This window comes from Anser cygnoides, chromosome 1, assembly GCF_040182565.1.
Source record: "Anser cygnoides isolate HZ-2024a breed goose chromosome 1, Taihu_goose_T2T_genome, whole genome shotgun sequence".
Lineage (NCBI taxonomy): Eukaryota > Metazoa > Chordata > Aves > Anseriformes > Anatidae > Anser > Anser cygnoides.
The window spans coordinates 74,770,606-74,914,784 of record NC_089873.1 but is presented as its reverse complement, the minus strand read 5'-3'; the positions used below and the strand labels follow the sequence as shown (position 1 = coordinate 74,914,784).

Below are 144,179 nucleotides of genomic sequence, written 5' to 3'. Positions count from 1 at the left end.
GTATCAGTTAAATCAGGCTGAAAGAGGTTTAACATGCCTGATACAGAGTTCTGCTTCTGCTTCCTGGTTTTTGAAGGAACTTGGTATTAGCAAGAGAAGTGTGGTAGCACTGCCAGCATTTAGAGGTGATGGCAGGCCTTAGGAATGAACCAATTGAAATTAGTGTTTGCTGTGGTTTGAAATAACTCATGGGACAGCTGAAACGTGCTGTTGAGCTTTGATATTTTAAATAGCAAGGAGAAAACAAGTATATTCTAATAGCTCAGAATAAAACGCAAGCCCTCAAATAGGTTTCCTGCAGGGCAGAGCTGGCAAAAATCTTATGAAATTTCCCCAAAAGAAACTATAACTATCCAAGTGTAGTTCAAAAATCGGAAATGACAAAGCAACATGACTTAGCCCCTAGCCAACTCTGAGGACTGAGCAGCTATTCCTTCAATACAGGGTTATACCCATTCTAGAGATTGAGAACTATCAAATACAAAGGTTTGCTGTGTTCACTCATCCACTGATATTTGCCTTGCCTCTGTGTAATGTTCTTTTTTTAAAGCATTTAATCTGGGCAAGCTCATTCAGCAAGTATATACTCTGATGTCTCATCTGACTTTTTCTCCTTCTAGCTATTCTTTCAAAAGAAAACATGTTTTGCCACAATATTTTGAACAGGGATTTATTATTCCTGTCTGTATCACTAGATGACTTTCTAGTTTTACCCTTTGGTTATTTTGGGGGCTCATACTCATACTGAGCTTTTCTCAGATGCTACAGAACTTGAAGATTTCCAATTTGTTCCTCAAAAGATAGTTTGAAAACAAAGCACTGGGACCCTTCTCTGCCTCAGACACCCCTTTCTAGCTTTATGCCAGAGCAAGCACTGCCAGCACTTCAAGGAGAGAACAGCAGCAGTGGTACAGGAGGCACCTGGATGTGGATCAGGCTGTTCCTTGGGCTGTTACACCTTTTGTGGAGGCTGTTTTTAAATACTGTCAGTTGCTTACTATCAGAACTAGAATCCACTCATTTTCAGTGCGCAGACCAACTTTTAAAGTCATCTCCCACCAAAAGCAAAGTACTTTTAAAAAATAAATAGAGGTTTGGAAAGAACATCCACTATACTTTGACTTCCAAAAAGTCAGCAACAATTCTTACACATTCTAAGGTATTTTCTAAAGTGTATTTATAAGTCAGTGGAACATCTATGTCATACTTCCCTTTACATCTCTGATATCATGTTTTTTCTCCCAATTCATACAGAGCCAAGATCCTGTCAAGTCTGTTGACTACCCTGGTCTAAAAAGCTGTGAATCATCCCAGACGAACAAAGTCCTATATCCTCCTTCATATAGGAAATTCTTCAGGCTCACTGAACTTTCATGGGCTTCACTTGCTGTACAGTAGATGGCATATCTATCTTAGAACATCATAATTTAATCATCATGAAGATAACTTCTCACAAATAAGATATAGGCTTAAACATTCTTCAGATCAAAAAAGATAAGGAAAAGGCCAATTAAGTTTCCAAAGTGATGAACTACCCATGCTGCAATTATATATCCAGCCATAGCTCTGGTCTTGACTAAGCACTTTATTTCATATCATTTCTTATAAACACCAATGTTTCATCTCCTATTAGAAGGAAGAAAGCTATATTAATTCCTTCAGTTAAAGATCTACCAGGATGGCAGCACCCACGATGAACATTACCCACCTATCAAGTTTCAAGTCTCCTGGGAAGTGTCTGACCCCAAGCAGAGGTACATGATATTGTCTCTTGGTATGTCAGGAGATGCTTATTTCAATAATTAAAGGAGCCAAAATCCTTCTCAGGCATAGTTTTCTAGCTACTAGCTTAGGCCAGCCTCACATTACCCTATAACAAAAATATAAACATGAAATCTCATGTCTTCCAGCAGGGCATCAATGTCAAAAGCTTAACCCTACACTTAATTTGTGCTTCTGCTACTGCATATCCAGGTTTCTGGCACGAGGGTACCTTGAGAGAGGAAACATTTAGGGAAACAAACTCACCTAATAAATCAAAGCTCAAGTTTCTAAACAGAAGCTCCTGACAAATGATTTGTCAAATTAAAAGCTCCAAACACTAGGTGTTGTGCTATCTCACTACTCCCCTTATCTTTCTGCTTCACTAAGCATTTTCTTTGTCTGGTTATACATACCACATTTAACCAGTATTTCCTTTGTCAGACCCCTGTGGCAATAGATGTTATGCATTTACTATCAGACCAAGTATAAAATATTGATATCCTAAAGATTTAGTGAAGTAGGACATGTTTTCTGCTTCCTTTTATTATAGGGATCGATGAAGGGTGTTTTGTTTTTTCAATACCAGTATCCCCAGGGCATAAAGCAGTACAGATCCTTTGGCTTTCCACTGCTGACAATGTGGGAATAAAAATGTTGTTTTTGCAGAGTTACATTGTTTAAAGGTAAGGAATGGGGTATTGAGATATGCTTGCAGTGGTAAGAAAACTTAGCAGGCAACCTTGTAAAATGCAGACAAGGAGACTCCTTAGGACAATTAGGTGAAAATCACGGTGTTAAGTCAAGTCAGATAAGTGAAGAAACATTACCACTTCAAACAGTAAAAAAGTCAAAAGAAATTTGAAATTTAACAGGCCGGCAACTGAAGGCCAGGCATTGTCTGTGAAGCATCAGATAGATTGTGAACCTGGATTACCCACTCAGTGGGGAAACAGGGGAGGGGCCTGTCATCAAAAAGTATATAAACTGTGTTTTGGAACCAGTAGGTGCGCTCCTGCTTGTGGGGCGCCCGCCATTGCAATCGTGAATAAATTACTACTTCACTGAGATCCTCGCCTGAGCCTAAGTTATTGGCTACGGAGTGTTTCTCACAACACTGCAGCACAGTGAGAGCAGCAGAGAGAAAACAGAGTGCAAACATGGCCCAGTTTTGGCCTGTGCACAGCTGCAGTATTTAAGTGTTCCATACTGTGCTACAAGTGAGATCACTAAAACATGGTGTGCTTTGTGGCTGTTACTTTCGGAAGAGTGACAACTGCCAATAGTAAAGCCTCCAACCATTGCTCCTCACATCACTTGAGCCCACCTGTCATGTCCTTTGTGTTACCAGTGTGGTTGAGCTTGATACAAACTGTGAAGCTTCCTGTGAAGCTTCCCCTAGTGATCATGAACATCCATCCCCATTCCCCTCAGACCACATTACCCTGACTGTAGCTGCACAGACAAATTCAGACATCTCATTACAATCCATCAGTGAATGCAAGAATGATAACCTACGATTTCCTACATGTGAAGTGGCCATGATCTTTGTATCAGAGGGCTCTTAGATGGGGATTACTTTGCCATTGTCCTTCCTGTTTGACTATTAGAATTTTTCACTGCTTCAGAGCTGCCTCATCTTCTCACAAAAGAGCTGCCAAGCTGTCAGAAGTTACCATGCTACAAGAAAATGAAATCATTGCCCGTTTACCTGAGTACCAGCTGTACACTATGGCAGTTCAGCAGCTGTGCCTGCAGAAGGGGCAGGGATTTTTATTTTTTTTTTTGAAAGAATGAAAGAACAGCTGGGGACAAAAACTGCTAGAGCTAGCCCAAGGTAAGCCACCCTCGGTTATTAACTGAAGTCTTGAAAGGGTAAATCTTCTGTTATTAATAGACCAAGAGTCAGGAGAAATGAGATTAGACAGAAATTCCCTTTTGTCCCCTTGAAGTAAAGTCTGTGAGTATAATGATGCAAATATGAAGTATTATTATTCAAATACATGAGACCCATGTAAATTGGCTACCACAGGCATCCTCAAAGTTACACAGGAATTAAATGCTATTTATAAAGACTTGAGTTGAAGTGATTATGTCTCACATCTTAAAGCTGACAAAATGGAGAAAATCCAAGAGTTGGTGATAGCTGGTAATTATTCCACATGAGATGGAGATCCAAACTCCAGATGGTTCTCTAGATTCATGTGAAACTAAAAGCTTTTTTTTTTTTTTATTCAAGGAAAAGCTCCTGGTGACAATGCTTACTGAAGTCATTCCCCACTCCACACATCTCATTTGTACCCCTTGGCACAACAGAGCACCTGCCCCAGTTTGACCAGCTATCTTGTGAACAAGGTCAAGGAAGTGATCCAGAAATAGACAGATGTCAAAACATCATTGCTGATATTGACTTCGTCAAGTGTAGTCACTGAACACACTCCAGGTTTGAGGAAATCAGGCTCCTAACTCTGATAGTCAGGCCTATCAACACAACAGACAACTCAGCATTCCAACATATTACAGAAAGAATAGCCCTCAAATATCCTATTTCACTTGAAATAGGATCTGAAGCAAAAATCTAGCCTGATCTAGTGGGAAACATCCTCTGATTTCAAAGCCAACCATTCATCCTTACTTTTATGGGAATCTTGTGGTACATCAGAAGCAGACCTGCAGAAATTGCCTTCTCCCTTTTGACAGAAACCCAAAAGCATCCAGACACTGGAGTAGAAGAAACACAAGCTCTGGAAGTTTTGATTTCAACATTTTGAAACCATTCAACAATTTCTGAATCATAATTTTCCCTTCAAGTACATCAATATAATTTTGTTCATGTTTTCTCTCCCAAAAGAAAACTTGAAAAATTGGCACAATCAGTTGTGCCACAACAAGAAGATAGCCTGTCAGAAGACTTCTTAAAAATACTAATCAGAAAATTTCAGGAAAAATGAGTACTACCACACAAGCTGGCCCATGGAAGTTTGTCACCTCCAATAAAGCTTCCTTGGACAACATATTTTAAAGAACTTCATCTAGTTTTCAGCTACAGTAGCTTGGATGAAATGTTTCCAAATTACAGATTTCATGTAAAATTAGTATTGATTCTGACATTTGCCCAGTTTGAATAAGTATTTTAAAGCTGAACAGTATTTTGAAAGCTTATGCCATGTTGTGCACTACTGGCTGGAACAAATGGACCAGACGTTAAGATTGCTTTCCATCTAGCTGTGAGTCAAACTGCATTTCTGCTTTTAAGATTTCAGCTTAATTCATACTCTACAGTAGCAGGTGCTTTAATAAAATGAAGTCTGCCACTGAAATACAGGCTTACTTAAGCAGCAAAAAGTTAAAGTATTCTGACAAACAAAACTTTAAAGCAAAATGTAGAAGGTGCTAGTTACTGGTGATAAGTGTGGTCCTTCTTCACAGCTTCTAAGCCACCAGGGTGCCCATAGCTCTGTCCCTGGCTACAGGAATCTGCTTCAGAGCACCCAGATTAGACCCAGAGATCCTTCTGTGTACCCTGAGCCAACCAGTATGTTGTATGTTTATAAGAATAGAAGTGCCCCTCTACTTAACCAGCATTTAGAGCAGTTGATCCATCTCCAGAACGCAGCATTTAGAGCAGTTGATCCATCTCCAGAACGCAGCAACAGCCACCTACCTTTTGGCACATAGCCTGGGATATGACCACTGAGCTGAGGCGAATGGGATGAGGTTTAATAACACCAAGTGCTGGGTCCTGCACTTTGACCACATAAACCCCATGCAATGCTACAGACTTGGGGCAGAGTGGCTAGAAGACTGTGAAGAGGAAAGGGACCTGGGAGTGTTGATCAATGCTTGGCTGAACATGAGCTGGCTGTGTGCTCAGGTGGCCAAGATGGCCAATGGCATCCTGGCCTGTATTAGAAATAGTGTAGCCAGGAGGAGCAGGGAGGTGATCATCCCCCAGTACTCAGCTTTGGTGAGGCCACACCTCAAGTACTGTGTTCAGTTTTGGGCTCCTCACTACAAGAAGGACATCAAGGCCCTGGAGAGTGTCCAGAGAAGGGCAACAAAACTGGTGAGGGGTCTGGAACACAAGCCTTATGAAGAGCAGCTGAAGGAGCTGGGACTGGTTAGTCTGGAGAAGAGGAGACTCAGGGGAGACCTCATGGCACTCTACAACTTCCTGAAGGGAGGTTGTGATGAGGAGGGGGTTGGCCTCTTCTCTCACATAACTAATGATAGGACTCAAGGAAATGGCCACAAGTTGCACCTGGGGAGATTTAGATTAGATATCAGGAAAAACCAAGTACTTATCCTCAGAGGATACGATCATTTTTTATTTACTATTTTAGTTACATACTCAGGGTGCTTCTCACTTCCTTTAACTTTTTAAGACTTTGGTGCTATGAGTCCCTATTCACCGTGAACAATCCTGTGATAAGAACCTCAATTTCCAGGAGCCCAAAGCCACATAACAAGTACAGCTGAGACGATACTGTATAGGCAGTTACCAACTCATCACTTTGAAAGAGTACTCTTGAAAACCATACATAAGATGCTTAGTAAAACTGAAGCTAAATTGCAAACCATAACAGTAAATTACTATGTGGAGGGCAAAAAAATGAAATTTAAAGGCAACAGAACCAAATGATAGTTTGCCAGGCATTCCCCCTATGTTTTTATTGAAGCTGAATCACATGCAGTTGAAAATAACCTTAGAATGCTTGATCCACCATTGACATGTGCACAGCTGCAGCAAATAAAGGACCCTGAATATAATGGAGTAGGAGAACTGAGCAGGAGCTGGAAAAGCCATTGTTCTTAAGATTTCCAACCAAATGTTTATTTATATTATGTTAAGACAGTGACCAGACTTCTGCAACTGACATTTTGACTGTAAATGTTCTGCTTGTGCAAATGAAATATGGATTGTTTCAACCGTGAAATCTACTCTCACTGTTTCTCCAGATGAAAAAACATCTCACTATGTTGCTTAGTGTCTAATGATAAATGTAGAGCTGAAGATGTTACCAAGAAGCCATGTTTTCCTGGCTTGCCTGATAGCCAAAGTAACTCATTTTTTCCATTGTTCTTCTGAGTTCAAATAGAAAAAGTGAGGGGATATAGACTTTGTTTCTCCCAATCTACTTTTTATAACCCTGGAAAAGAGACAGATCCTACCAGCTTACAACCTGAAGATTGATGGCACAACTCAACAGCAACAGCCCTTTGCATCTCCACAGAAGATTCCAACCACCCAGAATTTCTTCCTCCCCTTCCCCATTAAATTAATAAGACAGGATTTTTTTATCACACAGAACTTGGAGGATTGAATGAGTCATTTGCTGATGAGCTCTTACAAGCACTCAGCAGATATTAACTTGTCTTCACAAAACCCTGTAGAAGTAATTTTATCCACAGGTTTTATCTGAGAAACAGATAATTAGAATATATAGAAGCACTGATATTGGAGGTCCAACCTCAGATTGACAGTACTTTTCTAGTACCAGCCATCCGGCAAAAAAAAAATAGAGCTTGCATTGCCTCCCACAAGGAGTAGCTGGTTCTACTTGACTTCAAATCTTGTTCAAATTTCCCCTTGCACCTTCTCTCCCTTTCCCTACAAGGGCACTTGATCTTCTCCTCCCATGTGTTCTTGAGACTTCTGTCTTTTGCAGTCCCAGTTTTGCCCTTCCATACTTTATTAAGCAAACCCCAGTCTCCCCAGTTGCCTTTCTTCAATGGGTCATGATTTCTCTTGCTTGCACAGCAGACCCCCACTGCAGCATTCATATTAATAAAACCCTGCTCCCTCTTTTTGATCTTGTATCTGCCTCTTCCCATCAAGGACTCAGTTCTTGGTGGCTCACCACCACATTCCCTAGCACAACTCACACCTGTCCCAGCTATGCGCCTCCAGAGTAAGCTCACAGCTTTCTCCCCTGCACTGGAAATGAAGGCTCAGTGTGAGAAACACTCTGTAGCCAATAACTTAGGCTCAGGCGAGGATCTCAGTGAAGTAGTAATTTATTCGTGATTGCAATGGCGGGCACCCCACAAGCAGGAGAGCGCACCTACTAGTTCCAAAAACACAATTTATATACTTTTTGATGACAGGACCCTCCCCTGTTTCCCCACTGAGTGGGTAATCCAGGTTCACAATCTATCTGATGCTTCACAGACAATGCCTGGCCTTCAGTTGCCGGCCTGTTTTTGAGATGGTAATGTTTTCTCCCCTTATCTGGCTTGACTTAACACAGTGATTTTCACCTGATTGCTCTAAGGAGTCTGGTTGTCTGCATTTTAGGAGGTCACCTGCTGAGCTTTCTTATCACTGTAAGCATATCTCAATACCACATTCCTTCCTTCTATACAATGTAACACTGCAGAAACAACATTTCTATTCCCACATCAGGAATGAAGAAAGTTGCTCTGGTTCACTGAACACACCATGCACTAGGCCAGCTATGAGCCCTCACCCACATTGACAGCCTGCACAGCTTCCTAGGGCTCATAGCATTAGAAAGGCCTGCCTCCCATCCTGCCACCTCCCTTATTTTTTAAGATGTTTATTTAAGTCTAGTCTACTCCTTATATCCTATTCTTTTGCACATCAGAAATAGGTATTACAAATCAACAAACATCACCATCTGCATCTGTCTTCAGATGATATTAAGTCCCACCAATTCACATCAGCCACTTCAAGTCAAACAGCATTAAAACCACAGACCATCTGTAGGGCCCTGCATTGCTAACATGTAGCTCAAGATTAGGAGTCCACTACTTAGACATACCTCTGCAGGAAAGTGAGCCACTTCCCAGAGGTAGGGGAGCCAGGAGCCATGCGCAACCCCAGCATAGGCCAGGCCCTCTCCAAGGAGCATGGTCCCACAAGGGCTGAACACAGCAGGCAGTGCTCATAACAGGGCCCACCAGCAACCCCCATCATCATTAGGGGATACACCAGGTCCAGGTAGCACAGCCAGGAAGAAAGGAGATGGCTCCAGAAACAGAATTAGTGACAGGACCACAGGGTGCATCTGAGGGGTCCATTCAGGAGAAAAGCAACTCCCAGCATAGGTCTAGCCAAGAGAACAGAGCCAGAGACACAAACACAAGCCCTACAACAAAGCTTAAGATGAGTAGAGGGCCGGGGCTGAGTTTACATAGGGCTTCTGGGCTCAAGGGCTTGGGTGGGGCTGAAGGCCCCAGGTGAAGCTGGTCAGGGCAATTAAAGCTATTGAGGCCTGTTAGTGCCCTTAAGGCTATTATTGCCATCGGGCCCTGACAGCAAAATGCACTGAAAAGAAATATCTTAGCTCCACTAGTAAGAATTTAGGGCTGACCTTCATGCACCCTGACCATACCTCAAGAACTCATAATAGGTGTGAGGGTTTCTGCTTTTGCGATTGGCTTCTTCATGGTTTGGAGTCACCTTTCTAGACATCTACCACTGCTCCTTCCCCAAGTCTTGACACTTGCAGGGGCCAGAACCTTTCAATTTTTAGAAGGAGAGCTCCTAAAATTGACAAACTCCCGTACCAAGCATGCATAAAGCATGTTTGTTTAAGGATTTATTATTCAGCCAACTGGGACAGTGCTTGCGCAGAGAAAAAAAGTCCTGTCTGAGTCATTACTAGTAACTATCTGTCATAGAAAAGCTTGACATACTTAATCCAAAACCTAGAAGGACTAAGAAGAAACTTCTTAATGCCTTGATGGAAACATTTCCTTAGAAAGAGATCAACAGGTTTGGTAGAAATATTCTGCACCCCTTCCTCTTTCCTCCTCATTCTCTCCACCCCCTTCACCCTCCAATTAGTCAAAATTTTCCAAGTTGTTAAACATATGAAAACAAAATGTTAATGCAAAGAGTCACCTTAATAGTTGACTGTTAGTCCCACCTATATCAAAACATGTTACACGTGTTCTGATATCAGAATCTGCTCACATGCACAGTGGTTTCTTCAGTTTTAGTTTATAAATATACAAAATACTACACTTTATCTATTTTCTTTTTAAACACACCACAGATAAACAATTTCAGAGTTTAAAGGGGAAGAGAAACTGAGTTACTACATTATTTTTTATTGACTTTTCATTTTATACCCTTCTGGTAGCATGGACAGCTATATTCTCATTGGAATTAGATGTGCACTGTGCTAATGAAAAGAGCACTCTGGTTCTGCTGCAACCAATTTCACTCCCACAATCTTACATGGAAGAGTGAAATATGGGAGGAACTTTGAGGGTTTTATGCCACTAATAAACAGTATTTCCCCAGAATACCATGGTTTTGTCTATATTACTGGGTTACTATCGATCAGTCACCATGTAATTGTCTCTCTTGATGCTAACAGCACACTTATGACCACATCTGAAAACCTTAGGCATTTTAAATGTAAACATAAATGTTTATCTTGTTTAATCTGTACCTTATGTTGGCATATAGTCAGAAGTAGCTACTCTTTCTGGCATGTTGTCTGCTGCTGCACGAATAGCTGAATTCTTCTTAATTTATCTGGTATGATTTTTTTTTACTTCACGTTTATCTGTGAGGCTATTCTTTAGGAGGTTTCGAATCCCTTAAAATATTACTGTTTGGTACACATAATGGCAGATGTTTCTGCCGTTTGATTTTAAAGGCTGAATCAAGGCATTCAGCCAAGAGATGAAAAATCTGTGTTTGTTCTTGAAAACAGCAAAGAAAAGTATTGAAAGAGTAACCTAGAGAGAATGGTGTTTCCATGCACCATAAAACCTGACATCTCATTTTTTGAAGATATGAGCACCAGAATTTGGAGACAGTGCCCTAATCCTTTATGTTTCCACAGAAGCTGATAAATTAAATGAAAGGAAACACTTCATTTCACAGCTGAAGTCGAACAGGAGACACCATGCCTACCATGCATTGTTACTTGCCTGCTAATGAATTATAGAGCAGTATTTGTGGCACCATGTCTATTACTAAGACTTAACTGTGAGCAAAGCTTCTGCTTTAGATTGTTTCTGTTTTGACTTTTGTAATTTGGAAAGCAGCTCAACCAAAGATGTTTCAGCTGACCCAAATAATTTTCCCAGTATGTGTGAGTGTCCTTAAAAATAATATTAACGTCAATAAAAGAAATTAAGCTGGTAAGACAATGTGACTTGAGTACAGACCTGCCTGGCTGATAGACTGTAAGTCACTAAAAAAAGGTAAAGCATCAACACTCCAGATTATTGATTTCTTTTTCTCTTAAATGTATTTAAATATAATCAGGAGATTGATACTTCATGTCTGTTGTTCTGTCACTTCATTCCCTCAATGTGCAGTACACCATCATCATCTAGAGTATGGCATTAATTTTAATGTACTATGAGAGCTTCTGCTACGGATTAATGATTTCAAGGCAGCCTCTGAGCTAGTGGCTGCACTGATTTGTGGGAGAAATTTCTCCTCCAGGTGTTAGGAAACATCAAAGGTCTGAGCACCAAGATTTGCTGTGTCTCCTTTTTCCAGTGAGTCTGTTTTCAGTCTATATACCTAGAGAAGCTAAGAAAGATGGAAGAACAGAAAAAAAGTAACTACCATATTCCCCCAAACAGTAGCATAACATATCAGCTGCCCCAAACCTTACTAGCGAAAGCTGAAGCTCTGACAAATGTAAACACCAGGGGTGAAGGGCTAAGCTGGTGGCACAGCTGTCTCCAACCTGCAGCCCACTCACAGGAGTCCACTGCCTGCCTCCTGCAGACTACCAGAAAACCTGTTGAGGCAAAACAGACACCATGCAAAACCATCGACAGCTGCATTAGCAAAGTACCTCGAGGTTCTCTGGATGGACACTGTGGTAGCATTAAATGCTGCTGACAGCCTCCTTCCCAGAGGCAGATGGAAGATATTTTCAGCATATGAGACAGTTTTATTGTGCCTTTCTCTTAAATAATTTTGAAATGCTTTAGTCATTTTTGTAAGTTATTCATGCCTTGGGAGCATAATCCTGTTAAAAAACGAAGGGTAGCTCTGGCACATGGTCTACAGATATTTTAAAAGAAAACTGAAGAACTGAGATGGCTCAGGAAAAAAAAAGATGAATAGAACATCCTGAGCTACAGGACAGCTCTTATTTCCTAACATTCCTTGAAAAAAAAACTTAGTATCATAAAACATGAATCCATTCCTCCATAAGAGCCATATCTGTGACCATTTATTACCAGAAGAGATTTTAGAGTCACCTGCTACATTTCCCAGAGTCCTGGGGAACCTGACTGACAGACCCTTAAGAAAATCAAATGGAGAAAAAAAAGCGCACACATCCTTCTCAGCAGGGCTGGGGGTACATGGCAGATCCCATGCATGCAGTCACATACCCATGAATCAGGCCCCGCAGGCTGACTGCAAAACAAATAATAAATAATGACTTACCACTTCTGACCTCTACTGCCAATTTCTTTTTCTGACAAGTGTACTGAGTGAGGAAAAGCAAAATCTCTATGGGTTAACTTTTTTGGTTTCTGCCTCCTGTACAAATAGTAAGATTAAAAAAAGACTGACTGTCCCTCCTTTCAACGCCCCCCCCCCCAAACGTGCAAAACAAAATACAACAGTTCTTTTTGAGAGGGAGAAACACTTTTGATTTTATTCAGGAGAGCCAGAAAATACCCTACAAGGCCTAAATTACAGTTAATGACCCACATGCTTCTCTAGCATTAGGCTAAAATCCAATATTTCTATTTTTATGAGTTTACAGAATTGATCTAGATGGAATCAGAGTAGCTCGAAATGATCAGGAATGTAAATAGCTGATGTTCTGGGAAATTACATAAACATTTGTGGACATTTTTTGAGAAATACTAATTAAACTGCCATACCTCTTGCTGGGAAGGGGATATATTTTTCCTAGTTTTCTCATACCATACTTCTGAAGTTTACAACTGTCCATTTTTCTCCTTTGTTAGGAAATCTGTTACCCGACAATAAACAACTGTAAATTGGTGGTTTGGCTGCACTGAAGTGCATCCTAGATTTGTTACTGAGTATACTGGACATTGCAGAAGGAATTTTGATAAATTATTTTTAGCAGATGCACAGGAAGAGAAACCTGCTGAACTTATTTCTAACTTTCCTTACTCTTAGTCTGATCTACTGAAGTGGAACTAGCTAGCAGTAGTAATACCCAGCTTTTATATAGTGTTTTTGTCCTTCAAATACAAAGCGTTTTTACATACATATATATATGAGATGAAACTATTTGACCAGGGTCACAGTACATATCACTGGCAGGCTAAGGAGAAAGATTTCCAAGTCCCAGAGCATCATGCACTTCAGAGCAGAGATGGAAATCATCAATTCTAAAGGAAATATCAACTACTCAGTGCTGAATTAAGTTAAAGGGGAACTTCCATCCCTTTCTCACATAGATCTGTTAAATCTCCTGGTCTTTGCAACAATACATATTTCGATTTACTTTGAACTTTGTCCATTCTATTAATATATGTGTAGTCACAAAGACAAGAGCAATGAGGAAAAGTGCATACCTGGTGTGGGAATAGAAATGTTGTTTTTGCAGTGTTACAGTGATAAGAAAGCTCAGCAGGTGACCTCCTAAAATGCAGACAACCAGACTCCTTAGAGCAATCAGGTGAAAATCACTATGTTAAGTCAAGCCAGATAAGGGGAGAAACATTACCACTTCAAACAGTAAAAAAGTCAAAAGAAATTTGAAATTTAACAGGCCGGCAACTGAAGGCCAGGCATTGTCTGTGAAGCATCAGATAGATTGTGAACCTGGATTACCCATTCAGTGGGGAAACAGGGGAGGGTCCTGTCATCAAAAAGTATATAAACTGTGTTTTGGAACCAGTAGGTGCGCTCCTGCTTGTGGGATGCCCGCCATTGCAATCGCGAATAAATTACTACTTCACTGAGATCCTCGCCTGAGCCTATGTTATTGGCTACAGAGTGTTTCTCACACTAGCTCATCTCTTTAGCTTGAGTACTACTCAGGGCAGAGACAGTCTCTTTCCTGTACAACACCCAGCCCAACAGGACCTTGGACTACTTTGGGATACTAGGCTTCACAAAAGAAAATGACAAGTTCGGTCATGTGTTTTTTGACATCTGGCCTTTGTTTGTTCTGTAAACACCCTTCCTGAACCCAGCTTTTAAAATGCATTCAGAAGAACTGTCAAAGTTAACCTCATATGTTCTGCCTGTTAACTCAAGTCATGGTCATTAGCATTCAGCTAAGAGCTTTTAAACACTACACTAGGCAAAGACAGTATTGCAACTGACAGTGGGAGGCTAGCCATGCAATTGGAAACTGTAACTGGTGTTAATTCCCAACAGAAAGACTTTCATGTTTCATTTTTTTCATCGATAGAATTTGAATGATTTATTATGTCAGAGTCCTGCAATGCTATTCACAATAACAATCCATTGCAATTTTGTCTTATAAAGGACTGCTTTTTCTCAAGTTTGCTTATTCTTGCAAAAATGTTGCTGGAGCCAATAAATGACAAGTTGCTATAAGTAAATACAACTGCTCTTATGGGTGCCCAATGCAGGTGCACCAATGTATATTGAATTTCACACCTCTGACATGACTAATCTTTGTGAGTGCTTTACAATGCCTGATGTATTTACAGAAGAGGCACTTGTAGACAATTAACTTAAGCTGTGCAATATTTCCAGATAACGTGACTGCTTTAAAAGTTTCCAGAATAATGTTGAGTATCTGAAGCATGGACAGGCAGTACTTGTAGTACTTCATTCCATCAGCAATTGCTTTTTCTGGTAAGTTTGTGTCTTGATGTCAGTATTCAAGGATGAACAAATATATCTGGGTAATACACTAAAAGACAAGATGACATTTCAACATGTGTATATTTCATAGACATATCTATATTTGTAAGACTGATTTTTCTCAGGTGCTGTCTTGGTAGGAGTTGAAACATCTGGTTTAGCAGAATGTATGTTTTGCCTTTATTTTAGTGCTGTGTTTCATATCAGACTCAGCTAATACTTCAGCAAAATGAGGTCATGTAATAGGAGAATTACCAGGGCTTATTCTCCTCTAGTATCAATGTATACATTAGCATGCACCAGCAAAATACGGTTTACATCAGGAGACTTAATTCTCATATGCAAGACTCAAGTTCCCTGTGCAGAAGTAGGAAGTTAGAACCCCAGACCCATGCCGATGTGGGAGGCAACTTAGCCAGAGTGCTAGCTTTTATGGCATGAAGTTCTCAGGCTGTGAGAGCAAGCTCTCTAGATTGAGCAGCTGCCTCTGAGTTACTCAAAGCTCATTCTTATTTGCATTTAAAACCAGTGCCAGTACCAAAGTGGTTTAAACCCAACCTTTTCATCCCCCTACCTGTCCAGTTCTACTCTCAACATCCTCTTTCAGCCCTTAAAAATTGCAGTGAGGGTGATTGAAGAAGGAGGTGCATAAGGCAAAGAAAAACTTAAAGCAATACATGTGTACACAGAAAAGACAGCTGTATGGCATCAGTCTGAAGAACTCCCAAGGACAATAGCAATAAGAGATTCTCAGCAGTGGAGGATGCAGATGTGAAGGAATAACAAAATACTTACTTTTAGTCACGTCTGCTAGTTGCTTATGTAAGTGATCTCGTTAGAAACAAGAAAGGCGCTTTGAAATAGAATTCCACATAAAAGGGATTGTTAAGATTGGCAGAATAATGGCATACCTAGTTATTGCTCTCCTTTTTGTCTTTGTTAATTGGTGTACTTTACAGGGCTGAGGCTAATTTGGGTTATAGTAGTATTAGCATTGACCTAATAGCATTATTTTTTTATTATTATTTTTTAAGTGGAGGGAATAAAAACTTTGCAAGACTTGTGTGTCTTTCTTTCTCTAATTTTGGAAAATGCTGGAAAAACAACATTGAAGCCACAGGGCATCTTGGACCAAGTTGAAGATTCAAGACATTCAGGATAATAAAGCACACCAGAAATTGGCGAGAATGGGGCATTTCTGAACACACATGATAATGGGCAGCCGTAGTTTTGAGATGAATTTATCCCTAATTTGTGCCAATGTTGCCGAGATTTTTCTTATCCTATAAATCTGAAGACCTGTAGTCAAAACATGAATGTCATGAAAACAGAGTTTCCATTCTTGATTGAAACTTGTCTGAGCTTCTTTTAGTGAAGCAGTCTCAGTTTTCTATGTTGATACTTAATCACCCGTTGACTTCAGTAGGTAACAGATCTAAATGGGACCAAAATGTCTGGACATTTTTTTGTCTTTGTCATGGAGAGACTGTCTACTTGTGAATGTGGTGTGCATTCAGCAATCCAGACATCACGGTATGAGAGTCCCATAAACACAGCTGTTTCATTTAGAAAATCATTAGGAGCAGTTGAGAGTACTAGAAACTGAAAAAGCCAGAGGAAAAAAGTGTGCTCTGGCAATCTACAAATTGATCTTCAACATTTTGTATATGCATATCTTCCCACTATGTTCATTGTAAAATATATGTACTTATACAGTCACACACACACACACACACTTCCTGTTATAAGTGAGACCATACAAATTTCTTGGTCTATCAGAAATATTTTATTAATTAAGTAAGCAGGCACAAGCAAAACAGCGCTGGGCGGCTGGGGAGTCTCCGCTCCACCACAGCACGCAACTTTCCCCTTTCAGTGTCGCCGTTTTATAGCATCCAAGTTTCGGCTTGTCAGGACTTGTTGGACCTTCTGAAGCTGCGCAGTTTGTTGTTGGGGGTCGTTGTTTTTCTTTCAATGATCATGCGTTGTGCTCGTGTTCAAGGGGGAGGGTAGTGAAGCGGGAAACAGTATTTCACAGAGTCTTTGTTTTACCAAGGATGTTTATCCAACACCCCCTCCCCACTATCTACTTGCTTAGTCTTCCCCCTTAACAAGGTCGTAAATTGCAAAACCTTATCTTCTCAGCAGATCCTCTGAATTCCTTTTAAAGACAATGAACAAACACCCGCTAATTTATCACAATCCCTCCTTTTTCTTTTTCTAACATATTTTGTTCATTGATGAATTTTTGAAGCACTTGTTTGCTCAATATTAAAGTTTCTGCGTCATCCTCCTCCTGTTCAAGAGATTCATATTTCGCACGCACAAGCATAAGGTGAGCTGCCTCTAATCGGTTTTTTTTACAATCGCGATTATTCGATTGAATATACATGGTACAAAAGTTAGTGTTAATATGAGCAGCAACAAAGGTCCTGCTATAGTTGATAGCAGTGTAGTGAGCCAAAGTGAGTAATTAAACCAGGATTCATACCAATTCTGGTGGGCTTCATTTTCTATTTTTCGTTTTTCTAGCCCTTCTCTCAATTTAGTCATTGTATCCCTTACTACTCCAGTATGATCTGCATATACGCAACACTCCTCTCGTAGGGCTGCACACAATCCTCCTTGTTGTAGAAAAATCAGATCTAATCCCCTACGATTTTGTCGTACAGATTTCTCTAAAGCTGATATAGATTGCTCGATACGGGCCAAATCCTCATCTACAGCAATGCGTAGAGAGGTAAATTCTTGGCTTTGTTTTACCAGAGAGGTAATTTCAGTTCCGGCTCCTGCAGCCCCCAGAATCATCAGAGTGGCTAAAGTGACAGCCGTAATAGGCTCTCTCTTCCTTAAGTGTTTTTTTGCCATAGCATGTTGGATGTACATATACTCCTCAGAATGGTAAAGAATCCTAGGTATAATTACTACCTGTACACAAAAATCATGAGACGAGTTGAACAATTTCAAAGATAAGCATGGAGTTACCCCCAGAGATGAACATACCCATCTGGTGTTATCTGCTGGTATTAACCATTTTTCTTTGTCTAATTGTGTAACATTTTCTGTAATATTGCATAGATGGAACTTCTCACCAGGGACCGTGCCTACGCACCTGCCATTCCCAGTTACTTCCGTTAATGTTATTCCTACATCCCTTCCCCAATTGCATTGTGGGGGATCGGTTTCGTTTGAACGGGTGGTTTCTCCCAGATCCCCAATGGCGTCGTAATATGAGGGCCTTATATCAAGACATAACCAGCAAGGTCTAGGCACGTCTGGATTTGGTTGATTCAACAACTGATAACTAGCATTCATGATTCTCCATATGTTATTCCCGGTCACCCCTTCATTTCTAATCCCATACTCCGGGTTTACTGATTTATTAGCAACCTCCAGTGGTTTAGGGCTATTAGGAGTTAGCATTCTAAAAGCTTGTGTAGGCTGAATCCTCAAAACACTCCCTGACAGTTTCTGATTTGGTCCCACCCGTTGGGGACTCTTAGTCTCTTCCTTCTTTATATAGATGATGCCTCCCCTATCAGTCCCCCAGCAGTAGTTATCTGCTGAACAACATGGTGATCTTCCCATCTAATCAGGCTCCATTTAAAAGGTTTGTGAGGGTGCGCAGACCCAGGAACAGTGTAAACAATCGTACCCATTACTATGTATCGCAAAAAAAAATGGCTAGGGCCCATTTTCCAGAGTTCTTTACCTGGCCACGTAATTCCCCACCGTTTCACTCTCTGCCTCGCTTGTCAGTTCGGTTGCAGCGAACTACAAGGTGCAAGTTCTTCTTGGCAGCAGCAGTGTTCTTCAGGGGAGTTTCTCAGGTAACCGCGACCTTTTTCTGACCAAACAGGGTCCCCTTTCCTCCTTTTTTTTTTTTTTTTACGATACATAGACAGTTAGACCATACTTATCGAGTTCGTTTCAACGTGAGCTTTAAGTCATCAGGGCCTGCGACCGCTTCCCATTTGCTTTTCTGGATCGGTCCTTTCACGCGACTGGCATGCGTTCACCCCTTCTCAGCCGTCCGGATAGCCGTCTCTGTGATAAGTAAAACAACATAGGGGCCTCCCCACCGTGGTGTTAAAGACGTTTCTTTCCATGTCTTAATTAGAACCCTATCTCCAGGTTGTATCCTATGGATTGCTATATCTAGCCACCAAGCCTTTCGCTTGCAACTCCCTCCGTTGGTTCATAAGCTGTATTAAATAAGGTTTTAATTGGATATCCTGTACCTGGGGGTGATCAGATGGCATCTCTAAATCATAAGGCATACCATACAGCCTTTCAAAAGGTGAGATTCCGACATCGGCTCGGGGCTATGTCCGGATATTCAATAGTGCAAGCAGTAAACATTTCACCCAGGAGGTTTTAGTCTCTATCATAAGCTTTGTTAGTTGCTTTTTAATTTCACCATTCATTCGTTCTACCTTTCCCGAACTCTGAGGATGCCAGGGAGTGTGATATTCCCATTTAATTCCCAGAGCCTTCATCGTGTCTCGGGATACCTTTGACACAAAGTGTGGGCCTCGATCAGAGTCAATTGCTTCTATTACCCCGTATCTGGGTATGATGCTTTCTAATAATATCTTTACCACGGTTTGAGCTGTGGCCCTTGCCGTAGGGAATGCTTCAACAAAGTTTGTGAGGTGGTCTACAATAACTAATAAGTATCTATATCGCCCCGTTTTTGGAAGTTCAGTAAAATCTAATTGAATCTTTGCAAAAGGTCGATGTGCCAATTCTCGTCCTCCTCCCGGGACCCTTTTTCTCATGTGTTGAGCATTTACCCTCCGACAAGTTATGCAATCATTTACGATCCTCTTTGCTATATTATAAATCCCTATACACATATAATATGTGGCAAATTGATCCACCAACGCCTGAGTACCCCAGTGCGTCTGTTCATGAAATCTCCGTAGCACCCTCATAGCTACTGATTTTGGTAACACTTCCGTCCATCAGGCAGTACCAATTTCCCTTTATCTGTTTTTTTTTTTTTTTTTTTTTTTTTTTTTGAACCCCCATTTGTGTCATCTTGTCTTCTTCTGTATTAGTGAAACAGAGTAAGGGGAGGGGAATGTGTCCATTCGACCAGAGGGAGTTAGTCGGCCCGCACTTGTAGCAGTTTTTATAAGGCGGGCTTTCTTCCTCAGAACAATTGCATTCAATCCCATCAACTCCCCATTCACTCCAGCAATCATAACATGGAAATTCCTTTAAGCCTTTCCCACAGTATTAAGTATTATATTAAGCATTATTATATATTATATTATTATTAATTATTATATTAATTATTATATATTAAGTATAAGTATTAAGTATTTCCCACAGTCTGGGCAATCTTCCCTCGTTCTTATAATTCTTATACTCATTAATGCCGCCCTTTTTGCCTCCTGATCTGCTAGATTATTACCCCTAACCTGAGGGGTGAGGCCTTTTTGATGCCCTTTTATATGTACTACAGCAATTTCTTTGGGCTCTCTGATAGCTTGTAAAACCTGGGTAATCAATTCCTGATGTATTAAACCCTTTCCTTGTGAATTGATGAGCCCCCTTTCTTTCCATATTTTACCAAATATATGTACTACCCCATAAGCATATTTTGAATCTGTATATATTGTACCGCTTTTATTTTTCAACAATTTTAGGGCCTGCAATATGGCATATAGCTCGCAAGCTTGGGCAGACCAGCTAGGACTCAAAGGTCCAGATTCCACTATCTCAAATGTTTTCTCGTTTACTAACGCCTATCCTGATTTTTGCTTTCCCTCGACTACTCTCGAGGAACCATCCACATATATCTGTTCACCGATGGGTAATTCCACCTCCTCTAGATCAGGTCTCAATTTCGTTTGCTCTTCTATGTTTCGGAGGCAATCATGTCCTAAGGACTCATTTGGTTCCCCATAAAGAAATTGAGCAGGGTTCTGTAGGGAGGTTGTTCCTAAGGTTAATTTTGGAGAGGAAATCAAAATTCCTTCATATTTTAATAATCTGGCGTCAGTGATCCATTTCTCTGCCTTCTGTTGCAGTACCCCGCATATATTGTGTAGAGATATTACTTTGATTTCCCCCCCAAAAGTGATCTTCTGTGCTTCTTCCACTAACAAGGCAGCAGCTACCACTACCTGCAAACAGTTTGGCCAGCCCCGGCTAACCGGATCCAATAATTTAGACAAATAGGCCACAGGTTTTTTTTTTTTGTTTTTTTTTTTTTTTTACTCCCTGCCCATTCTTGGGCCAGCACTCCGTATGCTGTGCCTTCTGCGCTGTTCACAAAAAAAACGAAACAGCCTCCTTAAATCTGGTAAGCTTAACACTGGGGGGGGCGTACTAGTTCCTCCTTTAACTTGTTCAGTCGTTCCTCATCTTCTTTTGTCCATTTGAGTAATCCATCCTTATTCAGCTTGTTATATAAAAATTTAACCTTTCCACTATAATCTTCTATCCATTGTCTACAGTATCCGGTCAACCCTAACAGTTGCCGTACCTGCCTTTTAGTTCGCGGGGATGCTAAAGCCAATATTCCACTGATTCTGCCTGGGTCTAACTTCTTAGTCCCCTTACTTAACTGGTGACCCAGGTACTTTGTCTCTTGCTCCACAATTTGTAATTTTGCCCCTCCTTTTTCTTTTAAAGGGTACAGAGGGTACAGATTAACTCGATTCTCTGAGCCAATCCAAAGGCTCGCATATTCGCTCTCCTCTAAACAAAAAGGTTCCTTTGCACTTACATAAATGTTTAAGGCTTGGCAAACCCAGTCTTCAAACGACCCGAATATGGGCCAATAATTTGCCTACCTCCCCAAACTTCAACACAATAATGAATCATTTTTACTTTATCCTTTCCCCGCCTAAAAGGGGAATCACTCCAATTCTTAATCATTAACCCCAGTGGACTATCTGGGGGAATAGGGGGCAACCTAGCACTAGGCATTACCCCACCCATGGGACCAGAAGGCTTACTCTTCTTCTGTCCCATCTTCCGGAGTGCCTTCACACACACACAGAGCCGCTTCCCCCTGGTCGTGGCCCAGTCCCTCGCGGGATGTGGGAACCGCACTACTGAGGGGTCCGCACTCACTTCGTCCGCAATTGGACGTCTCACACAGACGCACTCCGGGATCACCAACCCCAACCGAACGGATCACCGGCCTATACTTACCCACCCCGTGGGTCTTCGTTCGGTCTTCGTGCACAAAGATTGCTTGGGGTTACCGGTTTTATTTGCTTGTGCCTAATTTGGGGTTCGTCGGTGAAGGGCTCGAGCGGGATTTCCCGTTCCCGGGGCCGCCAGAATCGGCGGGGCGCCTCCCCTAGAGGGATTCCCAGTCAATCCGCCTTCATCCGAGTCACGGCACCAAATTTGTTATAAGTGAGACCATACAAATTTCTTGGTCTATCAGAAATATTTTATTAATTAAGTAAGCAGGCACAAGCAAAACAGCGCTGGGCGGCTGGGGAGTCTCCGCTCCACCACAGCACGCAACTTTCCCCTTTCAGTGTCGCCGTTTTATAGCATCCAAGTTTCGGCTTGTCAGGACTTGTTGGACCTTCTGAAGCTGCGCAGTTTGTTGTTGGGGGTCGTTGTTTTTCTTTCAATGATCATGCGTTGTGCTCGTGTTCAAGGGGGAGGGTAGTGAAGCGGGAAACAGTATTTCACAGAGTCTTTGTTTTACCAAGGATGTTTATCCAACACCCCCTCCCCACTATCTACTTGCTTAGTCTTCCCCCTTAACAAGGTCGTAAATTGCAAAACCTTATCTTCTCAGCAGATCCTCTGAATTCCTTTTAAAGACAATGAACAAACACCCGCTAATTTATCACACTTCCCATCTATATAAAGCCTTCATAGAAGCATTTTTGTGTAATTATGCCTGAACACGTCTTTCTTCAATGATTTTAATGTGTTCTGCAATGCAGTAGAGAAATACATAAATTGACTGAGATCGATCCAGTAGCAGTTATCAACAACAGTGGTTCAATTCAGAAAGTCCCCATGTTGGAAGTATCCCTTTGTACAAATATCCCATGTCCATTTTGAGATCAATTGCTGGCAAAGGTGTCTCAAGGAGCAACCACAGAGAGCAGCACCAGTTGATCATGGGTCCTAATTATAGCTTCAATACCAGCTATTTTCTTTGACTTTCAGTAAATTACTTTCCTGGCCCACAGTCCTCCTATCTTCGAGCAGGAATTAAACTCTTCTGTGAGGGAAGTTGTGAGGATTAGTTAAAGTTCGCAGAATACTTTGAAGATGAGCTTCCATGTGAAATAGTAGTGATAATTTTAAAAACCTTCAGGCTGGGAATTAGTCGTGTGGCCTGTTTGATTTAACAACATTTATAATGGGACAGCAGTCTTTTTATTTAATATATATATATCCTCCTGTCTCAAGATAAGAGTGAGAGAAATTCAAGAGTTTCTTAGTCTCTGCTTTTGGAATGCTAAAAACACTAGCCAGGAATGATTTCTAATACTAGAAAACCTAAAATAAAATACAGAGGCAAAGTCAAAAACCACCAGAGAATAAATGGAGGGAAGGTGGGAGACATCGCTAAAAATGTCTGTATGGAGATCACACAAACACCTCACCTACTCTATGATTTTCCTGCTTTTTCTGGATCTTACTGGGCAAGGAAGCAGCTTCATATTTTTTTCAGAGCTAACATCTTCCTGATTATCAAGTCTCTTACCTTGCTTTTATAGCTCTTTTCTCCTCCAAGGTAGAATTGTCATTATTGTTCTTTAAGTACTAACAATATACTTGGCATTAGATGAGACATGCTGTCCTACACAGCTAGGAATTTGAACGTAGACTACGTAAATCAAATACATAGTACAATGAAACACCTGCCCTGGGGGATGCCAGAATAATGAGGTAAAGTGACCTTAGCCAGAATCAACACTAGAATTAGATTTAGAGCACTGCAAGCACTGTATGTCAAATAGTATGTCAAATAATGCCTTTGGAAACAGACAAAAAAAATCCTTTGGAAACAGACCCCCAAACAAACTGAAGACAACCAATCAAAATTCATAAATAAAGCTGTTAAACTTATTGGACTAACGGAAGCAGACTTCTAGTGACAGGCCGATGCACACATTTAGAGACCCAGGTACAAACTGCCACCAGCCATTTCACCCACGTACAGTGCAGAACTATGGGATATTTCACAATTAAATTTTCCTCATACGAAACAGACCTGCCCACAATCCTGGGCTTTTCCACCCCCATGCCTCGCCTAGTCTTTCCTCTGCCTTTGCCTTACCTCTCTGTTAGGTCCTCATTGTTTTCATTTCATTTTGAGCATTGTTCATAGGTTTTACGGAATGTACAAAGTCTTATCACATGTCCTATCTCAAAGCAAGCACATTCATTTTGAATTAGACATAATTTATATAAAAATCACCCCACCAGCTTCTGATTACTCCAAAGTAATCAGAAGAAGGAAAAACAGCTGACAAAATGGAAACCACATTATGTTCCATGGAATGAGTAGATGGGGAACAGATGTCATTGCTGAAAGTGAGAGGTTAACCTGACATAAATAACTAAAGGACATCGGTAGGGAGTCCAATCAAGGCTGAATCAATGCTCTGATCTTGCAGAGCCTGACAAATCTTTTTTGCTATTTATGGCTTCATTCCTCCTCTGATCTCTGGGATTGCAGGTGGCAATTATGGAAGAAATTGTCAGGCATTTTTTCACTTTTTGTCACTGTCCAGCTTGTGAAACCTGTCAAAGATTGCCACTGAATGAGGAAATGGAGTTTGTCAGCTGGGATTTGAACATCATGTCCACAACTGCACAACTCAGGTTCTGCATTGTCTTTGGCGTGTATATTCCTTGCTAGCTTCTATAAAGCACAAAAAACACCTATATGCTTCTTAGACAAAAAGCCTAGCATCACCCAGGAATTTTATTTTTGCTACTTAATAACTCACTTCTTTGTGCCATAGGAACAAGGCTGTGGTTTCACTACCATGTAAAATAAGAAAACTGAATGCAGGCAATGCTTTTATCAATTTGTAGATAAGTATTTTTTTCCATAAAATACTAAATATGGTATTCAAAACAGAAACCAAACCAAGCTAAAAAAATATCTTAGGATATCATCTAGTTCATCTCCCCACTAATGGAGATTGCAGAAGACCTTATCTGACACTGTAAATCAGGAAAGCAGACCAAAGCACGAAAGACAAATTTTACTCAGAGTTAAAAAGCCTTTTGGCTTACACGATTTTTTTTTGTCTGTATCAGGCCAGAGAACAAACTGTTTCCTAGACCCTGTTTGGAGACACTGGACTCAAACTTCATCCTTGAGGCACATTTTTCCTCTCTTCTTGGAAGACATCTGCATGTCATTTCCCAGTTCAGCCTCACTGTCCCACAGGGAAAATTGCTGTGACCTTATTCATGACTTCAAAGCCTGCCAACACTTTTCCCAAACACAGAGCTATAATCTCTGGAGCCTTCAGGAAGGGGTATGCAGACAGGGGCATCACTGCATCATCTCCTGCTAGAAAAACAGCTGGGGGGGGGGGGGGGGGGGGGAACAACTGTTAATAAATTACTAACAACTCAACATCTTCCCAGAGATGTTGAACCCTTACCAGAAGTACAGCTTTTAACTGGTGAGCATTTGTACACACTTCAGTGAGCAGAAGTGAGAAGCATAAAGATAAAACCATAAGGCAGCATGCTGAACATTTTTGCAGGTGGCAGAATTGCTTTACTTTTACTTCTGTGTGATGGCTCTGTCCAGCATAAATAAGAGAGAGCCTGGAAGAGAGAGACAAAGTAAATATGTGCATGTGCACATGTGCATGTGTGAGGGAGAAGGAGGGTTGTGAAACCACTGAGACTTCTCTGGCAGCAACAGAAACCGAATTCCGCATGCAGGATCTGAGTAAGGCTCCAGGTGCTACATCACCATAGCTTTTACACTTGTAATGGCTCAGAGCAAAAAGCATTTTCTAAGTCCTTTTATCAACTGCTGAACTATAGCATCCTCCAAGAGTACATACCCTCCCCCATTTTTATTATTATTTTTGTCTAAAAATAGAAGCGTGATCATCTGGGATGTAGATGCAAAGCATAAATTAATGCATTTCCGTAGCATCAAAGAAGCCATAGCAAGACACACATGACAGAAGGACGATCTGTGTGGGCTCGCAGGAGGCAGCTGCTGCCCCAGCCTCTTCTGATGGCTGGGCTGGCACAGGCATCAGGGACCACTGTGAACACGTCTGCAAAGTGCAGTCTTTGCCAGGTGAAGGATGCACAGCTTAAAAGGGAGGTCAGACCAACGCAGAAAACAAGAGCAAACTTTCTTCTCGAAGCAAGAAGCCAAAGGAAGTCCCATCTATGGACTCTTCTCCCATGATAAATGCCACTTCTCTGGTTACAGAGCTTTAGCCTGCAGTACTCCTCTGCACAATGGTGCAATCATATTCTGCATTAATAGATGCTATTACAGATTCAGTATAGACTTTTCATATTGATTACCCAATTACACATTTCTCAATGTTTTTTTTCCCCTTCTACTTAGGTAATGTGATTACAAGGCTGCCACATTGTGAAGGTCAAGGCTATTTACACAGCTCCTTCATCTCCATAATATTCAAATTTCGGATCATAATTTCTGACCTCCATTCACCACCTTTATTGTCAGTGAATCTTGTATCATTACTTCCATGACTTTATTCAGTCTTACTCATGCCATCTGCCTTTCTGAGCCCTACCTCCTGACCCCAACACAACAGATATTCTCCAGTATTTTAAATAGATATTTCTGCATAGTCCACAAATACTGTCCTACTTCAATCAAATGCTCCTTCCTCTTCCCCATCAGGAATTTCTTAATGGCCACTAGTTCATTGATCTCCCAGTGTGCACACTGCAGTTGTGAAATTGTTTTTGTGTAGAACTGCAAGCATGTAGGAATAAAAGGTGCAATGTACACCTCCTCAGGTACATAGACCCCCACGTTTTTTCTCTTTTCTCCAGATTTCCTTTGAAGTAACCTCCCATTATATAATTTTGTTCTGCTGTTTTCAGGAATTCCCCATCCACTTTCTTTCTGATTTTCTGTATGCTAAACCACTTACGTAACACTCTCTTTTTTTCTGAAGGAAAAAAACAACCAGCACTAAAACTCTTGGAAGATGCTTCTTCAATAGTACTTATACCCCTTCTCTAAATACTTATTTAAAAACAAGCCTAAACCAAATTAGACTGAGGAAGAAAAAAAAAAGGCAGAAAAAAAAAAAAGCAGAAAAAAAACCAAACAACAAAGAAGCATCTTTAAACTCCTCTGATATTAATGATCACAGTAACTGTGGGATGTTGCTGGAGTGCAAAAAAAAAAAAAAAAGAAAAAAAAAAGAACAAATTGCAGTATAAGGTGAGTAAGGGCAAAAGGCAAATCAAGGAAAAATGAGGGGAAGAAATGACAGAACCAAAGAAAATAAAAATGACTGGATTGGGCTGGAAGGGAAGTGGGGATGGATGGAAAGTTAAGAAGACTGGCATCATACCGGGGAGAAAACCTCAAAGTTCAGAGACGTGTTTAAACATTTTTAAGCTTGCTGAAACCTAACCTAACTTTCAAACCCACTGACTTAAGTTTTCTAATACTAGACATATTCTCTACATAATTGCAAGTGACATGTGGAGAAAATGTGACTTTCAAAGTAATAGCTCTTGTAAACCATTTAATCTTTGCTTTATTAAAGACAAAAGGGGGGAAAAGTAAAATGACTGTCAGAGAAAGAGCACTGTTGTAGATGGCATTTAAACATCATGGATGAGTTATGCTCATGTTATGCTCATGAGTTAGCCTCATGGATGAGTAATGCTTATATTCAAGAACTGGTGCTGAATACAGTACAAAGGCTATTTCACACTTCTGTGACCTTTTTGCCAAGGGATTTGCTATTTCACTTCTCAATAATGAGATTTCTTCAGTGCTTAGAAATTCAGATTGAATAGGGAAAGCCATAGGAGCCCTGATGCAAGGTGTTTTTACTAAAAGAATTATCCTTGCATTTTATAAGTGAAAGATCAATATTAAATTATCCTTTGCATTGAAAGAATGCTGCTGTTTCCTTGCAGCAGGCTATCACTTCATGTCACACAAATCAATAGCTAACCATCACGGAAGACCCTAATTGCTGTAAAAGCAGCTTGAAAAAAAAATTCCCAAATGACCCTTGGTTGTTTTATCTTTCCAGCAAATAAGTGAAAGAAATGTACTTTATCCAAGAAATATACTACAGTCAGATGGGAACTCTGACTTGATTTCTGGCTCTGCAACTTCAGCCTTCAAATACAAACAAACAAACAAAAATATCCGGAACTATGAAATTATGTTGGTGGATCCCATTGAACATGCACTGATGTCAGGGAATGGCAGCATGTACCCACTGCTGTCACCTCCCCAGGAGGAGCAATCTCTTCTGTCTCTCTGCTGCCAGTTGAGGCACACAGGCAAAAGTACATGCAGAAATCTGTGTTGTGTCTGCAAATGAATTAATTTATTTCCCTAGTACCTCTGTTGCATGCTGGGCTTGAAAATAAGTTTTAATTAAAGGTATTAGTGAAAATAACACCTATTACTGCATGACTTTTGAAGCCATTTGCTGTAGGGAATTTACAATCAATCTACCATGTTTCCCACCTGTATAATAGGAATTATGTTTTCTTAATTCCTGTAGGTTTTGTTAAGATTTGGTTCAGGAGAAGGTGGGAAGCACTTGGGTATTTCTATGATAAGAACCATCTAAGTTCCCAAACAGGCTGCAATTGACTAATTTCTGATGCTTCCTGTTCAGAAAAAGGATGTTTGTTCTGCCTGTTTCTCTGAAGAACTTACTGCTTAAATATATTGTTAAGCATAAATTTCTTTGAAAATACCTTCTGTGAGTTTGTACTATAGGCTTCAGGAACTGATGCAGCTGCCAACTGCTGTACCATCCCTGGTGCCACTTGCCCACCCTTGCTCACCAAATGCTGCATGCATTTGTATGGACGAGTGTGTCACCATAACATGAGGAAACCGGACAGTTCAGCAGCTGCACTGGCAGAACGGAGGAATTGACATTAATGCAGACCTGCTGTCTCCATTCCACAAAGCATTATTTCTTACAAACTGATCTGTGAGAGTTTTGAAGAAGGGTTCCTGCATCCACCTGAATCACAGCGGAAAAACGCTCAGACCGAGGTGCAGCCAGTTGCCAGATCAGCCTCAGGGGTACCATCACACCCTTGACACAGTCAGCCAGGACATAGGTGGTCACTGCTAAATTTTTTTGAAAGTATGTGTTAATTTAAATCTCTGTTAGGCTCTCCTGAATATTTTATGAAGGGAGCTGAAGAGTTTTTGTTTGCTCTCAGAAGCAGAGTTCACTTTCTGACTTTCTCTCTAGCAGCCACTGTTACAAGGGACTCCTGAAACACATGCAAGCTCCTGACAGCTTCAATTTCCTGCCAGGTTTGTAAAATCATAAGCTTGAGCAGTCAACAAGTACTATAGAAAGTCCCTGGATGTGTATCTAAAGATTATGCTTAATATGGGATTTGGCTTGGTAGGCCTCATCAGGAGTAGATTTAAACCAGAGCTTAATTCTTATGAAATTCAAGCCTCTTGGGTAACCAGAGCTTAATTCTTATGAAATTCAAGCCTCTTGGGTGATGCTTTGCATGATGAGCTAATGGCCACGTGCAGGGCTGGAATCTGATCTCACAGCTAGAATGCAGGGCTGATTAGGGAATGAGAAATTAATGCCCTAAGTCAGAACATGAGCCTGTGTGGTTTGGGCCAAGATCCTTGTGAACGGTGTGTGTTCATTCCCCTGATGTAAGCAAGCAGCTTCTGAGGAACTGGTCTTAGGCACTCCAACGGCAACCTCTCTGTTGGAGACAAAGTTCAGGTAACCTCCTCCAGAGAAACCTTACGGACACACCAGAGGGGAGAAACTCCTGAATACACAGGAACTGGGCTAACTCCACCTGTACAGGACAAGGCAGCATGGTACTGTACTTGCTGAAGGAACTGCTGATGTATCAGGCCAGCACCTCCACATCATACAGCACAGGGCCACACATCTGTATGGTGAAGTACCATGATCTGCCATGAAGATCCGACTGGCTACATTTAGGCTGTACCATACCTCAGTTAAAAAAAAAGAAAAAAGGCAGGATCTGGCTGCCTCCATCCGGGGAACTATGGTGGTCACTGCTAGCTTTTGGTCACATTGCTAGCTAGATTTTCACGCTACCTATGTGCATGCTCTTTGAGGCAATGCTAATTAGTCTAAGGAGATCACCAGGTTAGCCCAGCTGTGCTGGGACCCGAACTGACACCTCCAACAAGCACAGATCCTAATTCAGGGCCTCACAAGGTGAATAAAGGAACTGATTTAAAACTATTTCATATCTATATATTCAGCATGGTAGATGTATCTATTTGAATTGAGAAAAACATGAACTTAAAAGGAAACACAGGGAGGTAACCCTTATTAGTAAGTTTAAGCTACAGATCATGTGCTTTGTGCTCGGCTTCCTGTTAAATGACCCTTATTGACTTCAAAATATCTCTGTCAAGGGAAACCTTCAAAGCTGACACCTTCACAAATTTCAGAGGAGAAGATTTGAAAACAGTGAGTCTTGTGCCACTTGCTCCCTGTTCAATGCTCTAGTACTGAGCTTGAATAATATCATGAATCTTCTTACATGACATCCTTACATTGGTGTAAGCCCTTGTTTTTAAGGTACTACTGATTAAAGCAATGTAAATGAGCATTCAGCAGGATCCAACAGCTTTTTCACAGATGGCGTACTACTAGAATAATATTCATTCAGTGTCGAAGAATTCCTTCCAAGAGGGGCTTGGTAGGAAGTGGACAGGAAAAGGAGGCTCAGTGGTGATCCCTTATACTGCTTCTTCATTACTGCTGGCATACACAAATAAACTACTCAGTGTGCTTACCAGATCTCCAGACACCTAGTGAAGAAATGTCACAACAAATCATATGCATATGCAGGACACTTAAAAATCACCTGCTCCTGCAAAGGAGATTCAGGGATAAAGCCACACACAGAGATCAGACAGATCGGCGCAGTGGATTCCAGCTTTCTAACTGGCCGCCTTGGTCATAGCGACCATGAAGTGGTTGAGTTCAAAATTTACGGTGACAGAAGGAAAAGTGCCACCAAAACCTCATCCCTAGATATGGGGAAAGCGGACTTCAGGCTGCTCAGGGAACTAGTCAGCAAGGTCCCCTGGGAAACTGCTCTTGAAGGCCTCGATGTCCACCAGTGCTGGTCATTCTTTAAGCGATGCCTCCTAGAAGCACAAGATCAGGCAATTCCTAAATATCGCAAGTCAGGCAGGCGGGGCAGGAGGCCGGCGTGGCTGACCAGGAACATTCTAATGGAGATTAGGTGGAAACAGAGTGTTTCGCTACTGGAAGGAGGGCCAGGTGTCATGGAAAGAATACAGGGATGCTGTTCGTGTTTGTAGGGAGAAAATTCGTGTGGCCAAAGCACACCTAGAGTTGAAGCTGGCTGTGTCTGTGAGAGAAAATAAAAAGGGCTTTTTCAGATATGTGAATGGAAAAAGGAGAACTAAAGAATACATAGGGCCGCTCCTTGATAAGGAAGGTCTCCTCACAGACAATGACATAGGCAAAGCAGAGACGTTTAACGCCTTATTCCCCTCTGTCTTCAGTGCCAATGATGGGCTTCGGGACCCGGGGTGCCCTGAGCTGGAGGACCGAGACAGTGGGGATGACAAACTCCCAACCGACCCTGAACGTGTGCGGGATTTGCTACTCCACCTGGATCCCTACAAGTCCATGGGTCCGGATGGGATTCATCCCCGGGTGCTGAAAGAGCTGGCGGATGTCATCGCGGAACCTCTCTCAATTATTTTTCAACGATCCTGGGAATTTGGAGAGGTCCCGGTAGACTGGAAGCTGACAAATGTTGTGCCGATTTACAAGAAGGGTCAGAAAGAAGACCCTAGCAATTACAGGCCTGTCAGTCTCACGTCAGTGCCTGGTAAAATCATGGAGAAGATGGTTCTCGAACTTATTGAGGCGCACCTGGGGGACAAAGCAGTCATTGGTCCCAGCCAGCATGGGTTTGTGAAGGGTAGGTCCTGCCTAACTAACCTGATTTCCTTTTATGATAAGATCACCCGTATGATGGACCAAGGGAAACCAGCTGATGTGATTTTTTTGGACTTCAGCAAGGCTTTTGACACGGTTTCCCATAGGATCCTACTGGACAAAATGTCCACCATACAGCTAAATAAAAACATCATACGATGGGTGAGCAATTGGCTAACGGGCAGGGCCCAAAGGGTTATGGTAAATGGGGCTGCGTCAGGCTGGCGGGCGGTCACCAGTGGGGTCCCTCAAGGCTCCATTTTAGGGCCGGTACTTTTCAATATTTTTATAAATGATCTGGATGTAGGAATAGAAGGTATTTTGAGCAAATTTGCTGATGACACCAAACTTGGAGGAGTTGTGGACTCGAATGAGGGTGGAAAGGCCTTGCAGAGAGATCTGGACACATTGGAGAGCTGGGCGATCACCAACCGCATGAAGTTCAATAAGAGCAAGTGCCGGGTCCTGCACCTGGGACGGGGAAACCCTGGCTGCACGTACAGACTGGGCGATGAGACGCTGGAGAGCAGCCTAGAAGAGAGGGATCTGGGGGTCGTGGTAGACAGCAAGTTGAATATGAGCCAGCAGTGTGCCCTGGCGGCCAGGAGGGCCAACCGTGTCCTGGGGTGCATCAAGCACGGCATCGCTAGTAGGTCAAGGGAGGTGATTGTCCCGCTCTACTCTGCGCTGGTGCGGCCTCACCTTGAGTACTGTGTGCAGTTCTGGGCACCACAGTATAAAAAGGACATGAAACTGTTGGAGAGTGTACAGAGGAGGGCTACGAAGATGGTGAAAGGCCTGGAGGGGAAGACGTACGAGGAACGGCTGAGGTCACTGGGCCTGTTCAGCCTGGAGAAGAGGAGGCTGAGGGGAGACCTCATCACAGTCTACAACTTCCTCGTAAGGGGGTGTCGAGAGGCAGGAGACCTTTTCTCCATTAACACCAGTGACAGGACCCGCGGGAACGGGGTTAAGCTGAGGCAGGGGAAATTTAGGCTTGACATCAGGAGGGGGTTCTTCACAGAGAGGGTGGTTGCACACTGGAACAGGCTCCCCAGGGAAGTGGTCACTGCACCGAGCCTGTCTGAATTTAAGAAGAGATTGGACTGTGCACTTAGTCACATGGTCTGAACTTTTGGGTAGGCCTGTGCGGTGTCAAGAGTTGGACTTGATGATCCTTAAGGGTCCCTTCCAACTCGGGATATTCTATGATTCTATGATTCTAACTGAACTGAAGTTTCTAACTAAAAAGAGCCCAAGAAAACACTGCAAGGATTCATTCAGAAGCCAGCGATGCCCAGCTTCTGCCTGGGAGAACCCAGCACTGCTGCTTCTACACCTCACGTCTAAACTTTGAAGCCTGTTTGTGTGTATCAAGGTGAAACACCACCAGCAACAAAGGGCTAACAGAATGAACTTTAATGCAATTTTGATTAACAGAAAGCACTGCCTGTCAACTTGAATAATTTTAAAAATTATTTCCCACTTACAAGCATTATGAAAGATGCAGAGGTAGACAAGCCACTGATAGCAGAAACTAGCCTCAACCTGGTTTACACACTAGAATGACAAAAATGTATCAGATGTGAGTGCAGAAAATGAAGTAGGAACCCCCAGAGCCAGCCATTCATCACCCAGGCATTGGCACAACTCCAGTGACTGGATTGGGAGGTGCTATTGTTTACTAATGTAAGTATGACAGGGATTTAATGCCTTTACTAGAGCTCATCGATCCTATTCCTAGCACATACTTATTCAAATATCAAGGGAAGATTCACCCCGTTGGTCATGCACTATGCCTTTCTCCTGTGCATTAGAGGCACTATGGCCCTTCTCCTGTGAGTTAAGAGGCAGAGAAGCACCCGTCCCTCTGGATTTGGATACACCAATTCCAGAGAAAGCCCAAGCCAACTATACACCCTAGGTGAGCACCCCAACTAGGTAAAGAACCTCAGGCCTACTTCCAAGCTCAGGTGAAGCTCATCCAAGCAGTGATGTGCACAACACAAATGGAAATGATGCATAGTGGCAGTGGACATGGCCAGCACCTCCAGGTTTATGGGATAGTAATTTAATTGAGTTTGTATATGCTGTGGAAGAGAAGAGTGCAGAGAGGATGCTGCGAACAGAGGCCCTGGCCAAAGCTACAGTTCTTATATCTTCAGAGGCTGCAGTGAAGCTGGGGAGAGCACTCTTTTACCAGCTGGGATTCTCTCTTGGCCATGGGAGTGTCCAGAGGGAGAACCCAGGAGGAGCTGATGCCACCCTAGAGTTAATATTTGGAGGAAAGCTGGCTGGAATGGCTCTGGGAAGGGCTATTCCCCTTCCATGAGAGCACACACTGTACCCCAGCAGTGCTAACAGCACTGTAGCATACTTATTTTCACCCTGAACACAAGCTTATTCCAGTCAGGCCAAATTTCAATAGTAAGATGGTGTTCTCATTTAGGGCATGATCCATTATTCCATGCTCCTGTAGATCTCACAGAAACTCCCTGGGACTCCTGACTTTCAAATCTGTTTTACCATATTTCGTCTGGATGTCTCCATGACTGCCTGTTAGTCAGCCTATGATTAACTTTACTACTAATAATAAATAAAACATACTGTTCTTTTTTCATCTATAAGAAAAAACAAACAAACAAACAACAACAAAGACCAACAACATTTGTATGCCTTAAGCACAAATCTGTAAACTCTCTCAGTTACAAATGCTTAATGATCTGGGAATCTGGCAACAGTAGAAAAGCATACCAGTAAACATTAGTGAGCTGGCAGCAATGCCATGCTGGAAACTATGTATAAAAAGCAAAACACCTAAAATATAGACTATGAATCATGTAACAGGGTTCATTTCAGAGACCTTCTGGATGCCATGTGAAGAGTTACTGATTTTTAATTCTGTCTGGTACAGTATTCCCTTTCTAAATTTCTGCTATAAAGTCCTAAAAAACAGCTGGGGACATAGATGTGATCAGAGCAGTTATCTAACTAACTATCTAACTCAGTAACTATTAATCATCAAATAAAACTCAACTGTTTCAGAAAACAGATAAAAAGGCAATTAAACAGAGAAGAAGGAAACCTAAGTTACATCAATCAGGTATAGGCTAAACGGAAAAGCTGATGCCATGAAATTTTGTTTCTTTCCAAAACCTTTATATGTGAGGAGCTGTGAATTATCATTCCATTCCATCTTTGCATTTTACAGCTTTTTAGAAACACTGCTGCTACAGCACTGTGACCAAAGTAAAGAAGGGCATGTGCTAAATGCCGTGTTCTGTCCCAAGTGAAATACTGAGTCTCAGCACCCCTTGCTCACACGACTCTTCTTAGCCCCATAAAATATTTACCAGTCATATAAAAATGTTGCTTTTCTTGACAAGTCCACATTCGTTCTACACTTCATTGTACTGATATAGTCCTTTTGAGAAATATGGGCAACACCCTTTACTCAAATCAAAGGAACATGATTTATGTTGCAGAGTCACTCATTTCTTTGGTGTTCATGTCCTACAATACTGTTTTTAATTCCATGACCAGAGAGTATGTTTTAAAGGATGTGTTTGCTTTATTTAGTAAAACAGTGAGCAGTGCTCAATGAGCAGCTGTTCAATTTTTAATTTTATTCTCATGATGCAATGTTTGTTCCATGCTTTTTTTCACTGAAAAAGAATTCAGACTGTTTTTAAGACAGAACAATTCATTTCTTCCTGGGTATATTGATGTCCTTTATTACCTTTATTGCCCTTTATTTTAGTATGCTGGGATTCACAAATGTTAACTGACCTTTACAAAACAACTCTGACATCAAAAAGATGATTATTTTTGATTTCTACATGAAGGAAAAAAAGCACAGATAATAAAGGCAAAAATACTCATGCATCATGGGTGCCCAAAGCACAACTGTGAGCAGAAAAATTCCCTTAATTGTGGTATGTGATGTTCTCTCAGTGGTACAAGTAAATAGCTGACCGTGACGGTTTGTGGGATGATCAAAACTCTGTGAGTAAAAGTCTCGCTGTCATGGATTTGATATTACACAGAGGGAAGATGCCCAAATGCCAAGAAAGAGCCTTTGTCATGATTGTGGTGGTGGAGAAAAGCAGCATTGTTGTAAGTCCCCCATCAGTACTCTGAGCGCAAATTTGACACAGTGACCCCCGGCCAAGACCCAAATAACAAGGTGAAGAAAGACAGTCTTTTTAAAAAGCCACATAGGACAACTGTGCAGGCCAAAGGTAAAGAAGCCGCAGCAGCAGCATACAGGCTCAGATGAAAAATTTTGGTATGTTCAGTAGGATAAAAGACGCTGCTTTTCACAAACAGGCTTGTGCAGTCATCCAGTCACTGCCACCTGAGCTCTGGCACTGCAGGATGCTGGACATTCATAAAAACATCTAATAACAATTCAATTTTTCTTTAGTCATGCCCTACTTCACCTTTTTTTTTTCCCCATTTTCAGAAATCTTACTATTTTGCATAGCAAATTCAAACCTCTAGCCAGATATGATTCTCCTGTAATATGAAGGTATTCAGAACAAAGAGTGAAATCACAGCGCTGGTGAAGTCAGTGGAAATACCTGAATTTCACTTCAGCCAGGATTTTATGTCATCATCTGGGGTTGGCCTTGGCAAACTCCACATGTGAATAGCTAATTAATGGAAAACCCTTCCCTGAACGACACAGAAATGAAATGCAGATGTTAAAAGGAAATTCTGTTAAACCTTGGAGAATAATAAGATTTTCATTAAACAACCTCATTTGAAAACAAATGTAAATATAATGATGCCTATGATTCTTTTGTATTAATTTTCCAGTTATTTGAATAGTTTTGCTTTAACTCAAAATATATTAAGTTCAAATATTCAAATATTTGCCATCTTTTATTCCACCACTAAAATATTTTCAGTTCTGATAATTTAAATCCACAGTGTTTTGTCTAGACTTGCAAATAATCTAATTAGGAAAACGAACAGTCCCAGTGACTTATATAACTTAGCAACCATCACCAGTGCTAAAGTTCAACTACTCACAATGAATTACTCACAAGATATTCACATGGAAAACTTGTTTTGAAGAAATACACAAATCATTTCAGACATCCAATCTCAGCACCTCATAATCAGCTCATAACGGAAGCAGACACAGTTAGACTAATTGTTCATTATAAATTATTCACTCAGCTCTACACTTGCTATTCTAATGTCAATTGATATTGATGTTTATGTGTGAAAGGAGGAAGAAATTGCACTTTGCAGACTGACTACCTTCAGACATCATACACTGTTTGTTGTGATTTATGAGGGCTTCACATCAGCAGTTGCCTGAACTACAAATCAAGCCATATCCCCATTCACAGCCTCTGATGCCTGCAGGTGACACAGCTATGACATGCTGATAGAAACTGAAGATCCCAAACACATTATAGCTAAATAAAATGTGTGTCAATCTGTAACTTAAAGGATAAGGTTGCTTCAAAGGATATTTTGTTCCTGCCAGTGATTAATAACTACCTTCTTTTTTTTTTTTTTCAGCAAGTTGCCACTATTATTTGAAATCTAATTTGAATTAAGAACTACCTCCCAGACAGAGGGAATGAGGAGCAAAGCTGTCTTCTCTGGGAAGATGGTTGTCAGAGTTCAACTAACAAGTCCTGCAGGCATTCAAAGCAGTAGAGAAAACAACAGATCAACTGGAAAGTGCTGTGCATAAATAGATTGGGTAGACTATTCATTTTATCTATGCATATAAATAAATGCATATGCATATGCAAATGAAAACATCTGCAGTGGTTGGATCAGTCTGTGACACGATATCTAGCCAATCTTTCACAGAATCTTTTTACAAACAAACTTGAAAGAAGAGGCTGTGTGAGTTTGGTTTCCAGTCACAGGGCTTCCTCACTTTCTTTCAAGATGTTCAAGATCATTATTAAGCTGACGCACTGAACTCTGAAGTTTTCTTAGAATGCACAAAAATCTATTAGGAAAGAACACCTTTATGAATGGGCTTTAGGAAATACCCACACCCACCTAGTACATCTGGTATTACCTATGGCTGGAACACGGGGTGATGGAAGCACATGAGAGAATCCACCTCCAAGTTCAAAATAACCTCCCTCTCCTCTGACCTGGGCAACTGACAAAAGAAAATTCGAAACATCCTAGTGAAGTTTTGTTTATCAGCTTAATGGCTATTTCTCCACCTATAGAGTAATCCTGTCTCATTGCTCAGAAGGTTAACAACAAGATATATACCATGGTCTGTTAAATAGAAAATATTCTTTATAAAAATTTGCTCTATTCCTTATCTTCCCCGCACAGAGAGTGAAGGGAGCCTGGAGGGTGCTGATAAAAAGGATTGTGCTAGACAAGTGAATGGAAAGGTGCTGTACCCAGCCTTTAAAACTTGTCACTCAGAATAAGCAATTCATTGTGCAGATAAGCTGTTTCTACGGAGGCCATTTAAAGGGGGAATGCTTGAATACTCTTCTTTTTCAGAAATAGAGAATTGAGGCGCATTTGTGGAAGATGTGGACTGAATACAAACTGTGTAGCCAGAGTAAAGATACTGCTTGTATCATCACTGCCGCCCCTTTTAGCATAGACTTCATTCCTTAAAGAAATGAATTAATCATTTTTTTATTCACTTCATACCAAATGGAAATGCTCATTTCCTGAAAATATTATATGTTTTTAGTGGCATGAGAAAGGTTTTTTTTTATATAAAGTTCTACTGTACCTTTCAAAAAGAATGTACATCATATATTCTGAAGAACCTGTAAGAGCTTCAGAGATGTACTCTGACCACAGTATATAATTTTCTTCATGCAAACCTATTAAAGATGTACTTTGCAGTCAGCACAGGATTAGATTTTGCCCTTTGCTGGGCTCATCCACTGTATTCAAAGCACTAAGCAGAATTTGACTTGCTGTCTAGTCAGTAATATATCAAACTTTAGCACATCTACGAAAATCCTCCAAGTCACTTCAGACTGTTGTTTTTGCACATGAGGATCCAGATCCTCAGCAGGGTCAGTGCAACAAAGTTAATGAACACCAGTTACCACCAGGAAAGGACCTGATCTAAGATCTTAGCTAGAAGTAGGTAGCATTTTTAACATTTATAAAATCTCTTTTAAATGCATCCTTCCAGCAGATCTTTAAAGACATTTTCACTGTTCCTCTAAAGCTACTTCAGGTTCCTAACAAAATAAGTGATTGTGAACATTCACTTTTTTTTAAATGTCTACTTGCCATATTTATGATTATTTTCTTTACTGTTCTCAACACCACACTATCTGTTCTGAATCCGCAAAGACCATGAGCACCTTCACTCAATCTCTGCTATTTACAGATATCCATTGCCCCATCAGATAGCCTTGCTCCATCCCGTTGAAGTCAATGGCAAAACACTAAATTCAGGAGAATGGATTTAGTCAGCCTTGTACTAACATGTTAACACCCGCAGGAAAAGGATATTACTTAGGCAAAGAAGGCCTCCATCTTGTGAAATCCCTGAACCATGTGCGACTCCACTTACTATAAACAATGAGGCTATTCATAACCTTAAGTATGTGCAAGGGTAAAGCAGGTTTCCAGACTAGAAAAGAATTAACAGCACGCATGCTCTTCACTAGTAAAGTATTTTGAAGAGAGAAATTAGAGTAGTACATCATTAACCTCTGAAGAGCCAGTCTCTGCCTGAATTTCCATGAGAACCACATTCTTACCTGACTTATGTGGGAATAAAAATGTTGTTTTTGCAGAGTTACATTGTTTAAAGGTAAGGAATGGGGTATTGAGATATGCTTGCAGTGATAAGAAAACTTAGCAGGTGACCTCGTAAAATGCAGACAACCAGACTCCTTAGAGCAGTCAGGTGAAAATCACTATGTTAAGTCAAGCCAGATAAGGAGAGAAAACATTACCACCTCAAAAACAGGCCAGCAACTGAAGGCCAGGCATTGTCTGTGAAGCATCAGATAGATTGTGAACCTGGATTACCCACTCAGTGGGGAAACGGGGGAGGGTCCTGTCATCAAAAAGTATATAAACTGTGTTTTGGAACCAGTAGGTGCGCTCCTGCTTGTGGGACGCCTGCCATTGCAATTACTACTTCACTGAGATCCTCGCCTGAGCCCAAGTTATTGGCTACGGAGTGTTATTCACACTTAGGATATACATGTTCAACAATACCCCTGTCTGTACTTTCTTGTCCTCAACAGCCTGGTGAGCATAATGTCTTTCTTTCACATTTATTGTCAGATCCACTTTCTGGCTTATATGGATGAACTCCTTTATCCATTCTTGTAGTTCCTATCTGCTTTGCACAAAGGAAAAATATGATTCAGGAACCTGAAATGATTTTGTAATGTTATTTCTTCTACATTTTCCTTTGGCTTCTAAAAACCTCCAACTATTTGCAAGAAAAAATAGTTCATTCTTTAACATTTTTTTTCAGAAGAAAACAAGAAGTCTGAATTTAGCAGAACAGTTCCTAAAATCATAATACAATTTATGTTCAAAAACAAACAAAGGATTCATTTTAGATGCTGAAAGCAAATGTATACAGTGAGCAAGAGAAAGAGAGCTCATTAGGCTTATTTCAGTGGTCCTGCCATGATTGTTCATAGGCACCTCCCAGCCTATTTGCACAATCACTTTGTGAGGAAAGAGAACATTATTCCTATTCCACAGTTAGGGATCCAAGATCCAGAGAAGACAGAAAGGTATCTGTATCATGTAATTTGGTCTGCTTAGTATTCCTCAGTGCAGAGAGACGGCCTTTCTTCTACAGGGCACAAAAAACACCCAAGTTAGGATCCTGCTTTGCGTCATCACTATTGAAACTTCTCTCTTCCCTCAATGATTATATGGGAAAATTTGTACCTCCTGAAGTCAGCATTTAAGCTAGGTGCCTAAAACTAGGTGTTGAGAATATATTAAGTGCCAAAAATGAGAAGAAAGTCAGAGATGAAGCCGAGCTTCCTTTGCATGTCTTCCATGCATCTGGCCTGGTTTGCTGTGCTGCTCTTTTGCTAGGGAGCCATTGGCTGATGCTGTATGTCCCCAGTGCTTAAGGAGACCCGGCACGTGTCCTGTAATAACACAGATTAGAACCAGTGTGCCTGCCAAAGCAGAAAATTGTAATTTTCAGAGATGTAAGGCAGACAGAAGTGTCTAAAGGACCTAGATGAATTAGCCCAAAGTGCAGGAATACTTCCAAACAGCTTTCTGAAAAACAAAATGTCTCTTCTTTCTAACTTTGTAGAACTTATTTCTTGTTGTGATTGTGTTGCTGTTCCTACAGGATGATGCAGAAGCACGGCATGATTCCTTTGTATAATAACGCCTCCTAGCCCATTGGGAATGCTCTAGATACTAGCTGGCAGATGGTGGACAATAACCCTGGAAGTGTTACAATAAGTATTTTTAAAGCCCTATGCACAAAGGTCCTGATATGGGAATGCTGTGCCTTTCAAGTTTGCAACACTGTGATCATTTAAGAATAGCCATTCACTTTCAGGTGATTATATCAGTCATTCTCTTATTTATTGATGCATTTTCCAGTGATTAATTCACATCTCTGTTGGTAGGAAGCTGTCCATGTTTATGCAACAAAAAAGCTAGCTCTCCAGGGAATTTTGCATGAAAGTCAATTCACAGACAGAAGAACCTACTTCTAATCTCAGGAGCAACTTGGTGTTTCAATTATTTCACTGCTCAACTGGAAATTAATTTTCAGAGCTGCAGTAATTTTATCTGTCTCTTACAATAAGTATTTTTTCTCTGTTTATTTTTGTTTGGATTTTTGTTGTTGCTGTTGTTTTTTTACTGAAAAATAACAAATTAATTCATCTGTGCAGTATGACATTGGTAGAACTTTATTTTTTCTAGGGTGACTCAATTAAGGGATTTTCATGTAGATGTGTAATGATTACCTTCCAATGGATCAATAAGAAATTACTGCAGCATCTAGATATGGGTACTAAACAATTGCTTGAGGAAATGATAGTTGGGGTGAGAAGCTGAAAAAATACTGAGACTTTCTAATGTAGGTCTAAGTAGGCCATGTAGACCCACCCATTTGGGACTTAATTAAGGTACTCTGTGTAAAAAAACACAGCAAAATGAGCTTATATTCAAAGTACTATACAGGAAGAATCTCATTGACAGTTCTTCACTGAGTCACCTGCAGGCAAGTACAAAGGGATTATTCGTCTGTGTGACACATATTGTAACTCACACGTTTTTTTACAGCAGCAAACACTATACTCCTAACAACACAGAGAAGCCTCTCAAGACTGTTCTAGAAATCTTTTCTCCAGGCTCGGAAAGCTGTTTCCATCCTCCCTTCCCACACAGAGTAACACTAGTTTTCCCAGAGAAGGAGTCATCCAAGCCACTATTTTTCCAGATTGGTAGGAAGGGAATATTGAAATCATCTGGCATGCTGGGAAGCACGAGTCACTTCACATTGTGCTACATGTGAGTGACAGTGCAGTACTGAAACATGGAAACATTCTGGATGCCAAAATGCAAAATAGAACCATCCAAACCAAGATATTTTTTTGTTGGTGGTATTTTTTTTGTTTGTTTTTTTTTAATGTTTTCCGAGGAATCATGAACTGAGCCAAATGAACTCTAAATTATGCCCAGTTTCTGTGAGCAGCCCAAGAAGGGCTGTGAGTGAGAAGGCTCCCTTTCATCTGGCTAGATGCAAAGGATTTGACAGAACAAGAAAGCTGGGAGCTACACCGTGCCTTCTTCTGCCTCTCTTTGAAGGGCTCTGTCCTTCTGCCAGCCCCAGCCAGGACGGCTGATCTCTGTCTCTGCACCAGATGGCTCAGTTGTGCCGGCGCTTCCTACATTCCCATCCTTATGAGTACACTTGCAGGAAATAACAAACGTGAAGGCCTAGCTAAGCAGCCCTTTAACGACCATTGCAGATGAGAAACAGCATACTGAGTGCTTAATTCTTTCTCATTTCCTTCATTGCCAGACTAGAGTCAGGCATCAACCAACCCTGTGATAATTTCTACATGTGTTTCACTACCCTATATAAGATTATTTTTTTTTTTTTTTTAGCATCCAAGCATCTTGCTTATACTACTCTACATATATTTGTTCCTGGTTTTGCTGGCCAAACTCCTTGGTTTTGCTTGCTAAAAAACACAAATGAAACCTGGCAGGAAATGGTTTTCTGAATAACAAAAACCTGATCTGAAATCACCCATGCTCTGACCTTTTTGTCTGGTTTCAGAAGACTGACAGAAAACACCCAAGCTGATTCTTTTCTTTGGTGCCAATTAAATTAAATGAATTCTACAATTCCAATAACTGGGCAGGGAGTATGTTAAAGGATCTTGAAAAATAAAAAGCCTTGTGGGAAGTCCATGAGCTTTTAGGCCCTAGCTGTGCTTAAAATGGACACATCATGATATGGACAATAAATAAACGCACCAAGCAGTTGACTTTCAGATGAAAGTCAATCAGTAGGGTGGGGGTCCAAACTTCTTCATTATCTGCCCAGCACTCAGTGCTACTGCATAATTCGTTTTGCACTCAAAGCACTAAGTGGAATAGAAAGGGCATATTTTATAACACCCTTCAGTAGTGAATGAATGTGATCGAGAGAAATTTCTTCAGAGTGGCTTTCTGTCTTATCATACATGCTCTACTTTTTCAGCATGTTTCATGGGAATGCTTTTTTGGCATTTATAAGCATAATTTCAAGTATCTCTTTCTTAGAGTTCTGTATCAGAGGACATGACTCAATTTCTTCGTTATAATAAATCTCCATCTAACTGAAGAGCCTGTCAGGAATATATGGTACTCCTCTGCTCTAAACTGAGTGAGTGAATTCACCTGTCCTCATGAGCATCTTATTACTATTCATCTATATTATCTAGAGGAGAAAGCTTTCCATAAAGCCATTTCAAGATCTTAAGATGTCTCACTCATAGAAAGAATTGGATCCAGCTGCAAAGAGTCATTCAGGATTTCTGGTACTTCAGGTTCCTGACTGATTCAATTTGAAAGTCAATCACTTGATATTTTTACCTCATTGTGCTTTCCTAGTGTATTACCACAGAATGTACACCAGGGTTAAACAATGCTGGTACTTAAAACTGACATACCTGTACCTTCCTCCTCCTCACTGACTCAACTGATATTTTACCACCAGATCTGGTGAGTGTTCAGTAAAAGCCATTAGCTACTGAACTTGTCCCAGAAATTTAGTGGTTTTCTATCTGTCCCTGTCTTCATTTTCATTAGAATTTCTGTATTGTGCTAGGTTTTGTACACATAGACTAAATTAGAGGGAATGACTCCTTTTTGCCTATCAACTGCATCAGATAGGAAAAAAATACACAAAATGGAAGAATTCAGCAGAGTTTGATTCTGACTCTCGGTAAAATCAAACAGTGACTCTCAGCAAAAGATCAAGAAGTTGCTACAAAATTTATCAGTGATTGTGGGGTAATTTATTGTTGACTGATCTGTCTTTTTTGTGTATCTGTCTTCCAGAGCTCCCACCCCTATCTAGTGCCTTAAGGTCTGTAACATTTTTTGAATTTTAAAATTCGTAGAAGTAGAGATGTGCCACGAGGAGATGAATGAGGCACAGAGTGACTAAACTCCAGTGATTGGATTGACAACCTGTGCAAACTGGGTATATTTCAATGCTTGCAGAGTAGTTAACTGGCTGCAGATCAGTCCCTTGCTTAGTTAGATAGATGCAAGATTTGTCTACCAGTGAGGGATAAAAGTCCACCCTGGGTATAGCTGCTGCTGAGAGCACATCCACTCATTTAAAAGGCAGCCAAGAATCCCCCCACAGCCTCTTACATAATAGCTAGCAGGTAGGACACAAACTCAGGCAGTGGCTCTGAGAGATGTTAACCTTAAAATGAAGAGGATGTAAGCTCTCCTTTTAAGTCTAATGCAAGAGTATGTGTAATTCTGAGATTATGGAATAGGTGGGAGAAGTAAAACCTTCATGCTAGAACTACTTTCTCCTCCAGGATTATTTATACATTTTGTTCTAAGAAAGCAATTCTTTTCTTGTAAAATAAACAGTGACTATTTTTCTTTTGAATGGGTAATTCCATGTATTCACATAAATGACACAAGATTCCTTAATTTTTTAGTGAAACAGACATATTTTCTGTCCGGTCAGAAGTTTCTTAGCTCCATTCTTCTGAGGTAATGGTTCAAATTATTCATGTTTGTTTGTTTGTTTTTGTTTGTTTTTTGCCATATGGCTTTTCTGTGGGTGAATCTTCAGTTAACCCTCATTTCCTCATAAGCACATATGGCCCCCTTCCTCTTCACTCCTCCCTCTTCTTCCCCTGATTACATACTTTTCAACCTGACTGTTTTAGAATTTCACTCACTGGTGAAAAGGCTTTCTTTCATATTCATTTCTGGAAGCTGTTTACAACACAAGCTGCGTGATCAGCTAATAACCATGCAGGTTATCACCTAATAACCATCCAGCTACTTATCTTGGCTATAACATAATAAAGGGTTAGAGGAATACCCACTGCATTTATATATGAACTCTAGATAAGCTGTAGTGGGGAAAAGTGTGACTCTAAAAGCAAATCACAAGACACCAAGTCCCGTTCTGGCTTTTCAAAGTCCCCGTTCCAGATCCTTTGTTGACTGTGGTTTGTTTCAACATTGATTTTAGTTCCTAGGGCACCAAAAACTTTTGTGCACACTCTCACTCTAAGACCAAAGCAAAGGAGCAGCCGAATATTGATACTACATTCAGGCATACTGCTTACAAGAATTAAGGCTTTATCACATAGGGAACAATTAGATTTTTGTGATAATTATAAACAGCTTGTCATGAATGTATTAAGTTTATTAAAAGTTTATTAAAAGCCATTTCTTGATGTCTCTTAGTAATGTGTTAAGGCAATCTGTTGCTCATACCACACAGGTTACAGCAAAGGAGTTCATCATCCTAAGGCAGGGATAAGCTATTTCAGGAAATGAGAAATGGACACTATTTCAGTTTTTAGTTATAGGTGGCTGAACAATTAATTTAATAAAAGTCCCTTCTTTTTGTGTTTGCTACTTGGCCATAGGAATAATTTTGATTTCATTTTTGCAAAATATTCTGGCTAACATTATTTAGAAAGGATTTTATGTGATCATATTCTTGCCATAGTTTGCTCATTAACTGTCTCAGGCCAGCCTTGCTTTTGGCATTCTTTACTTGCAATGTGCTGTTTGTACAGCGCTGCTAACTTCTTAAATCCCAGGGTATTCATTTGGTTGTCTGTCATCCAACCACACATAAGAAAAAGGAAAACAACTTGAGTAAGTTTTGTCACAAGTGAAAATTCATGCAAACACAGTCATCTGAGAATTCACAGGACTTTCAGGGCAAACATATATTGGCATGATTAATTTTAAATTTTTAAGGAATGTTATTGCTAAGAAAAATGCAGCTTGCATGAATATTCATGAGAGCAAACAAACTTTCAAATACCAGACTGAACTAATTTCATTAGAATGCATTTTCATAATGGCATTTTGAAGTAGTCTCACAGCTCTAGTTTTAATTATTTAATTTTTTAAAAGCATTATTAGTTCTCTCCCAATCTGCTAGTACAGTGAAATATCACTGGTATTCTGAATAATACTGAATAAAGTACAGTTAACCTAGTAACTCTTAAAAGACATACAAGTAAGAAATCTGCATATATTCTGTAAGGCTAGGTCTAGGTTTGTATAGTAAATTTGCGAATGGTAAAAAAAAATATTTCTGCACGTTAGTAGCCAAATATGTTGCATATTTGAAAAGAGGAGGTGGATCATCGAATCCTCAAGATAAAACCTGAGTTACCAAGGGCCTATTGTCAGAGAACATTTTCCTTTACAGTGAGTTTTTATTTGTGAAGTCTGAACTCTGTAACTGAAGCAAGCCAGCTGACTCTGCCTTAAGTATTTTAGTGCGCAGTCACAGTCCGCTTTGCCAACAGATTCACGGGATGGCAGCTTCAAAGAGCAAGATGAAAACTAGCATCTGGGAGCTCCCACGTCCACCAGCACATCTGAATTAAGAGGAAGGTATTTGTTAAGAGACCAAGATGCCGAGCGGACTCTCCTTATACTATCACATAAAGCAGCAGAGTTAAGATGGCAAAGCTTTTTAGTGGAGATCTGCATTAAGAGTGAAATGAACATTTTTGTTGGAGCTTTTGCAGCATCAAGTCAGAAACTCCTGAATGAAGGCACATAGTAGTGAGTTTGCTGGTACCCTTCTGTTGTTCACAAGAGTGCTAGTGTCTATGCTCACTCCTGTCTTTCAAAGATAACAAGACTGGTTAACAGGATTCCTCTAATGCGACCACAGTGATGCCTACGTGATTTTCTAAGGCTGAAATCTCTCATATGCACAGCCCAGCTCTGCTGCTGGAGCCAGCAGACTGAGTGGTCACAACAGCAGTTGTTGCCTTCATGCAGCCTGGCTGCAGGAGGGTGATGGCTCCGACCCTTCCCACTGCCTCTGCAGTAGAGGTCTGCAGGCAGCAGTAGGGCTGGGTGGCGTTCAAGCCTCAGGAAGAAGGCTCTGACACCCTCACAGCCTGCTGCTGTGGCCTGCAAACCCTGCTCTCTGGGCTGTCTCTTTTCAGCTGCTTCCCCTAATCCTTCTGCTTCACTTTTTTTTTTTTTATTTTTCAAAAACAAAATCCTCTCTTCTTACCTTACATCACATCTCACCACCACATCCCATCCTCCTCCTTTGTTTCAGGCCCCTGCCTGTTCCCTTTATCATGGGAGTAACAAGAATAAGTTAAAGGGAGACAAAGCAGGATTTCAGATTAAGTATGAACGGGAGACAGGGTTCTTCACCAGCCCAGATCTATTTGTCACAAATGAAGAATACTGCCAAAACCAGGTATTGTATGAAACAACACGTCAGACCCCACTCTGATCAGAACTAACCACTCAGTCTATTAATCCACGTAACTCTTGTCAGGTAACACCTAGTGTTTCTGAGGTTTTCTTTCTCAGCCACAGTTAAGAATACAGCCAGGTCTGTCATGATGCTGCTTTTCCCCAACTGCTGATAAATTTCCATAGGGTTATTCCTGTTTTTTTCTATTTTCTTTTTTTTTTTTTTTTTTGTGAGTTACAATCATTCCTTTTCTATGTTCCTCTAACACCTATTTTTACTACCTGTACATAAGCCAGTTCTTTGCCAACCATGACGTCTTCTTCAGTGAATGGGTCTATTTCATACATCTAATTATACATTGTGTTTTGTTCATCATTTCCCTTATTGATCAGGAAATAGATCTATTTCCTTGCTAGAAGACTGCTTAGAATGTGTTTCACAAAAAGCATGTGCATTGCTTCAACAAACAGCTCACAACTTTCCTGCCCGTTTCACCTTTCCTTACTATTGCAACAGGTTCTTCAGTGAGACAATCCTGGTTGCAAACAGCAACAGGAAGTCAATAGCTTTGCAGATATAACTGTTCTAAAATTTTGGGTAAGGGCTGGCTATGCTAGACGTGTGGAACAGAGTTTGTAACATCTTTGTTGTAAGGTCTCGTGATATTTCTGTTGACAAAGGCAAGGTCAAGATAGTCTCCCCATAGACACTGGCTGCTACTAGAAGATTTTAGAAGATTCAGATCATGGATTAGGTCAGCAAGATGAGCATTTACTTGCATGCTGCCTAGCTCTCCAGCTTCAGTAATTCCTCACTCTCAATCCTATGGCTATTGACATCCGGGTGTTTATTTCTAGGCCACCAACAGATAGAGGACTGTTCTGCATTTTCAGGTCTTGTTGTGAGTGTAGGTTATAAAGAGGAACTTCAGGCATGCTGACTTACTCAGAGAGATTCAATAAGAGGCAGGTAAAAAACTGAGTAAAATAATATTTCTAGATCTGTTTGATTAAATTATAGTGAGGTGACCAAATGATGTCAAGTAAACTTTTCTGATAATTGACTAGCTTTACTAAAAGGCATGTCAAGATGATAACAGCGGAAATGAAATTAGAGGATAAGAAGGCCAATGGAAAAAAAAAAAAAAAGATAGTGACTCAGAGAGAATGCCAATATAGAAACTAAATACATACAGAAATTAGAGATGAGAGCTGAGGACTTCAGAAAGATGATGCATATAAACATGGCATAAATTAGAGCATCTTGGTATTTAATAATTTGCTGGCTTTGATATGCTAAAAATAATTGAAACTGCTCCTCTAACAAGACTTACAGATCTTTATTATTGCAAAATTGTACCGTCATTAGTATGATGTTGGATCCTTAGGATATAGCATCTGGCAAATTAGTGTGCCAGATGTTTTTGGTTTTCATTTTGGTAATAGCAGTGAAGCTAATTTCTGAACAAAGCAGTGCAGAAAGTGCCATATTTGCACAGAAGTTTGTAGATAACAAAGATGAGAGAACTGACAGATCTGGATCTGCTTTTAGTACATATCGATATGTGCTATTAGTGTTTTTTTTGTTGTTTTGTTGTTTTTTTTTTCTTCTGTATAGCACATTGTGTTCACACAAATTGGGAATATGTTGGAAAAGTAACAGTCAGGATAGCTCATAATGACCATTTTGCCATCCTTCTTTACTCAGGATGATATGAAGGATTCTAGTACAGGATAAGGTTTAAGACAACAAGAAAATGAAAGGAGTCTAATTTGCCTAAAACGTCACACTCCTTCAGAGAGGGAATGAACTTGTTTAGGTCAACCAAAATGAAACTATGTCACATGTGCACAGAAGTGCAAAGATTCAAAGATTCAAAGATTTTTGAGCTACTATAAATGCACTTCCCTAGACACCTGTATGAGACAGCAAGCATCAGACTTGCACCCTTTCTCTACTTACCTGAAACTGACACCCTCTTGATTCCTCCCTTTACTTCACCCTTGTTGGCTTGACAGCTTTCCTCAGCAATATCTGCTGTTCTGTTATGGACTCCAGCCTAGCATTTTGTCTGAAATTTTGTTACCTTTTCATGTGTCTTTATTCCCTACCCTTTGAAAAATCTATTTCTGACTCTATTGAGTCCTGTTTTCACTAAACCCTTACTGAAGTGAACAGAGTCCATGTAAAATAGTAACAGAAATAACATATGAAAGATACTATGGAAAATAAAGTAAGATGGTTTCTCTTTTCAGTATCCATTCAACACTTTCACAGTGTCTAAGAACAAGTATCTGACTGAAATTTGTCTTTGATGTCAGTTCAGTGTGAAAAGTTGTATTATCTAATCAGGTACAAATGCAGTTCTGTTCTGACAGTGAACTTGATAAAAATGGCATCCCAGGTTTCCATTTTTGTGGTGACTCTGGCTCCAGCTCATGCATGCTATCTAGAAGAGAAATATCCTTTTACTGACTACCACCTGCCTTGTAAAATCTAGCATGAATCTGCAAGCCTAGCTGGCCCCTTTCCTCATTTTTCTTAATCAGTTAACTCTTTAAAGCACTGCAAGCCACCTTTGCAATCTCTTTGTTGTCTTCTCCTGGTGATATCTCTATTGCCATTAAATGCATAGTCAGCCCCAATGCATTCATCAGATTTGGCTCCCACTTGTATCTGTGACTGACTGACTTTGCCAATTTACCCACCAGCAGCAATCTAGGCTTACTCTTCCCAGCCTGACATCACGCAGAGACAGATTCACAGCTGTGCTTTGCTCTGGTGATTCACAGGAGATAGTAGGAGCCAGGTCCTTCTCTCAGTGCTCACTGCCCCTGCTGCTCTGAAACAGGCAAAACATGGGTTACGTGAGGGTGGCAGATGGCACTGCACTGGCCCACGGGACACTGCTGGATAGCGAGCAAGCCTGTGTAATGACTTAGTAGAGGGGAGCCCCTCTTGGTTCAACTGGAATGAATTTGTACACAAACATGCTAGTCGAATGTGCCAGCAGATATTGCGAGGGAGTTCTTCTGGAGGTGGAAATAAAAATATTACAAATCTGAAAAAAGTTGTCTTACCCCTCCTTCAGGTTATGAAAAAAACTTTACAGCAGGTCCCTTTCCACAGACACATAGATCCAAGTAACAAGCTGAGTGTCTGCTTATTATTCAAGTGACAGGTTAAATATTTGTGATGTAACAGCAACATTTCCACTCATGTCAGTTGGACAGTTTCATTCCAGTTTCTGCATAGATTAGATTAATATACATCACAGTCATTCCATACTTCTTCTCCTCTGTCATACGTCTAATGTATTTTTATCTCTCTAAAAATGATATTCCAGTTAGCAGAATAAGACTTCTCCCCGAATTGCTCATTACTTCTTGACATAGTTTAGACAAAATTGATTTAAGTTTTGAGGACCTGTCATCTAACTTTAACTGCCAGACAAGTGTAGAAAATACTCCTGCTCAAGAAACAAATCTAAAGAGATATTTGAAAAGCTGTTAAAATCACTTTTTTTTGTGTGTGCGTGAAAGCCAGCACATTAATAAAGCCAAAACTTTGGCTCTTTCAAATTTCAGTATTGTTAACTCTATGACTGAGAATATAATTTTTGAAATATTCCCATTTATCTTGTAGTAGTTGCTCTGGGGACATATGGATAGCAGTGGAGGGAATTCTCTACCCAATATGTTCAATTGAAAATATACTGATGCAAAACTAATGGGCTAAATTATACAATCCCTCCTGATGAGGAGTCTCATCCTAAATATGGCAAGTGTCCTTTACTTCCTGTGACTGCAATAAAAACGGAGAATGTGCTGTGTCCTCCATTAGCTACCCCATGCTCCTTTTCTGAGTTAAAGAAAACATATGCTCTGAAACGTACTTAAATTTAGATAAAATGTCAAATCAAACACCTTCCTGGGCACACTGCTCCAGCTGACCCTGCCTGAGCAGGGCAGGTGGACCAGAAGGTCTCAGAGGTCCCCTCAGTGCCCAGCTACTTTGTGACGGTGTGACATAACTTGTTGCTCACTGCCTGGGAAGTGATCACAGAGCATTTGGTGTTCCTTTAATGAACACTCTGGTCCTTGTGATTCAGATTGTGCGTGAAAAGCACGACAGAGTGCGTCTTCCTGATGATTTCATTCTTGAATCAGTTGGTTACTCGCTTTCCTAAGACAACCTGAAAGCCCAACATGCTACTTCCTTTATAGCTGCCCTATAGTACACACATGTGCAATGGCCTACGCATGGTTATAGTCTGAGGGCTCCACTTTCCTTGGCCTGATGCAGACTGGAGTAAGTGCTGTGGGGAAGTAAATGTGAGTTTAGACTCTGGATAAGAAAATGCAGTTTTCTCTTTATTATATACCCCAGCTGGCTAAATAAGGTGCTATACTTTGAAAGTATTTACTGACACTTAAGAAAAATATAAGGAAATCAAGGAGAATCATAGAATCATTAAGGTTGGAAAAGACCTTCAAGACCATCTGGTCCAACCATCACCCTACTACCAATGTCACTCACTAAACCATGTCCCTAAGCACCATAGAATCATAGAATCATAGAATATCCCGAGTTGGGAGGGACCCATAAGGATCATCAAGTCCAACTCCTGGCACCGCACAGGTCTGCCCAAAAGTTTAGACCATGTGACTAAGGGCACAGTCCAAACGCTTCTTAAATTCAGACAGGCTTGGTGCAGTGACTACTTCACTGGGGAGCCTGTTCCAGTGTGCGACCACCCTCTCGGTGAAGAACCTCTTCCTGATGTCCAGCCTAAACTTCCCCTGCCTCAGCTTAACACCATTCCCACAGGTCCTATCACTGGTGATAACGGAGAATAGGTCACCTGCCTCTCCACTCCCCCTCGCGAGGAAGTTGTAGACTGCGATGAGGTCCCCCCTCAGCCTCCTCTTCTCCAGGCTGAACAGGCCTAATGACCTCAGCCGCTCCTCACATACATCTTCCCCTCTAGGCCCTTCACCATCTTCATAGCCCTCCTCTGGACACTCTCCAACAGTTTTACATCCTTTTTGTACTGTGGTGCCCAGAACTGCACACAGTACTTGAGGTGAGGCCACACCAGCGCAGAGTAGAGCAGGACAATCCCTTCCCTCGACTGACTAGTGATGCTGTGCTTGATGCACCCCAGGATACGGTTGGCCCTCCTGGCTGCCAGGGCACACTGCTGGCTCATATTCAACTTGCTGTCAACCACAACCCCCAGATCCCTCTCTGCAGGGCTGCTCTCCAGCGTCTCATCGCCCAGTCTGTACATATAGCCAGGGTTGCCCTGTCCCAGGTGCAGGACCTGGCACTTGCTTTTGTTAAACTTCATGCGGTTGGTGATCGCCCAGCTCTCCAATGTGTCCAGATCTCTCTGCAAGGCCTTTCCACCCTCAACAGAGTCCACAACTCCTCCAACTTTGGTGTTGTTGGCAAATTTGCTCAAAACACCTTCTAGTCCTACATCCAAATCATTTATAAAAACATTGAAGAGGACTGACCCTAAAATGGAGCCTTGAGGGACCCCACTAGTGACCATCTGCCAGCCTGATGTGGCCCCATTTACCACAACACTTTGAGCCCTGCCCGTCAGCCAATTGCTCACCCATCGCATGATCTTTTTGTTAAGTTGTATGCTGGACATTTTGTCCAGTAGGATCCTACGGGAAACTGTGTCAAAAGCTTTGCTGAAGTCCAAAAATATCACATCAGCTGGTTTCCCTTGATCGACTAGATGGGTGATCTTATCATAAAAGGAAATCAAATTTATTAGGCAGGACCTACCCCTCGTGAACCCATGTTGGCTGGGACCAATGACTGCATTGTCCCCCAGGTACACTTCAATAACTTCAAGGATCATCCTCTCCATAATTTTACCAGGCACTGACGTGAGACTGACAGGCCTGTAATTGCTAGGGTCTTCTTTCTTACCCTTCTTGAAAATTGGCACAACATTTGCCAGCTTCCAGTCCAATGGGACCTCTCCAGATTCCCAAGATCGTTGAAAAATAATTGAGAGAGGTCCCGCGATTACGCCAGCCAGCTCTTTAAGCACCCTGGAATGAATCCCATCCGGACCCATGGACTTGTAGGGATCCAGGTGGAGCAGCAAATCCTGCACACGTTCAGGGTAGGTTGGGAGTTTGTCATTCCCACCGTCATGGTCCTCCAGCTCAGGGCACCCTGGGTCCCGAAGCCCATCATCAGGGTTGAAGACAGAGGGGAATAAGGCGTTAAACGTCTCTGCTTTGCCTATGTCATTGTCTGTGAGGAGACCTTCCCCATCAAGTAGCAGACCTATGTTTTCTTGTGTTCTCCTTTTTCTGTTCACGTATCTAAAAATAACCTTTTTTATTGTCTCCCACAGACATGGCCAGCTTCAACTCTAGTTGGGCTTTGGCCACACGAATTTTCTCCCTACAAACACAAACAGCATCCCTGTATTCCTTCCTCGTCGCCTGACCCTCCTTCCAGCAGCCGTACACTTTCTTTTTTTGCCTATGCTCCAGTAGAAGATCCCTGGTCAGCCAGGCCAGCCTTCTGTCCCGCCTGCCTGACTTCCAATATTTTGGAATTTCCTGATCTTGTGCTTTTAGGAGGCAGTGCTTAAAGGTTGACCAGCACTGATGGACACCAGTGCCTTCAAAAGCAGTTTCCCAGGGGACCTTGCTGACTAGTTCCCTGAGAAGCCTGAAGTCTGCTTTCCCCACATTCAGGGCTGAAGTTTTGGTGGCAGTGTTCCTTCTGTCACCATAAATTCTAAACTCAACCACTTCATGGTCACTATGACTGAGATGTCCGCCAATTGCCACGTCTCCCACAAGACCCTCTATGTTCTCCAGCAACAGATCTAGGAGGGCACCTTTCCTAGTTGGCTCTCTTAGCACCCGCACCAAGAAGTTATCATCTAGGTGCTTTATGAACCTCTTGGACTTCCTCGTGTCAGCTGTGTGGTGATCTCAGTTGACGTCTGGCAAGTTGAAATCCCCCATAAGGACAACGGGAGTTGATCTTGAGGCATCTCTTAGTTCTGCAAAGAATAATTCATCGGCGTTGTCGTACTGGCCAGGTGGTCTGTAATAGACTCCCACAACGACATCCTCTTTATTTGTTCATCCCTTAATCCTTACACAGAGGCTCTAAACTTTGCCATTGCCAACTTGAAGTTCCACACAGTCCAGCCCATGCTTCACATACATCGCCACCCCACAACCTCGCCTACCCTGCCTGTCCCTCTTGAAGAGCCTGTAACCATCTATTGCAACACACCAGCCACAGGACTCATCCCACCAGGTTTCGCTTATGCCGATGATGTCGTAGCTGTGGGACTGGGCCAAGACTTCTATCCCTCTCTGAGAGAGGTGCATCCCATCTGGTGCCAGCAGGCCTGGTGTCACGTAGACCTTCCCATGATCGAAAAACCCGAAGTTCTGCCAGTCGCACCAGTCCCGAAGCCACATGTTAATGTGATGTGTCTGCCTGTCAGCATCGATCCCCCCTATCGGAAGGACAGAGGCAAACACAACCTGTGCCCCTGATCCTTTAAGTAGTCGCCCCAAAGCCCTGAAGTCCCTTTTGATCGCTTTCGGACTTCTCGTTGCTACCTTGTCATTACCTGCCTGAAAGACCAGTAGCGGGTAGTAGTTGGTGGGCTGTACCAGGCGCTTGACTTTCTCACCACATCCAACCTTTCCTTGAACACCCCCAGGGACGATGACTCCATCACCTCCCTGAGTAACCTGTTCCAATTATTCAGGTATCATACCCATGCAGAAGCTAAGAATACCTAACCTTCTTGCAATACCAATGTATTTGAATATTGAGTCTAAGTCAGCTCATTGAGTCTAAGTCAGTTTTTCAATTCAATCCAACTACTTCTGCCTACCCTAGTGCAAACACTGAAAACTATTATTCTCTTTCCTTTATAATAGCCTCTTACATATATTAGACTCTGTCTTATCCTTCTTCAGGCTTACTCATCTCTATTCCCTGACAGTTTCTCTGTAACTCAACCTTTCCAGACCTCTGACTGATCACATTTCTGTGTGCTAGACTGTTCTCAGTCAAACCACATCTTTCTTTAAGTGTCATGTCCCAAACTAGTCACTGCCCCATGTGAAACTTCCCAAGCAGTGAACACAAGTCAATATTTCACCTATTTTGCTGGACACATTTCTCTTTCTGCAACACCAGTTCAGCTTGCCCTTTGCATTAGCCCCTGCCGAATAGCATCTATTTTTTCTGATCACACTTGACCAGGTCTTGGTTTTAACATTGACTGTAAGCAGTCTCTTGCCTTCTGGGGATGTAGCCACAAAACTAAAGAGAATTCCACAGGAAATGAGTGATGATTTAAGTTGTGATACTATTCTATACAGAATTACTCTTTAAAATGAAGTGGGCTATTCAATTCAAGCTGGAATAGCACTGAAAGCTTTAAAACAGTATATTCCTTGTAAAAAATAAATAAATTAAAAAAATAAGGTAAGGTAAGGTAAGGTAATTACAATAAAATAAAACAACCCTCCAACCATAGCTTTGTAGTGACGATGCTATCCCGGAGCTTATTGATAATATTTCTAGGTGTGACAAATAGTTCTGAACTGTAGCCAAGCCACTGTGAATGCAAAGGTCCCTGGAGAGGAAGAAGTGAAACTATTTTATATGCAGTGCTTTTCAAATCTTCTACTCTGGGGAAGATCTCCTACGTTATTGGCATTTCCCTCTTAAAAATTATGAGCATATGTATTTGTTATTCTGTTTTCACTATCATTTCCCTTCTGAAACCCACCTTGCTGGCTTGCCTCGCTTCCCTGTTTTACTTTGCCTTATAGACAGATCAAGGGACGATAATTACTTTCCCTCATACAGAACCTAACATAATAGGGCTTGTCTGCCTGACATTTAGGCACTACAGAATAAATATGTTAAATAAAGTTAAAGGGCTGAAACCTTCCTCGGGCTCATAAACAATTTAAATGAAAGACTATTTAAAAATGTGGCTGCTGTAAATATCTTTGCATCTCTAACATGGGCAAAATGAACAGATTTATCAGTAAAAGTATTGCAAAGTAGCAGGGGAAATCAGAGTGATGAGAAAGCTATTTTTAAGAGGAAAATAAATTTTGCTTCATAAAAATGCCAAGTGATGAAAACATGCCAAAAGAAAGGAGGAATCTAGTGAAATACATTCAGGCCACGGGAGAAGTTTATCAAGGAGGAAGGAAGCCTGAATAAGAATCGTTTCTCAGCTTCATTTCAGCATTTATTTGACACAACATTTACAAGTTATTGTTTCAAAGTAAAATAATTCATTTCAAAGCATGCCTATAAATCATCATACAAGCAGGTCTCTCTCTTTCAGATGTGCGAGAAACCAAGAGATGAACTCAATTGTTTTTAAACAGAGATTGTCTCCTTTTGTGATATTCAGTATTTTTCGTCTCAGGACTCCAAGAAAGATCTGACTGGTACTGCTAGCTAGTCTGGTAGTAATATTGAGGAGCAGCAAAGACATCTCTGGGGCATTTTAAAAATCCTAAAAGATCTTTGGTGCTCTTATAAAAGCAGAATTTCTGATTCTGAAGACACTAACCTGTTTGTGAAAATACAACCTCCCACATCAGAGGACAGACATTCAGGAATAACCACCCACTAGCATCAGTGGGAACCAAAATAGAAAAGAGAAAAGAAGTAAAAAAAAGCTCATTTGGTTTAGGTAGAGATGAGATTATAAAATATGGTTGCCTGGACTTGAGAGAATGGGAAGACCCCTCCAGCCTTTTGTTTCCATGATATTATCTGTCCTTGAGCAGACACCAAGAGTTCCATTATTTATTAGCTAGCGGCTACTCATAAAAAACATACAGGATCAGCTCTTAATTTTCTTGGTGCTTTGAACAATGAAGGGAAAAGTGCTAAGCCTAAAGTCAATGCAACATTTATTCTGACTTTCACAAAGACTCTATTTACACCATGCATTTCAACTATGCAGCTCTGCCAGCTGTTGGAGGGACTCCCTAGCCACATTTCCTACAACTGCTCCCTGTCCCCATGCCCACTTATGTCTGCCTAAGCTTTGAGAAGTCTTTCTTTAAAATTAAATACTAGGACACAAGTGCAATTTCTTCTGTCCATAAGAAATTAAAATTAGAAGAGATGCTAATGATATCATGTATTCTAATAAGGATTAGTTTAATTGTGTGGCTGGACAAAACAGTTCAAAATATACTTGGGAGTTTGCTCTCTATTGGCCATTAGTCCCCCAGTACTGTAATTCTATATAAAAGAAAAAATGTATTTAAAGTAACTAAGTTGCATACAAACGAGGTCATCTGTCAAGCTTAGGCTTGTGAACTACAGAGAAGCAGCAGGCCTCATACCTCAAGAGAAATTGTAACTCAGTTATCTTTACTGCAGAAGTATTTCCAATCAGACAAATTAGCTGTGTATCTCAGAAATGCACAGGCATGCATATGTTTTATGCACAGTGCCTTACATAAACATGTCTGCAACAACACATTTAAACAGTAAGGAAAAGAAAACTTTTGGGATACCCCTTCCAAATTCCCACTGTTCCATTTGTGGAGCAGACATTTCCTTCTGAATGTTATTTATTGCTATAAAGTAGCAAACATAAAGGAAGATAGTGAGGAACATTAATCGTGCTGCTACTTCACAGCAATCGTATTTGTAGTGAAATAATGTTTGAGGAATTAAAATTGCAACTGAGTAGTGTTTATTTTACAGCATACTGCGGGACTCTTCTAACTGTGACAAGGTGGGAAAAGAGGCTAGAACAGGTTACTGTTTAAGTCAATGTACTCAACTCTAACAAAATAAAGTTCGTTACTCACTGATTCTGAAGGAAAAATACAACTGTGTTCAGGTTCAAAGTGTGCGGAGATCAAATATTACTAAAGATACCTGGGGAACCTGTTTTTTGTAGAAAAGAAATAGCCTTGATAATACCTAAAATAAAAGTAAAATAAAATAAAATAATTTTAAAAAGATTGAATATTTCAAGAAATCTTTAACAAAAATATATTTCACATGCAATATTTGAAGAAACCTGTAACACAAATACAATCCACCACCACAAGTCTGCCAGGCAGAACTTGCATCCTCTGGTGGGCTCTGCTGTGTTCCCAGTGGTCTCTGCTCCAAGATTGCTGACAATCTCAGTGAAGCAGACGTAGGAGTTATTTCTAAGGGCTGTGATCAATACTATTTACAGCAACTTCTGTCGTACCAAAACATAAGTCTCTGCGAGTCTGGTTTACAGTAATAGAAGCCACAGACAGGAGAGAGCAGAGCCAAGCACTGTGCACTGTGGCACCATGCTGCCTAAGGGCCTTGGTAGGTGAAATATGGTAGGCGAAACATAACTTAAATTGTGAATGCTGACAGGCAGCTGACAGTTGTGTGTATGTGAGTGGGTGTGGGTGAATGCCTAAAACTGAACTTTTGGACTTTCAGGAACAAGCCTGCTAGTTACAACCGGTAAGGACTGGTTGTAAATTTTCATAGCACCTGGACAAAACAAAGGTGACACGATCCCAATCCTCCAACTAATATAACTGTAATAATATATAATAATATATAGAGGGTGGAAGCAGGGCTAGCTTCAGTCTGGGAACCCAAGGCAAAGAAACAAATAGTCACATTTATCCTTTCTAAGGCTGAAAAATCATGAAAATTACTCAACATCTTTCACAGAAGGTTTGCTGAGATGTCAAAGTCTACTACTGACTGAAAAGGGGAAGGAAAGATGATGAGATCCCAGTTTAACAGTCTGAATAGCTAATCCTCAGCTAACAAGTCATAAGCAATAGTTTATATATATTTATATATATATATATTTATATATATATTATAGTTTATATTGTCTTATGATGCTTAAAGGAACTAACTCACTAGAAACAACATCTTGTTACTGGCTGTAAATTATTCTACCTTTTGTTCCTTTTGGACACTTTCTTAAGGGTCAATGTGATCTGCTTTTCCAGATTAGACATTCCTTTGATAGCTACCTGCTGTTTGTTTAAATAGCAGATGCATACTTGTTACTTCCACTGGGCTTTAGGCTACCACTTTTTACCAAGACTAATAGTTCAGTTGTAAGGCACAGAATGCAAGCAGACATTGCCTCAGTGGCAGGTACTGATGGTATTCTTCCTCATTACCTTGCTCAGGTAATCTCACTATCATTGCTTAAAAGCTCAAAGACAGTCAAAGGATGAGGAAAACTAACAGCACCTTCCCAGCTTTTATTTTACTGACAAACATACAGGATTTCTCGCACTTTTTGCTAATTACTTTTCATCTGTGGCATTTCATCAATTGCAATATTAAATACACTATAAGCCTGATAGTATATTTAATGTGTGTATATATATATACATATTTAATATATATATGTTTAATGTAATACCTCATTAAATACACTATGAGCTTCTGTTTACAAAGGTGCAAGAGCAAAAGGACAATCTGTCAGTATGCTACAAGAAATCTAACAGATCTTTTAATCTACATGGACAGCATAATATGATAAACAGTACAAAATTCTGGCCTCCATGAGGCCTGTGCCCTGGTCTTGGTTCATTTCCATTTGCTGTGTTGCGTACTTTGCTTTCCTACTTGTAAAGTATGGATAAGGGCACTGATATGATTTATGATCAGCTTAAAGATCCAAGGCTGAAATGTCCTAGGTCCTAAGTGAATTATTATTCACTTCTGAAAGAAGGAAAATCTACTAAAAAATGTGTACATCTCTGACCCACTTGGGATTTGGGCTCCACTGTTTCATCTTTGTTGAATTCTCCTTCTTCAAGCTTCCTACTTAACCAATTACTAGCGTCACTGCATGGCCTGTTATAGATAGCTCATTTTATTAGAAACCCTCAAGAGGTAGCAAACTCCACAAGAAGATTCAAGTGGCCTACCAGAAGTATCGAGGCAGCATCTCCTCCATTCAGATCATAGTGAAACAACTTTAGGGTTACAGCCATAGGCACAGGAAAGATTTGGGTAATCTCACTTTTTGGAGTATTTAAATCAGAATTACATCCCTTTGCAAAAATCTCTTTTGCCAATAGTTAGATTAAATCAATTAATTTAAAATAAAAAATAATTGATTTTAAGGATCGCAGCTTGGGTCACCTCAACAGGATAATGACTTCTTTGGAAAGAACAAGTTTTGCTAAAGATTTATTTTATAAACTTATTAACGAATCCCTGACAGTTGTGTAGGTTAACAGATATAATAGATTACGGAACAAGAGTGTTTAGAAAACCTGGCCTGAGGATGATCTAGGGCAGGGCAATGACAGCATAATATACTTACTGTCACTGAAAACATCTGACTAGGATGTTAATTACTTGAAACACTGTGTACTTAATTAGTCCCCTGGGTCTTCAGGCACTGGCTTTTGTCCCTAAATCTACAAACAAGTGCATGAACGAAGTGAGCTGAACAGTTCATTACAGCTCTAATTAATAGATTCTATACATAAGCCAAGATTATGTCCCTGACAGATGACAAATAAGCACAGACCCATCTTGTCATCTCCCAGGCTGTTGTCTTTTCCTTGGAGTTTTCCAACCAGCACATTCTCACTTCTGCGTATTTTCAGCCTCCACAACAGCTGTGCCAAGTTTCCTTGACATCTCAGCAATGTCAAACCAAATAACTTCCCAAAATACTTGTTGGCTATTCTTTAAGATGTCTGATGTTGAGGCAGCTCTGGTCTGCCAGGTAAACACACGGCAAAAGAGCTGCTGAGCAGGTAAGCAAACAGATGTCAAACTATCTTACTCAGCTGTCATCTTGCTACAGATTTACTATGCAGCCGTACATTTCACTTCTGTTCTGCCGATGTCACATATATGCTTTGTTCACGAAAATGGGTAAAAGTAGGTCAAAAATAAGCATCCAGCTTTATACGCAGACAGATCAATAAAAATGCTGAGTACTATTATTATCGTTTAACCTGTTTTCAGAGTCCTGACCAGGGCACCATGTTTGACTTCCTTCTGCTCATATTCTTACAACCCATGAGAGAATACAGATTTTCGACTTGTTTATAAAATCCAAAGGCTTGCACAGCTCTCTCTGGACTTCCTGTACAAACGCTGCTTTCTGATAAACTTCCCATAAATGGCTTGAAAAGTATCCCTGTGAAAATGGCATCACAGTACTGACTTCGTAGAACTTCTCTGATTTCTGTTAAAATCACATTGTGGTTGCCAACAAAGAAAGGAACTTCATAACTGCTAGTTACACACACACTCCACCTGCTCTCCATAAAAACTTCTGTATATCACATACAACACAAGAGCATCAGAAGTCCTGCGGGTCTATGCAAGGCTTTAGGTGACCTGTTTGAGCTCAGTGAGCTTTCACACATGAAAACAACTACATAACATCAACCATTTTTGTAGATATATAATCCAAATTAGTATGTATAGATGAGGCTGTGTAAGTTAGGAGCTGCAGTCACTATTAGCTGTGTTAGCTCTGAAAGGCCAACAGGCACAGACAATGCAAAAGTCAGATATAAATCCGAAGAAAAAAATTGAATCGTTCTAAGGAGGTAGAAGATACCAGTTTTATAATCCATTATCAGAACAAGCCCCGCACTTCCAGGATGAAATATGCATTGTTCTGGTGCCACTAGTAAGATCCTGATTTTGAATTATTGGAAGATGAAAGTACTCTTCAAAGACTGCCTGATCTGAAAAGCAATGGGACAAGTCATAGCACAAAGGAGAGCATTTCAAAATGTGTTTAGGAAAAGAAAAATTAATTAAAACAATGTTCTTTCTAAGCATCTGCCTAGTCTTCTAAAAGATTAAACCTTTCTTTGTTTCGAATTCATACTTGTGTCTGTATGTGATTAATAGAGCTGAAAAAAGCGGAAGATGTTCACAAAGTCCTGTAATCTTGCATCAAACACCCAAGCCTATTGTTTTAAGACAGAATGTTACAGAATGTCAGCTCTGATAGTTTGGGGCATCTAAGTATCTATAATATCTATATATTCTTATAGCTATCCTCTTTTGGTGTTCTACTTGGTGCCTGGTAGCTAGGCCCCAGATCCTCTTTTCTCAGGCTGGCTAAAAGTAAAGTTTTAAAATACAAATTCGTTTTCCTCTCAGAAAAAAAAAAAAAAAGTTAATGGAAAATACTTCCAACTGGAAAATTTAAATAATTTCCCTTGATAGGTGCTAAATACAACTTTTACTAGGTCTTCCCATCTTCTCAGAAAATCTATTCAATCGGCCTTTCCTTCTGGGACGGGGTTCTGTATAAGAACATCTCAGATCCTAAAAAGGCTGACTACAAATCACTTGTGGCCAAGCTTCTTGCCACTGTGGGTTTTAAACACACCAAATATACTGCCTCACTCTCCAGAGTACCATCAGACAACAACAGAGTTGTGAGTCACCATCCCTGGAGGTCTTTAAAAGACATTTAGATTTAGAGCTTAGGGATACGGTTCAGTGGAGGACTTGTTAGTGTTAGGTCAGAGGTTGGACTAGGTGATCTTGGAGGTCTCTTCCAACCTAGATGATTCTGTGATTCTGTGTGTTATTGGATCATTTTCTCACTTTTTGAGAGCACCGAAGTCCAACTGTTTCTGAGGAGGGCTCAGCCTCTTACAGATCTTAAGATCTGTAGCAAAGTCAGCCTGAGGCGTCGTTATCCAGAATCACTTGCACACCCACAGATTTCCAGTGGGTTCCCCAAAGCCTCGAGGTGCTTCAAATTCCACCGTGGATCTTCAGCCGTAGAGTGGCAGGGGGACACATTCCTGGGAGCCAGGCTTGGCAGATATGGGCTCCTCCATCTTTCTGCACCTGTGCCACGGGTGAAAGCTTAACCTCCTCTCTATTAAATATTTTCCAATAGTTTGCTGCTTTCAAAAGGTTTTTGGGGTTAGGGGGTTAGAAGGAAGAAAGAATGTTACCAGCATCTCTAAAGGATAATTCATCTTTTATAACCTCAAAAAAGATCAGGAAATGTTTATCCTTCTTTCTTTTTATGAGGGGGAAGGGTGGCAGCAGGATTACTGTTGCTCCTATTATTATACTCAACCATCCGCCCCAGAGGAGAACAAAGGCAATTCCGTTCATTGTTTTCCTTCCTAATTTTGCCTTTTCCCTTAAAGCAAAGTGCAAACTAAAGTATTCAAAGGCTGAATACAATGAGATTCTATTCTCTGCTACCTGAAGGACATAATCACCACTTCTTGGAAACAGTCTTTCACTGACCAAGGTTTTGTTGCTATGGCAACTTCTGTTACCATTTGCTTTGGTGTTTACAGTCTGACAATGTGTCAAAAGCTTTAAATAACTAAAAATCTTTTCTCTCACATTCCTAAAGGATGGCAGTTTCCGCTCTCCTACCCCCTGACTCTGTTTTGTGGGCGGCTTTTACGGGGGGACGCAGCATTCTGCATTCCATAATAAGCCTTTTAGGGCAGAAAAAGCAATTTCAGGTAGGTAAAACCTGAGCATCTTTACCTGTGCTGCAGTCATTTAGCTCAGGTAGTGGCTGCTGGGCATCCAAGCCCTCTCCAGGCTGCAAGAGCACCATGTGTGCCACTACACACCAAGACAGCTGATCCACCACAGAAAGGAGAGGCATTTTTACATCTTAAAATAAAAGGAAAAGAAGAACGTGAAAAGATCTTCATTAGGGAGAGGATATTTGAATAGTCCAGACGTGGGCTCTGTGATTCCAGCTGTTTTCTGAATATATGTTTGTGTATATCCACAAAGAGACTTGGAATTTGTTTGCGCAGGTCAGCTGATGCCAGCTTGGCAGCACTGGTGTGACAGGTCAGGGCCGTCCTTTAGCTTTGCTTGGCCTATAGCAAATGCTGTGAGGCCTCTCTGTGTAAGGAGTTTGATAAGGACAGTGGGATTTTTCCCTGTAAAGTGGCCATACTAATGCAATGCACAACCTAGAAGCAGTTATATCGGTATACCACAAACAGCTATCAGAAAAGCTTTTTTTCTTTTTCATCTACATAAATTACGGTAGATAAATGTATCTGTACACTGAGATGTAGGAAGAGCAGTAGATATGTTTTATGGCAGAAAATGACGGGGAACAAGCACATACCACCAAGCTTGCAGGACATTTTCCATGTCTTCTTGCATGTGCCCCACACCAGACAATGCTAACAGCTTCCCCCCAGACCCAGCTTCAGGCAGGTGCCCATCCAGCCAGCCCTGGCAGTCCCAGCTCAGCTGCTGGAGCCACCATCCCCAGCTCCAGCGACCCCAGGGTGCTGCTGCCTCAAGCTGATGACAGCTCTCAAGTCGCTTCTGCACTCTCACCATGGGCCTCGCTGGTCCCTGACATCCTGACCCTGTCCCTGTCACTGTTCCTGTCCCCATCCCCATCCTCATTCCCGTCCCTGTTCCCAGGGAGGTGTGGGATGGCCAGGGCTCGGGCTGTCCCTGCTGCCCTGCTGCTAGATGTGAGGAGCCCCTGGCCCCACTGTGCCCCAACACTGTGTACCAGATAAAGTCACAGCAGCAGTAAGTAGCACATGGGTTTGGGAGAAGGAAACTGTCGGACCTATTTTGGTGGTGCCTCTGAAGATTAAGAGGTGAAAGCAATTGGGGTCGCTGGATGTGATAAGCAGCAATGTGTGATTGCAGAGCCAAGGGCTGGGACAGCAGGGCAGGCAAGGTTTACACTACTCCCCATGTTAGGCTGGAGAGAATCCCCACAGTTTTCAGAGGTCACTGTTCTAGGTGTTTACACCCCTGAAATCACTTCTGATGGCTCAGTGTACAATTTAGTGCTATGCAAAGCTTATTCCCCCTCTAAACTCCTGTAGCTACTCTGCTAATTACCCTAAAAGCAGCTCTTCAGACCAGCATACCCTTTTATTTCTCTTTTTTTCCTTCCCTTCAACTTTTTTTTTTCTTTTTCTTTTTTTTTTTTCTGGTGACCTCTCAAAAATCTGTAGCCACTTTAGAGACAGGGTGAGAAAAAAAAAAAAAAAAACTATCAGAAAAATCCAAGCTATCATGGGCAAGATTCAGACTGTCTCCAGACATTTTGCTGAACTCATCAGAGTCACTGCTAGGTCACCTCCACTTTATGGACTACCTATAGATGGGGCTTATGCCCTGGTTATACAGATAGGTAAAAGTGCCAGGTCAAAAAAAGTGCTCTCACAAGCCTACCTCAATTCTTGGGCATAAAACCCAGCACACCTCATAGAGGCTGGTGATCTTTCCGCTTCTTTAAAGACATTGATCATGATACTGGGAAGCTATTTCTGTGCTGAAGGGAACTTTCAGGATGATCCAACTAAGTAACTCTAAGAAGAGGGGATCATCTCAACTACTCTTGCTGAAGACAGGAAAATCACCATGCAGTGCCTATTCTTACAGATTTTACTAGGGAAAGTCCAACCTGATCCTGGTACTTGAAATGAAATGAAAAAAAAAAATCCATTTCCATCCTAGAAAATCTGATGGAAATTTAGTAGATGTTTTCATAGATTTAGTAGATGTTTTCATAGATTTAAAAACAATCTACAGAGGATTGGAGAACAAATTACTCTCTGAGGGGAGAGAGGTTAATGGAGAGTTCAGACTCCATGGCACCTAGTATTTGAATATTTATTAATAACTTGGTGGAGAAAATGGGGAGCAAGTTGGTAAACTGCACAGAAAAGTAAGGCTGTTTCATTTGATAGGACACAGAGCCAAGTCAAAAAAAAAATCACAGTAATTAAACAGAAGGATTTAATATTGTTGAGGAATATGGTGGAAATTGATGAATTCCACCTTTTGATCTAGCAAATCCCATTAAGCTCTGAGGTTTTGCTCTTTTGGAAATTACTCCTGTCTTATTACAGTACTGAAGCACTCAATAGACATGGCCAAACATCTTCCAGGTTTAATAATCTTATATATTACTACCTCCTGCTGCTGCTCCCCACTGCCCACTGACCTGGCAGTCAGGTTTGCCCTGATCATCTTCATAGACTACCTCAGCTCCCACAGTGAATTCATTAGAAATCAATGTCTGTACACTTCTGGTAGCTATACTGTCTGTGCAGGGGCAGTAATTTCTGCCAGGTGGGTGGTAGCAAGAAGCTGAGGAGAAATAACATTTTTTTTGACAGAACAGCTATATGTGAAGAGGGTGAGCTGATCACACACTAGCTAGCAAATGCTGCTTCAATGGTCTGTGGCAGGGAGGTGACTGTGGGGATGTCTTTCTAAGATCCATGAATAGTGCTGGGCTGGCCGAAGCAGGGAGCCCCTCCTCTGGTCACACATAGCTGCTGCTCTTGCCTTCACCACTGCACCAAGGCTGTCAGCCGTTTTGAACTAGCAGTGTTTTAAACACATTTTATGCTGGGTGAAACAAATACAGCATGCAAGACAGATGAAAAGTCCAATCATTTGTCAGATATTAGTAAATGCCAAAGACCTGTACACTAATATAGGTCCCAAATATTATCTGAAAATTGGAGGCATAAGTGGGGTATTGAGTGTTGGTTACAACTCCTAATTTACATGGATTCTCATAACAGATGAAGCAGATCTAATTCAGAACAAAACCAAATTATAAGCAAAGTTAAAACAACATCTTCCAGAAGCTATTCTTCTCAGCCAGCCATACCAAGAAATAAAAATACTGAACTGGTACTCTAAGATACTTAAACATCTTTCCTGAAACACTGGACTGCTTTAGTTCACGCCAAAGCAGTCTGATGTCACTGAAATGCTAGCAGTCACTGAAATGGAGTTTGGAGTACTGTATATTTATTTTTTATGATGAATTTTCATTTAAAGCTGCTAAAAAATTTCTATTTATTTAAGGTTTGTCAGGGGAATACTCCTAAAAGTCAAAATTTATGAGGTTTCAGGTTGCGTATTAGAGCCCTAGAGAGTAATCCGAGGTATTTTGTGGGTAATTTGTTATAAGTGATTATGTAACTGAGCTCCGATGTTGAAACACAGATTAAATGCTTATAGGATTTCAACTAAGTTCCTGGTTCCTGAAGTTAATATTCTACAAGACTACGCAAACAGTAAGGAGGGCAATAATGTGCCTTCTGATGAAAGCACTGTATTTAAACTATATACCTTCAAAGGAAGCTGTATTCTCTTTGTCATTGTGACTTTCAAATTATGATCCACAGATAAATCTGAAAATCCACAGAGATTTATAAGGGAGCTGCAAAGAGTAACTAAGAAACCAGTTTACTCCTAGCAGTAAATCTGCCCTGCTGAGTCTGCTATTGCATTTTTTACAATTTGATTGATCAAGAAAGACTGAAAAATACTGGTTCAGCAAAATTAATCAAATAAAAAGATAGAAAACTTGAAAAAAATTCAGTTACACACATAACCTCTTCTCCAAAAAAGGTATTCATATGAAGCATTCAATTAGCCCTGAAATCTGCCAAAAATGTTTTCTAGGAACAGGCTCAGTAAACAAAATAGCTGCTATAGTAATTAGTTGACCTTCATTTCTCTTACGGCAACTGCCAATAGAGAAGTGTTATTAACATTGAAGCAAAAGGCCATCCTCGCAAATCAGGAGACAGTTTTCAGATAAATTACTTCAGTATGTCTGCACTTCAAGCTGCTACAGCTCTATTCTTTCTTCCTGGGCTGTTCTTCCCCAAAAGATTTCAGTGAGATGTCAAAAAGAAGAAGCAGGGGGAACATGTCTGATGAAATAAACTCTCCAAGTTTCAAATGGAAATCATTGAACTACATGCTATAGCAAACAGAAATTTCTAGACTCATTAAAGCATGGGGCAGAAACAATAACATCATTTTTATGCCTCTAATTAATACTAACTAACCGATTCCTTTTATATTTTCAAATCAAAGGCTGCTTACATTCATCCCATGGTGAAGGAATTACTAGGACAAAACTTTATGTGCTTTTTGAGGAATAAGCTTTATCACTAGAAGAGCAGCCAAAGTGGCTTTGAAAAATCAGAAACAGAAGGACAGAAGAGAAGTTACCTGGCCCATGCAGCAAACCAGTTTCTCTGGCTTACTCCCTCATGGTCTCACCTAATAACACCACTGAAATCTGCAGTATTATAATTGGTTATACTTTCTGAGGCATGTAGTGCTTTTTGACAAGTCTCTTTGTGCTGTGCCTCATTTCACATCACTCCAACACTTCCTACTGGTTCCTTCTTTCCCCTTCTTTATTCCTTCCCTTGTACTCCAGCATATTCCTGAACAAGCTCACTGCCTGGGGCTGCATGATATTGGTTGGCAACAGCAGACCCCACTTGGGAAGTCACCACCTCCCACTGTCCTGCAGAGGTTGTCTCACCCAGTGCCCCACCAGTCTGATAGTTTGTGTGGCTGTGCTTTTAACAGGATTCACATATTGATCCAGCTTAAAACTTTTCCTCTCCACCATGTATACCAAGTGTGCTCCTTTTCAGAAATGCATTTGAGGACGAGGCAAAGCAAACAGTGGTGATATTAATAGTGGTGATAGCCTTTAACAAAAGGGCATGAGTGTGTAGCTTGTGAGATGATGGTGTGTGTCCAGCAACAGGACAGAAATGTGGAAACATAGCTCAAGACCTACTCTCAATTCCTGCTTGACAAGCTAAGCCTAAGAGAGACAGGCAAGATGGAGGGACAAACAAGATTTTACCAGCTGGGTTGGGACAGTGGACAGGGAAGGGAAAGAACATCAAACAACTTCCTACTGCAAAGCAGTGACTTTGGAGCTGGGAGGTACATGGCAAAGGATGGCAAATGGCTGGTGGCATAAATAGGAGTCATCAAGCACAATGCTTACATTTGTATCATTGCTATCTCCAGTGTTACCAAACTTTAAATTACCAGGAAAAAAAAAAAATTTTATTTCACTTCTTATTCTTAAAGGAGGCATTTAGACATCTCCTGCTTCATCAACATCTTTATGTCTGTTTTTTACTGGAGTGCCTCACCACTGTTCACACTAATTCAGGCCCAGAGTTATGTCCTTTCAGTGTGGTACACTAACAACCTCTGCATCTCCTGAAAAGTCTTTGTTAGCTGCCCACATTATCCTGATCATCAGTCTCCTTGTTTTTCCTCTTTTCATAACTGATTGAGTTCACCCATATGACAAAAATAAACATTTTAAACAGCTGCAGCAAATGAGAGGGAAACTCACTGGAAATGTCTCACAAAGTAACTAGGTGGAAGAAGAAATACAAACCAACAGATGCCTTTTCGCTCAACTGCATTAAATGATGGAAAGAAATAGAGAAATAGAAAAAAAATCAAAACTTTAAGTTTTAGGGTTTCAGAAATGAAAACAAAGCATCCATTCAATCAGATGAAGATGCCTGCTCTGCTCTGAGAAGCACTTCAGTGCCAAAATCCCAGTTTTAAAAGTGGAACAAGTTGCAGGCAAGTAAGGTGGCAACCTTGGCACCATACAGAAACTAAGCAACCAAGGCAGGAATAGGACCAATGTCCTACTGACAGATGAAATGTTCCCATCTGACAGAGCAGCTTTGTCCAGTTACCTGCCTTCACTGTCTTTCTGCGTAACACAAAAATGAGTGAAAAAGACTACAGCTCCAACGCTACCTATCTTAGCATGTGCTTATGCTCTGCTTAGCAGGTGGGCTGAAGGGATTACTGTCTTCAAAAACAAGGGAGTGCTCTGAAGGAGATGTTAATTAGCACAGTCTTTCCCTGTGAAACACTGAAAAGCACAAAGTGACATATTGACAGTAGTAATGCAACAGATGCTTAGCACAAATTGCATTAACTGAACATCCAGAAGCAAAAATTGCCTGTACATCAAACAGATACTATATATTCAATATGAAAAACATATAAGCAAGTAGAACAAGGAAATATTTTTCCAGAATGAATAAAATAATATTTGCAAATATCCACATCCTGCAAAGGATAACTTTCTTCTAGAAGACAGATTTTAGAATTTAAGAAGCACACTAAGTTTACAATCAGATTGTTGTAGAAAAACTATTCTAGAAGACAATACAATTATCACAAAGACACACACACACAAAAAAAATCTGTTTGATCTAAAATGTCACTGAATGCTTCACTGATTTTCTTCTTGAGCATTTTCAGCATCTTTAAGTATCTCAACAGTCAGGTTGTTTCTAAGAGCATGTTGCCTTAATACATTATGTTTTGGAATTAAATAAACAGCATTTGACACGTGTCACCAGCAACATTAAAATCTTGCCATGTAGTTTAAATTATGTGTTTCAGTGCCAGCTGAAGACATTCCAAATTTATAAACAGGATCCAAGAACTTAGTAATGAAAACCGTAATTAAGATTTGTCACTGGCAGACAGAGAGGAGACTCCAGTGTATTTCCCAGGCCCACGTAGATGAGGAGGATCCCAGAATCACAGAAAGGTTGGGGTTGGAAGGCATTTCTGGAGATCATCTATCTCCTACCCCCTGCCTGAAGCAGGATCAGCTGAAGCAGTTTGCTCAGGACCATGTCCAGTTAGGTTCTGAGTACGGAAGGTGGAAGACTTCACAACCTCTCCAGTCAACCTCTGTCAGGGCTCGGTCATCCTCACATTGAAATTTTTTTTCTTATGTTTGGATGGACCCGCCTGTGTTTCACTTTGCACCCATTACCTCTTGTCCTGTTGGTCATGATCTTCCTAAAGCAGCTGAAGAGTTGGTTGGCTTTCTTTGGTTCCTGGTAAACTTGTCCACCAGAGAGGAGCTGCTTTCCAGCTGGTCAGCTCCTAGTGTGCACTAGTGCATGGAATTATTCCTCCCTGAGTGCAGGACTTTGCATTTCCCTTTGCTGAATTTCTTGAGAGTCCTGTCAGACCACTTCTTCAGCCTGCTGTACAGCAGCACAACTGTCTAGTGTGTCAACAGCTCCTCTGAGTTTTGTATCATCCGCTAATTTACTGAGGGTGCAATCTGTCCTATTGTCCAGCTAATTAACAAAGACATTAAAGAGAAGTGGCCCAAGTATCAAGCCCTGAGGCACACCACAATCAACTTGCCTGCACCTGGACTCTGTGCCACTGACCATAATCCTATCAGCCTTGCAGTTCAGCAAGTTTTCAGTCCACCTCACTGTTCATTTATCTAGTTTCTGTTTCATCAGTTTGTCTACGAGAATCTTACCGGAGAGACAGTTGAAAGCATTGAAGTCAAGATAAACTACATTCACTGCTCTTCACCATCCAACAAACCAGTCACCAGGTGTCATCAGGTTGGTCAGGCATCATTCCTCCTTCATAAACCCATGATGACTACCCCCAATCCCCTTTTTGTCGTTCACATTTCTTGAAATGTATTCTAAGGCTATCTGCTATATCACCTTTCCAGTGACTGAGGTGAGGTTGTCCTTACCTTGACCTTCTATCAAAAGTGAATATTATTAAACTTGGAACTAGAAAGCACTAATTCAAGTAGGGATCTTGCATATTATGACCTTAGTAGCTGTAAGAAAGAATAAGGCCTTTTCCATAGAACACTTTGCCCATATTTACTAACCTATATCTCTCATTACCCAGATCTTTATTTTCAAACACTTTCCCTCTCTCTGCAAAACAGTGCCTGTTCCTCAGCAGCAGCACACACCAGGAACTGAGGGTCTCCCTGCACCTCATTCTCTTAATTCTTTCAAAATGCATTTTCTTCATCTCAGCTCAAACTTCCCTCCCATATTCTACTATTATACTCCTCTACTCCTTTCCTCTCTTACTCCTTCCCAGTCCAAGACTATATCCAAAAGGTCTTCAGCATCCTTTCTACCAGCCATTCTAGCAATGGAGCCAATTACATTAAGTGGCGTGTTTCTGAACAAAGTAGTCTGACATATTTGAGAATAGCATAAAATACCAAGATGAGATTTATTCTCAAAAATCGGCTAGCAAACGTGATGCCCATCTACAAGAAGGGCTGGAGGGTAGACCCAGGGAACTATAGGCCTGTTAGTTTGACCTCAGTGCCAGGGAAGCTCATGGAGCAGATTATCTTGAGTGTAATCACGCGGCACTTGCAGGGCAAGCAGGCGATCAGGCCCAGTCAGCATGGGTTTATGAAAGGCAGGTCCTGCTTGACGAACCTGGTCTCCTTCTATGACAAAGTGACACACTTAGTGGATGAGCGAAAGGCTGTGGATGTGGCCTACCTTGACTTCAGTAAGGCTTTTGATAATGTTTCCCTCAAGAAACTGGCTGCTCGTGGCTTGGACTGGTGTACGCTTCATTGGGTTAAAAACTGGCTGGATAGCCGGGCCCAAAGAGTTGTGGTGAATGGAGTTAAATCCAGTTGGAGGCCGGTCACTAGTGGAGTCCCCCAGGGCTCAGTACTAGGGCCAGTTCTCTTTAATATCTTTATCGATGATCTGGATGAGGGGATCGAGTGCACCCTCAGTAAGTTTGCAGACGACACCAAGTTAGGTGCGTGTGTCGATCTGCTCGAGGGTAGGAAGGCTCTGCAGGAGGATCTGGATAGGCTGGACCAATGGGCTGAGGCCAACTGTATGAAGTTCAATAAGGCCAAGTGCCGGGTCCTGCACGTGGGGCGCAACAACCACAAGCAGAGCTACAGGCTGGGAGATGAGTGGTTGGAAAACTGCCTGGCAGAGAAGGACCTGGGAGTACTGGTTGATAGGCAGCTGAATATGAGCCAGCAGTGTGCTCAGGTGGCCAAGAAGGCCAACAGCATCCTGGCTTGTATAAGAAGCAGCATGGCCAGCAGGACTAGGGAAGTGATTGTCCCCCTGTACTCGGCTCTGGTGAGGCCGCACCTCGAGTACTGTGTTCAGTTCTGGGCCCCTCGATACAAGAAGGACATGGAGGTGCTCGAGAGAGTCCAGAGAAGGGCAACAAAGCTGGTGAGGGGTCTGGAGAGCAAGTCTTATGAGGAGCAGCTGAGGGAGCTGGGATTGTTCAGCCTCGAGAAGAGGAGGCTCAGGGGCGACCTCATCGCTCTCTATAGGTACCTTAAAGGAGGCTGTAGCGAGGTGGGGGTTGGTCTGTTCTCCCACGTGCCTGGTGACAGGACGAGGGGGAATGGGCTAAAGTTGTGCCAGGGGAGGTTTAGGTTGGATGTTAGGAAGAACTTCTTTACTGAAAGGGTTGTTAGGCATTGGAATGGGCTGTCCAGGGAAGTGGTTGAGTCACCATCCCTGGAGGTCTTTAAAAGATGTTTAGATGTAGAGCTTAGTGATGTGGTTTAGTGGAGGACTTGTTAGTGTTAGGTCAGAGGTTGGACTAGGCGATCTTGGAGGTCTCTTCCAACCTAGACGATTCTGTGATTCTGTGAAATGGCTTTAGGAATTTATTTATGCATGGGATATGTAGTCCTATGTCCCACTGAGACTTGCATGCCAAACCAGGCCATCAGAATGGCCTTCTGCTGGATCCTGATCTTCCCTATAACACAATAGGACATCTCTATTGCCTGAAAGTAGGAGGACACTACCGTGTAAGACATTACAATCTTGCAACACATGGAAACGATTCTAATAAAACATTCAGGCATTTTATCTCAGACTTCATATTTCTCCATAATCCTTCCAACCACAATGAATTTCTCTACTGCTACTGCCGAATTATATACAGCTCAGTGTCAGTTTTCTGGAAAACTGTTCACCGTGACCACCTGAGTTTTGACCAACCCATTTGCTATGCTCTGCCACTGCCACAGCCTCATTCTGTTGTCTTAGTTCCATGAAAATAAGCCCCCAGGCTTGTTTTCACTAATTATTAGTGTATTTATTAGAGTACTGACCTGATGATCCTTAATGAAGACTCTTCATTAGTAAGTACAGCAAGTAATATATACATTAACTAACGAATACTTTTAAGTATTTTAAGTCTTCCAAAGACTGGGTATCACATTTTCTCTATTCTAGGATTTATGATTTTCAGAAAACTAATGTTACTATCTCAGACTAACCATGTCTTAACTTCCAAAGTATAATCACTACGTAGATGGCATGAAGCCCATATGATGACATCCTAATCTGAATCAAAGTTTTTAACTCATGCACACATAACAAATTTTTGTGTTTGGCTGTCCTGAAAAATCTGTCTTTCTCCTCAAAGCATTTGCAGCCACAGGCCAACCATACACATTTCATCAAGGGAATGCTACTTCCAAAAGTACTACCAGAGAAACATAGGTTTTATGAGTCTGACAAACATATTTGTTTTTAGTTTAAAATTTTAGTTTTAAAATTTGCTTTTTTAGTTTAAGGCATGTATGAGAATTTGGTCTTACAACATTTTAATTTCTTCATCCTGTTAAGACAAGGGTAAGCCACTCTTTTTGTATTCAGCTGGGAAGCAGATTCAGACTCTCTTTCTTAAATGGCATGAAGACATAGATCAACTTTAAATTTTGCATTGACATCCGACTCTTTCATACCATCTTTAACAGATGAGTGTCTGAGGTGAAATCAGAGAAACTCGTGTAAAATAAACATGCAGCCACTAGTACGCTTGTCTCACAGGCACTCATCCGACAGGGGTTTTTTTTGGCATGCAACTACTTCATCTTGTATTACAGTAGAACTGAATGTTAAAATATATTTCTATTTCCCTATACAATTTATAGCACACAATACTATGACTCTTGGACATGAATCTACAGTTTCAGTGGAAAGAGATTGTGAATAACCTTGTTTTAGTTTTATAATAGGATGAGTAATACATCGGTGACACTTCTATCCAAACCTGAAGAGTTGAAGTACTGTGGATTTTACTGTGGACTTACTTTAGAATAGGTATCAGCCTGTGCCTAATGTTCTTAGCTATTCTACAGCAAACTTACAATGTATTTTCTCACTAAGCCCTTGTAATGACATAGATGCACCATATTACTTCCTGCAACAAAATCACAGGGTTGGAGGGGATGTTGGTTTTTTTTGAAGCAGTTAGGCCAAAATCTGAATGATTTAAAAGTTGTCATTTGGAGGCTTTCTAATATACGTTTATATTCTATATTTTATCTAGTATATACTGATAATTTTATGGAATTATATATGAAATATAGTAATATGCATTGTATCTACAGGGTGCACAATACGCAGAGTAAGGTAAAATTCATATACTAAATTAAGAAGTAAAACTACCAGAGAACAGATAATGAAGATGATCTCAGCAATACTTCATGACCCAACGAACAGTTTCACAGATTCTGTTAATCAGTTCAGAGTTCAGAAAAACACCTCAGTCTCCATCAAGTCATGGTACAAATCCTTGGACTTGAAATATTTTTCGTAACAGATATTCACCAGATTTCTTTGTTTTCTACAGAATGTTATGAATAATAACTTCTGAGATAGCATTTTGACAGTGGTATATAAACAAATGTTAAATATTCCTATTAATAATAGTACTTAAAAACAAACAGATGGTAACAAAAGTCCATAGATGACTAGCTCTCACATGAATTTCAGTTTCAGCACTGCTGCTCCAGCCTCCCTTCTCCTCTTGCAATTTCCCTGTTTAGGACACGGCTAGTTTCATTACTTAAACCCTATCAGTTACATGGGAAACAGCTTAGTTTAAAACTTCTTCATCCTGCTGGTGTCAGAGTTAAAGACCTAAAGAATAGGTTTCCTTTGCTCTTTTCTAAAACCCTCCTGAACTGTGTATGATGATGTCCCTCGCACCTGTACTTTCTTCTGTTGGTGTCAAAGCACTTTAGAATCTCCCAAGAGGCTACAAATCTCAAAAATAACACAGCTTTCAATAACTTCAGTAAATTCTCTTTTTTCCTTGTCTTTTATTCAATTGCACAAAAGAACAGTAGGGGAAAAAAGGTCATTTAATTAGCTCAGAGTTATGTTTGTGGGAATTAAAGAGAAGTTGTACTCTGAAGTGTATCTCTGTGAAATGATACTTCACAGTGTCACATTACAGTGCCTCAGTGATTTCAACCCTGAAAAGCGATCACAAGTCCTGTTCCCTATTGCTTTCTTAATATTACTGGTAATAGATTGATATTACCAGTAATAGAGATTGTCATTAAAACTTGTTAACTACTTTGCTGATGAGGCTCAATTCACATTGCTAGCTGTACTGAGTCTGCCCATGTGAGTGGAAATAAGCAGGAGACAATATTTGGCAGGACATAAAAACAGGCACGGTTTTGAGTATCAAAATTGTACCCCCAAATCAAAACCCACAAAAGCTGAATTCTTCAAGAAGTCCAGCGGGAACCAACTTTCCCAGGTAAAAGCACTACCTAGCTCTGGTGGGTAAGTGGTGTCCCTGCCGGCAGAAATTTCCCTTTCATGCTGCATGCACTTTGGCAAAATACTGAGAGTAAAACGCCAGCTCCATTCACTTTTCTCTTAAAACTAGAAAAGGGCCAAATGATCAACAACATTTACACTTGCTCTTCATACCCCTCCATGCAGTGAAATACAATGGAGTTAAGGGAATAGGTCCCTTTCTGCCTGCTTTTGCTTAGTTTTAGATATGTGTATGACATGAAGCTAGCAGGGATAGCTAGTTTGAAAAGAGAAAGCCTAGGTTTTTAGATGGTGGGAGCTGCACTCCTTTCCCAATTTAACTTTTCTGATTAGAAATCTCATTTTAAAATTCCTAAATACCAGCAGGATCCTTGTACATCTCATAAAATGAATATTTTCTTTTAATATCTGGTCTCCTGTGGTGCAAGAGAACTTCTTCATTTGGCTAGTAAACAAAAAATACTATTTTTATCCAGACAGATATTTAAATATTCATCTCCATCCATAATTATAGGAGAGAGAGAATAAACTAAGTTCATAGTGACTTCTCCAGGGTCTAAAACCTTTCCAGTGGAATTCTGTTGTTGATGAAAGGCACAGTTTCTCATCGTACTGCTCAAATTGCTACAACATAACTGATAGCATTGTTAGACTCTCTGAATCTCAGAAGGAAATTCAATGTAATATTTACAACAGTGGAAAAAAGAAGCAATAATCAACTGTATAAACTTGATCCATGCTCATTGAAGGACTTTACAAGGTTCCAACAGCTTTGCTCTGCCCTACCAGAGACATGATTTCATTTCCAACCCTGCTTAAAGAAAAACTTTTACAACTACTTTGGTCTTCAAAATGGGGTGAAAAATTGTTGCAACCACTCAAGACTGGAATCTTGTTTGATACAAAAATACTTTTAAAATTGACCTAGATGCTAATATCAATAAGAAAAGGTTGTGTAGAAATCCTCATCTTTCAGTTTGCCTCTTTGTATCATTCCTATGCCATAGGTCATTTTAAGAGAAGTTGACTCAGTACACTATGGAGCTATCTTGTCATAGCATCTGTGATCTGCTCTGGAGACAGCTTGCAAATTGTCAAGTTGAGTCAGAAAAAGATCTTTTTCTCAGCAAAATACTAATCATAAAATAATAAAAAAAAAATAATATAAAAAGAGTCCCTAGTGTCAGAAATCCTGAGATTGTTGTGTTTCCCCAGAAATATTCCTCCTTTCTGAAGCATCCACCTTACAGCCTTTCCTTTGAGCACATTTGCTGGAAGAGAGAAAATCTGAGCTAGACTTTTTCCTTTATGCCCCAGAGACTCCTGGCTTGTTGCAAGCATTTTGAAGTCAGAAGACTACGTGTGCCCCTGCAGTATGTATATTAGAAGCATTCCCTTAAGGACAGAAATCAAGAGCCTGCAGCATTTATGCTACAGCTGTTGCCCAAGTTGCTCAGCATAAATGTAAAGACAATCCACTGTGTGTTGAAAACCAGATGCCTTATGAATGCAAGTGCTGACAAATAATTCAGGATGAACCACGGTTGTCTCCTAAGTGTAACAGACTGAGCAAGCAGCATGAAAGAAGCAGAGAGAAATAAAAAGATGCATCTTTTGAAGAGAAAACATTCTCAGATTTTTACTCTGCCACTCAGGCAAAAATAAGAAGGAAAACAGTACTTCCTAGGTTAACATATATCCTGACCATAGGTAGTCTTACTGAGAAAGAAAACATTTTCTCAAGACCAGAAGGTTACAAACAGATTCCTAGCAAGAACCTGAGTATATAAGAAAATATAAGAAACTGCTCTTTGCAGTTTAGGAGGTCTCTTTAATTTATTTTTTTGTTTGTTTGTTTGCAGGTCTGAAAATATTAACAATAAAACCTTGAGCTTGCTATCTGTTTTCTTATACTGAAATATAAAATCAGATGTTGTAAAGATATTTTCTTACATCCTTTGAGCCTTGTTAGCATAATGTGTAGCTGCAATGCACAATAACCACTCAGCAAGCAACTTGGTTTCTTCCCTCTCTTCTTTGAAAGAAAGATAAATACCATGACAGAAGGTGAGCATGTAGAAATAGAGGATCGAATGCTCCTAGAAGGGCATTCACCATCCTCTATTTTCACATATTCTAGGCAACAAGGCAGCCATTTCAGCAACTTATTCATATTTTTTGCTTTGTGGGTCTTCAGTGTTTTTTATCCAACCTTTCAACAGCTAGTACTGCTTTCCCCTCTCCTTGCAATTTAAGTGGTTGATCCTTGTAGTTCCAACAGGCTTTTCTGTACATTAATCTATTTGCACACAGCTCACTGCAAATGAGGTCAGAGGAAACAGCAGAACAGTGTCACTGTGAGTGCTGTCAGAAACACTGTGCAAAGCCTAAAACATTTATTTCAAATATTACATCTTAAGTTATTAACGGTAAAAGCATGTTAAATAGCTAAGACATTCATGAAGTAAATTAGCTGCTTTTGTTTGATAGAACTATTCATGTGTGCACGTTATTAAGATAATAGCCTTCGTTGCTTCTTATCATTTGTACAATTTTACTATTTGCACTAGACGTGACAATGAAAGGCGAGTGTTTAGGTTCAAATTCTAGCTATTAGCACATTAGCACAACGCTGAAATGTTTATATTGCAAGAACAGCAGAGAACTTGTGCCTAGTGAAAAGACCTTTAAGAGATTTATGAACATATTTCTATTAGAAAATCCAGTTCAGATGCTGAACTGTGACAAAAACTTCCTTCCATCAGAATCAAAGCAAAGGAACAAGACGAGACATATATAAACCACGTATTTTCTGTGTTCTATAAAAAGGAAACCCGAGTAAAAGCAAAAATCTTTTCTTATCCTAAGATTACGAAATGTATTAAGACAAGACTTTGAATGCATCACTGCATACAAAAGAAGAAAATTGCCATATATTTTGTAGTAGTCTATTTCTACATCACAAAAATCACTGTAATGCTAATTCGGGTGTATTTTTGATGAAACTGACAATATGTCAGCAAACTTATTACATAGATCCAGAGCAAGAGGCAATAACAAACACCACAGCCCTTACTAGCAGCTTTGCTTTACCTGTGCAACATGCAGTTCTCATATCTCATATTCATATTTTCTCAGGGCACCAACGAAAACTTCACTCCACTTTAACTCACCATAAATATGACTCACGTATTTAAAAGCACTTCATATTGCTTAGTGGCAGATATTCATATAACAGTTTATTTCCACTGCCTTATACTTTGGGAGTTGCTAACGCAGTCCAAAAGGTCCACCATGAATCCCACTCTTATGAAATGCCTACCAGAAGTAAAACGGGCCATAGAAAGCACATACCAGAAGTGAAACGGGCTTTTCGACAATGGGACTTTTACCCCAATTTCCCAAGAAAAAATAGTGAGGAGAGAGCTTGGGCTGCTGGAAGGAATGACAGATGGCACTACTCATCACACCCACCAAACTACTGAAGAAAACATGACTGAAGGTTTAACTGAATATCCCACTGGACTACATCAAATCCCATCAGCTTTAGATTCAGTTCACTTATGCAGACTCAGGCAATAGAGGAATCAAACCCTTCTAGAGGCTGTGTTACCTAATACATTTATAAGAAATGTTTGGTAAAATAACGAGCATTTCTCACTAAAAGGTAATTAAAATAAGATCAAAAGTTTGTTGCTTACATGCCTAAGCAGTTCTTGAAGGAAATAAGGTAGAAATTTAAATGAAACTTTGTTCAAAAGGATTGTATGAATCTGTTAAATCCAACAAGGCTTAGAAAACAATTTTACCATTGGCAAGTCAAAGGCAGAGAGTTAGATGGCTTTTGAATCTCAGTTTCTGTTCTTTCCAAGAAGAAACATCTGAATTTTGAAATGTCTTTAATACAGGGCTGTATTAAAGATGATGGTTGCTATACATCAGGCCAACATAATTTCATTACGGTTCACTTGTTCGTAAGTTCCAGATTTAATTTCACCATTTTTCATATAATCAAATAGTTAACTAGAACTTCAGTCCTGATATGAGTTGTTATGATTGAAAGGTCATACTTATATTAAAAATACTGCATAAAGTATTGCAAAGTCCAAAAAAAACACAAGAATTTATGATGAGTGCAGCTATATGGTATCTTTTTATAACAAAATATTTGATTTCTTTCATTAAAGAAATCATACGATGAGAAACTGGGTTTAAATCAGGTCAACAAAGAGCTGCATTTATTTTCCTCTATTTGGTTATCAAGATGAGACCAGACCCAGTGCTTCATATTACAGCTTGTTTGTGCCTTTCTGTTTGTAAGAACCAATCAAATGGCAAAAAATGAGATGTAGAATTTCACCTGAAAAACTGTGTATGTGTATCTAATACTGTTAAATAACTTAGAAAAAAGTTCCCTTTTGTATCTCCCCTTCACCCAACATTCAGCAGTGTTTTCGTGAAAACTTGGCAGAGCTCCCATTAGGGTTCTACTTTGCTGGTGTTGCCAGCTTCACTGCTTTGCTGATTTTATTTTTTTTTTTTTTTTTTTTATAATATGGCTGTCTCATGTATTGACAATAGTGCACTGTGCATGCACTCACCTTTTCCCAGAACACAACATGACAATGGTTACAGGAACAGACGTGGAACCCACATGGCAGCAGGTACAGCTGTAAGAAGTTACATGTGATGCTCACCATCCAAGCAAAGGAACTTGTAGCAGCTACTGAAGCTTCCTTTGCAACAGTGCAAACCCCATTCCTAGAGACCCCACTGCAATGCAAAAATCCCTTCACAATCTTGGCTACCGCTCCATTTGCCCTACAGTTATCATAATAAGCTGTGTTCTTTCTCCCTTTCAATGGCCATAAAGGTAATGCAACAAATACTTGAAATGTAGCTGACCCATATATTACAATTGATTTTTGTTGCAGACTTCTTTTGGCCTCTATTGCATGGAAAATCTCAAGGAAAGCCATTTGGAAAATATAGTCCATTACATTTGCATAACTGTGAGGACAGAAGACTCATTTTAGCTATCAAGATCTTAGACTAATTTTCAGAGATTTTAAAGAATCAGTCAAAGGCAAATATTATATTATCTTGTACTGAAGGAAGAAGTAATGTTTTGGCTGAAACATCTAAAAAGATTCAGTATTTCATTAGTTGAAATAAATGTTTATTTCCTTTTTCTTTGGTAAATGTACTAATTTTTCATCTCTACCCACACAAACACATCAATAGGCTAATTCTTTTTCTCTAGAAAATTGTTTTATAATTTCTTCTCATTCTAAGGCATTTAAGAGTTTTTCAGAAAACATGTCATTAAATAAAACCTCAGGAAATACTGAAGAGAAGTAATTCCTTCCTTCCTTCCTTCCTTCTAAAGGATACATTTGTCTTTCTGGCCACATTTTTCTAATAACCAGACTTATCTGTAAAATATAGTATTTGTTGCAGGAACCTTGTCTTACTCTGTTTATGTAATGACCATCTCATTATGAATAGCCTATACTTAGGAATTGAGGAATACTAAAAATAAATAAATGCAAAATTCATGATGAACTGTCTGTGATAGCACTGATATTGCTACATATTTATATTAGTTTGGTAATTACTTTGGGAAGAACTCAGCAGGGATAATCATCCAGTGTATTTTAGTCGTGTGCCAATTATCTCACAGATTTCTGCCAGCTATTCTCACCTTATATTGCAAAGGAATAAATCCTGCTTACTGGACACAGTTAATTTCGCTATCAACTTCAGCTGGACTACTCCACGAAAACAATCAGGATTTGGGCTGTATCCCTGACAGTCAAAGCTGACAAACCATTAGTTCTTGATTGTCATTTTCTCAGTTCTCAAAGCTATGACTAAGACAACTGCAAAATCATCCTCCCCATCCTACCTCTCCTTTACCCAGGATGTCTCAGTATTGTTGTTTACTGTAAGACATCCTCACAGAAAGTCTCCACAACAATGTAACTCACCGAAAGATATGTGAATAGACTTTTGTCTGTTCAAAGGTTGAACCTGTATTGTTGCCAAATGAGTTCAATAATTTATTCTGGTGTTTAAATGGTAATCTAAATGCCATTCCTCACCCACTAGAGTAAACTGGCTGGAGACATATATAGCACAGATGACAAACACCACAGGAGAGAGAAAAGCTTGACTTCCAGGTTTGCCCCAGATGATAACAAGACCTGTCTGGTATCTGGGAACCAGGGACTCAGGCTGCAAAATAATTTGACAAGAGCAAAAGGACTGTCTCAGTAACTGCTGCCAACACCAGCCCAAACCTCTGTTCCGGATGCTTGTGCTAAAAGGGCTGCCCCTTGTCTCACCCAGGTTGATTTGAAGGCAGTTCTCTGAGAACCACGGCACGTTGTTTCATCAGCCAGCTTGTCAACTAGGCGATGAGAAAGCTGTAATGCTGTTGATGCTTGTTTCAGTGAAAAAGAGAGCTGAGCTTTCAGCATGCTGATGACACTGCAGCCTCATCGCCCACCACAGACTTCCTCTAATGATCTTGCCACCAAGGGGGAGTGGTGGCACGACTGGGCTGGGGGAAAGGGTAGAGGGAGTCCTACTCGTATGCTGCTTCGATTTTCATGAAAACCTACACTAATCTTATTGCAACTATTAACAGCACTTTCCCCCCAGCCTGATTTGTGGCTACAAATCATTTCTTGAAATACATTCAAAAGAAACAGAAGTGGCTCTGTTAAAATGAAAAATGCTTAATTTAGAAACTATTAAGAGGAAAAGCTGACAAATCTTTCCACCAATTATGCTGTTTGTGGAAGTGACATAACAGAGTTACCTTTACTCGTTCCTTCAGTAACCCAGCCACAGCTAATATCGGTTCACATTTCTCATGTAATAATACCTTATGTGTTACGCTACCTTAAAGGTAATGCTCTTGTTGAAGGAGTACACAAATCATGAATTTAGATGACAAAAGATATGAGATCTATGTTTCTTAAAGTTTTATCTTTTCTTCACAGGTACAAGAAAAAAGCTTCAGAAATATGAGAATATTGTATACAATATAATACAATATTACATTTGGGAATGGTGCTGATATATAGAACTGTACAGCAGATCCATTCAGAACCAAAAAGTTGTCAAATGCAGAAGAAGGCACCAGCAGAAGTTGCCTGCAAAATTCAACGCTGCCTCTACCCACATTGAATTCAAATGCCTCTAATGGAGAACATTTTTGAATGTGCACTTGGATGTGCACAAAGATGGGTCTAAATTCTCTCTGCAGCAATCTTGGGCTGGTTCTGGCAGCCACAAATGCCTGTGCAAAACATTGAAGGAATTGCCTTGCAAGCAGGAGACCTAACTACAGCATTTGCAATACACTGCCAAGCCGAGCAAGTGCACATTATGAGGAACATCACAGGCTGCTTAGGAGAAGTGACTTGCAAGTCTGGGCCAGCCAGGACAGGCACAGAGCATGTTCTGCCACACTCCACTGCACCGTGCTTGTGAGACACCTGGGTCAGTGTCCGTGACTACCTGTCACAACTTGGAGAACAGCCTACAGAGCTTGTAGTCGAGTACAGCTTGCTCATGTTATGTCTGGTGCACGCAGAGAAAACAGGGAAACAAATTGAGTATGTTTTAAAATTCCCTGTATTGCATGCAGCAATTCTGAAAATGAACCCAGGAGCTGGGATGTAGCATTCTGGGATGGGCTGCCAGAGATCTGATAATAAAGAAGATTATCTGCTCTGTGTAGGTGGTTGGGTTTGCTCCCAAAAGTTTTCTAATATGCTTCCCATTGCATTTTAATACTGCTGTGCTGTGAAGATAGCCATTTACTATGGGTTCTGGTGGCTGACACAACAGGAGCAGGGTCACAGCATTAAAGTATCAGTAGACTCGGTGAGTATAGCAGGTCTGGAGATGCAGGTTAGTGATGAATTTCCACTTGACCGAATTAAGATTTCATCACAATTTAACAAATGATAGAGTTTAAACATAAAAAAAAGAGAGAAAAATAAAAAGTCAGCAAGCATTTGTGATTTTACCGTTCCTCTGAAGCTATGCTTTGTGAATGGGTCTTACTGGTGATACAGGTCTTCATTACAAGAACTCTTCTTTCCTTGCAGTTTGTCTTGGGTGCAGAGCTGAGCTAGGACGCCTGAGGGATCTTGCAAAGTTTCAGGCTCCTGGAGGCACTTGCCTTTCGCACTCCAGATATGGTTTTATTGCAGGACTTTTTACGAACTTGCACCTTTCCCATTTATCGTTCTGAAGACAGACTTTCTGCTGCTTCCCCTCAGAGGTTCATCTTACCAGGAAACAGAACAAAGGTACTTTTTAAGTTACCTTAGTGTTCACGAAGGCCACATTGAAAGTAATTATCCATATTATCCCCCACTCAGGTATTAAAAAATCAGGAGCCTTTAAATAAATAAATAAATTCTAGATATTTTTCTTTGCCTTTAGATATCTCAGTTTTTAAGGTTTGCTATTGTCAAATTTCTTTCATAAGTATGAAAGTTTGAAAGACACTCTTTCTACTCATGTGCTTCCAGAAGCAGGGTTCTTCAGCAAGGCCAAAGGTTATGAGAATTAACAACACTGCTGCCAAAGCTGTGAGAAGCTCCTAACTCCATTTACTGAATTATGCTGTAGTCTTTCATCCTCTCCAAGGTCCATTGTTGTCTATCTGAGTCTTGGGGGTTTATTGGATGTCTGCTCAGAGATGCTGCTCAGAAATACACAGGCAGCTGGTAGGCACTAGATCTTGATTAAAATCTGTATTTCTGTTTGGAATTACATTTTGAAACCTGTGTTTTGTTCTAGTTGGGAAAACGTTTGAAAAGTTCACAGAAATGCTATATTACTTATACTGTTTGATAATATATGTTGCACACACACCTTAAGATTTTGTAAAAAGATGTAATAAGATTTTTGTAACATTACCATTTTCTAGTAGAAACAGTTTCAATAATTTTATAAATATCAGGAAGAAGACTCATTCATCAGAAGTGATACTTTATACATGTGTGTACAGATCTACAATCTTCATCCACAAGAAAGGATTTAACATTACAACTAGAACAGGAATAAAATTGGAAAACAGCAATAACTACAGTTGTTCTTTTTCTGAATCCCAGCCAAGCACTGAAAAGTACTTCTGTGTAATTTCTGATTTTTAGTAGCACCACCACATCAAACTCACTGTCTCTTTATGGTTGGTATGTTTCTAGTGAGAAGGCCAAAGCTTTCACTATGTTTTAAAGTTGTTTTTTTTTTCCTTCTCCTTTTTCTGGTAATTTTATGTCCTGTAAGTGTTACATGGATGAAGGCAGGATATGGAGTCTGGAGTGACGATCTCAGTTTTGGCAGTGGGGTTGGTTTTGTTTTGTTTTTTTTTTTCTGTGAGTCATTGTAGCTAGATTCATTTCTAGAATCTGAGAATATGGATTATTATCTCCTACATAGTTTTTACAGCCTAAGAATTTTTAAGATTTGAAGCCAAGGTTTTCAATTAAGGTGAAAAAAACTGTGTGGAAATATTTTTCAGTGCAAGATTCCATTGCTGTTTTTTTTCCAGGATCTTCCCTAGTTTTCTGAGCAGTGCTGCCCAACAGCAATGCACAAGGACACTGAATGGCTGGGGGAAGCATTTGCAAATGTCCCAGTAGCAGAGAACAGAGATGCTTCTACTGCTCCATCATGTCTCCTCTTCAGCAGGAGAATATCATTTAGTTGGTCCTGAAGAATTTTAATGATGTTGAATTTTCAAAACCAACATAAATTTTAAATAGGGGTTTAGAATTTTTCAGTTTTGTTTAATGCAAATCCTTGTCTTTCTTCTGTGTAAAGACTGGTGCAGGAAAATAAAAATCAAGGCTTCTTCTGAACATAAAAGTGGGAATAAAATGTTACAGGCCATGATACTGCACAATGTGACTGCTCAAAAAAAAAAAATTGTCTTGGCACTCCCAATTGCTTTTATTTCTAGTTTTTCTGTTTCTTCTCCTATACAGAGCAGAATGTCAGACTTCCTGTCATCTGTTTTCCAATAACTGAAAGCTTGGAAGTTTGTTTTACTCTATTAAATCGACTCATTAAGATATAGATAATTTGCACTCCACAGAGACATCTGTTCAGCTATCAAGTGAATTATTTATAACCCATTTAAAGGCAGTATTGCTGTAAAATATTTAAATGTAGTTTAGCCTCTGTATCAAAGTCAATATAAAACAGACTAGGTTTTCCAAAGGGAATTCCATAATACACAGATTTCCTTTCTATTCTAAAATTGTTCCTTAAAGATAATTTTTAGCAGGATAATGTCTGTCTCTGAAGATTTTTTTTTTTTCAGAATTAAATGCATGTATATTTTATTAGGGGAAAAAACCTACAGCTGTATTGATAAAAAAAGCAAACACAAATCCCAATCAAACCAGAAATGTTTAGTGCCAATGAAGCATTTCACCACTCTGGACAAACAAGTTTCACAAAGAATTATAAATTCTTTAGGTTTACTTTAAATTGCACACCTTCCATAGCAAATCATATTTCATATTTTCATGGGACATCTTTGTTTTAAACATTACTTAACTTTTATGAGGATTATTTGGAACACCTGTATATGTTATTATTGTGCTCATGAAAGAAAAATGTCCTGAATCATAATCATACCTAACGTGTTATATGGAAAAGCATGTTCCTACTCTTACCACTTTATCCACTTAGCTCATCAAATTACTTATGCAAATAATCACAACAAATTATTTGTTCAGACACTTTCTAGAAATGTTCATTTTTCTAAAGGTAGCTATGAATATTTGTAGGCTGGAAACCAAGTCCTAAGTAACTGAGCAAGCAGCAAAATTATATCAATTTTATTTCAAACATTTGGAAAGTTTGCTTGGTGAGTTTAGAAACTCCACTAAGATGACAAGATTCTAGGTTTATTTCATTTGCAGGTGATTTTCTAAACGCATACATAAGTGTACACACAGACAGAAAGAATTTCCCCTGTGCTTTTTATTGGTATACTTAAAAAAAAAAAAAAGGCAGAAGAAGACCTAAGTAAGCAATTCTTTCTCATTAAAAACAAATAACTCAGTTCTAACAAACACTTCCACCAGCTGTACCACTGGCACAGGCAAGAACACAGCAAAGCAACAGAAGACCGTCAATTTTCATGTTTATATAACCCACCACTGCCACTATTAAACAAAAGACCACAGTATGGATTTATTTGGGTTGCTGGCACTGAACAAAAACAAAATAGTACTAAGGTGATGACAGCAATAAAATAAATAGTTTTTTTTCATCTGATTAAAAACAGCATTATTTTTCAAATGATCACAATCCTAAATTTTGACAACGTTTATATTATTCTTACTATTAAACCAAATTCAGTCTTTGGCATATTGCAATAGGAATCTGTTTACTTCTAAAACAGAATTCATTCTTCCAATGACTTTCCCATTATGTTTGGACCCAAACAGCAAAATCTCATTTTATTACTGGGGAGATTTTTTTTCCTTCATTTACTACTACATCAAAAGGAGGCTACCTTAAAGTTCAAGATCAACATTTGCTGTGCACCTTCCTGTATTTGAGGGACACAAATAGGTAAGCAGAGAGGTCAGGATAGAAATTGAGGGCAAAAGAGAGAAAGAGCAAGGAGAGTACATGTTTAATGAACTCTCAAATGCATGGCTGACTTAAAGAGCAAAAGAAAGGCAAGCAGGATTGTAGCAATGACCACATATTTTGATATTCCCTTTCCCGCCTACTGCTGAAAACACCTCTGCATCTCTGCTGTGCTCACTGCACAGCCAAGCTTCATAGCCTTTCCTTTGGAGAAAGGCAATTTGTATTGCTTCCCGTTTTGCGGAGAAAGTGAGAGCTGGGAAAAGGTTACTGTGGGCAGACTGCAATAGACATCTGGCTCCTCGCTTCTGAGCCTTTCCCCAGTGCTCAGTGTGCACATATTAAGCTAAATTGTACAGTTGTATGCAAATTATTAGCAAATGTACAAAATAGCTTAGTCGATAATTTGCATAAATGTTATCCAGAGGTGCACAAGGCTTGGCACCAGTGTCACTGCTGATAAAAATGTAAGGAAGAAGGAATAATGAAATACTGCCAAGTTCAGTGTGAATGGCATATCATTTTGGCATAACCAGAGGGGCTCTGGATGCAGGGAGGGGAGGCTGTGTGGGGACCACCAACTCCTCTTTGCCAGGCAGAAAGTAAATGGAAAGTGAGAGCTGAGCAAAAAAAGAGCTTCTGGGTTGAGCCCAGTTTTAATTACAGATGGAGCAAAACATCGTGTGAACAAATTCAGTTTCAGTGCATAACACATACAGTCCCTCCTTCCCAATTTCCCACTGTCAACATACCTGACAGCTGTCTGATGTTTCCCAGCGTTTATCACAGTTCAAATCCTCTGTGCTTGGAGAAACATGGTGAGAAACTGCCAGAAGTTATCATCCCGCACTGTTAACCAACCAGACGAACTTCAGACTTGCATCATTTGCAGTGATAATGTCCCAATCTATTTCCACTGGGCGCACCTGGGACAAGCAAAGATGCAAGAAGTTACTGTTTGGGAATGAATTTAGTTCAAGAATGATTTTCATCCAACCAAACTCACTTTGTTTAACATACTTGCATTATTAAGGCTTACTGTGTACTTGCTTTTGTTTGGTAGCTCTCAATCCAGACATTTACAGGGTGAATATGCCCTGCTGCAATGAGTGCTCCTTATAAAAGCCTGAAATAACAAAGCCATGAACGTGAGAAGAAAAATCATGCCTTTCTGAAGGCCTTTACTGATGAAACCGGTGGGACGGCTCTACCCTGAGAAGGAACGTCTTACAGCAGTGGGTCCACAGCACACGAAGGTTGAAGCCCACTGCAACAAGATAGAACACATTGCAGTGCCTTGCTGCTGCAAGCTCCTCCACTGCTTAAAATTCCCAACCAGTGGGAGTTGTACAAAACTTTAGTGAAGACATTACTTGGCCCTTGGCTGACTGGTGCCTGTTAAGTCTTTAGGAGTATGTTTTACTTGTAACAGCAACAAGCAGGGCCATGCACTCTCAGACCACTAAAGTTACAAAAGCAATATTTATTCTCCAAAATGAAAATGCTAAGCTAAAACTCTACATTCTTGGTTCCAAGAAAACCCTGCAATAGGATTTTGTAACACAGATAAACTCATTATTGCATAGGTCAACAGACTTTGCTGGAGATTACACTACCTATGCCAATGTTAGGAAACATCCAATGAAAATTTTATCTGAGGATTCTGTTGGACAAAAACTCATTATATTTGCATTTTTTTAAAGAAGTAAATCGCACAAAATAAAACTATCTCAGGCGGAGCACTTGCTAAACTAGAGGGTTTTGACTTCACTGTTCTATGGAAGGAATAAGTAAGGTAAGGTAGAAAGTAATTTGGTTATAAATTTCACGTTTCCTGGCATATGAATGTTTAGCTATGAAACTTTATTTAGCATTAACAGAGGTGGTCTCTGCATGTTTATTCTCTGAGTGCTCACAATGTGTTTAGTGGCATATGGGCAAAGAGAAGTAACAGCTCTGCCCCTGGGATCTTACAAAATGGTTTAATGCCAAGCAGCGCAGTGAAAAGAACACATTTGTACATGAGTTGCACAAGTATGTCCTAGGCATACGAGACATCTTACAATGGCAGCTGGAGAAAACATGAGACAGATCAAAGCAGCACACCAAATTGAACTAATAAGGGAGAAAGGCAAGCAGAAAATGGAGGGAGATGCCAGGATCTGTGACAGTGAAAGGAACCTAGGTAGAACAGACAGAGTCCTTTTCTTGTGCAAGAGGAAGCTTTTTCTGTTGTAGAAAACCTAGATTTCTGCATTTGCAGAGAACATTGAGAAGTTGAAATCAATTTAAATATCCAGCACAAATAGATAGTATAGTTACACAACACGTTTTATGATATATATGTAATAAATACGCTTCTGATCAATCAAAACAGATCCAATAGCCAACACTATTGTTTATCAACATTATTATACTGATGCAAAATATAATAAACACATTGTATTTGGTAAGGTTAAACTGCAGCCAGAAGTTATGTCAATTTGTAAATGAAGTTCAACTTAGCAAACTGTAGCATGCACAGTAATGGCCAAAGCCAACTGCTTAGGGTTTAATTGCATAAAATTCTTAACACATAGGGCTTGTGCAGTAGAAAATACTAGTGAGACTAGAAACACAAGAAAAAGTAAAAGAAAGAGTTAAAACAATACTCATGTTAGAAAGAATTATTCATTTCTACTTCAGAAAGTAGCAAGCTATGTTCCTGAACAAGATTAAGTCAATTTAAGGGCAGAGTAATTAGGACTAAGCAGCTACATGTGACAGAGTGGAATGTCAGCAGCAGAAAAAATTAAAGAACTCAAGAGGCTGGTTTGCTGCCAGAAACAGACTTGTCACCAGTTAACATTTGTCTCTGTAGGGAATGTTGCAATAATAATGAATTATGATTAAAAGCAAAGTAAAGATGGCTGATAGAGCCCTGGAGAGAGAGCAAGACAAAAACCACTGTACATGAAGGCTAACAGCCTGTATACAGAGATCACCTTCTTCAACCACACAGTGCTACTGCCTTTTGAACTCTAAAAACTCAACTGTATTATATACTGAAGTCCACTAACAGTTCATAAATGCATATTATTCTTTCTCCAACAAATACATTAGAAAGATATCTATAATTCATATGGAAATCGCTGTCCCAGGGTGTTAAGCAGCAGCACTCTTTAGTAAGATTAAAAGGATTAGGAAGTTACTTATGTGAAAAAAAACACATCTGTAGATAGAAGATCAAAGATGAATGTCACAGAGGTATCAGAGAAACAATCCAAGGAAATCATTTCTTGCAGAGAAAAATCACAGAAGTGGGCAGCTGTATTATGGGAATGTTCAGGCTATGGTGAAAATAATACTCCATCACAGTCTAGACATTCAAACACAATAAAAATAAAATAGTTGTTTTTAATTCTTATTTTAGACACATCTCTTTTGTTTCCTAATCTCACCTTCAAGTTAAAATTGAAGGAGCAATTTGTGAAGTGCGTATTCTGTGTTTTAGAAACCATCTTTATTTAAAAGTATCTGGCTTAGGCTACTAACAGAGGAACTTAACAAAAAGCCTCCATTTCTAACCTTGTTGATTCAGGAATATGTCAAAGATTTTATTAAGCAAAGCACCAGCTCAAAAATACTTACATGTTTAAGATACATAAAGAATGCTATATTAAAATCTTACAGAGTGCTGCTAGGTAGGGTCAAAGTCTATGCATTGCAGTATGAGAAGCCCTGGAAAATCAGACCTTCAGCAGACAAGGAAGATGCTTCTAAAACAGGAAAGTAAAGTTTCTTTTCATACAAAAGAGAAATTCAGCACGGGCTTGAAATTCTTGATGTAGTGATTGACTTGATTTGCTTTAATCTCCTAAACAATTGACTAATGTAATCTGATTATTTATCTTCCTAAACAAGATGGAGGAGATGTGGAGCATAGAACATTTAGAAGAAATAGAGTGGCATTTAAATTGGATAACACAAACAAAATAAATCATCCAAACCCTAAGGCATTCAATGGATTTATCATCCAGATGCTGGCAACTTATCCTGCTCAAATCTCATTGTTTTGCATTTCACTTTGCTGATGGAAAGGAAAGACTAGGAATTGGTTGCTATATGGCTGCACGGTGTTTCACTAGCTCAGGAATAAGATGCAACAGACATATACATGAGATAAGCACCTTTTTCAAAAGTTAGCCATATATTGTGAATATTCTTTATTTTCTTCTCAAATAACAGTAACTGGTTCCAGATAGACTGAACTTCCATCTGGAAAGCAGAGAGTTTATAGGATTCAATATCAGCACTCCTTGTCTATTCTGTAGTCTTTCTTTATTCAAACATTTTTGCCCCATGTTAGGTAAGGGCCCCACTGCTGACCAGAGCTGAGCCAATAAGTGACGTTGTTAGCACCTCTGTGAGAGCATATTTAAGACAGGCGGAAGAAAAAAAAATGCTGCACCACACAGCAGCTGGAGAGAGTGAGAAACAGCCTTGCAGGCACCAAGGTCAGTGAAGAAGGAGGGGGAGAGGTGCTCCAGGTGCTGGAGCACCCTGCGGCAGAAGTCCCCTGCGGCCTGTGGTGAGGACCATGGTGAAGCAGGTTGTCCCCCTGCAGCCCATGGAGTACCAAAGTGGAGCAGGGTTCCATGCTGCAGCCTGTGGAGGAGGCCACGGTGGAGCAGGTGGACCTGCACTGAAGGAGGCTGCTGCCTGTGGAGGACCCCCATGGGAGCAGATTCTAGGCCCCACCTGTAGCCCGTGGAGAGGAGCCCACGCAGGAACAGGTGACCTGGCAGGAGCTGCTGCCCGTGGGGGACCCAGGCTGGAGCAGTTTGCTCCTGAGGGACGGACCCCGTGGTACGGACCCATATCTGGAGCAGTTCTTGAAGAGAACCACAGCAGTCCCCCACAGCACAGGGGACAAGAGTGATTGAGAAGAACTGGTGGAGATGAAGTGCTATAGACTGACCACAACCCCCATTCCCCCCTTCCCCTGCGCTGCTCAGGAGGAGGAGGTAGAAGAGGGCGGATGGGGGGGGAAGGCGTTTTTGTTTTTTTTCCCCTTTGTTTCTCATTTCTCTAGCTTGTTAGTAATAGGCAATAAATCTTACTATCTCCCTTTGCTGAGTTTGTTTTGCCCGTCACAGTAATTGTTGAGTGATCTTCCTGTTCTTATCTCAACCCTTGAGTCCTTTTCATCATATTTTCTCCCCGTTCCTCTTTGAGGAGGGGTTGTGGTGGAGTTCAGCTGCCCACCCGAGTAAAACCACCACACATAGCTATCATCTTTCTCCAAGCAGTTAGTTATGAACATGCTTTAGGGGAGCGCTTCCAGTTCTTTCCAACACTGCTTAAGGAGCACTGTGATTTGGAGCCCTACAGATCATTTAATTACACTCTTAGCAATATCAGCACTTATTCTAGAACTACCTTTGAAAGTTAATACAAGTATTACAAACGTCAGAATTACGGTGATGTGCTGCTGTGCCCTTTGTGATATATGTGAAGTCTGAGAAAAACACTCAACAGAGACAAATGAGCTGTATTTTGGACTCCTGTGGACTTCCTTGGTAATTTGAGTAAATGACAAAAGCATCCATCTTAATGTCCTCCCTTATCAGCTACACAAACCCAGGTTCAACACTGGAAATGAAAATTTGAAGTGTCTCCTGGGCTCACATCCTGGGCAGCTGTGGTGATTTGATGGGTGATTTCTCTCAAATGCAAGCACTTTTTTTGCTGTATAGTTTCTGCTTTATTGTGGAATGCACTGCACTAATACGTTACAGCGCTTTAAATTGGTTGCTGTATTATTTGGGATTTTTTAAGTTACTTACCCTGTGATGAAGGAGCCACTGATCTTTATAAGGTATACCGCACCTAAAGAATTTTATGGATGACATTGGTGTCGGCTGATTTCTTAACCATATAAAATCTCACTGGAAATAGTGACTGCTAGTTTATGTTCTTGGAGTGCCATCTAACTGACTTACATAGACTGCTTACAGTTTTCTGATATTTTAATAAAACCTTTTTGCAAAGTAGTGGTAATTTATTTCTTTACAACTAACAATATATGCTAAACACAGACACAATGAGCAAATGCCAAACAAAACTTTGTTAAAGTCACAGTTATGTTTCGGGAAGAAAAATGAATGTGTAGCAAGCTAAGCTGGCTGCTTATCCTTATTAAACTGCCAGAGAATCGTGTATTGTCACACAGAGTGCAATAAATAAAATTAAAATGCAAATCAGGTACAATTAAACAATTCCCAAGTTTTGCATGTAATTTCAAAGTACATGCAGATGAATACGGGGTCTCTGCCTCTCCCAACTTCTTTCTGCGAGCCAAGGCATCCTGAGATCACATGGGGACCAGGAGCACAAGAGCTGTTCTCCCTTTTGAAAGCTTTTGAGCCTTCTGTCTCCTGAGAAACACTCATAATTTCAGCTGCTGGACAGCATGCAGGTTCCAAAAGTGCTCTGCAGAGTGTTGAAGAAGGGGCTTCTGCAATCCTGTGTGTTTGACCAAGTATTAGCAGAGGAGCTTGTGTTGCCAAGACTTTGTCTTATTAGGTGACTCACTGCACGCAAGTGTCTGCACAGGTGCCAGACTCAATGCAGGGTCTGTTACTAGGGTCCATGCAGAACCTGCATAGCAGCATCCTAGGTCACTCATCTTTTCACCTCTTGTTGCAATAACTTGTCTTACATCATCTCCTCCTGTTTCTCCTGTGTTTGCATCGCTGGAAAGCACCTTGGGATCTATACTCTTCTTTAGCATTTTCGGAACAATGGAATCATGCATTCCTGCTCTATTTCCTTTCTTGGTGACAGAGATGTGCTTAAGCCCCAAGGTGGCCCCACAGCCACCCTTCAGACCCTCAAGTGCCTGCAAAAACATTCTGCTCATCACCTTTCTTCTCTGAAGAAAGGAAAAGCAAGCAACAATTTTCTCTCACTTCACTTCTGCATTGCAACTCTACAGCTGGCCCAGTATCATTTTTATATTCTTCCTTTTTTGTTTGTGAACTCAGCTGCCTTGGAACTGCAGGTGCCTGCCCATAAGACAAACAGTGGAGCATATCAGAGCAAGATCATTGCCAAAAGAGTTATTTTATTAAAACTTTCAAGAAAGTCTAAAGTACACATGACATTTCTTCTCCCTGAAAAAGTGATGGCAGGATAAGATTTACAAACAGAGCTTCCATTACTGACCTCAGTTCCATAATCTGCTTCAGTGTGGACAACCCACTAAGGGCACAGCTGGGGGCATTAAAAAAGATAAACAGAAACTAACGAGGAGTTGTGGAGGAAAGATGCAAGGAGGAAAGTAAAATGCTGTATAAATCCTTGGGCAGCCCAGCACGCCTCAAAGAATTCTGAAATACCTGTAGAATTGATCAGTCATCTGTCAGCACAAGGACGTCTCACCTTTGGACATAATTATCTGTCAAAGCAATAAACAATATGGTGCAGATCACGTACGGTGTTGAAACTCCCACTCCTCTGGTCCCACTGCTTATAGGTGTCTGAGAACCCACCTGTGAAGCAGTCCTGGAAGGTTCCTCCTAGGATGCCTGGTGGGACAGCATGCTGATGAGCCACCTCCATTTTCCTGGCAAAAATTTCACTACTCAGGGCCTCCTGTGCTCTGTCCTCTCTCTCTGTTATAGAAGAGCAGTATAATGAGAGGTTATCAGTAAGTTCAGCTCTTGGAACACTGGCACATACTTTATCAGACTCCACATGACAGAAATATAGAAGCAGGAACTCTGCTACTTGTGGTCAGTAACCTTTGTCTCCCAGCACAGTTGTTTCAGTCAGTTGTTTTCCAGGTACTACCAGCAATGCGACTTGCCCTTTGTCCAAGGAGCTGCACATTGGCAGCACACTCCTGGTACAGCAGACCACACGATGGCTGGCAGTCTAGAGACCCAAAGTGCTACGTTGGCAGTCTGATGCAGTCCAAGAGGAAAATGTATAACTATGCACCAAAGAAGGTGATAAAAAGTACCATCCATCTCCCACAGACTAGAGGGGAAAGGAGTAGTTTGCAAAAAAAAAAAAAAAAAAGACCAATGAAAGGGCTGTTAAGAGAATATCTGTAAAGAAATACTTGTTTTCATACCCAGTTGTTTCCAGATGTGCTATAACCACACTGTGAGGAGTTAGGGTGGAAAGGGTAAGGACAGCTCAATTGACTGCATACTTGAAACCTGAACAGCACTTGCAAGCTCCGAGCGTATTCATCCAGAAAAGAAGGATAAGGGTTTTCAGCGTACATGGGCATAAGCAACCACATGAAACCCATAAATGCATATAGGATTCAATTTCAGCTACTGAACAAAACAGTGTCTGTCCCAGCACTTATAAATACAAACCATTTCTCTGGGCTTTACATCTCACATAAAAGAGAAATATAGTTTCTGATCTAATTCCATAAGAGCTAAGAAATATTTGTTATTAATGTAAGGTATATATGCTCTGTTTTACAATCAAAACAAGTGAATTAATGGTTATAAGGCATGAGTCAGCAAAAATTTAACAGCTTGTATCTATTATGGTTATAGTAGCCTCAGAGTATGCAAAACTGTTCAGATTTGTATCTACAAGGAGCCATTCTTTAGGTACTATCATCAAAAAAATACAGCATTTGTTATTCTTACTCAAGTTTTACTATTATAGTTATAGGACAAACAGAAAGGAAGGACATTACTGTGTACCAGTCAGAGTGTTTCCCCTTACCTTGACTAATTTTTTGTCTTTTCAGTTCCAGAATACCATATTTACACCTTAACAACTTAAAGGTCTTGGGAGTCTGGAGAGGTCCCTGCTGACTGGAAGCTTGTCATTGTTGTACCCATCTACAAGAAGGGTACATGGGAAGACCCAGGAAACTATAGACCTGTTAGAGTAATCTCAGCCCCTGGAAAAGTTACGGAGAAGATTATCCTGGGTGCCACTGAAAGGCAGCTAAAGAATAAAGCTATTATCAGGCATAGTCAGCATGGTTGATCAAGAGAAAGTCCTGTCTCAGTAAATTCATCTCCTCTGATGAGGACACCCACTTGGCAGATGAAGGGAAGGCAGTGGATGTAATCCTTCTGGATTTTGCTATGGCCTTTGATACCATCCCTCACAGTATCCGTCTGGACAAATTGCCCAACTGTGAGATGAACAGGTCCCTGCTACGCTGGGTGATGAACTGGCTCAGTGGCAGGGCTTGAAGGGACATAGTGACTGGGGCTACACCTGGCTGTCAGCTGGTCACCGGCAGCAATCCTCAGGGCTCAATTCTGGGGCCAGTCCAGATCAACATTTTTATCAGTGATGCAGGAGTTGAATGCTTCCTCAGCAAGTTCAATGATACTAAACTGGGAGATGTGATGCTGTTGAATCTGTGGAGGGACAAGAGGCCTCTAGAGCCTCTGAGGACTCTAGATAGACTGGAGCACTGGGCAATCACTGGCATGAAGTTCACCAAGGGTAAATGCCAGGTGCTACACCTGGGATGAAGCAATGCCAGACACAGGCACAGACTGGGAGGCAAGTGGCTGGGGAGCAGCTCCGTAGAAAGGGACCTGGGGGTGCTGGTTGGCAGCAGGCTCAGCATGAGGTAGCAGCATGCCCTGGCAGCCAAGAGGCCAAACTGCATTTTAGGGTGTGTTAAACACAGCACAGCTAGACAGTCAAAAGAGGTGATTCTCCTGCTATGTTTTGCACTGGTGTGACCTCACCTGGTATGCAGTTCTGGTCTCCACAATATAAAAGGGATGCTAAGGTCCTTGAAAGCATCCAGATGAGGGCAACAAAGCTGGCACAAGGGCTGGCAGGCATATCCCGTGAGGAGAGGCTGAAAAAGTGTCCTCAGGGTTGCCCAGTCTGAAGAAAAGGGTCCAAGAGGTGACCTCCCTGTTCCCTGCAGCTCTCTGAGGAGGGGAGTGCAGAGGGAGGCGCCGGTCTCTGCTCCCTGTCACCAATGACCGGATGCGAGGGAACAGGACAAAGCTGTGCCAGGGGAGGGTCAGACCGGACACTAGGAAAAACTTCTTTACTGTGAGGGTGGTCAGACCGTGTCAAAGGCTTCCCAGAGAGGTGGTTGATGCCCCAGGCTTGTCAGTGCTCAAGACTCATTTGGACAATGCCCTCAGTAATAGGCTTTAACTTTTGGTTAGCCCTGAAGTGGTCAGGCAGCTGGACTCGATGATATTTGAAGGTCCCTTCCAACTGCATTGTTGCGTTCTATTCTATTAAAAGGCAACCCATTACAAGTCACTTGCAGAGAAGTCTTGTACCAGGTACCATTAAAAAAGACATCCAGAAAAAACTTGTGTTGAATATTGTGGATAGGTCTGATCATCTGGACCAATGAAGAATTAACTCAAACAGGAAAAGGCACAAAGTCTCTTAAGGTGAACCCGGGCTGGGCAGCTCTATCACAACCAAACACATTTTTTAGTGTCCCAAACAGAGAAGCCAAAGATAGGAATGTCATCGCTGCCTACAGTTCACTACTCAATGCCCTCATGTAAGCATTATGCAGGGAGAAAACGCTTTAAGCTGGTGGATACTGTTGGCACAGAATGAAAATATAAATCGACCATAACTAAATCTATCCAGGAAATCTGGAGAGATCTGTAACAAAACAAAAGTATGGTTCTGAAACACTGTCCCAACAGATGCTGAGAAAAACTGAGCTGGGCTGAAAATGCATGATGTATTTTCAGTATAGAGAATATATTACTGCATGTCATGCCTGTGAGAACAAGTAAATTGGACTCAGCACCAGAAGGTCATTCAATACTAAATTCCCCAAAACAGATAGACAGGAAATACATCTTTCCAGTTTTTATCTTTATTTATTTGTAAAGTCCTAAGTCACTTGCATCTACTAGGAAACAAAGAGACTATCACCAACACACTGCTATAAATAACCTCTGTGCAGGAGCACTGTAGCAGAGTCATCAAAGCTAGCTCCTACTTGGGATATAGGCTGAGAAGGATTTTATTTCATGTGCACCATCCTCCTGCCACAGCCATCTTTCAATGGCACATCCCCATGCTACCACAACACAAACAAGGCTGACAAAATTAACATAGGCATGAAACATCCAGGATTTTTAGCAGTTGTTCTGATGTCTCTCCAGTATCCCAGGTCTTACACATCATGAGATTTCTCGCCTTTTATTTGCAAAATAAAAGAGAAACTGTCCTATTTCAGAGAGTTTTTAAGTTGTGAAAGGGACACAACAGAAACTCAGAGCATACCAAGTGGAGCAGAGCTACTTCAGACATGCACTTTTTCCACTTCTCTCCAAGCAGCTCTGTGAAAATTATGTGGGAAATTACATAGAGTGGTGTTACATTGCCTCTCCTTTGAAACCACTCCTTAGAAGACATCTCTCTGTAAGTGGGATCATCTTTACACGAGAAGGTGAAAATGGAGTTGCAGAGCAGTGTGGTGGTATAGATATGAACACCTTGTTTTCTGGCAATCCAGAGGGCTAGGAAAATGCCCCCAGCTTGTGAAAAGAGTTGTTTCCCTTGCATCCCATGCCACCTACTTGCACTATAGTAACTCTGGAAATATCACAAATTTCTATAACTGAAGGAAAATGACTAGCAAGGAAAGACAGGCAAGTTTCAGAAAGGTTTATCATTTGCTCATGTTTCCAGTAATTTTCTTTTTCTTCTACTTTATCCAAATGCCATCTCTCTGCAAATATGGGCTGCAAACTTCACAAGAACACTTATTTCTATGGGGAACTAGTCTAATAGTTCACAGTGAGTCATTTCTAAACAGTTTTAGCTTTTATCTACTCAGGAGGAACATAACATCTCCGTGTTTGTTTACTAGCCAGAACCATTCTTTTTATGGCTATTTGTCTATTCTTTTTGTTCTCAAGATTGTTCTCAAGTGAGTTCATTACATGTGCCTAGTATTTCAAATGCCAGTTTTACTGGTTGTTTTCACTGGATAGTATTCCCCTAGCAATGCTCCTGACTGAATGAAAACTACCACCCTTACATAATCTGTTTTATGGAAGAAATATTTACATAGGTGAAGTTCCAAACTTACTTCTGGAAATACCTCTTCTTCTCAGCTTACAGTTTGATGTTTTTGTGGACACTCTAACTAATGACTCACTGCTAGGAATATTTAGAGTAAACAAGGGTACAAAAATGCCAAGACCCATCTTCGCCTTCTTACGTGATTAAGATCAAAACAGTTGTGGTCTGTTTGACTGAGCAACTCTTCTGAGACTTTGAAACATATTGATCTTCGATCCTAACCAGAAAGCACAAATCTCCAAGTCAGTTTGTTTCAGTCTTAGCTATGGGCCATTAGTGAACAGACAGCTACTTCAGGATTTCAGAGAGTGGACTTCTTTCCTTCACTCTGTGCAGCCTCCATATAAGTGACGGAATCTGGAAGGGCACTAATTACCCAACCTGTCGTTCCCCAAGTGACCCACTTATGCAGGGAGGAGCTGCAGGAGATTGGCTGCAGTTCATTTACGTAGTCTACATGCGGTGCCAATGGCTCCCCCAGGAAGACTGTCCAGGCACACGGACAGTTTGGAAAGGTAGTAGGGAGGCCCTGCTGCTCCTGCTGATGTACAGGCTCTGCTCTGTGACCAGGAGCAGCGAGTTGCCAGCCAGGTCCTGGCATGTGAACTCCATCTGGTAGTGCTCATCATGTAAGTGTATGCTAACAGAGCTGGACGCTCCTCAGCTTGTTTAGAGGTTTAAAATTGCACCAGAGGAGCCCATGTTTGCTTTTGCTTTCTGGAAGCTTAAGGAAGTCACCATTTACTTACTAGTCCTGCCCTATACCCTTTTTCTCGTCATTAAAAAAACCCTGTTAGAGAGATTTAGAGAGGCAACCAATACATAAAAGCATATGGTGGTAAAGCCAGACTAACTAAAATAAATAGCAAAGATTCAGGTGACATTAGCAGAGTAGGATCAGTAGGAGCCTTATTACATAAGGCTTCTCCATACATCAAGATTATTTAGCTTGGATTTGACAAGACACACTGCTGTACACTATCAAAATCCCAGCTCAGATGAGCACACATGCTTAATTTTAAACTATAGTGAAGTCCCATAATTTTTCTGAAAGGAATCTGTGACAGCTAAGCTAAAATTACCTCTTTCCTCCCCAGCTTACATGGAAACCTTAGTTTTGGTATATCAGCACCTCCCAGGGTATTCTATTTTTTTGAAAAGTACTTTCAGTGCAGAAAAAAAAAAGTACTATTTTGGCTTTAGCATTTAAATTGTTATTCCTAAACAGATTTCAGTTTTTATGAAGACCATGTTTATATAGAGCAAATAAGATAACAGTAACTAGTTGTCAGTAAATGTTTTGGTTCGCTCACATTCAAAAGCTGGTTAGGATCAACAAGTTCAAATGCACCACTCTTTGCTTTGCTACACTCCAGAAGGCTTTGCTGTGTGTTATTGGCAGCCACGGCTTTTGACAACCCAGGTATGTGCCCATGTGGTCACACAATCTCCAGCATTGAGACAGGCAACAAGAAGGCATTCTTCATTGCAAACGGCAATTAGTTGGTAAGCTAAAGAAATGGGCACTTCACTTTCTCAGTACATTTTCCAGAAGAATTTAAAGGGTAACAGAATGTGTTCATATTAGCAGCTGAATAGGCATAGAGGAAAGCCACTACCAGCTTACCAATTTTCACAATTTTTACTAGTTTATCAGGCTAAATTATGTTCCAAAATAATTTTGCACTAAGTTTAGGCATGATGGAGTTTTCAGCTTTACTTCAACCTCCTAACAACAGAGTATCTTTTTTCCAAGAACAGGTCAGAACCTCTTCTTCCTTAATAAGAATCAAATATAAATTCAGCAGAACCGTGGAAGAAAAACATGACATTTAATCATGCTTTTATTACTAAGCACTAAGACAGCACCTCTAGAGCAGCTATGAGCTTAAATAATGAGAATCACAGAAGGAAAGAGCCGTATTTGTTCCTCCCATCTTTGAATTGTTCCCAAGTTCTTGTCTTCTGTTTTCTACTCTCCTTTCCCTGAAACTTTCTGTCTGCCCCTTCAGCAGAGTCTACTCTTTATACAGAGACCCAAGGGCCCACTCTTCCATCGCTGGAGGACAAGGATGTCCCAAAGACCTCATGTATGCAAATCCCAACAAGAAGTAAAGATGAGAAGTGCTTCAGTTCCGTCAAAATGGAGCTGAGGAACACAAGGCACTGATTCTGTTCATATAACCCTTATCTTAACCAACAGTCTATATTTTTCTATTAACGGTACATCATCGGACTTGAGTTTTATTTTATAGAATGTTGATTGTAGAGATCCAAGAGAAAAGCAATCGTTACATCAGCATCTGTGAAATAATGACTCATATGCCCACAGAGTCCTTGTCTTACACTAACAACATGCAAAGCCTAGAGAAGCCTTGTTAATGATCTCTCTTGAGGGATTGATGGTCACACAAACGGCTGGCATCTGCTGTTCCAGAAATGAACAAAACAAATTTAACTTCATCACTTGAAAGAAAACAACGTCTACTAAATTATCAGACACAGAGTTTCTCTGTGATTCTCTCTTATTTTATAGACATTCACATTCATTGCAGTGACAAGTTGGGTATGCAAATATGAGGCTGTCAGGAAACTTGACAGTCTTTAAAATGGAGGCTTTAAGATACAGACACACAAAACAAATGGAGGAAGGGCTGCCGTAAAAGTGACATGTGTTAGCAAAAAAGCGAAAAAGGGAAGTGCAAGTAGAAATCATGGTATGAATGGTGGATTCATTCCTTGGATTTTCACTGTACACTGGAGGACTGTTCGGAAAATCATCCAACAGTCAGAAGGTGGCTTTGCTTAGTAAGTGGTGCTGGTTACCCTGTCAATTAATGCATGAAAAATTATATCTTATCACCTCAGTTGCTCCCTGAAAAGGCACCCATGAAATCACCAAGCAAGCTCAACGTCCGCAGTGGAGATTCTCATTCTGACAGAAAGCAAAGCACAGCTATGCTAAAAGCATACAACCCCCACACACTCACTTTTACTTGCTTCTCTTTGCTGATTATGAAAGGAAACACTGAGGCTGAGATCTTGTAACCTTTGTGTGTTTTGAAAATGTTTTTCTGCTTTAAAAGTATAAAGAATATAGCACACAAGGAGGAGAGTGGAAAGTAGTCATTGTCAGCCAGTACACAGATAGCTTAGTGACAGGAATCATATCTCTCTTGTCCCCTATTCAGATAAACAGATATGTCCTTACGCATACTAGAAGTATTTGATAACTTCCACGGGTTATTATAAAAATATTTTAAATGACACATGCACTTTTCTGTATCCAACCTTCACACCAAAGGTGATTAAAAGCAGCACATTAGATTAAATGATTTGCACAATTAGACCTCAGCTCCTTGAAAACTGACTCTCTATCCTGAAGTGTCCACTCATATTTCAAAAGGAAATGAAGGACACAAGTAAATTCTAATATATTGCAAGAAACAAACTCTTAGCTGAAATAAACGAACAAAGTTTTCATTGATGTGAACAAAGCTGAAGTGATGCATGCCAAGGGTATGACCCCTAATCATTGCCTTTACTGCTATTTATTGCTTTTACTGCTATTAATTCTTTATGGATTTTTCTCATAAACCTCATCTATGCCACCCCTAGCGCTTTCCAGGAAAAAAAAAAAAAAAGAACACCTCACAAGAGTTACATCTATTTTGCCAGCATTATCAGGAATGCTAGAACCATGTTCTAAATTTTAGCTTGATGGTGACTCAGTCTGATACCACACTGACTTCCAAAGCAGACAAACTTTTTTAGTCAAATGGTGACAGATGCTGTGGATCTGAGGCAGGAAAACAACCTTTAGTATTTAATGTGGTAATGAGAAATTAAATTGCCTGACGCATGAAATGTAATTGTTCATTTACACTGAAAACATATTGATGAAAAAAAAAATCATTACAGTCATGGATAAGCAAAGCAGTAAAATAATAGACCCAGATCTACTAACCACAGTGCTGAAACTTCAATACCTTCTGTAAGTAGCCTCTGGGGAGAGTGCATGCTTTAACGATAGCATTGCTACAGGTCTCTTGGTGCCAGAAATGGTGGAAAAGTCAGTATATACACAGAGCTGTTCATTATTGAGTCCTTCTCAGCCCACGTGAAAGAGCTGACTGAGCACTGCAGTGCTAGACAATGTAAGGCTAGGCTATCACTGCAACTAGCGGTGGTAGACAGTTTACATGTAGTGATTAGGGAGGAGTTCCTCAAGAAGTCTTAGAAATACACCCTTCAGCAAAGGGACAGCTTACGTGAGATGGATTTTGCCTGTTTCTTATGTGGCAGTGGATGTTGTTGTTTTTTCCACAAACAAAAAAACACTACCGCACATGCACATAGCCTCTAACTTCTCCCTGTGTAGCTTATGCACCCCCTTCAACCAAGAGCTTTCAGACTGTAAAGCTGCCATTTTTCTCCCTTGCTCTTCTGAAATATCTTCAGGGCCTGTTCCTAGTGCACACTGAAGTCAGCAACGTAGTTCTAGCAAGCTCCAATTCCCTGATAGTTGCCAATATCCAAAGCAGATAAATACCAAAAAATGCAGCACCTTAAACTCAAACTTTTATGTAAAATCATACTACAGTCCCAAAGCAATCATGGGAATAACGTTGTCATTATTAATTGTATTCAGAGCTTCCACTTCAGAACGAACCATTCTGATCCAATCTTTTACCAGACATTTGCATGTAATTTTTTCTTTTTGCAATTTATGTAAGAAATGTCACCTAGAAAGAACTGATGGAGTTTGGGGAGTTTAATTGCTTTGAGTATTTATATTAAGCAGGGTTTATCTGCGATTATGTTTGACTTGGAGCTGAACCTATTCATTAGATACAAAGGAAGCTGTTTGTTTGATTGTGGAGCAATAAAGCTTCCACTTTCTTACCAGGGAGTCAACAACATTATCGTTTGTCACTATAATTTTCTTCCTCTCTATAGCAGGCAACAATAAATCTTGCTTGCAAAATGATGGTCAGCAGCTTTACTCCCTATCAGCATCACTGGCAGGGAGCTGTAGGTCGTAGCACTGCACTGTTGACTATTACCTCCCTCCCATTTCTGGAGCCTTCCATAAATAATGAAATGACAATTCTATAATGCTGGCTGGTACAGTAAACAATAAAATAATGATGCCACCATACCTCCCTGGCAGAAAGCCACTGCGGCTGAGGGTTCAGAGAGAACACCTTAAGGCTTGAAATAAGGAGCTGTCACTCTTCCAGGTCAGCAACTGCAAATGGACACGTCAGCAAAAATAACAGTACTTAGTAGTTTATAGAACTACTATACTATAGAACTATGGAATTTGGAATAGTTTATTCCTTCCCCAAACCCAGTCCATTCTATGAAAATGTCTTTCTAAAATAGTTTTCCACGGATTTTTTTCCCTCTGAAAGGAAAAATGACAAAAGCAGTTGACATTTTTTTCTAAGCTTTTGGGAAAGCAAAGCTACATAGTAGTGTAATACAGGAATGAGAGAGAGGGAGCACTAATGGAGGAGAGCTGATGTCTGAAAGGCAAACACTGAGTAATGGGGCAAGAAATAGAAGGAAAATACCACAAAACTAAAACATACATTAGTGATATAAAGAAATGGTCTGAAGTAGAACTGCATTTCATTAACTGTCTGAATCACTCACTAAAAATAGTAAGTATTTGGGATTTATATAAAACAATTTTTTTTCTCCATTGAGGAAATCACAAATTCAGCTTGTACCACACAAAACAAACCAGTCAAATAACACTGGCCCTTCTCTCCCAAAATCCTCCTTCAGTTCAAGAAAAACATACTGAGTAAAACATTGCAAAGAAAAAATGTTTCAACTGACCCTTAAGTAAAATGTTTTGTTCTAGAAGACAAAATAAAACATGGACAAAATCTGGTATAGGTCAGGTTAAATTTCCAAAATTAAAACTGGAACTAGAAGGCATTGCCTTCTTCATTTTCCCCTTAAGCTATTCTGAGTTAACCAAAACTCAGCAAATCACTTGAATCTAAAGTGAAAAATTTCAGCACATAATTTATTGAAGATACTCAGACCATTTATGTTCATGACATCTACAACCCCTTCTGATTTAACCCTTATACCATTGTGTTAGTGCTTTACGCATTCTGGCCTCAAATGTGCCTGACTGGGGTTCCACTTATTTCCTAGGGAGATAATTCTCTGACTGTATACTTGTTTTTATCAAGGAGTTTTCTTATTTCTTTAATCTATACTCTATGTTTTTTATTAGATGCATTTGACTACTTCCTAATTTATTTGTACCCTTGAGTTATATAAAAAATACCATTTTCATCACTGAAATAAGCTATCACATTCCTTAATTTTTACCTTTGTTTTAATCATTTATCTTCAAAGAGAATGTTTGTGGTGTCAGTAACTCTGTAGTGCTTTTTACTCTCTGAAGTTATATCTAGAGAAGACGTTATCTTTTTGCTGTATCAGAGCACCTCACAAATAAAGAACCCAAAACAGACTTTTCTTGGCTGTGTGGTATAGAGAGTTATCAGCTCATCTTTCTTTCACTGTTCACTGTTGTCCCATGATAATCATTGAATGCAATCTTTTTCTCACATAGTGCACTGCTAACATTTTATACCGCAGCCTACAATCTCAATGGGGATGCTCCAGGCACACAACAGTTTTGGTACATAATCCCCCATCTCTGCAGTGGAAGGACAGGACAGGATGTCCAACGTGACAATATTAAAGTGTTTATCGATGGCATCAGCTGTAGTCCTTCCTTGTTAAAGCAAGGAACTTCTTCACCTGTAAAGGTGATTTAATAGGCTGCCGCTTGGCTTCAGTAGACAACCACTTTCTATAAAGCAAACCAAAAAAAAAACAACTTATAAACTCAATAAAATCAGCAGTTACCCTTTGTGCAGAGATGTCTGATGAATTCTTCACTCCAGCAATAAAACAAATGATGTCAAAAGGAGATGCATGTAAGCTTGCAGTCACTCTCACATCTTTAAAGATGTTACTGGTGAAGAACACAGTCTTACATATTCACACCCAGCTGGCTAACTTAGATTACAGGTAGCCATTTAAGTGACTTTGAGGCTCCTGTCCATCACATCTATAGTTCTACTGCTATACAAATCTTCCTGTCCTCTCCAGCTACCATTCCATTTCTTCTCCTCCAGAGACTAATTTTCTGATGGGGTGGCAAAGGCAAATTAAGCTACTTTAAAATACAATTAGAACTTTTAGGTGGCTTTGTTCATTTTACAGAATGAGCACCTCTCTTCTGCACTGCTTTCATTTTATGTACAGTTCTGACAAGGGCTACAAAATTACTTAACATTTTGTGATATGTACATCATTGTTGACATATCACAATGTAACTAGACAGGCAATCAGTCTGCAGCACACACACGTACCTTTGAGAGCAGTTTGGGAGAGCTTCTCGGTCCTCAAATCACTTTCTGCATGCAGTCATGAGAGCAGTAACTGAGAAACAAGGAATAGAATGGCTCTCTCAGCTAAAATTATTCAGGTTCTACATCAGATGGAGAGAGTTTTTCTTTCCATCTTCAAAGGAGGGGCAAAGATGAAACATGAGTCTTTCGCAAGCGTTCAGTGATGTAAAAGAAAATGTATTTAAACAGGTACATTTTGAGATGACAGAACCACAATTTCAAGGGCAGATTTTTCATGGGCTGCATTATCAGTACTCCTCTGTAGGAAACTACCCTTTCAATCAATCACTTTTTTTTTTTTAAGAGATCTGTGAATGACAAAGTTTACATCAATACAATTCAAATGCGGTTCTATTATGAGTATGCAAAGTACCAGGCAGGCTATGCATTTCGAATTCATGCTGATTTTTTCTGGAGGATGAGCACTGAAGTCCAATATCTGCCTTAGAAAGTCTCATTCCTACCATAGAAACTTGCATCTTTGTGGCTTAGAAAAAGAATAGGAGAAAAGTTGTTTTGAAAGTAGGATGCACTGGCAGAGAGACCCTCATTTTTCATTGTAAACAAGAGTCTGCAGGGATAGTTAAAGATTTATGAACTTGTTTGCCATCTAAGTAAAAGAAAAACTAACGAACATATGGCCTAAGTACTTGTCTCCGTCTCCCTAGTTTTGCTTTGGATGTTTTGAGTGTGACTTTGCCATTAGTGTAAGGCAATGAAAAGAGATAAAAATACATACTTTCAGAAATTTCCTGTAACCTACATCAAAAGCAGTTGCAAGAAAAGCTGTTCTTCATTTCTTATTTATAAAAAGTAGCTAACAAGGAAGGGAAAGGGAAAGGGAAAGGGAAACAGACAACAGAGAGGCATCTTCCTCTCACAGCAAGCTGCCAGAGATGATATCATGGCAAGAGTGATGCTTATCAGTTTTTCTTGAATCAGCCACTTTTCAACCTTATCACCTTATCACCTGCAGATGAATTACACATAAGAAAACAGAAGCTGTTTATTTCTTTAAGATAATATAACACTATTATTAGGATGAAAACTTTTCACTTAAGTCTCTTTTCTGTCAAAATAGTTGTTTATTTTGAATGCAAATTCCACTTGTATCTAAATAGTGCAAATGAGTTACTGAAAACTTAGATTTTCAGCATTTCTAAATGGAAAACTGAGGCTATGCAAAACCACTATGCAACCCAAATTCCCAGTACTTGGATGTTATGAAATTATTTTTATTGGTTCAGACAAATTTATTTCCAGCAATAACTTTCATAGAAATGGCTACACCAATATAAGCTGGTAATATGGACATTTATTCAAGCATAAAGGTATGCTGGCTTTGACATTTGCTTTCCCTCACTAGAAATGATGATAATTCCTGTAGTGAATAGTTGTGTAACAGCTGCCTACATACAAAAGGCAGATGATGAAGAAAAGTCTACTTGTACAAGTCTTTAAGTGAATAAATAAAAAAAAAATCCATACAAATTTTTCAAGAATGTATTCACAAAACTAAACACTTAGCTGCTGGTAAGACATACCTCGAGGTCTTTTGGGCTGCTTTTATGCTTAGGATTAAAATAAGGAGTGGCCAACCTGGCTGATGCTACAAGCTTCATATCAAAATCACTGTGCCAGTACAAGCCACAAGACATCAGACAAACATGGCCACCAAACCAAGAGAAAGGAACAACTCTGAAAGGGTTCGCTTTCTAGCTGACACTGAATCCTCAATAGTTATCCCACACTGAGGAGGTGAGACTCCTCAGGAGCAATGAAGTTGGGCAGCAGCCCTGCATCCGCACAGCTCTGAGACACAGTGCCAGTGAGAGAGCTGCGCCTGAACCACACAAGGCGCATGAGCCACAAGCTAGTCAGCCCTCCTTTAAATAGGACAGACTTTAAAAGACCAAGACCATCAAAATGCCAGAGGAGCTGTGAATAGACAAAAAACAGAGAAACAGGTGAGGGGGGTGATAGTTTCATTGTCAATATGAAACTATTCCTGTAATTGTGCAAAAGATTGGATTTGCATTAAAAATAAAAACATGCTTTTTCCTTGTTATTATTACTGAACTTTTTCAGGTCATACAGGCTGGAGACAGAAAATGAGTACTCATGGATGAAAAAGGGTAAATACCATGACTGGCTGAGGGAAAAGAAATCAGTGGGAAATATTAGGCAGGAAAATAAGAATTGTTTGAAGAGAGAACTGGGAGCCACAAACAGGAGGACATGCAGCTGAAAGAAAAAAAAAATTGGACATTGTTATATTATTTTGTGGGCTTTGTTTTTTTGTTATTTATTTATTTATTATTTGCAGCCTGACTATTCAAGTGGTATTACCTCACCTGTTTGGCTTCAGTATTAGCTAATACATTTGCCATGAGTTTTTCTTGCAGTGACTTGAACAATTCCATTTTGAGGAGGTCACGATGCCTCATGCAGTACTTGAGCAGTCTTCAATAATTTGCCTTCCTCTGCAACCCAGCCATCTCTCTTTCTTTTTTGAAGCAAATATGCTCCAACCCTCTTTGTGCTGAGTGTTGCCCTCGTCATGTGCTTCATGAGCTATGAACTGCATTTCTTCTAATCCGCTGAGCTCCTCCTAATCCTAACCGTGAGTCAAAAGATGTTTGCCAGCAGTATGATGCACTCTCCTGAACTGGCTTTACCAAAGGCAAAATTCTACTGTCTGTGGGTCCAAATATGCTAAACTTCCTTTCATGAGTCAGAGCTATGACTAGATTAGATGAGCAGAACTGAAGAGGATAGGTTTGAAGCAAAGCATTTACAACCCCAAATCTTTGGAGAGAAGGATAAAGGGGAAGAGGGTGGGTGTTGGAGGGAGTCATTTAAATTAAATGCTTTAAATTGGTAGGGAAAACAAGAGAAAAATCAGAAGCAAAAAGTGTCAGAAGAAGTTTTAATATTCTGCAAGGAGTACTAGACAGTAGAAGTTGATTTAGGAAAACATGTTGAATTTAATCTGATTTTCTGCCCAGTACATTTCCATATGTCATTTAAGTTCTCATATGGCTGATAAATGAATGGTACAGTAGGATCTCTGATATACTGATATAAACACTTGAATTGTCCGGCTGGATCAGATTAGTAGCCCATCTCATCCAGTGTCCTGTCTCCAAGCAAAGTTTAAGCATGCTGAAAAGCACAAAAAGGAGAGAGATTATCAAGCTACTCATGCTACAAATAACCTAAGTGAAACAACTGTGTGAACATTGATATTCTTTCATCAAAAAGAAGAGTGTGGAGCAGAACTACCCAACCTTAAATCCACTGGTGAATATACACAAGCTCATGGCAGGGAATTCATTACATTCAGCCTGGGACCCAGGCACTAATTCCCTCAGTTCTTCATTTTCCCATGGTCAGTAAGTACTGCTGCCAAGCACCAAACACGAATTTTTGTTTATTCATGGAAGCTACCCTTTTTGCCCTGACTTATAAATATTCTTTACAGGAGTGAACAATAAGTGAAGCGTGGTCATTCTGAGAGGATCTCCAGATCTCTGCTTCCTTAGAATGAAAAAATGCCCTACTGCCCTCAGACCAGAAATCTGCCCCCAGCAGTGCTGGTGCCATTTTGCAAAAGGCAATTAACTACATCCTCTAATCAACACCATCACGTTTCTCTTGTGACTGCAGGAAGAAAGGAAAACCTAGTGCTAGCAAGCAAAAGTCATACCTGCTGTCTTTACGTGCCTGTCCTCAAAACATATATATTTCACAGTTCAACACACACTGCCTGGCAACTTGTTTTAACATCAAAAAAAAGGAACAAAGGTGGATCAAAAGGTTACAATTAGCTCAATAGATGGATGCTCTGATGACTGTTTTACAGGTGGATCTCAGCAGCTTCTGCTGACTTTCTGCTATTCAGTGTTAAATCTGCTGGAGAGGTAAGACAGGCTAAGGTAAGTACTGCTGCGGATTGCAGATGTTCCTGTCAAGAGAACTGTATCGTTTAATTCAAGTATCTTCTTGTGCAATTCCAAGAAGGAGATGCTGAAACATTTGAAAGCAGCAGCTTCTAACGTAAGGAATTTGGATGAATAAATTTAGATGTGAATGCTTCTCCATTGAGAATGTTTGTACCTAGCCTTCCAACCAGAGCTAAGCAAAAAGTGGCTTTCTCATCTCATGAAAATGAGGTTTACGTAAGAGTGTTATTCAATAGCAAGTTGAAACAGAGAACTTCTATCACGAGAAGGCAGGGAAGAAAGCCAGTAGAGCAAACAGTTACAGTTAGGTTACTAACATACTTGTACATGTCTCATTCCCTTCCAAATGTGTAATTTAGACCAGGGATCCTTCGTACCTCAGCTGAGTGCTCTAGACATCTAATTAATTGTTTTGACAGGAGACTGATGCTCTCAGTTTGGTCATAAACAGAAATTTTCCTTGATGTTAATCACGACTGCCTAAGTTTCCACACAAAGGTTCTGTTTTGACTTATTACAAATAAGCTTTTAAAGTATCATCTCGTTCTAAGTATCAAATTAGTGCCAAAAGTTATAAATTAAAGCTCTTCAATAGAGAAAAATAAGTAGAAAAGTAATTCCTACAAACCCACTTATAGCTATTTTTGAAGAAAGGATCATGTACAAGAAGAGCTTTTTCTCTGACTAGCATAGCTGTTCCAGCGGAATACTTCAAAAACTGATGAAAAATGTCCAGGGTCCTGCTTGAACAAGTATGTTTGTGACAAGTACATTTGTGACAAATATACTTTATTGACAAGTGTATTTCTGCAATAAATACTCTAACAAATTTGTTTTTGTTGTTGAGCACTGAATTGCCATTACTAAATCATTTCTTAGTCCTTTAGACCAGATATTACAACACAGCCTTTCACTTAGGAAGATTTTTATTGGGCACATGCATTCAACATCACACGCGCAGTTAGATGTGCTCAAATATCTTGCTAACTAGGTATGCAGTGTCAAAGCCCACGCTGTTTGTGAAGGTTTCCTAATGTTCACATATGAAATTCTCTGAACATGCTTTAAAAACCCCCTAAGTGCTCTCTTGGACAGTTCATTCCCTCAGGAGGCAACACTAGGTTGTATATGCTGGGTCAGTTTTTATCACTGGTATACTTACCTCCAAAGCAGGCTGTCCAAAGAGCATCCTTATTGTTTTCAGCAGGAAAAACAAAGAAGCAAATCAAACGTAGATAAGAGCTCGCAGCCTGAAGAACAATGCCTTTATCAGCCTGGAGAGATCTATCTGCCTAAGCCACAGTCACACTTTTGGGAGCGCCAGAGCCATCTCTGTAAGCTAAGAGCAGCCCTGTAGCTGGAGATGATATTCAGGAAAACGATACAGAAATATCCACTGTTTTAGTAAGAAAACATGAATACGCAGACAGCCATAGTTCATTCCTGTGCTATTGAACAAAGACGTGAGAGTCCTCGTCCTCTAGAGAAATCAATGTTAGGAAACTTATCAGCATTGATCAGGATAGGTGAATCCTGGAACACCCCTGATTCCACAAAATCAACCACAAAATCAACAGCTTGACAGAACTAAGCCTCTTTGAAGGATGTAGACAATTCCTAAAGCTACAATAGATGAAGCTGTGTCAGGGAAAATAGAGAGAAACTGTTTATGTAAAATATATACTAGTTAAATGACATAAGATTAAGGCTGAATAGCATCACTACATATTAGTTTTCCATACATGCAAACATAGAGAAGTTTTTCCATCCCCAGAACCACTAAGTTTGTTGAGCTTAAATCTGAAACTGAGTACCTAACATTCTGCAATTCCTTATCTAATCTTCAAAAGAAATGAGTTTTCCTTAAATACCTTTAGTACTTAAGCACTTGTACAGAACATTGGTGAAGAGGCTGCCAGCTTGCAATCCCAGCATATGGGCTTACAAACTGTATGTTTTTGTCTCCTCAAATATGACAGCAGACTAAGCAGCTGGCTTATTATTTCCATGTTGCGACTGAAACTATCAGACCAAAAACCTCACACCTCAATCTCTGCAGCATGGTTAAGAAATCTTGCCTCTGCTCTCCAATTTACAAAATGTAATGTCCAGACTTTAATGAGAAAAAGATGTCTTTTTAGGTTCAGAAACCAAGTTTATGTCTTCACTGATAATTTATTAAACAAGAAATTGGCATAGAGTCTATGCATTTTTTAGACTGCCATTCATAACTTTTGCATGCACCTTTCCTGAGGATGTGCAGCACCTGACCAGGTTGTTAACATCTGTAAAAAAAGAGGACTGCAAAGGAAGAACTTATTTGGCATAAGATAGCTCTTTTGCGCCTCCCCTCAGCTTAAGGTGAAGGAGAGACCATCTTCAGAACAGAGCATGCAGCAGACAGAAGAGCACAGAAAAGCAGAGCTCTGCTCTCTCTGTTACTTTGCAGGCAATGGGTGCCTCACACTGCCATGAAGCCCCAATTTGCACTCGCCCTACTGCATCTTCCCAGCCTACTCCACTGGAGCTCACCATAGCATCAGACCAGTGGTTTGCCTGAGATCAGTATGCACACCAAGCTGATAAGCCAAGAAAATAAACATGATGAGAAATCTGGTAGATCATCAGAGTGATAGCAAAGAAAGCAGTTGTGGCCCTGGGGAAAAAAAAATAAATAGAAAAGAAAGGATCAGCAGTAAAGAAAAAAAATAAGAAGAAGGAAGCAAACATGCAAAGGAAAGAGAAAGGATAAAGAAAGAGTGGAAGAAAAAGAGGAAAAAGTGAGCATATCTTCAGTATCAAAAAGGTGGAAAAACAAGGGAAAAGAAAGATTACTAAAGCAAGGGAAAACGATGTAGAAGTGTGATGTGCTGGGGAAAGATGAGGGAGAAAGGAAGGGAGAATTAATGTATTTAAATATATCAGCGAGGAAGAAAATCTGCAAGACTTTCATGAGAAGACATTCCCTCTGCTATAAATAATACCTCATAAATATTGTAAAGAGCCTTTCCAAATGTGAATAGAGATAGCAAGACACTAAATAAAGGAAAAGAAAATGGGTAAGATATAGAAAGAAAAAAAAATGATTCAAGCATTACATGACAGCATATTGTGGGGGAAAAAAAAAAAAAAGGTACTCTCCTTTCCTTATAGGTTAAAAATTATGTTTACCACCACTTTGATTTTTGACTACTGGGAGTCTTTAGTTAGGACAGGAGCCAGTCGATGTAGACTGCTGCCATGCCATGACTGCTATGATAGCTGCCCTTGATCCACAGCATGTCATATGCTGTAGGAAAAAGAAAGAAATCTAAACTTCGAACCAGAACTTCAGTGCCCTCAAATCTTAGAATAACTGCTAATGAAACCATCCTATTTAGCGACACAGCCTTAAGAAACAGCTGGTGGGGAGCTGGTCAAATTCCTCCTCAGACTGGCACCCTGCATGAGCTGCCACGGCTGCACTTACCCTGCCCGCTGCCACTGCTCTGAAACACATACAGCCATTTTTTTCCCCGTGTTTTTAATGAAAAGGAGAGTAGCAGCTCTGTTAAAATGGATTAAGGGTAGAAATGAAAAAAAAAAAAAAGAATTATGAGCTTAAATGGACCTCAGTTTTTTCAATCTGTGTTAATGAGGACAATCCTGAAAGAGATTCTCTTCAACTTCACTCAGTTGAATGAGTAATTGCATGCTGTATTAACAGTAGTATTATCTTGTATTTACATCTGTTCCAAACTGCAGCAGTTTAAGGTTTAGCCATTACTAAACTCTGTGCTCCCAACCAGTCTAAACCTAGTCTTGGGAGTGCTCATCTGCAATGTAATTAATTGGAATTAATTGATCTTGGATGGCCCTGTATGTGTTGAGTCAAAAAAGTCAGTTAAAGCTGACAGAACAGCACTGCATCTTCTGCAAGAAACATACCGTAGCCAACACAACAGGTTTTTACGGTGACAAATCTAGGCACAGAGAACACTATAGCAAGCAAAACTGATTTAACAGTAGGAGAGAACAGGCTCAGGTCATCTGTACATAGGCAGGTGAACAGGCTTTTCGTACCCTCCTTCTCTATTCAAGGGCAATGCAAGTTGCTGAACAGTATTCTGGCTCATTACTACAGGAGGAAAACCTGAAGTTTCTCTGCATAGCAGAGAAAAAAATTTGGAAACTGAAAAATGTAATTGGTAGGACAACAGTAAGAAGAAAGCACAAAACTGGTACATGGGACTGGCACACGCCTGGGGGCAGCCCACACTGGGTCAAACCACGCAGTCTGTCCTCCTTGCAACAGAACAGCAGCAGATACAAAGAAAGACTACAAGCCAGGAGGATGGATACTTTTCCGTATGTACTTTCTATCAAGCATTTACAGCTTGAGCTTTTTGTTTAAGAGCCCTGAAAGCACTTTGCTTCATCTAATTTCTCTGAGGCTTGATCAGCAAAAATATTTATATTTTCATATGCATATAACCTGTAAATCACGTATAACATATAAAGTGATTCTGCTCAATGTCAAGTTATACAAGGCAAAGTTAATTCCCAAACCTCCTTGCATAGTCTCCATAGGCTGCTCCTCTCCCACAATAAGCCCCACTTCTATACATATATATATAATTTCTTCTATATATATATAACTCATATCCTCTCACACTTGAGGCCAGTTTCCCAAAGGAACCATTAATTTATCAGCACATATATTTTATCAATACTTTTTTTAGAAATACAAATGCAGTCATATAAATCTTCCTATTACCCTTTGGAGGAAGGAGGGTAAAAAGAAATTGCTCATGTTGGAATGGTCAAATCTTGTTCCTTCATCCTTCTTGATATAAGATCTGGTTTTGTATTACTTACTGATTAATAGTAAATTACATCCCTGTACACGAAAACACAACAGAACAGACTGTTCTGTAACTATTGTTGTGTTCTAACTTAATTCTGAACAAGTTGCACATGTTTAGGCAAACACATGCCTTGCATGGTCATAGTTCACAAAGGAATGCTGAACATAGCACAGACCGTCAACAGGGAGGAGATTCCTTCAGAAGTAATCCCTGCTTACATGCAACCATGAAGCTAAGCGAGATAAACAGCTTTATTTTAATCAGGAAACATTAAAAGTATAGACAGAGTGGACATACTTATTAGACAGATAAATCCCTCTGATGAATCCCAGGGATTAAGAATCACATTACTGAAAAAACAAATAGGTCCTTGCTGCTAACAGTGCAGCATTTGTCCAAAATCTAGTCTCCATTTTCATGCTTACAGGAGATCTACTGCACAAACTTTTGGCACCAAAGAGATTGTGGGAACTATGCTAACATTTTAGTTGTCTAGATGGCAGCTTTCTCAGACTACAGCTGGTCAGAATTGGGCTCCAAGTGATACAAGTATACATATTTTTTTCTGAATATTTTGATTCACTGGAATAGCAACTTGCAGCAAACATCGGATTTGATGCATTTTCTGTGGTATTTTCTTTTTTTAAAGATTGGGAGATTGCAACATGCTGTCATTTTAAGTGGAAAGGTTCCTGTTTTTCCATTTCAAGTGATGTGTTGGGTTTTTGTTTGTTTGAGATATAAGTCTATAACAGAAAATACTAAAGAATCAAACTCTTAAGTTTTCTGCACAAGAGATTTCCATTGACATGGTTCCTCTTTCCACATCTTCCCCATTAATTTTGGTTTCTGACAATTTCAAAGTCCGGGAGGAGCTCTTCCACATAAAGGGGAAAACATTTCTGTGCTGGTTTTAACAATCCTTCAGCAAGACGGGAATTCAGCACCCAGTGGTATAGAATCAGTGGCCTACATAACCCACAGCTGAGCTCCCTATCGCTCATGTTTTAAAACTTTTCCCAATAGCCAGAAGGAAATCTTGCGGTGAAAGCAAACCCCCATGAACTGGAGGCACAGAAGTATCTGTGCAGAGCTCCCTGCGCCTCCCTACCCACCCGGCTGTGAGCAGGCAGGTCACTGCAGGATGCTGCCCTCATATTTACCAGGGTTTCGCTGCTCCTGCAGGCTGAAATTCATACCTCTCCTTTCCAGTCTCTCAGTGTCTGCACCAAGCATGGTTTTTGTTGACCACAGGGTTTTGGACCATGAAAAAGAAATGAAAAACTGAAGCTGGCATTTGGATGGCAGACACAAGAGACACTTGGTGCTGCTCTAAAGGCATGAGACCTTCAAAGTATTTCAGCTTTTTTTAATGGTTTTGTGAGTTTGAACTTCAAAACAAGCGTTCAAACTAGAAGAGAATGAAGATAAACAAGTAGGAATTCTCACCCTGGGCTTATTCTGGTGCACTTACTCTTACCTGCATGCCTCAAACACCTCATACAGGCCATTGCCAGGCCGACTAACAGGGCTGCAGGACCTTCACTCTGACCCATTCTAGCACACCTTTCCCCAAACACTGCAGTTTAAATACGCAAAAATATTTACATCACCATCTAAATAAGGTACCGTAAGGTAGGCTCTATGTAACAAAAGCATACCAGCTCAGCGGCAGGTTAAACAGTCGGAGATTGGCACCGAGGCAGTCGCATGCTGCAGCGGGGCGGGGGATGGCGGCGGACAGGGGAATTTCCTGCGTGGAGGCACTCGAGGCATCCGAGGGAGCCGGCAGGAGCCGGCAGCCCTCATGAGGGCGGCTGACTGGGCGCGGGCGGCGCCTGCAGCCCCCTGCCGTACAAAGGCAGTCCCTGGGGAGCGCGGCCAACAGGGCGGGCAGGGAGGGGTGAGTATCCCTCCCCACTCCAGAGACCGGCTTACCTACCGGCTGCCTCCCAGCCAGCAAACCCAGGCATGGTCACCACCAGGCGGCAAGTGCTCGCTAGAGAGCCTGCGGCGACCCAGACGGAGTGCCTGACCAAAGATGCAGCTGTTCAGGTCTCTGGCGGAAGGGAGTGCCTCAGCCTGTCGCTGCCAGTGGTATGTGACAGAGATACTGCCTGCATGAGGTGCGAGCAGGTGGAGGATCTGATAAGCCTGGTGGCTGAGCTCAAGGAGGAGGTGGAGAGATTAAGGACCATCAGGGAGTGTGAGCAGAAGTTAGACCAGCAGAGTCACTCCCTGCCATGCCTGACAGAAAGGCACCGGGGTTACACACCCCAAATAGTGGTGGACTCCCTGCCCTGTCACTGTCGGGCAGAGGGAGGGGACCTGAGAGAGGAGAGGAATGGAAACAGGTCCCTGCTCGGCGTCTCAGGCGAGCCCCCTCCCTAGCCACCTCACCTACCCAGGTGCCCTTACGCAATAGGTCTGAGGCCCTAGAGCTCGAGGGACAGTGTGGTGAGGATGTGGGGGAAAGTCTAGGGCAAGGAATTCGACTCCATGCCTCAAGACTTCCTCCAACAAGAAGGAAAGAAGGATAATGGTTGTAGGCGACTCCCTTCTGAGGGGAACAGAGGCCCCCATATGTCAGCCGGACCCTACCCATAGGGAATTCTTGCTGCCTACCTGGGGCCTGGGTCAGGGACATTACCAGGAAACTTTGTGACTTGGTTCACCCCTCTGATTATTACCCCTTAGTGATAATTCAGGCTGGCAGCAATGAAATTGCTGAGAGAAGCCTGCAGGCTATCAAAAGGGACTTCAGGGGATTGTGGCAGTTACTGCAGTGAGTGGGTGCGCAGGTGGTGTTTTCCTCTGTCCCTTCTGTGGTGAGGAGGGATAGTAAGCGGACCTGGAAGACCCAGCTGATTAACACATGCCTGAGAGGCTGGTGCTGTCACAGGAAATTTGTTTATTTGATCATGGGGAGGTTTTCTTGGCGCATTGTCCTGATGGCTGCCGATGGGTCCCACGTGTCCCAAAGTTTTGGGCCCCTCAGTACAAGAAGGACATTGAAGCCCTGAAACGTGTCCAGAGAAGGGCTACGAAGCTGATGAAGGGCCTGGAACACAAGTCCTGTGAGGAGTGGCTGAGGGAACTGGGGTTGTTTAGTCTGGAGAAGAGGAGGCTCAGGGGAGACCTTATTGCTCTCTTATAGCTGCTTGAAAGGAAGTTGTGGGGAGCTGGGGGCCAGCCTCTTCTCACAGGTGATAGGTGATAGTGATAGGACTAGAGGGAATGGCCTCAGGTTGTGCCAGGGGAGGTTTAGGCTGGAAATGAGGAAACATTTCTTCTCAGAAAGAGTAATCAGGCATTGGAACAGGTTGCCCAGGGAAGCGGTGGCGTCACTGTCCCTGGGGATGTTCAAGGAAAGGTTGGACCTGGTGCTTAGGGACATGGTTTAGTGGGTGACATTGGTGGTAGGGTGATGGTTGGACCAGATGATCTTGGAGGTCTTTTCCAACCTTTATGATTCTATGATTCATTTGAATCCTGTTTACGGTGTCTAACAGACTGCATACATGGCAGAAATGAAACAAAACAAAACTAAAACAAACAATAAAACAGTCTGAGTACCTTTTCACTGTGTAACGACCAAGAAAGGCTACGAGTACAAACCTGGCAGTGGTGGGATTTTAAAAAGTAGACATTCACTTGCTGCACTAGTAATCTCAAAGGAGCATTAATAAATCACTGTAGGAGAAATCTTTGAACTCAGAGGTCTATGCTTTCTTCGGTTTTCTTTCTTATTCCTGAGGTCCTGATTTAGACAGACATAAAGCAGCCAAAATATGGGCAATTCCCAGATGGCATTAATTTGCCTTGAAGTTGGTGAACCAAGCCAAAGTCTTAAGACTGCAAGCACTGGAAAGCTACCTAATGTCATTTAAAGGTTTGGCATTAAACCAGAGCTTTACAACAGCTTGTTGACAAAACTGGTCTTTATTACTTCATAAATGTTGAAACTAACAAAAAAAAAATCCCTCCAACTTATCTTCCTTACAGGAGTAGGAATGCAATAATATTAATATATATAAATATAAAATATAATAATATATATTAAATATATATATATATGATTGTATTAACAGTAAACATTTTCCCTGTTGATCTGAGAAGAGAGAAGGTTATCATCTGAAGCTGTTCATCATACTACTCCCAGCAGCTGCAGTATGTTATGTCTCCAGAGCAAAGTCTCCACACATGTGATTCCCCTCCTTCTTAAAAGCAGTGTGATCTCTGAGTACCAAAGTGGAGCATGGATAGATAACCAAGTCTCCCAAAGAACAAATTAATTCTGCTGTGCTCAGAGGGGCATCCTAGCCTCAGAAAGAATGGAGGGAGAATAAATGTAAGAAACCCAGCGCTGTGGTCAGGATCACACTTTGAGGATCAGAGACCGATGACCCGAGGTGGGAACTTGAGATGAAGCTACTAGGAGCTCTTTCCTTGGCATCAGCTTTGCACAGACTCATCCTATGGCACTTTTTACGCCAGTGCACATACCTGGATAAAGTCCACTTACCTCAACAGTACTCAAAGTGCTCTAACAATTTGAATATATTGTAAAATCATAACCAGGTAATAACTAACTCCTATTACATTTTCTCTTCTTGTCAAACTAGTCTTCTTTTTCAAGGAAAAAGGACTTTTTAAACACCATTTTACTTACCACTATATGAGCAATTTTTAATAGAACAATATGCTGTTTGCCTTATCCTTCTACTGCAGAAGACAACCATAGATATTGTGCATGGAAAAGAAAAAAAAAATATCTGTTATCTATCAGCAACTTAGGGCTAATAGGGGACTTTTTTTTTCCTTCAAGTTGTAATTTCATTAAGTGCTGATTAATAAATTGCATTGTAATAAATTTGATATCCCTCTGCAAACTTACATGTAAACTCTGTTCCAGTTTATTTGTGGAACAAATATTTTCCTACCATAAAAAATATCAGACCAATCGTTAAAAAAAAAAAAGTTTTGTGAAACCATTAAACAGTACATTAAGAAAAAATATTACAATGATGGAAAAATGCATTATTTCCAACAGCAGCACAACATAGCTTGTGGCACTATACAAAGTGGCAATAAAAGACTATCAGTATTGGCCAAATGCTTCTAGCTTGTAATCTTAGCTCTGTAAACAGACCAGAGGCTGATCCAAAGTCAGCTCAAGAGAAATCTTAACTTTAACAAATAAAGTCCTTGTTCAAAACACATAGCTCTAGGTAATATTTTATGGTCCATGAAATGTCGTATCACCACTCATCTCAGTGACTCAAGGATTTTTCTGCATTTATATAATACAAACTGTGATGTGTTCAGGAAATGTTTAAGTAGGTTTTAAAATAATTATAATCATTCATCTCATTTAAAATCTTAATTGGTTAGTATCAAATTATATTTCCTCTTTCAGTTTGCAAAATTAATATTAACTACAGATTAAGCATATTATCCAGGATTATATTTCCTGTGCAACAGTAATAAGACTTATTCTCAGTTCTGTTTTGGTAAAGTCATCTCATAATTAAGTTTCTCTGTAAGGTACAGCAGCAGCAGAATATAGCCTGAAGAAGCCCATTTTCTATCACCTGCATCATAAAAAGAGCTTATTTATCCAGAATGTTCAAAGATAGAACTCCTAAATCCCTGAGCTTGTGTGATGAATGAATGTTTCTCCTTTTGTGTACAGAAGACATCTTCCAAAACTTTGTCTCTCACCTCAGAAATCCAAAAGGCTGTTACTTTTTAAAAGGTGTTTAAGAACCGGGGTTTTTTGGTCATAACTATTTTTCTCTGATTGTGGCACAAAGCTGTTAACCATTTCAGGGTGTGTGCTCCTGTTTTCAGTTATAAATTTTGGTCTCAAAAGAAGCTGTGGACTTTCTCTTCAGACCTAGAGTTTCAAAGAATATGCAGCAGTTCGCATTTACAACAATACCTTACTGACAATGCAAGGCATGATCATAGAATCATTAAGGTTGGAAAAGACCTCCAAGATCATCTGGTCCAACCATCACCCTACCACCAACATCACCCACTAAAGCATGTCCCTAAGCACCAGGTCCAACCTTTCCTTGAACACCCCCAGGGACAGTGATGCCACCACTTCCCTGGGCAACCTGTTCCAATGCCTGATTACTCTTCCTGAGAAGAAGTGTCTCCTAATTTCTAAACTAAACCTCCCCCTGGCACAACCTGAGGCCATTCCCTCTAGTCCTATCACTAGTTACCTGTGAGAAGAGGCTGACCCCCAGTTCCCCACACCTTCCTTTCAGGTAGTTGTTGAGAGCAATGATAACACAGTTATGCTACTCATCCCTACAGTGTGCAGACAATTTATCATCCAAAGCACAGTGTGTGCAGCTTGCAATCTGTGATACTACGTGTTGCTGATTCTGCCATATTAAAAAAAAAATAATCAAAGTTTGATCATAGGTTTGAACATGTATTTCTGCAACAACAGGTCATTTCAAATGTAAGCTATTACAATTTTTGAGTAGGAATTGATAAGGAGTATAGTTACGGAGCAGAACGAGGGATTCATTCCCCACACTTGTTTCCCTAGAACTAATGTGAGGGAAGACTGAAACTACAAACTACAGGATAAGATCAGCTGTAAAAGTAAAATTTAAAATACACTGCTGTTTGCCTTTCTTTCTTTTTACACTTAACACATACCTGAAATCCTACCAAGAGTAAGGAAAAATACGAAGTGGTTTCAGAAAACTCAGCTCCTTAGTCTGACAGGGACTAGTTAAGGGGGGTTCAGCAGTACAGAAATACAATACCTATTCCTTCCAATGCTTTAGCTACTTAGAGATGAAATACCACATACCTAAAATGACCATGGAGATAGAATAGGAAGTAAGCCTTTATTATTGAGGAAGTTTTTCAAAGCTTATGTTTTTCTCCAGGAAACAGAGCTACATGTAAAGGGACTAAGGTAATCTGAACACCTCTAAAGAATGAAAAATAAAGTGTAGTGGTGAGGGACAAGACAAAAATGCAATGACTCTCAGGATTCCAAGCAACACCAGCAGTCATCTCACCAGCATCACCAGATCCTGTATTTTATGCAGAAATTCTCTCACCTTTCCATTTCTATTGCAGTCAGTTGGAGGTTTGCCTTTCACATGCAGTGAGGCTGCTGTTTCAATCCTGCCCCATTTTTTCTCTTTCTGTTAAAATTCACTCAATACTCACAGGATGGCACAGTGTCACAGCTCTAATAGATGGGAAATGGCCTTGAAAATCTGTATTTGTGTGCTGAAAATGGGTATCAGCAGATACTTTGTATTATAGAATGTAAATGAATGACATCAACACAAACCAGAATTTCTTTCTTGTTCTGCTTTAACAGGCTTCAGCCAAAGTCACCTTAAGATTCACTTGCTGAAGTATGTGCTATAGACAACTTCTGGTTCAATGTCAGGACCTTCATTTTCATTCTGCTGGCTTATCATAAATCTGGCATACTCAAGTCATGGAAGCAGCCTTCAAAAAGGGCTATATTACAACAGTCTGTATGAAGTGGAGTGTCTGTGTTACTTTCAGAGCATGCAGAGTTGGGCTCTATCTCATCTCTTACCCTGAGCACCCATAAGCTTCCTAATATTCACAAGTTGTGAGTTCTGCAAACAAGCCAAAACACTGTCAGCAGATACACACTCCAAACTGATATCTACCAAAATAAAGTATTTTCTAGCAGTAGTGCATTTATTAGTATTAGAGGTCTACACAGAAACTTAAAAAGAATGACTACCTTATCTTTACCTTGTGGTCAGGGTGGTAGCCCTATCTTCCTTGTCTCTTCTGTAGGCCACCATCTGAAAAAAAAAAAACCTTCCCTTTATTATACTCAGCAGAGTGTCCCACAACATTTTTGTTTCCATCCTTTCAGGTGGAAATAACATGGTTTGGGATTTCAAGGTAGTTTCTCCACTGATATTATTACTGGAAGCTATGTTAACTATATTTTTTAAAAAAAAATCAATTTCAAATCTATTCTACAGGCAAACTCTGAGGAAAGTAATGAAATTATTTGTGTCACTTGTTCGTTCTATATCTTTTCAGGCCGTTTCAGAAGATGAAAGCCTCAAATACGTCTTTCACTGTCAAACATCACCACTGAATTTTATATGATTTTTGGTGGCAAAAATGTTCAGTAGAGATTGTGGACTGCAAATATGAGAAGTTGCTATAGGTCACAATTTCCAAAAAATGCTGGAGGTAGGGCCAACTTTAGAGGATTTAATTTTCTAGGAAAACAAAACAAAACAAAACAAAACAAAACACCACTCCGCAGGCATCCCTTTTAAAGTTTTGCTCTTTTCAGCTATTCCAACTTGAGCACTCAGAAAATGCATGACTCCAGAACAAAGAGTTTTCAAAAGCCAGTGGGATTTTGATTTATGGAATCTATCCAACCTAGGTAACAGATTACTAAGGCAGCTAGAGGGAGCAGCATCATTCTCTTTTTTTTTTTTTTTGACATTTTTCTGGAGAAACTAAAAAAAAAAAAAAAAGACATTTCATTCTTGTTTTCATTTCATGCTTTTAAGTTATGAAAAGCAGAGACTACATAGAGGCTTTGCCATTACCAGTAACAACCTTCCAACCTCCAGCACAGAATATCAATCACAGCTGCCTGCATATTAATCCGTATTATATGTTGCATGCCCCACTGTTACCTCAGGCAACACACAATCTGGAAATTTTCTGGAGATGATCGTAGGAAAGAGATTCAGCCCAATGCTTGGCAGGAGTTTAACTGTCCCTGTTCCTAGCAATCTCATGTAAGCTTAGAAATCTGCAGCCAGTCAGCACAGCAAGCATTTTTCCGTGTTTTATGAAGTGACTTAAGGTGTAAATTTTCCTATCAGGAAGGATTGGATGTACCCATTCAAGTAGAGTTGTTGTTCCTTTGATTTTTGCACCATGACTTTTAACAGGCTGCCCATTGTCAGCAATAAATATGAAAGCCACTCTCATTAGAAGGATAAGTATTTTTTTCCAAACTTTCCGTGTTAGTTTGCATGAACGCTTTATGGGTTTGCTAAAATGCAGTTTTGAGATCAGATTTGCAAAATTACTTAGGACGCCATTAGAGTTTTAAGTTACAGAAGTACTTGAAACACTTAATTTACATAAAAAAGATGAAACGCCTAATCTGTTTAGATATTTCCTAAATCTCCCCGGATATCTTTCTGCTTCTTTAGGAAACTAAGTGAACCAATGTCGTTCCTTCTTTCCAAAATAGGTCCTAGCAGCAAGGCATCGGCAGCTAGCACCACCAAATTGTCTTGATTTCTCTCCTGACTCTCCAGCACACAGTTTGTTCATTTCATCTTACAGGAAGTTGAATGACAGAGACCAAATAACTCTTCCAAGTCACACACTGAAGCAGTGTTGGAGCTCAGTATGAACCTGGCCCTCAAGTGCACGCGATGCCAGAGGCAGCCACATGGAGTTTTCCCCGACATTTTTTGATAAGGAGTGAATCCAATAGAAAAATCCAGTTAAAATCGAAAATCATTCATGTGCAATATCCTTCTTCATTTCTAAGGTGCTGTAATTACAAGTAGAACTGAATTCATTCGCTGGTTGAACATTAATTATAGTTTTACTCTACTGCAGTTCAGAAAAAAATATCAAGCTTCATTACAGTGAAAATGGATACCAAGTAGTGCGATTGCAACTCATTTTTTCTTTATTACCCTTCCAGCTGCTTTTTAAAGGAGATTGGTTTACTACAAATGGGAAGTTTCTCTATTCTTACACTTGACGGAGGGGTTGCTTGCTATATCATATATTCTTTCTTTCAAGGTTTAAGACCACTTTCCACTGAATGCAAGTTCCCAGAAATAAAAACAACCTCCTCCCCAGCATCTGCATGGAACATGCCAACAAAATTCAGGATCAGAGAAATGACAGAAAATGAACTTCATACCTCTTTTTTCCTAAGTAAGCTGGGCTTTACATCTGGATAGCATCGCTAATGACATACTGCCATTACAATATTCCCAATAAAGTACTGTTATAGCTGAAGATTTCTTAGAGATCAAAGTAGATGACATTTTTTCGAAGTACAAACTGGTTGTGCATAAGGAAGTTGCTGCTGTCCTTGCCCTGAGCTGGCTTTGTACTAGGTTAGAATACCCTAAACGTCACACAACTTTGTTTTCCATTTTGAGAAGACCCATGAAACTGACAGATACCAGAAAGAGAGTGGGTTTTTAATACCGAAATTAAGACTACATAATCTGTCACGTGGATCCCAAATGGAGACAACCCAAAAAGGTGCCAGTGGCTTCACAAGATACCTTGGTGGGTTTAATTGTGGACGTTTTAAAACCCTCAGAAAAGCATGTTAAAACAAAGCAAAATAAAAGCCATTTGTATTATAAGAAATTTATACATGAAGTAAGCATTGACAATTCAAAACCAAGGAAATATCAGTGCTGTGTTCTCTTAGTACTTTGGCACCTGGGGAGTTAATTCAAAGCTATGTGCTGTAAACAATTTTTTCATTCATTTATAACATGGGGCTGTAAAATGTTTTCTGGATCAAACTGCAGCATAGAAGCAAACAGTGAAAGCAGCATGTATTACTGGAAACAACAACAAAATGGACTTCGCTGTAAAATTCTCTTACTATTTCTAATGTAATAGCTTTCTGGTACAATGGATAGCATTAAGAAATTATTCCATTGTAGTTAAACAGCAAAGAAACAAAATTAGATTTTCTGGGTACATTTCGTTTATTTAAGGCATTCAGTTTATGCACAAACATAAACAGCCCGATATAGAGATGATTTGTTGTCACTGAGGATGATGCTTTGGCCTTGTTCTTTACGCTCCACTCAAAGGATTTGAGTTGCATCCTCTTTGTATTTTTAAGGGCCACCACAATGTGCTCTTCTCTTTCTTTTCAAAGGATTCTCAACAGAGCAGGAAATCCTCCAAATACACAGGAAAATCTCAAAAAAACCCTCCACTTTAGTTGGGATATTTGTTGCCATTATCCCTATCAAACACTGATTCAAACACTAAAAATTGTCTTTTCCTTGTTTAAGAAAGTCACTCAATAGGCTTCTGCAATCTTACTTCATTCTTCAGTTTGGAGGGAGGTTTTGAGGTGTTTTGTATACTTTTAAACCTCTTCTTGATTCTGCAATCAGATTTTTCCCTGTGTCTTTGATGGAGAGACAACAGACAGCTGTTATCACCTCTTGAAACACACTTGTGGCCTGCTCTTTAAAGGAACCTATGCTAAATTGCATTCAAACATAAGTCAAAACCAGGCGATGAGCAACCCCGATGAAAATGCATTTGAACCACGTGACCAGATGATGAAATAAGCTGGTTGTTGACCAGTTCTGCAAAGATTTCCAAACTTTATACGGTGAACAGAAACTTTCTTTAACAAACTGGCACAAACATATTTTCTATGTGAAAGAGTGTACTTGAGTTCAGCAGCCTTATCTGCTGCCCGGCATCACATCCTACTCCAGAACCAAAGGACTAAGAAGAAAGCAAATAGCCACCTTGGAACATGTCTTGTGGGGAAATCTACAATCTGAGCAGTTCTTTGCCACCATGTTCATTGTTCCAAAACAAAAGCCCAAATATCTGAGAGGGAAGCAGATTCAGCTGTTTGAGATATTCCAAATTCAATTGCATTTTGAAAAAGGAATAGAAAGGGGATATATGACCACATTCTGTGCTGAACGTGCCTGAAAGCCAAGGACTCTTCAGCCATTTTTATTCACAAAGATGAATTATTTGCTCAGGTGGTAAAAGAATTTTGGTATGGCAGATGACACAGAGGCATATTTTTCCATTTTATTTTGAACAGGACTGTTCATTTTATTTTGAACAGACTGAAAAATAGCTTGTGGTTCAAAAAAATGGCAATAAATTAACTCTTGATCAGAGAGACTGGAAACAGCCCCCAAAATGATTAAATTAAGCTTTTCCTTTCCCAAGAAATGAAAAAAAAAAAAAGAAAAAGAAAAAAGAAAGCTGCTTTGGCTCAGACAAAAAGATTATTATAGACAAATTTCCTGTAGTTTCCCTAGAATAACTAAAGAAAGTAAGGGTAAAGAAAGTAATGATAGTAAGGGTTTAGATTAAGTATTTTAAAATTCTTTGCAAATTTGGACTGCAGCACCTATGACCATGCTTGCCAGCACTACTTTCTGAGTTCTGATGAGGCTGAATTCTGCACAGAGGTTCCCAGAACAGGACTGTTACACCTTGGGAGAAGAACTGCTGCTGACCAATTTTCTGAGGTCTCGTAAGCATGTTTCGGTGCTTGTTATCATTATTTTAGCAGATATGGTAAAGCCTCTGTATGAGCAAGTATATGCTATTGTCTTACTGAAATGCTTTAGTAATCCAGGAAGAGTGACACTATGCATCTTAGGCAACCAAAGCTTTTCAGTGGGTAACTATAGAGGTCATGTGCAAATTGTTCTTAACATGAAATAAGGATAATGTTTGTATGTAGTAATAAGTTGCATTATGAACATCTCCAGGTGGGCAGGTGGAAATTGCTCAAACAGAGCTAGAACAGCGTTCCACACATTCACTTCAAGAAAACATGAGGTACTAAGGGCAGGAATGCTTTGGAGGACTTTTCTAAGAATGCCGAAAATACTGCTAGCAATATGTCAGGCTGTAAAAGATGACAGAGAAAACATCAAGATGAGAAAAGTACTGAAATGGAAGGTATTTTACCCTGTGTACACACAAGTGTAGACAGAACAAGAGACTTGCCTTTCCTCAATGGGTATTTGGCAAGTTAAAAAAAAAAAAGTAAAAAAAGTTGATTACAACTCTAAGTATTAAGGGTATAATGAGCACAATATTATTAGATTATATTGTTTACAGCTTTATTAGTCCTACTTGTGTCACCATTTATCTCACTTTCTTATCACACAAGGCAATTTTTTTGATTGTTTGTTTGCACTAATATACAGGGCAGCACAAAGTATAAAATCTAATGCCTATTTATATTACTTTATCTACTCCAACATAACTTCAATTCACAGTAGTTATTTCTGTGCCGTATTTCAACACACTGGCTAGCAATTTGCTATCCCACAGATGTTCTGCAAGTTTGGCTTACACTGGAATGAAGCAGTAGCCTTTCTTGAAAAACAACAGAAACTCTCACCTTAATGTAACCCATAACCTGGGAAAAGAAGTGTACAATATTTGGAAAGCCATCATCAAATCCAAATGATGGATTGGATAATGATTGAATGTTGGTTGTTATTGCCCCAGTAAATTGTTTGTCATGTGCAAGAAGGAATTTATCAATTTCAATGAAATCAATCACAGGATGTGGTTTGCGAAGAGAAGGCAGCAACAGGCAACAGGAAGAGGCAACAGCACTACCTGCAAGTTTCTGGTTGTGAGATGAGTTCCAATAGAACTACAAGGACTGGTTTGAGGTAAAGTTTAGAGTAAGACAAGGTCTTCAATAACCAGAGTTTTTCTTCACCTTTTTTCTTAAACTGAATGTTACGGATACTAGATGAGTTGAGATTCAAGCCTCTTAGCTTTTGTAGGTGGCATTGTACAACTGACAGCCATTTGAATTTATGAGGATGCTTTTCTTTAGCTCAGAAAAAAAGTAGATAGATCTGGGCTCAAAATAAATGCCTCAATGACAAAGCAGATTTCCTAAAAAATGGGACAATAAGTAGCAGTGGTGAAACAGGAGTGTTCTCTTTGTGCCTAAAGATCTTCATCAGTGCTGGTGGTTCCCTTCACACTGATGTGAACGAAGACACGCCATAGCCATACATACCGTACAAAAGTACAAAATTACCACACCAGGCTCACTCTGTGGTCTAGGAGCAGCTCTGCAAAATGAAACGTGGAAAGCAGTAGGCAGAGGGGGCAGTTCTTTGAAATATGGTGCATACAAAAATGGAAATATTTACAGAAAAATGAAGATGTTTACAGGAAAATCTTGAAGATCCAGATGTGAAATGAGCTAAAGTTGAAAAAATTGTAATGGCAGAAATACTGCAGAGTGCATCAGAAAAAGTGCCAAGGAAAAAAATTGTTCCGGTTTAAAGCTGTCTGCATTAAGCTATTGAGTATAGATAAGGGTGAACATAATGGTAGATTATGAGTGAGTGGTGGTTGCTTTCTGCTGCTTTTTGTAACAGTAAAACTAAAACTGTGGTACGAAAGAATAATAATAATAATTTTAAAAAATAGCATAGGAGACAGGGGAAGAGGAAAGGTGATTTTCTACTTCCTTCACTAAGAAAAAGTTAACAGCATATCCACAAGGAATATGGGAAGATGGTCCAAAGTATTTTCCCCAGTAGGAAAAGTAGAAGAGTTCAGCTAGTTGCTCAGCTATCCCTATGTTTTTTTAAGATGTGCATATTGTACCTTTAAAAATCATCCTTTACTACATAGAGGATTTACCCTTCATTTTTAGAGATGTTTTCTACAGCTTTGATCTAATTAAAATACTTTTTTCCTTCAGAGGCCAAGTTAAAGAAAGCTTCAGTAAACCAAAAAATAAAGATCCACCTACATTAAATATCATATTTCATGTCTGTATATACAAGTCACAATACCAATAGTAAAGTTTTTAGTAAGTGAACTCCTATATTTCATAGCAGATCACACCTAAATATGAATCTTCCTGTAAGAAATAGTGATTTATAAAGAAGTCATTTTAACCATTGTAATGTTTCCATTTATTATATTTCTCAAACTGCTGCTTTTTTTCTGTTGGCCTTGAGTAGAATATATTTCCTAACTTCGAGAGATAATAAGTTTAAATAAAGGTGTGTATATAATAGATTTGTAACAGAAACTCCACCTTTATGCTTACCCTATACAACCTCCTGATAAAGACAAAATTGATTACTGAAAGAGTAAGTTTCTAAGCCCATTCATAGCATGCAGGTAATCTTTCCACCTTGGACAAATTGAGGCTAGAAGGGACCTTGGGAGAGAATGACTTTCTCCAGAGCCCTAAACAAATGTGGAGCAGATCCCACCTTTCTGAGATGCAGGGACTTTGACCGAATCTCTTCAGCAAGGCTGGGGTCCACATCCAGTCACAACAGAACCTTTGAGCCATGAGAAATTTTCCTCTCATCGCAGTAAGGGAACCTTTTCTTCCTCATTTCTGTAGCTTAATATAACAAATGCCTCTTGAATTACAGAGAAAAAGTTTATCTACCTCCAGTTACAAACAAGGGATTTGTGTTTTGCAGATCACGTGCTTTTCTTTCAGCCCTAAAGGTAACTGCTGCCAAGCACAGCAGCCTTATGGAAAAAACCTTCACTGCCTGTGTAAAACAGTTATTTAAAAGGAACATCCTGCCCTGGTTGGTCTCCGAGCAGCTACAAACAACAGCATTTTCTCTTTCACAAACTGCATGCAATTTGCACAAGCTCTGAAGCACACTTCAATGCTGTGAGACCTCTGGGAGGGAAGAAAAAAACCCACTTTGATGGCAAGGTAACTAGTGCAGACTGCCAAGTTTGAAGGTGGGCACTTGGAAGTGCAACAGAAATCTTCCAGTGTCTCACAACTTTTGCTGTCCTTTGTCAAAAGGTTATTGGGTGCTGCGGGGGTGCTCATCTAGATGTTACTTACCATACAAAATACCACTAAAATTGCAGGGTTTTTGTTCCCCTTGCAAGTTTTGATAATGCAAGCACGTGAAATTAATTGTGAACAACTTATCCATGTCTGTTTAATTTTGGTTTAATTTTATCTGAGTTTATTTTAATCTGAACTTCTTTTTCCCTCCTGAAGGAAGAAAGCATGGATCACTACAGTCGTTAAACCCCTAAAATAAGACAGCTGAAACAAAGTCAGCCTTTGAAAGAGCAAAGAGAAGAGCCCTTTGTCACCAACACGAGTAATGCAGCAGACTTGTCAAGCCTTCTTGCATTGCAAATACCTGCCGTTTGGCTTGCCTTCATTACCTGCTGCACATTAGCGAACAGCCCAACACTGAATGTTTGACTTTTTGAATGCTCTGTTTTCCTGAGCACTGATACGATGCAATAAAATGATTGAAAAAATGGAACAAACTACCATGTAGAGAAAGAGCATAGCACACGTGTACCAAGCCCAAAGTGCCAGCTACATACGTTGCCTGCAGCATTTACTTTCTTCACACAGCACCAAGAAACCCAGGTGGGGATGTCACCTTTTTCACATATGGTCTTTGCTGCATAAAAAATTGATAATCCTAGTGCTGGCATTGATGCAGAACTTTTAAGTAAATACGGCAGAGTTGATGTAAATAGTCTTGGCATGCTGAGCCCTACCCCGTTCCTATTGCCAAAATTGTTATGTAGCAAGTAACCAAAGCATGTAGATGTTAAAAGGTAGCTAAAATAGCAAAGCATAAATGTGTTCTTGAGAACTGGAATTAATACATTTTGGTCTTGAATACGTATGCTGGGGAGACATGAAAAACCAACAAGGGGCAGGCTCTTATTCTTGATGCCCTTCTCAATAAATTCTTGCAATGGCATTTAACAGGAGATAACAGCAAGGGTTGCATTCTTCTGCCAGCAAACTTTGTTTTTGCCAGTGGAACAGATTGCAACTGACAGGTGAGAAAAGTGATCCTTGTAACCATTATACATCTGAGTAATTCAATTTTCTGGTGATTCTTAATTTAGTACTTCGGTGGTTACCAGGCCAACATAGCACCTGCTAATTATATACCTGAAATTCCCTTTACATTAAAGAAGTAAGCCTTTCCCTTTGGGTTTGTGAAGGCAGCAGACACAAAGGCAACAAGTGAGTCAGGAAAATGTCAAAATGACATCTGAGTCCGTAAGGATCAGAACATTATACCTGCCGTTAAGTACCACATGCATCCTCCCTGCTCTGAGCAGCACAACCAAAAAAAAAAAAAGGGGGAGGGGAGGGGAAGGGAGGGGAGGGGTGGGGAGGGGAGGGGCGGGGCGGAGAGGGGCGGAGAGGCGAGGCGAGGCGAGGCGGGGCGAGGAGGGGGCGGGGGAGGGGAGGGGAGGGGAGGGGAGGGGGAGGGGGAGGGGGAGGGGGAGGGGGAGGGGGAGGGGAGGGGAGGGGAGGGGAGGGGAGGGGAGGGGAGGGGAGGGGAGGGGAGGGGAGGGGAGGGGAGGGGAGGGGAGGGGAGGGGAGGGGAGGGGAGGGGAGGGGAGGGGAGGGGAGGGGAGGGAGGGGAGGGGAGGGAGGGAAAGGGAGGGAAGGGAAGGGAAGGGAAGGGAAGGGAAGGGAAGGGAAGGGAAGGGAAGGGAAGGGAAGGGAAGGGAAGGGAAGGAAGGGAAGGGAAGGGAAGGGAAAGGAAGGGAAGGGAAGGGAAGGGAAGGGAAGGGAAGGGAAGGGAAGGGAAGGGAAGGGAAGGGAAGGGAAGGAAGGAAAGGAAAGGAAAGGAAAGGAAAGGAAAGGAAAGGAAAGGAAAGGAAAGGAAAGGAAAGGAAAGGAAAGGAAAGGAAAGGAAAGGAAAGGAAAGGAAAGGAAAGGAAAGACACAAAATACAGCAGCAGGGGCATAAGGACCACGATCATCAAGCTGTGAAATAAACCAGTGGAATCATTATTTGTGCACTGCACAGTCAAGGTAGGATTGTTGTTCTCTTCAGTTTTTGCCAAGCCCTTTCTCAAGTTCCATTTTTAATGTCTCTGGTGCGAGGTTTTCTTCCGGGAGTGCATTCCAGGGGCTCAAAGATTTTGCTCTTAAAAACAGTCAAGTTGCCAATCCAAACTGGGATCAGGATGGATGTAAACTTTGGATATTGTTTGTTCCTTAGCCTGGTATCTGGTGCAAATAAATATTTAAAACAGATACCAGTTTGGTCTCCTGGATATCAACAACTGCACGAAGGATTTAACAGGTGGTTAAGATGAGCAGCGTCTGATCTCATATAAACTCCCTAAAGCTGTTCAGGTAAGTACTTACTAGACATATGTCTCACTGTCTACCGCCCTTTTCTAACTCTCTTCTTATACAGCTACTGCAAAATCTCTGTGTTTATCTTCTCAGCATTCCTGGAGGGTCACTCGGACACCAGCCCATTAGAGCAAAACAGAGATCAACCCCAGGACTGCAAAGTCCGACATCTGAATTAGCGGAGGACATTTTTAGAGGAACTACACGCAATATTGGCTTTTCTCGGTTCTTTAAAAGGTATGCATTTTGAAAGGGTCTGCAGGATTAGGGGAGCTCTAAAGACAATTCAGATTCAAATTAAATAATAGCCTAGCTTTTAATGAAAACGATCATCTATCCCAATCTGGAAAACCCACAAAAGTATAAGCCACCTGCCTTCTTTCTTTCTTTATGTGCCACTTTCTCTGACGTCCACTTTTCCTGTTTCCTTACACGTGATAAAGCAGGCACTGACATATTTGGGATGGAGACTGACAAATGCTTACAAGGTCGGTGAATAGCTCGTTCCTCTGAACCCTCATCAGAGGATTTTTGAATCTTCATCAAATTTGTGCTCAAAGGTTGAGCACTTTGTGTTGGCTGGGACTCAGTGCATTACTGTGGAAATGATTTAGAATACTCAGAAGCATTTTAACAGTCTGGTCATTTCTTCTCACTGTGAAATCACAAGTCCATAAGTCGTGTGTCCTACTAATGAAAAGAAATGGGCACTGACTTAAGTTACTTGTACATTTGCCAATTTCAGAATAGCTTATTGCAATTATTTAATACTGATAACAGTACTTCAGAAAGATTACATTTTACCGTTATATTCTCCCATTGCAACAGTTCCTTGAAAAGCTTATTTCAAAAGAGAACTGTTAGCAGTATTGCATTTTATTTTATTAGAATGTCTGCACTTATGAAAAATAGGTACTTTAGAATCCAAAAAAAAAATCAGATCATCGTAATATTCCAAAAATACACACCATACATGTAAGTGCTGCCAGCAAAAATTTACTCCTTACAACGGGCATGGTTCTGTTTACTGGCCTATTAAAAATAATAATAAAAGCTGGTATACATAATACAGAAGCAGAAGACATGGAAACAGTCAAACATCTGGAAGTAGATCCTGTGCCTACAGTCAATTTGAGAAACGTGAGGTATAATGCAGCTTTGTTACATCAATGCATTTTCGAAGTAATTATTCTTGAAGCAAATTTGCATCGCTTTTTAATCATGGGTGACAGGCTTCTCATGATAACAAGCTTCAGGCAATTTATGAAGAAACTCAGCCTTTCTGCTTTAAAACATAACAAAGATAAGGAAGTTTAGGAGCCAGAGAATATTTCCCTCAATGGTGTTATATTGCACAGATAATTAAACCAAACAGATTTCTTTGTCTTCATCCACTGACATTAAAGTTTCACAGACAAACTTTCAGGCAACGATGCTTGATACAAGGATGCCACATGCACATTTCAAGTAGAAGTGACCTGACTGTCAAAGCCATTGAATATTTATAACATTTGGAGGTGTTCCTGACACAAAAGTTGCAATTGAGAGTTTTAGGATGCAAGAAAGACTTTCCAGTAGAAGGCTCTGTACAGCCCTTATCAGAATGAAGATACTGGTATCTTCAGCTGGAAGAAAGGTCAAGAGCAGTGCAAATAACAGAAAAAAAAAAAAAAAAAAAAGAAAAAAGAAAAAAGAAACAAAACAAAAGAAAACCAAACCAAACCAACCAAACAAACAAAAAACAACAACAACAACCACCAAAGCAGCAAAAATATAAGCATAGCTTTTTGCTGGATGGCTGTTGTTAGGCAGATGGATGTGCATCTGTGCCTTTCCTGTGAGCATAAAAAGAATCCAGGGGAAAACAAAACCAAAACCAAAAACATATTTTACAGAACACAAAAAGCCTTACAACACAATGAGCAAGCCTTGAGAGAAAGTTATCTGTGAAATGTCCTTAATAGTCATAAAGAGGTGCAGGGAAGAGCTTAAAAGAGCAGTCAGCTAAATCACCTGGTCGCTATGGTACGTGCAAAGCTAGACAATAAGTTTCTGTCTCAGGGTAGCAAGTAAAAAGGAGACAAGACCCAGTCTTGTACAAAATCTTGCGCTGAGAAGAACACACATTACCAGATGATATTTTGCAGAACTTATTTACACGACCTAATGAGAAGTATTATGAGAAGTTTGTTGTTTCTTAATGTTTAGGCAAGGTACTCAGATCCCCACTTACGAGCATTGCGTATCTAAATGCAAGAATTTACATAAAAAGTGATTCTACTCACATAGAACGAAGTTATGCATGAGACCTTTTACATAAAAATAATGGAAGCAGATAAATTATTTGATGTTTAAGGTTAAAATTATATGCCTAGAGTACAAAACTACTCATATCATTTCAAAATTAGATATGTGACAATGTTTTGTTAACTGTACTATAGACAAGACTCATCTGTTGGAGAAAAGACAATGTCTTTTTGAATTATCCACTTCACTTCTGAATGACCTTTACAAAACTCACTGACTGTGCTTACCTAATGCTATTTAATAAATGTTATTAATGCATGCAAGAAAAGCTAAGAGACATCACCACAGAACTGTGCGGCTGCAAACTGCTAAGGGAGTATTGCTTTTTCCTTGGCATGGTGACATCATTAGTTCTTCTGCATCAATGGACAGATGTTCAAGGTGTCCTTTTTAAATAAAAATAATTTTAAAATGAAGTATGGGCTATGTTTTTTGGGGTTCTCCAGGATATAAGACTTAACAGAAAGCACTACTGAACATTAAACAGCTTAGTGCTGTGCATGAGTGCCAGGACAGTCTCCATTAAATCTGTTCTAGTTCTGATGCATGACCTTTTGCATGACAAAAGTGAGTCTGTTATTTTCTTGGTGCATTGGTTTTGAACAGCATAGCACAGTATACTACTGGTCTTCAACACGTTTGACGTCTGAAGGGTCTTTTCCTTAACAAAACCCATTAAAGTCAGACCACAATATCACATGATTTTACCTTAAACCAGATATTGCATTCCACCAGAAGCATGCAGCTCCACCACTTCAATAAAATCTAGTACAACTGTTTTACTGCTTTTAGGAGCTCTGAATTCATTGATATAATGATATAACAGATGCCACCTAAAAACAAACAAGAGGATAGAGAAATGATGCAAATCTGGAGAAACAAATAGAAACAACAGTCTGTTCAACAGCAGAATATCGGCACAGTTAAGAAAGTTCACAAAAACAGTATCTGTAAGGCAAGCAACTTAGAGCTTAAGTGTCTATGTACAAGTCAGCAGGGATGGCTTTATCCACATGGAATGTACCTTTCTGATTTCAAGTACTGCTTTGTGAGGAGATACTTAGCAATGGAGAGTTGCCTCTTGTCTTTCTTATCCCAACAGCATTTCCCCTATTTGTCTATTTCCTGCCCCCTTGTTTTTCCCCCTTAAAAAACACATTCAAAACATTCAAACATATGTGCATTCAAAACATATTATTGCAGAAAGAAATCACTTGATTTTATAAGCAAAACACTGTTTCTATAACAATTTTAAGCAGCCCACAAAGCATTATTATAGAGCTGACAAAAATTACGGGATTATTAATAGAAAACAAGTATGTATTCAATTTGTCCAAAACAGTTTTTCATCCCCAAATTTGTCACAAACCAGTAATGTGGAGGAAAAGGTTAAAAGATAAAAACACTTTCAGGTTCCACAGTGGAGTGAGGTTATCATCAGGATATCTCATGGATCGTATTGTTCAGCATGTTCATACAACTTTTTGAAGAGAGGATGAACACTGTGGTTACAAAAGGTGGTTAATGTTACTGGACTTGTTCAGGATCCTCCGAACCAAAACAGATAACATAGGGTTATGCATAGATATCACAAGAGTAAGTCACCTGGTGAAAAAACAGCAGATTAAATTAATTTAGAAATTAGTGGTGGGAAATACTACATTAGTTTTATGCATGATAACTGACTAGGACCAAGGTCTTCGTCATTGTGGATGGTTTTCTCTGAACTTAACCTCAACTCTCAGCAACAGAAAAAGGAGTTGTCAGGGATGAAATAGGAAGCTTCCTTATATCACTGCTTTTATCCACTGTGCTTCCACATCTCAACCACATCTTCTCTATGTGATGACCCCATCTCAGACATCTGGAAATGCTGCAGAAGTGGTGACACATGATCAGAGAAGTGCTGTAAGATCTTTGTAGAAAGAAAGAGCAAATATATTAGAACATCTCAGCCTGGAAAAGAAATTACTAAAAGGACATTAGATAAGAGTATCTGTAAATTATGCATGGTGAGGATAACAATAGTTACCACTCTGTGTTTCTGACAGTGCAGGAACTTCAGGACACCAGGTTAAATCTTCAAATAACAGTTTTAAAGTTAGACATAGGAAATACTCTAAAATTTTGAAACTCCCTGCAAATGATGTTGCAAAGGGCAGGTGATATTATGCAGATGTATTGAGGATGTATATCAATTGTTGTCAAAGAGAAAGGGAAGCACTTCAGGAAGTCCCCAAATTGCTGACTGACAGAAGCTGAAGAGTTTGCATAGGGAAGGATTGTTCTATTATCCAAGGCATCTCCTTTTGACTCCTGTCGGATGGAAGGTGCACAGGTCTTTGACCTATCACAGTATATCAGCTCATTTGTTTCTGCTCAAGAGCAAAATATTCTGGAGTTCTACTTCGTCTTCAGTGATAATACAACATTTATTACTGAATCTAAAATTATGGACTCATAACATTTAAGGTTCATTAACTATTGCCATTTTTCAACAAAATAGTCTTCTACTGCATGATTTTTAGGCAGCTGTGTTCATTAGGTTTAAAACTTGCATTAAAAAATGCCCATTAGGCTGCATCCTGAAAGGAACCAGCTAGAGTTTACCCACCTTTTTTTGCCAGCAAAATTATCTTACTGGAATCTTTTATGCTTGGACTTTGGCAGTCAGAAGATTCACTTGGTTTAATACTATGATGCGTGTATACACAAAAGGTTTTACTGCATCCTCACAGACAGCACAGGAGTTAGTATGCATATTACTGATATTTTTTTTCTGGAGAGGTGTAGTATCGACAACTTTCAAAGCACATTTTAAATACGGTGTGTAAGTTGTTTTAGAAATGTACATTAATGTGCTATAGTCAAGATCTTCAAAACTGAAAACAGACAAAAAAAACTATTCATTGGCACTCTAAGGATAAACAAAAAATCAGAATATGTAATTACATGCAGAAATATGGATAGCACCATTTTTTGAAAGCATCATTAAAGAGAGCCCCAACAGCCCTTCCAGTATGACTGGAAGGCAATTGGGGCAATTATTCTTCAGACAGTTTAGGATGTAGATAAATACATTAATATCAGTACGGATAAAACTGGTTATTTTGAAATGCATAATGTGAGAATAGGGGGTAAGAGACTTAAGAGATGGTGTATTTCATAGGTGCCTTCCTATAGCTGGGCCTAGTAAAGTGTTGTTGCAGTAGACAGCAGCTGATTATTGTGGACAAAATGTTTCAGAATAATTATCTGTAACTGTCATTGCTAATATGACAAACGAGGCCATGAGCTTCACCTGATACTCATGAGTGCTACAGAAGCAGCAGAATTTGTGGTGAAAATACTCATTGCCTGCAGCTAGAAAACTTGGATGGTGTCAAACAGACTTGATGAGTAAACACCACATATTTTATACCAGTTAGTACAGTACCAGCCGAGTTGCTTTTAAACCCTGGGCCAAGCATGGTCAGCAAGATATTTACACGCCTGTAAAGATATTCTGGAATCATTTGTCACTTCCTCTCTATGAATCTGCTTTTTCTGCCTGCTTTAACCCTACCTAAGAGCCTTCACTGAAGCACCTTCCACCATCCTCTTCCAGAAAATGGGATTAAAGACACCGGGCAAAAAGGCTCCATCTGCCAACAAAAATCACAGGAAAATACACTGATACATCATTCATTTTCTCTTTCCAAAGTAGTTAAGAGTTGTTTTTATCCAGAAAGAGGAGTTCCCTAAGCTCTCTTGCTGCCCTCTGAGTGATGCACTCTTACATCTCCCTCAAGCCAGCTGAAAGGGAGGTTGACCCTCCCCAGTTGGGGGCAGATGCAGCCAAAGCTCCAGGCACCTGGGTCAAGGGCGGCTGGCCAAGTTCATCAGAAGCTGCTGGAGCTTCCTCAGGCTCACAGCCTTGTGGCTTCTTTTTCCTTGCCCATACCTGATGGCAGCAGGCACCCTCAAATTTCCCAGTGAGTTCCCAGGAACTCCCCCATGGTCCTAGACCTTGTCCACAAAAGATCCAGAATTTGCATGAAGTATTATGGCCAGTTCTGGGATCCCCAGTACAAGAGAGACATGGACATACTGGAGACAATACAACAAAGGGCCATGAAGATGATGAAGGGACTGGAGCACCTCTCCTGTGAGGAGAAGCTGAGAGAAGAGGAGGCTCAGGGTGTGAGCTCATTAGTGTGTACAAATACCTGAAATGAGGCTACGAAGAGGACGGAGCGAGGCTCTTGTCAGGGGTGCCAGTGCCAGGACAAGCGGCAGTGGGCACAAACTGGCAGACAGGAGGTTCCCTCTGAACATCAGGAACCCCTCTGTGCTGTGTGGGTGAGGGAGCACTGGCACAGGCAGCCCAGATTGGTTGTGGAGTCTCCTCCTTAGAGATCTTCAGAAGCCACCAGAACGTGGTCCTGGGCAGCCTGCTCTGGGTGGCCCTGCTGGAGCATGGGGCTGGGCCAAACGGCCTCCAAAGGGCCCTTCCAGCCTTAGCCCTTCTGTGTGATTCTGTGGTTCCATGGAAGTCAGCGGTGTGGTCCTGAGCATCTTTTCTTTATTACACCATACCAACTGGTGACATGACACTGAACAGATTACTTGTTGGCAGTAACATCTGTTAATTACTGCTACTAATCACTTTTGAGTGCAGAATTCTGTAGTTTGGCCAAGTCGTGAACCTCACCTAACTCAAAATTTAAGAAGACATGAACTACATGCAGACAAATACGAGTGCTGAATGCCACTCACAGGCACAGACTCTTAGGAAATCAGCGTTAACACCTGGATGCAAACAAAACAACTATATTCCTTACTAGTAGACTTTGGCCACCCTTTATGGGAGTTTGGAGATCCTTACTAAGACTTTCAGTTATTCAAGAATAATGTACAGAAAAAAGTTTTAAATATATGTGTTAGACTGTATGTTGGTTGTTTAACAGAAAGCTTATTGCTGAACTAGTTATGATGACGTATATAACATTAAATCTTGTTATCCTGTACCAGCAATACATGGGATGCATATGGAATGTTCAGTGGGATGCACTGAGCATCCGATTAACAAGACTCACTCATGAGCGTTCTCTCACTGATGCATAATAGTATGCCATCTTTAATCAGTAATGTGCATTTTACAGAAATGCCTTCTGTTACGTTCTTTGTTTTCAAGAGGAGCCTTGTGCAGGATCAAATCTGCAGTGGTGCATAAATGAAACTGAAAAGGTCTGAGAGAAAGCCCTCAAATCGTAGTGTAACTTCATATCATGACATAAATTTTCTCTAAGTGTTGTACAGACACAGACTGTTTATTAAAAACCCTGATTTACTGTGATGTTTTGAATACAGTAAGACTCACATGGAGAACCTCCTGAATAAACCCGTTTGCTATCTGGATGACAAGAGTCCCTGGGGTCTTGGGCTGGGACAGTCTCCTTGACCTGCTGTTCTGCCAGATCCTCATATACAGCAGTCCCCTGGTCCTCCCAGAATTAGTACTCAATGCATTGAGGCATGGAGATAGTACCTATGAACAGTCCTGTGCACTGCAGGGGCTGCCTGCAGGGAATCTCCCAGACTGGAATTCCCACACAGAGTGCTCCTGTAACAATTAGTCAGATGTGGTGGCTATGAAGCCAGCTAGGTGTTCAGTCAACTTCTGTAACTTTCCACCTTACAGTAGGTTGAAAAAAGTGACTTCAATGTTAGGCCAGACAGAAATGCTGTGTCTCACTGGAAACCTCACTTTCACAGAAGCAATCTGCTCTGTCTAAACCTGATTATGACAAGACAACAAGTGTTCATACCTTCATATATCAAGAATGTCTCACTGGACCAAAACAGCTTTAGAGGGCTTTCAGAGCATAATGTCAGAGATGATGTTTCACATCTAAATTTCTTGGAATTAAAGATACGGTTAAGGTGAAAGCTAATACCTTTATCAGCCAATAAGGATAAGCTTCGTATGCAGCTGTACCTTTATCCTGGAAATGTAAAATCAACAGCTCTACTTTTAAACTGAGAGAAGTGTCATTCATCTGGCTTGGATTCCCTCCCTGTTATATTCTGATGAGTTTACTTTTGTCCTTGCTATGACAACGCAGTACAGATTTGTATAGGTATACAACCCAGTACATATTGGGTGCATTCAGCTGGTGACTCCCTGGGCCATGGCATTCTGAACCCAACATTCTGAGAGTGAGCAGCAGCAGAGTATTCCAGTACATTCCAGTATCCACATAGCTTGCAGTCACTAGATACATTCCAGTATCCACATAGCTTGCACCAAAATCACCAAAATCAGTTGAACTAGAGCAACGTCGTTCAGGTCAGTGGAACAGAAAGCATTAATTTATTACAGTTTTTATGTTTATGACCCCGATCAGGAGACAAGTAGCTATACTTACAGCAAGAAGCAATGGAGTACCTCTTTGAATGAGAGTTACTTTATGTCTAGGTTAACTCTGGCTGTACAAATGTAGCTATACTGCTTTAGAAAAAAAAGGAACGCATGCCATTTCATTACAATTATGATGTACAAGCACAGCGTTATCAAATGCACATAGGTTACTGTCACAGAATAGACTGGACTCTCAATGAAAGACACTTGACTTTAGGTGAATCAGAAGCTGCTGTCAGTAGTCTATAGTGATTTCTTGAAAAAGAGATTTTAACAAAGCACTTCTCGTGCTTCAAAACACATCCTATATTCTCTACGTTAAGGCAGAGTTTCCTTTGAGCAAATCTGTGTAAGCATAAGGCCAGAAAAAAAATTATAAAAGAAGAGCAACAAAGTAAATATAAACCAACAGATAAAATGACAGAAAAAAAAAAAAGCTATATGTAACAAACATCAACATTATATTATGCTTCAGAAAGTGTGACTGTACAGACTGGAAGGCAGGAGAGCCCCACTGCACTATAGGTCTGTTCACTTGTGATTACAATTCTTCAGCTTTCCCCCAGCCCTCATGTGACAGCAGCATTTCAAAAAAAGCTCAGCAATGAAACAGGTTTTATCACCAAGATTACA

The 144,179-nt window shown here is 40.3% G+C and overlaps 2 long non-coding RNA genes across 2 annotated transcripts; one reads left to right on the top strand and one right to left on the bottom strand.

The window, feature by feature from the left end:
• Positions 1-83,022: 83,022 nt before the first annotated feature.
• On the bottom strand, positions 83,023-119,171 carry LOC106038222 (uncharacterized). Its single transcript, XR_007157850.2, has 4 exons — positions 118,551-119,171; positions 96,096-96,218; positions 89,313-89,486; positions 83,023-85,228 (listed from the first exon to the last, which is right to left on the bottom strand). It is a non-coding gene; the product is annotated as an uncharacterized lncRNA (long non-coding RNA).
• A 15,134-nt stretch (positions 119,172-134,305) lies between these two features.
• Positions 134,306-138,514, top strand: LOC106038214 (uncharacterized). The gene is made up of 3 exons (XR_001208456.3): positions 134,306-134,506; positions 134,697-134,833; positions 134,930-138,514. It is a non-coding gene; the product is annotated as an uncharacterized lncRNA (long non-coding RNA).
• Positions 138,515-144,179: the final 5,665 nt, after the last annotated feature.